Below are 110,065 nucleotides of genomic sequence, written 5' to 3'. Positions count from 1 at the left end.
GGTACCAAACTTGGTTATCAGCCTCTGCTCAACCACTCTGCATTATTACATGTCCCAAAGTCCGCCATGGAGGATGATCACCCAAAGATCCGAAGCCAAATATCCCTGACTGCTGAAGTGTTCCCGACTAGGGGGGAACATCTCCGTCTGGTGATTATTGCGTGGTGTCCATTCAACCGCTGTCATAGTGTCAGCTTGGTCTCGCCAATGAAGCATGCCTCGGGGCATCCTTGCCTGTAGTGTATAAGATAGACAACGTTGGGCGAGTCGCATGAGTACCTGCCACGTATATGGTGGCTGCTGTCCCCTCACACCATGGGGAAATCGATCATCAACTTATCAGAACACACCCTCCAATCGGAAGAGATTGAAGTTCTTAGCCGAAGGCTCAATTTCTGCCCCACCACCAAAATGGACCCCATTGGTCTTGTGGCAGACACGGAAGAATTCATCAGACGAATGACACTCCAGGAATTCTTCCAAGATGTCAGCAGCGATCCCAATGAGACAACAGATGAACCGGAACAGTCATCAGAGAGATGACTGTAGTGGAGTGACCAAAGTAGGAGTTGATTTGGACCCCACAGGAGGGCTGCTGCCCTGGGCTTGACACGTCTGCTCGAACTGTCAGGAAATGTGTAAATGCCAGATTCATCAGCTGCACCCACAAAGTAGAACAAAATGTCACCCGATCCCAATGCAATGCCATCCATGCTCTCAAAACCAAGCACAACATTGTCATCAAACCAGTGGATAAAGGAGGAGCCATGTTATTCAGAATAGAACAGACTACTGCAAGGAAGTGTACCAGTAACTGAACAACCAGAAACACTATAGGAGACTACTGACCAATCTGACCAAAGAACACACCGGGAACTAAACAGATCGATCAAGACTTTTGATCCAGTCTAACAGAGTTCCCTACACACTCTCATCCCACGTACTTCTCACATGGGGGACTTCTACTGCCTTCTGGAGATACACAAAGCCACATACCTGGTTGCCTCATCGTGTCAGGCAACGGAACTGTGTGCATGAACTTCTCTGACTATGTCGAGGCATCTTGAAAACCATTGCACAGGAGACCCTCAGCTTCTGTCTTGACACTACAGACTTCTTTTAGAAACTCATCACCCGTGGACTAGTTGAACCAGGAACATTCTTCGTCACAATGGATGTTTCAGCACTCTACACCAGCACACCCCACGATGACGGCATTACTGCGACAGGCTCACTACTCAATACCAACAACTGCCAATCTCCAAGCACATTCCAACAGGTCATCCGCTTCATCCTCAACCACAATGTTTTCACCTTTGACAACCAGTTCTTCATCCAGACACATGGAACAGTGTGGGAACCAAATTTGCACCCCAATACGGCAAAATGTTCATGCACAAGTTCAAACAAGACTTCTTTGCTGCACAGGACCTTCAACCAGCACTATATACCAGATATATTGATGACATTTTCTTCCTCTGGACCCACAGAGTCACTGAAACAACTGTACTGTGGTATCAAGGAGTTTCATCTCACCATCAGATTTACCATGGACCACTTCAGTATCTCTCATTCTTGGACACATGCATCTCCATCATGTACGTCACTCTACTGCAAACCCATGGATAACCTCACGATACTGCACTTCTCTCGCTTCCACCCTAAACATATTAAAACAGCCACCCCCTACGGACAAGCCCTTCACATACACAGGATCTGTTCAGATGAAAACGAACAAGACAGACACCTGAAGTTGCTGAAGGACACCCTCATAAGAACAGGGTATGATGCTCAACTCATCGATCGCCAGTTTGGACGTGTCACAGCGAAAATACGTAATGACCTCCTCAAGAGAAAGACAGGGAATGCGACTTTCGTTGTCCAGTACTTCCCGGGAGTGGAGAAATACGCCATGCAACACATGATCAATGAGGATGAGCAACTTGCCCAAGACATTCCCTCCGCCTCCACATCTCACCTTTAAACAACTGTCAAACTTTAAACAGACCATTGTTCGCACATCGACCACAACACCCTGCAACATTGCCATGGCAACCACTTCAAGACATGTTAGTGTGTTGACATGGATACTACCATTGCATAGGTATTTGTATCATCTATAGCCACAGGTGAGGTGCTGGAAGACCAGAGGGCGGCTAAGGATGGTGATAAGGAAACGCCAGGGAACTATAGACCAGTGAGCCTGACTTCAGTGGTGGGCAAGTTGTTGGAGGGAATCCTGAGTGACAGGATCTACATGTATTTGGAAAGGCAAGGACTGATTAGGGATAGTCAGCATGGCTTTGTGCATGGGAAATCATGTCTCACAAACTTGATTGACCTGGCCAACGTTGCCTATCTCATAAACTGCAGTCAAGGATGCCCAGAGGCATGGTATGTTGGCAAGACCAAGCAGACGTTACAATACCAATGAATGAACACCATTTAACAATCACCAGATGGGGATGTTCCCTCCCAGTTGGAGAGCCCTTCAATGGTCAGGGGCATTCGGCCTTGGACTTTTGGATTACGATTCTCCAAGGCGGACTTCGGGGTACGCAACAATGCAGAGTGACTGAGCAGAGGCTGATAGCCAAGTTTGGTACCCATGAGGATGGCCTCAACTGTGACTTTGGGTTCATGTCACAATACAGGTGACCACTTTGCACTATACACACAAGCACACAGATAGACACACTCACGCAGACTATGTCTCATATACGCAGCCTCTCTCAGACACACACACACATACACCCCCCCCTCCCCCGCACACCCTGTCATAGGCTTATATTCCATCACACTCATGTACACACTCTACCAAGCATGCACACACTCATATGCACACATTGACACTCTCTCTCTCACCCTCACATGCACGCATATGCACATATAAGTCTACGGGATGAATTGCATTTTCAGATTTGTAATTGCAGATACCTTCTATTTTTTTCAAAATGCACACAGTCTGCAGGCAATCAATGTCCCAAGCTGTCAATCCATGTAACCTTTTACAAATTCCTACATTTGAAATAGAACCAGTCTGGCTTAAGATTTGGATACAGACAGACTCTAACCTCATACCTTTAATGCATTGTCTGAGCTGAGATGTCACTTTTTTTTCATAAAACCTTAGGTTATCGCGAGAACATGATTGAAAGAGGTTCTGGGATTTACATATTAATGAACCAAAACCTGCAAACCATTCTAAAAAATGAAAGACGTAACAGCAATCTAGGTTTGTTCAATATATCGTTTCAGTTGCAGGACACTGAGATCTTCTGTTATAAATTCTGTGTCTTATGATCCTGCTCCACAGCTACCTGATGAAGGAGTAGCACTCTGAAAGCTAATGTTTTCAAATAAATCTGCTGGACTATAACCTGTTGTGTGATTTTTGACTCAGGGAAAGACCAAGATTCAACTGACCAACTACTGACTTACATCAACATGCTATTGCTAAAAACCAAAGGAGCAATGAGAAAATTATCTAATTTGACCCTTTGCAGTTTGGTCTCGACCAAAGATTTTGTTACTTTTTCCCTTCCATTTATTTCCCCTTCCCCCATGACACTTCTGCCGACCAGTCCATCTTATATGAACTATTTGAGAATGAAAGCAAAAGTTAATGTTTTCCCTTTGTTAACAAATATGTTTGTTTATAATAAATGTTTTTTTTTCTGTTTACTAATGCAATCTGGTGTGAGCATCTTGTCAAAGTCAAATGATTGAACAACTCCACTGATTCAACTGATAATTTAATTATTTGTGATTGCTTATGGAACAATGAATTTATCACCAAACCACCCTTCCTATGTCTTTGTTTCAAAAGTTTGGGGCTCGATGTAAGATTTTTGAGTGTAGACAACATGAGATTTAACATGAAATGAGTCTTTAGTAATTGATAGTATGAGAAACAAGGTATCTCTCCTATTAGATATTATGGCAGTGGAAGCAGCTAAATACATCCACAAATGGAAGTTGTATTCCTGATTAATTAAGTCTTCAAAAACAATGCAAAAGCAATAAAATTGGCAAACAAATTAAAAATGGAATTTTCTGTAAAAAGCCAAGAAGCCAGAGCTAATTTACATTGACATATCGTTTGGATTAGAAGAAATGCAAGAAGAACTAGGTATATCAAGCCACTCGAGTTAGCAAGAATTAGAAACATAAATAATTGAAAACAGAAACACGAGTAGGCCATTTGGCCCTGCTCCACCATTTATTATTGCTGATCATCTCAATACCCTCTTCCTACTTTCTCCCAGTAGCATTTAAACCTAAGAACTATGTCTAATTCCTTGAAAACTTACAATAGAAAATTCCACAGGCTTAATACACTGAATGAAGAAATTCTTCTTCATCTCAACCGTAAATGGCTTATCTTGTATCCTTAGACCATGACACTTCATTCTGAACTCCCAGTTACTGTGAACTTTCTTCCTGCAATTACCTACATGGTCCTGTTGAAATTAATAAACCAAATGGTTTTTAAGAAGCTGAAGGCAATCTTAATGAATAACACATTACTGACTGCCCCTGACTTTAGTAATCCTTTTAAAATGGCAATTGATGCTAATGGCTTTGGTTGGGTGCTGTCTTATCATGAGATGGTGAATAAGCAATAAACTATGACTCCGAGGTTTAGATCCTCCCACAACAGGAAATGTTATTTCCACATCCATCAGATCAAGTCCCCTCAGGATATTATGTTTCAATTAAGTCACCTCTGACCCTAAACTCCAGAGGTGTTTCCCTGGAGTGTTGGAGGCTGAGGAGTGACCTTATGGAGGTTTATAAAATCATGAGGGGCATGGATAGGAGAAATAGACACGCTCTTTCTCCTGGTGTGGGGGTGTCCAGAACTCAAGGGCATAGGTTAAGGGTGAGAGGGGAAAGATATAAAAGGTTCCTAAAGGGCAACCTTTTCACACGAGCTGCCAGAGGAAGTACTGGAGGCTGGTACAATTACAGCATTTAAAAGATATCTGGATGGGTAGAAAAATAGGAAGGAATTAGAGGGATATGGGCCAAGTGCTGGCAAATGGGACTTGATTAGGTGAGGATATCTGGTCAGCAGGGATGAGTTGGATCTAAGGGTCTGTTTCTGTGCTGTACATCTCAATGACTCTATAACAGCATTAAGGAGATTAGAATCACAGAATCCCTACAGTGCAGATGGAGACTATTCAGCCCATCAAGTCTGCGCCAACCCTCCAAACAGCATCACAGCAAGACCTATCCCTGTTACCCTGCAATTACCATGGATAACCCACCTAGGTTGCGCATCCCTGAACATTTTGAGCAATTTAGCATGGCCAATCCACCTAACCTGCACATCTTTGGACTGTGGAAGGAAATCGGAGTATCCAACGGAAACCTATGCGTAACAGGGAAAACATGCAAACTTCATGCTGACAGTTGCCCCAGGCTGGAATCAATTCTGGACTCCTGGCAATGTGAGGCAGTTGTGCTGATCACTGTGCCATTCTTAAATTTTCTGTTATTTCTCCACATAGGTGGAAGAGAGAGACAGACCTAGATGCTTACTCTGCTGAGCTCACAGCAAATGATCAAAACCAAAGGATCATCTCTGGCCAAAACTACCCTGAATAGAGACGCACATAGCCAAAGTGTCTAACATGTTCCCCTCTACTTGAATACAGTAACAGTGAAGACACAACTCACGATTAGGTCCAGAAACTAATTTTTAAATTGCAACATATTCTTCCACCATTTCCTTGATCTAAAGTGGCAACTATTCCATATTTTTAGTCCACAAGAGAAAAATTTGGTGAGTTAGACCAAAGGGTCTGTTTCTGTGCTATATGACTATGACTCTATGGTCTTCACAGTGACAGAAGGTTTAGTTGAGAACATTTTCAAATGTCGGAACAGATAGATCAGTATCATCAAAAAAATTCCAGAGGGCAGAATCATGTAATTGCTGTCAATGACAGACAAGAAACAGAGAAGGTAGGATAGGAGTTGATTTCCAAGTAAGATACGCTTAGAATGTAAGAACTAGGAACAGGAATAGGCCTTCTGGCCCTTCGAACTCACTCTGCCATTCAATATGATAATGGCTGAGCATTTCATGACCTGAACTCCACTTACCTATCCTCTCTCCATTACTCTTAATTTCTTTACTGTTCAATAAAGTATCTACCTTGACTTTAAAAACATTTACTGAAGATGTCTCAACTATTTCACTGGACAGGGAATTCCATAAATTCACAACCCTCTGAGAGAAGAAATTTCTTCTCAATTTGGTTCTAAATCTGCTCCCCTTAATTTTGAGGCTATGCCCACTTGTGCTAGTTTCAACTGAGTAGAAACATTCTCTCTACCTCTATTTTATCTATTCTCTTCATATTTTTAATGTTTCTATAAGATCCCCTCTCATTCTTCTAAATTCCAATGAATATAATCCCAGTCTATTCATTCTTTCCTCGGAAACCGACTCTCTCAATTCCAGAATCAACCTAGTGAATCTCATCTGCACCTCCCCTGGTGCCAGTACATCCTTTCTTGAGTATACAAACCAAAGCTGCACACAGTACTCCTGATGTGGCCTCACCAGCATGCTATATAGCTGTATTGTAACCTCCTTGATTTTAAACTCAATCTCTTTAGCAATAAAGGACAAAATTCCATTTGCCTTTTTAATTACCTGTTGCTCTTGCAAATCAAACGTCAGTGATTCATGCATAAGGACACTCAGGTCCCTCTGCTAAGCCGCATGCTGTAATTATTCGCCATTCAAAAACAGTCCTTTTTACTGTTATTCCTACAGAAATGGATGACTTCACATTTCTTAATCTGTTACTTAAAAGTAGTTCCAACCTGTCAAACTAATCTTCGGATGTGTTGTTGGTGCCATTTATGGCTGTTATCGTGAATATGATACATTTGACAGAAGAAAAAAATAGTTAATTCTGAGGTCAAAGGTAGAATCATTTCTTTTTTAATTCTCTCGACCAACATGGCAAACAATATTTGAAAAACAGCAACAAGTCGAAACATCTTATAAGGTAGAAACCCCGTTTCATTTTATTATTTAACTGAAAACATTCCTTCTAAAATGACGAAAAATTCGAACTTCCTCGGAGCATTATTTGAAAAACAGAAAAATAAGTACATTGAAATCTTAACTATGCACTGATAGTCCAGTGTTACCAATCATCCCAAAACATTTTTAAACTATCAAGAGTCAAATACAGGATATTTTGACAGCAGCTAAATTGAAGTTTCAGATATCCTTGGTTAACAAAATTGCAGGCAGTAAGTGTGGATTAACGAAATATTCTAGCCTTCAACATGATTCAGAGCTTTACTAGTCAAAGATTAGGCTAAGTCTTACATTTAAACCATTAAACACTTAAACAAATATAATATTTTGACATACTCATATAGCGCATATTCAAATAGCATGAAAAATAAGATGAAAAGCAGCAGAGCGGTAATATTTTTGAGTGATATAACAGTCCTCTCTGATATAAAAGAAAAAATATTTGTAAAGAAAAGGATTGATTTTGTTCCATTTCTTCCTGCTGGAGACTTAAATGTGTTTGTCTCGAAAATTCGTGAACTTAAGACAATCCTTAATATTAGCTTATGTTATTTTGCCTTGCTAATCAAATGAATCACTTTGATAATGAATAGAAAAAATTTCCAAGTAATGCATTTGAAGATTTGTTTCCTCTTCCTCTTTTAAGAAACTCTTCCAAATATTCAGTTATCTTCAGATTGCTTTGTAACTGGCTGTTGAAAAAAAGAGAAAAATCAGAATATTACATGAAACCTTTCAAGAAAAAATGACATTCAAATTTAGCTCTAATGTATGTGGTTTACTTTTACATTTAATATCATTCCTTTCCAAAAGGATTCCCAAACACCTTTGCCAGTCCAGGTGACTGTGTAGAATACTTAATTTTGTTAACTCCTCTGACCCTGCAAACATCAATGGAGTTGACCTCAAAAGGTCAGAGAAGCGTGTGCCAGCACTGTCACTAGAGTGCAGTGCATGCACCCACAATTGTGTGATTCTGCTGGTAAAACTAATTTGTAAAGTCACAAATGCCACGACTTAAATGAATTGATTTAAAATGTATGTCGGACATAAACAGTGTTTTTCTCACTCTCTTCATATTGCAGCTAATTTTCCTGGGCTGACATTATTTGGAGGTAATGAATACAGTACACCAAAGTTAACTAGCAAGTGATGGACTGTGATTTAGGAAGCTGGAGTACATGAATTTCCTGAATTCTGATGGAGAAAGCAGATTTCGGGCACTACTGTTGGCACTCAATCAGGCAATGGTGTAGTCATAATGACACTGGACTAGTAATCCAAACCCAAGCTAATGTATTGGGTTTGAATACCATCAGCCAGATAAGGAAATCTGAATTCAAAACTGGCCTAATGGAGACGATGTAACTAACTGACCATTGTCATTAAAAAAACCCATCTGATCAACTAATGTCCTTAAAGGAAGGAAATCTGCCATTGCCCTACCTGGCCTAGCCTGCAAGTGACTCTAAACTCTCAAATGTATTGACTTTTATTGTCCTCTGAGCAATTAGGTATGGGCAATAAATGCTGGCCTAGTCAGTTGTAAATATATTTGGTTACAAATATAGGTTTGATTAAGAACTAAGTACAACTAATTAAATAGGACACAGAGACTAGAATTCATATAGGAGTTAAACATGAAATATTCTTGCAACTAGGAGGAACAAAAGCCAGGAAGGTCTGCTTTGAAATTAGGAAATAAATGGTCATGGAGACAACATGGACATTATTAATCAAGTATAAACATACAAAAATATTAACAATAGTTTAATCACCAAAAAAGATATGAAAAGAGACATGGCAATACTGCACATATCCATGAAAATAAGACTTTAATTACTGGTGGGATACTGGAGTCACCCAACTGATGTGAGATGGTAAAGATCCTTATTATATGAATATCATAGAAACAATGATAAGAAAACACTCACAAATGGAACACCTTCATTGATAAATTGTTGACAAAGGATAAAATTAAAAGAATAAGTGAGAGATGAAAAAGATATCTGTACAAGATTATAAAAATCACAATAAATTGACTAGGTAAATGTTCACAACTTCACAAAGGAACCTTCACAAACAATGCTAAATGATACAGCAACAAAAAGAAAGTGGGAGGAACCTACACAGCTGTTTGTCAACTTGCAAGAAAGAAGAAATCCAAATAATACAAATAATTCCAAAAGTAATTGGAAGCTTCAGATCAAATGACATGTTCTCTCACTAGAGCAAGTTATCTTCCTTGTCCAGAGCTTTAAGGTAAATTATACTTTCAATGTTGAATGTTCTATTCCTAGCTATTCTTAAATATTCCTATATGTTCTTAGATATTCTGGAATATTTACACATATATCAAAATGAATTCCATGTGAATTAGTGTTTTATCTTTTGATGGTTTTTAGTACAGATCGTTCTGCTATACTGCACATTTCGTCAAAGCAAATTCACTGTAATGCAATTGACGAACTGGAGATACTGGACTTTTAAAACTTGTGTTGGCTGTAATGCAATTACATTGCCAACACTAAGTGCTGTTTCTAAATTGCAATTTTTCTATAATGTGGGCTTGCACAACAATGCAATCATCATGTTATAGAAGAACCACCTGTATGGTCATATATTTACCTATTTGAATTGCATTGTTTGGTAATATGATTGTAAATTTAGTAAATTGTCTCTAAGATTTTCTGTTACAACTTTAATTAATCATACTTTCTATATATTAAGTGGATAATTATATATTCTGGAAAAGAAATACTGGACTTTTAGAAATATCTGCAATGTTTGTAGCATAGCTTAGGTTCATTAAAATTATGCAGAGCATTTGGAGGAAGGTAACTGTCAGGCAGCTTCTTCCCCTGTTGGATATATGAAACATTCTTGTTCCAATCCTATTCATATCCCTTTCCACATCTTTCTCCAATAGATGGTGGGTGGCACAGTGGTTAGCACTGCTGCCGCATAGCGCCAGAGACCCAGGTTCAATTCCCGCCTCAGGCAACTGTCTGTGTGGAGTTTGCACATTCTCCCTGTGTCTGCATGGGTTTCCTCCCACAGTCCAAAAAAATGTGCCGGTTAGGGGAATTGGCCATGCTAAATTCCCCGTAGTGTTATGTGGAGGGGTAAATGTAGGGGAATGGGTCTGGGTGGGTTGCTCTTTGGAGGGTTGGTGTGGACTTGTTGAGCCGACGGGCATGTTTCCACACTGTAAGTAATCTAATCTAAACAAAACATCGATAACACCACTGGTGCTGCTTCCCCCTCTCATTTGCAATTGCAAAAAATGATCAATTTTCCTTCTAAATTCCAGCCTGTCCTCACCTTCACCTGGTCCATTTGATTCCTGCATTTCCTTCCTCAGCATCTGTTTTCATTTCTGGGGATAGGCCATCCATAAATATACACTAAAACTCACTGACTACCACAGTTACCTTGACTATACATCCTCACACCTTGCTTCCTGTAAAGACTCCGTCCCATTCTCCCAGTTTCTCCATCTTTATCTTTTCTGATGATGCCACCTTCTACCTCAGAAATGTCCATTATTTTCCTCAACTGACGATTCCCCACTCCCGTGGTCGACAAGCCCCGTAGCCATGTTCAACCTATCTTTTGTCTTCGCCCTTCACTTTCCTACAACAAAAATGATAGGGCTCCCCAGGTCCTCACTTACCGTCCTCACCAACCTCCACAACCAAAAGTTGTAAGCCGCAATTTTTGTCACCTCCAATGGGAATCCACAACCAGACACATACTTGTCATTATTCCACAGGAACCATTTCCTTCAGGTACAGTTCTTGATTTTCAAAATCTCCTCACACACCCATCGCACCTTCCCATACAATCACAGCGCAGGCAACGCAGGTTTTAAAAGTTCATGCTTTAGAAACTTTCCCCAGTTAGTCAATTGCATTATAACAATTATAGCAGAACAATCTGTACTAAAAACTATCAAATGATGAAACACCAAATAAAGTGTAATATAGCCTGTTTATCTCCTCTCTCCTCGCCATCCAAGGCCCAAGACAAACATTCCAGGTGAAGCAGTAATTTCCCTGTACTTTATTCAGTCCAGTCTACTATGTTAGATAAACAGATACTACAAATAATAGGAATGCTGGATATCAGAAACAAAAACAGAAATTGCTGGAAAAACCCAGCAGAGCTGGCAGCATCCCTGGAAGAAATCAGAGTTAACGTTTTGAGTCCAGTGACACTGAGGAAGGACCCAAAGCATTAACTTTGATTTCTCTCCACTGATACTGCCAAACCTGTTGAGATTTTCCAGGAATTTCGGCTTTGTTGTTTTTTTCTGTTCATGATGTGATCTGCTCTAGATTGAGGAGACAAAACACAGACTGGGTGACTGTTTTGTATAACACCAATGCTCTGTTCACAAAAATGACCCTGCATTTCCAGATGCCTGCTACTTCAACATACTACTATGTTCCACGCCAATATTTTTATTGTAGGCCTTCTGCAGTGTTCCAGCGAGCCTCAGCACAAATAGAAAGAACATCTCATTTCTACTTGGGGACCCTGTAGCTTCTGGTACTCAACACTGAGTCAATACATTTAGAGTCCGATTCCATCCTTTCATTTTTGTTTTTACCTACCCCACAGCTGGTCCTGTTATGACATGAGTCACCCATTCTCATATACTCCTAGACTAATTACTACATTATATGGGTTGCATTTAGCACAATCCCATTTTATCATTTTTAGCACTTATCATCACTAATTCGCTTTCTTTCTGTTCTGGCCTGCTATCCGTAATTTCCTTATTTGCCTACCCCTTTAGTATTGCATGAGTTCAGGAGTAAAGCTACTTTCAAATTAATGTAATTACTACTAATTTGAGAAAATAAATAGAAGTATTCAGGATTTACATACAGTATGAACCTTGTTCAATAATTGGACAGAGAGCTGTCGATAAATATTCAATTTCTCTTTAATTTTTATCAGCTTTGTTACAGCCTGATGTAGCTTCTGCTCCATTTCCTGAGTTCTTGTGATCACATTTTCAGATGAAGATTGGAGTCGTTCTCTTAAACTCTTCTCATAATTGAAAAAATAGTGATGCTACATAAAGGTAAGCACACAATGGTTAGCTAACCAACAAATAAACAGTTAAAAGTTTGTGAAGTTTAAAATTAAAGTTTAAAACCCAAGAATTCAAAATTTAAGATAAGATTGCAGAAGGGGGAAATGAAAAGCAAAATAGGAAGGGATTCTTGAGTCTCGTGTGACTATTAAAAATAAAACTATGTATACATGGAGAGATGTTGTTTCACAATTCAGATTTGAAGTATGATGAAGGTTCATAACATTCTAGTTTGAGCATTTGGGCTCTAAAATGGAGGAAAGATCAATCTTTACTTTCAGTTTTGAGACTTGTTTTATAAAAGATTAGAAGTTAATTTTGAGCAGGAGTTCAGTCTTTATCAGAAGTCATGTGATTTACACTAAATGACTAGCAAGCCAAGGGTTTGCTGACTTGAGTTGTGTTGTGAGAGTGAGAGAGAGAGAGAGAGAGAGAGAGGGGAAAAAAAGGGGCTAGAAGCAGGTTCAGGCAGGAGGAAGAGGTACAACAGCAGAGATGCTGTTACTAATAGTTAAAAATCACACAACACCAGTTTACAGTCCAACAGATTTATTTAGAAGCCCCAGATTTTGAAGCTCTGCTTCTTCATCAAGTGGTTGTGAAGCAAGACCATAAGAGACAGAATTTATAGAAAAAGATTACAGTCTCATGCAGCTGAAATGATATATTGAACAAACCTAATAGATAGTTAAGTCTTTCATCTTTTAGAATGGATTTGCTGGTTTCGGTTATTTAATATGTAAATCCCAGAACTTCTTTTAAGTCACACTCTCAAGCTAACTTATGGTTTTATAACAAAAGGTGACATAGTGTCCCAGCAGTCAGAAAAATTCTGAGTTTACTTAGGTGTTAGTGAAAAGAAAGCCCCAGAAGGAGGCTATCAATGAAGAAGACATCTTACGCACCATTGAAGATGAGTTTAGTAAACACAAATTAATAGTGTTGAAATCGCAGCTTTAGGTTTCTCGAGAGAAGGCATTAACAAAAGAAAATTGTATTGAACAAACGTACAGAAATTTGTCATTAGGAACCCTAATAAACCTTTGCTAGCTGAGTAATCATATGGAGATGGTGGTAACTCTTCACTGACGTACAAGTACCTGTAAGGGTATTGTGGGTAAAAAGGCTGAAATTTTCTTTCTGGTGTTTCTAAGGAGATTGTTTTAATGTTTCTTGTCTAGTACAATATAGTTCACATTTTTCACTTGTGCAATGAACTTATGTATCAAATAAGAGAACCATCACACACTCTCAGCATAACCACAAATGTGAGGGTAAGAGCAGGGCAATAAATCTCAAAATTCTCATTTGCTAGATTTTCAGTGAGATGTTGGATTTGGTTGGTGGATATATGGTGCAATTTGGAGATTGGAATTGAGAAAAAGACTCTATTAGGGCTTAATCTGGATCCTGAAGAAAAAAGAATTTTAATCAATTAAAAGAGTAAGCATTTTTTAATATTGTTCATTTGCCAAGATGGCAAATGGAAACTTTACAAATATTTTTCTGAAGGGAAGCTTGGCTTCCTGTTACATCCTCCCCCATCCAATTCAGATGTACTCTACTGGATTTCCCAACACACTCAGTATAATGAATGTCTTCAGAAAGTCCCCATTTGTTGTGAGACTTGTTAATGGAAAGCTAATTAGGTATTTTATCTTGAAACCCAAAAGGTTCCTTTCACAGGCATCGCCTTAGTTAATTGCTGGGCTCATTAGTCTGAGATTATAAAGTTAAAAATCATACAACACCAGGTTATAGTCCAACAGGTTTATTTGGAAGCACCAACTTTTGAAGCACTGCTCCTTCATCAAATAGCTGTGGAGTTTGGTTTTGTGTGATTTTTAACTTTATACACCCCAGTCCAACACTGGCTTCTCCACATCATGAGATTATAAAGACATGGGTAAATTTTAAGGGGTCTGAGAAATGTGAGCTACAGTGAGACTTGTGTCAGTATCAGACGACAGAGCTGATTAAACCTGTCTTGGCAGGAGGAGCCTCTCATGTTGCCTTGTCTGCTTTTGATAAGCAGTGTAGCAAGCTTCCTGCTAGACAGCGGATGAAAGTGACCTCTGGGGTACTGTGAGGTAAAAGGGGTATGCAGGCTCTTGGTGGCAGAGGGTGGTATTGCCTGGTGACCAGACAGAGCCTGGTGCTGATTGTCTCCATCATGAGCTGTATTCTCTACTATCCTTTGCTGCTCTTGAAAACTGCAACTAAAATGTCATTTGGACAACACCCAGAATGTGTCATGTCAATGTCACTTTGATAGGCAAAAGCATGGGATCCATATTTGCTGGATGTGAGGGCAAACACATGAAACTTGGGTTTGCAAACTCCTGCTTCATCTCATTTGTAAACATTTCTTCGCACAAGCAAAATGCATTGTAGTGAACATACTTCTGTGTCAACACTGGTGAAAGGTGGATTGCAACTTTGTCAATGATGCTCACTAAGCACTGTCATCTCAGTAATGAAGGAGTTAGCAGCAATGACTTAAAAGGAGGTGAGTGCTAGCCAAATGCAATGCATCACTTGTGGAATTTCCAAAGGTGCTGTGCGATGAAAGACATCATAGGTCATGAAAGTATAACAATGGACTCTAAGCAATGCAATGGAAAATGGAATGATTAAGGTGAGTCTAGGATGGGAAAGAGGTCAGAGTGCATGTTGCATGTTGGTTACTCAGCTGACATGGGACCTTGAACAAACTGACGCATGTGTTACATGCTAGACTGTGGTGGAGCAAATAATAGGACTACTTATGGCCAAATTTTGCACCTTAGATTCGGCAGGGGTAGGATTTCCAATACAGCCTAAACATGTGTGTCACACCATCCTGGAATGCTGTGTTCTCCATAATTGTAGCAGACAATGAGGGAGATGTGATCTGAGAAACGAGTTGACTTCTGAAGAGAAGGACAAGGACATTAGGGAGGAGGAAGTGCTCCTGTAGATTTTGGAGTTCAGGTCAGGACCCCAGAAGGCAGACGTAACCTTACTGACACACAATTCTAGTAGATTCTAACTGGGTATTGAAGGCCATGTTTGAACAGTCAAGGTTGAAATGCCAGCAATTTAGATCACACTGTCCAAATTGCAGCCTGCATTTGTTTCCTTTGTGTTATCTTTTGCTGCCTAACAATAAAACTCATGTTTGGATTTGTCCAAATTGCCTTCCCACATGGGATGTTCCTCTAAGGACAATGGCAACATACAGATGACCAGTGGGCATTGGGGAAAAAGTACTGGGGCCTCAAAGCTAGGCCTCAGATGGGATATATCTAAGGACAGGCAAACTATGGGTGTTGTTTAAATGGCAACTAAGTGAGAGAATGGGTTAGTATGTGTGAGAGAGCGTCAGCCATGTGTGCCATGGGGAGAATGCTTTTATTTTGACTGCAGTTCCATTAGGTTGCTGGTAAGGGATAGTGCTGGATTGCCAATGTACACATGCAGAGTAGCATCTCAAAGATGGCATGGCTGCACTGGATGCCTGTCCTTTGGTAGATATCCAGAATGGAGTTGTTCTGGTAAATGGCATGTGGCAAGATGGGGATAGAACAGGATGTGAGAGATCCATAGAGACAGGGTGGGTAGTTAATGAGGTGTATTTGATAAGATATGATGAGAGTTCTCACTGGGCCTCATGGTGAGAATTCCTCCAAAAGATTGGATGTAATTTGCACTCAGCAATAAAAATGTAAGATTCAACCCCAATACTTTTATATATACTACAGAAAATGGCTAGAGAAACTAACTTTTAACACTATACAATAGAAATTGATTATGGAAAGCTGGTCTCTTTCACTGTAATATTTTATACACTATAAATTGATAACAGTAGACTTACAATAGGGAAAGTAACAAGTTCTTCTGCTGCCATACAATTAAGCTTCTCCTTTGAAATATGGTAGTTTGGTGGTAAGAAGTGACTCAGGAGATTCCTTTACAATCAAAAAAAGTCCTCTGTTAGTTATTTCTTCTGATAAACTATTATTTATTTAAAAGACAATATTAGAGGTTATAGTCTCATGATAAATATCAGTCATTTGTGATTGTGAAGAGGAGAAATGTCTTCTGCTCAGTGGGTTGTGAATCTTGGGAATCACCTACCCCTCAAAGCAGTAGAATGACTGAGTATATTCAGAGACTGAAATAGATAGACATGAGGGTACAAACAGAATTAAGAATAGAAGCCCTTGTAGCAACTGCCAAGACAAAAATAAGGTTAGCAGCTAGTTAACTCGGTTTTATTCTGTTCAGTTCTGAAGAAGTCATATTAGACTTGAAACATTAACTTTATTTCTTTCTCTCCACAGACACTGACAGACCTGGTGAGATTCTCCAGTATTTTCTTAATGTGTTTCAGATTTCCAGCACCTGGAAAATGTTTTCTTTCATTCAAGAATATGAAGAAGTGTGATAAAGTAGAATTTATGGACAGGACAGGACTTGATCTTATTGAATACTGGAGAATGCTCAAAGGGGTACATAACAGAATCATAGAATCCCTACAGTGTGGAAACAGGCCATTTGGCCCAATGAGTCCACACTGACCCTCCAAAGAGTATCTTATCACTATCCATTCCTCCACCCTATTACTCTACATTTCTCCTGACTAATGTCTACGTATCCCTGAACACAATTTAGCATAGCCAATTCACCATAATATGCTCCTGCTCCTATTTGCTTTGTTTGAGTGACAAATATAACATTCAATAGTTTCATTAAATCAAGTACAATATGAAAATGCCATCAGTTATGTTGTGGGATCTTCAATGTTTAACTTAAGTTCTGAATTACTGTATAATTTTCTTGTTAGCACTTTGGAAGACAGAAAACAAGATTTTTGGAACACTTTATATATACCGGAAACTTGGTGATATATATGAAATAACGATGGTATAGATTGAAATTTAATTTGTGACATTATTTGAGCAATTTAAAAATTGGAACTCTTAGAGAAAAAAAAACCTACCGAAAACTGGATACAATTCCTTCTACTGTTTCATTACTGATACCAGGCTTTTTAATATATACATGGTCTGCTATGCTGCAAGGAGCAGAAAATGAGCCACCAGTACTGCCATCCTGCACACATTTGCTCTGGAAACTAAGGAATAATTATCAATGTGCCGTCAACAAAATGGTGAAATTTCAATCATTTGATGATCATTCACACATTAGTCTTTTTCCATTTACAGTATTATACTTTACAAGTAAAGACAAAAAAAATTCAACCAGCACTTTGTCATGATGACTGTATACAATACAAACCCATAACACAAAATCAGCCACTTTTCCTATTCATGTGATCCTCTTTTCATCACATCAAGTAAACAGAGAAGGCAGCGTGGTTTAAAATTGGATGCAAAGAAATTCAATTGAAAGAAAATATTTAGTACATAGCTTGTATGAATAACTTACATATGGCTTTTTAAAAAATGTGAACTCAAAGTGGAATGCATAAATATTTAAACTTTCCATTAAAAATGTTAAGATTGTAATACATTGAATGTATGTCTATCCCCAATCTGTTGCATTGTCTTAAAAGCTTGACAATTTGCTCACCTTTCACTACCAGAAGAAACTATTATATTTTCCTTTACTTCCCAATGGAAGCACATGGACTCAACACTAACTCCATCTTTCAGAGGTTCCTTCTTTACTAATGCTTGTGCCATGTAGTCACCTACAATTTAATGAGTATACATTGATTATCACATTTAAAAAAACCCTCAAAAACTTTAGAATGCTCACCTGTACTAACTATCTTTCAATTTCAAACACATCTGCAATCCTTCTGAAAGCTCTGTCTCACAATACTTCCCTCAAAATATGAGGTGCCAATCCCTCCCAAAACTCCCACATTTCTTGCAATCCACTTGAAAACCACACATGCCTACAAATTCTCAGAAAATCACCAAAGCATTTGTGAACCACACTGACAGAACCAACAGTCCTACAAAGTTCTATCGAAACTCTCAGGTCATCCTCATCCACAAGATGCAAGTGTCACTGGAGAGGCCAACATTTATTGTCCCTTCCTAATTGCCCAGAGAGAAGTTAAGACTCAGGTCTGGAAGCACATATAGCGAGACCAGGTAAAGACAATAAACATGCTTCCCTAATATGGACATGAATGAACCAGATGGGTTTTACAGTATTTAGCAGTGGTTACATGGCCACCATTAGGCTTTTTATTCTGGATTTCTTGAAATGCAAATTCCACTATCTGCAGTGGTATGATTTGAATCCATACCCCCAGAATATTAATCTGTGCTTCTGAATCATTACCACAAACTACTATCTTCCCATTAGGATGATCACAAATGATTTCAGTTGAAGTAATCGAAACTGGTCAATCAGAATTTGAAAACGATGCGATCTATACACTTTCTAATATCAAACATGTAATTGTTTGGAGTAAAAGGCACGGAACAGGTTTTAGTTCATCATGTTTCAGACATTCACTTGAAACATCTTTAAACAATACCACCACCGGTACTTGATTATTATGTTCAGAATTACCTATTCTAAAAGATTAATTTATTCCCTTTCTCCAAACCTGCCCCCCATGCTTATCATGGATGTGGGGGGTCACTGGCATGGTCAGCATTTGTTACATATCCCTAACTGCCATTGAATAAATGAGTTTGCTAGGCCCATTTCATAGGGCCATTATTGTGGGCCCAGAGTCACGCGTAGAACAGGCAAGCATGGTAGATTTCCCTCCTTAAGGAGATTTTTGAATCAGATTTTTATTTACACCGGCCAACAAAAGTTTCATGCTATTATAAGACTAGGTTTCAATTCCAGATTTAGTACTTCCAATTTTAGCAGCCGCCATGGAAGAATTTGAAACTATGTTCCCAGAGCAGTGGCCTAGGCTTCTGGATTATTATTTCAGCATCAATATTACTGCACTACAGGCTCTCTTTTATTTTACTCCTAACATTAAGCCAACAGCCAAGCATATTTAAGTTAACTTCGAAAGGCCTGAATAAGGCATTACAATTCATAGTAGTGTTGGTACAAAATAACAAGTTTCTTACTGCTCAACAGTACAGGATCTTCACTGTGGACTTTTTTAACTGGAACCTGCAAATAAGTACAATAAATTACAAACAATGTAAAATTCCAGTCAACGTTAACTGGTGAAATTTAAAGAAAGATTTACTGAATCTAATTAGGTTGTGGTCAACATTTCCATTATTTGGAGATGCCTGTGTTGGACTGGGGTGTACAAAGTTAAAAATCACACAACACCAGGTTATAGTCCAACAGGTTTAATTGGAAGCACACTAGCTTTTGTAGCGATGCTCCTTCATCAGGTGATTGTGGAGGGCTCAATTGTAACACAGAATTTATAGCAAAAATTTGCAGTGTGATGTAACTGAAATTATACATTGAAAAATTGAGTGTCTGTTAAGCCTTTCATTTGTTAGAATACAGTGATAGTTTCACTTCTTTCATGTGTAAATCACAAAACCTTTTTTTTAAAAGTTGCATTCTCGGATTAGCTGTTAACAATGGTGATAGCTAGTCAATATGTTGAAGGTGTTAGCCCCCTGTGTTCTCTGTCTATGACCTGATGTTTAGATTGATTCTAATCTAAAAAGTGAGATAACAGAGTTTTACATAAATTCATGCAGTTTTTGAGCTCAGAGTTCTACATGAATATATGCAGTTTTTGAGCAAAGTGCAATGTAACTCTGCAAATACAAATTCACCACACAAAACATATGTGTGCATGTGGGACGTGTGTGTGTGTGTGTGTGTGTAGTGCAATGGTGATCACCTGTAATGTGACATGAACCCAAGGTCCCAGTTGAGGCCCTCCCTATGGGTACTGAACTTAGCTATCAGCCTCTGCTCGGCCACTTTCCTCTGCTGCCTGTCCTAAAGTCCACCTTGGAGGATGGTCACCCGAAGGTCCGAGGCTGAATGTCCTGGACCACTGAAGTGTTCCCCAACTGGGAGGGAACCCTCCTGTCTGTTGATTGTTGTGTGGTGCCCATTCATCAGTTGTCGTAGCCTTTGCTCGGTTTCCCCAATGTACCATGCCTCCGGGCATCCTTGCCTGCAACATATAAGATAGACAACGTTGGCTGAGTCACATGAGTACCTACCATGTACAAGGTGGGAGGTGTTCCCACGCGTAATAGTGGTATCTATGTCCACAATATGACACGTCTTGCAGCGTCCACCATGACAGGGTTGTATGGAGTTGTCCTGAGAGCCGGGCAGTTTGCTACGAACAATGATTTGTTTGAGGTTTGGCGGTTGTTTAAAGGCAACTGGTGAAGGTGTGGGAAAGGTCTTGGGGTGAGATGCCAATCCTCATTGATAATGTGTTGCAGGTCACGAAGAACATGGCGTAATTTTTCAGCCCCTGGGAAGTACTGAACAACGAAGGGTACCCTGTCAGTTGCAGCATGTGTCTGTCTCCTGAGGAGGTCATTACGGTTCCTTGATGTGGCACGTCGGAACTGGTGGTCGATGAGTTGAGCATCGTACCCAGTTCTTGTGAGGGCATCCTTGAGTACTTCCAGGTGTCCATCACGTTCCTCCTCATCTGAGCAGACCCGGTGTATGCGTAGGGCTTGTCCATAGGGAATGGCTGTTTTAATATGTTTTGGGTGGAAGCTGGAGAAGTGTAGCATTGTGAGGTTGTCTGTGGGTTTGCGGTAGAGTGTGGTGCTGAGGTGTCAGTCCTTGATGGAGATGCACGTGTCCAAGAATGAGACAGACAGTCGAGAGTAGTCCATGGTGAGTTTGATGGTGGGATGAAACTTGTTGATGTCACTGTATACATTCATGTAGGACTCTGAGCTCAAAAACTGCATGAATTTATGTAAAACTCTGTTGTCTCACTTTTTAGATTAGAATCAATCTAAACATCAGGTCATAGACAGAGAACACAGGGGGCTAACAGCTTCAACATATTGTCTAGCTATCACCATTGTTAACAGCTAACCAGGGAATGCAACATTTAAAAAAAAGGTTTTGTGATTTACACATGAAAGAAGTGAAACTATCACTGTATTCTAACAGATGAAAGGCTTAACAGACAATCAATTTTTCAATGTATAATTTCAGTTACATCACACTGCAAATTTTTGCTATAAATTCTGTGTTTCGGTCGAGCCCTCCACAATCACCTGATGAAGGAACATCGCTCCAAAAGCTAGGGTGCTTCCAATTAAACCTGTTGGACTATAACCTGGTGTTATGTGATTTTTAACTTTGAACACTTTCCTTGTTTGGGTGTAGAGTAGAACTTCTGTTGTGATGCTACTTATGAGCCAGATGGTTAAAAAGAGGATATTATAGAAAATAGCACTACATTGGGTGGCCCTGATAACTGTTAGTTTTTGGGGCTTCTAGGAATTGCTTAGGAAGCTTGGAGATGGGAAAAGAGCATGACGCCATTTTGGAATGGCTTCCTGACAGACTGTAATTGGGCAAGTTTTCCAGTAGCAGTAGTGGGCACAGATTGGCTGTCTGACAAACCAAAGTGGGCACCAAATTTAGTAACTAGTTGGTCTGATGGTCCATTGAAGCTGTGTGGTGTTGAGTTTTACATTGAATGAGAGTTACTTGCACCACTGATCAGGTGGATGTCAAGGATCGCCTCGATCTGGATCAGTAGCCAGTGATCTCCATTGAGAGTTGCTGTCAGAATGGCCACAGTGAAGCACAGGCCAATTAAAAAATATAAATGTATAAGTTATATTACCAGGAGTGTCTTCACAATAGCTTCTTCTTCAGTAGAATTCACAGAACTGTAGGATTGTTTTTCCAAGCTTACAGGAACGGATCTAGATTTTCCATAGATTCTTAATGTTTTCCCATTTCTTGACGATTTGTAGCATTTGGTCTGGGACAAGGGAATGCTTTCTAAAGATTCTGACCTTCTGTTATGTTTGGTAGAAAAAGATGAAAGTCGTCTTTTTCGAGTGGAAAAAGGTAAAGGGAATGGATTAGATTTTGAGGGAGCAATGTCCTGTTAAAATAAACAAAGATTCACATTATATTCTTAGAAGCGTTTCTTCTCAGCAGCCTGTAAGCAAAGTTGCCGACTATATGCAGATAATGATGACATTTTATAAAAAAAAGTTTACTTAAAATACAGTGCACATAATCACATGCATAACAAATTTAGCAAAATATGCTGATATAGCAGTTAAGGTTTCTGAAAATTATTTTAACCACCACCCAAAAATCTAGTTATTTTATCTATACAGGTTTAAAGAAATCACCTGTAAAAATGAAGAAATTTTTAAAAACTATTTGCAGGAAATTGTTATAATTACATATATGACTATTGCATTAAGACTGTGCAGGTATTTAGAATTACCTTAGAAATAGACTTCCTGTGTAAGTCTGGTGGCAATTTGAATGTTAAGGGCTTGATTGGAGACGTTTTCTGTAAGTCAAATAGAATTTATTGTAAATCACTTTGAAATGCTTTAAGGCAATGATAAAACAGCTGGGCTTTCATTGGTAATATGTTCTGTTTCATGCAGGTTGCAAAATAACAACAACTAAAAAAAACTATGATTAACTTGGGAAATGTCCAGAAGCACTTTACAAAAGAGTAGAAAAAAGACAAACTGGATAAATAAACAAACAGTAAATAATGGTTTGAAAGTTAGCAAACATGACAGACCTTTTTGGAAAAAAATCTCCCACTCTTTAGCAGGATATGACCATACAGAGTTTTCCCACATTTTGGATAAATTGCCTGATCATGGAAATCTTGGGAATTCATAATTCCCACACTATCTCAGTTATGGAGGCACAGCAAAATTGTGAATATAGAACATTACAGCACAGTACAGGCCCTTTGGCCCTTGATGTTGCACCGACCTGTGAAACCAATCTAAAGCCCATCTAACCTACACAATTCCATTCTCATCCATATGTCCATCCAAAGATCATTTAAATGCCAATAATGTTGGTGAGTCTACTGCAGTTACAGGCAGTGCATTCCAAGCTTCGACTACTCTGAGCAAAGAAACTACTCCTGACATCTGTCCTGTATCTGTCACCTCTCAATTTAAAGCTATGTCCCCTCATGCTAGCCATCACCATCCCAGGACAAAAGCCTCTCATTGTCCACCCTACCTAACCCTCTGATGATCTATGTCTCAATTAAGTCACTTCTCAGCCTTTCTCTCTAATGAAAACAGCCTCAAGTCCCTCAGCCTTTCCCTGTAAGACCTTCCCTCCATACCAGAGAACATCCTAGTACCTCTAAACCCTTTCCAAAGCTTCCACATCCTTTCTATAATGTGGTGACCAGAACTGCACGCAATACTCCAAGTGCGGCCGCTGTAGCATGACCTCATGGATCCAAAACTCAATCCCTCTACCAATAAAAGCTAACACACTGTATGCCTTCTTAACTATGTGGCCTCGTGTTTTAATCCCCATCTATTATGTAATGCTAATGAGCCTGTTAAATTATCAATAATTACAGTACAATTTTATCCTCTTCATACAGAATGTGCAAAGGCAAGCTCAGGTCTGTCAGTTTTGTTTTTCATCCATTTTCTTCTGCCCATTGAACAACTTATTGGGTTGTAGAAGTGTAGCATAGTGGAAATATTATGCCAGGAGACAGACTTTCAAAAACACCTTGGCAGCTGGAGGAATTTAATTGACATTTCATTTATGTAAAAACCAAATTGATAGATTGTTGTGTGCTCTATTTTACAGAGACATAGCTCACTCCTGCTTCATTTAACTGTGCCTTACGACCTGAGGGCTTCTCAATCCACCAGATGGACTGCACAGTGTCCTCAGTCAGGGCAAAGGGCAGAGGGGTCTGCCTCCTGATCAACACCTTTTGGTTCTTGGACATGACAATCCTTGTGAGTTATAGTTCCCCAGACCTAGAATATCTAACGGTGAGATGCCATCCTTACAATCTACCACAGTGGTTTACTTCTGCTATCCTGACAGTAATTTACATCCCACCCCATGCAGAAGTGAGACGGAATACTCAGAGATCATTATAGCTGGTGACTTCAATCAGGCCAACTTCAAGAATGTGAACCGGTCCACATTCAAGGACTCAGGAAATAACCTAAATGATTATGCCACCACCATCACAGACTTTATCAGTAAGAGTGTAGACGGTGACACACCAAAGAAGTTAATCTGAGTGTTCCCCAACCAGAACCATGGATGAACAGGAAGATCCATTCCCTACTGAAGTCCGGGGTTGAGATGCTCAAGTCGAGTGACCCTGTCCTTTACAGGAAATCTAGGTGCAATTTTCACAAAGCCATCAGGGATGCCAAGAGACAATACCAGATTAAACTACAGTCCCAGACTAACCACACAAACACACATCAAACGTGGCAAGGCTTACATGATATAATAGGGCACAAAGCATAGTTGAGTAGAATCGCTGACAACAATGCATCCCTCTCTGATGACATCAATGAATTCTATGTTTATTTTGAACAGAAGGTCAGTGAAATGATGTTACGTGCCCTGACAGCCTTGGATACACCAGGATCTACAGTCACCACCACAGATGGCAGACTGGTCTTCCTGTGGATCAACCCCTGGAAAATGACTGGCCTGGAATGAAGTCCCTGGAAGCAGCAGGAGTATTTGCAGACATTTTAAATCTCTCCTTACTTCAATATTAGGTTCCTAACTGCATCAAGAAGACCACTATCATTCGCGTTCCACAGAAAAATCAGGTAATGTGTCTTAATGACTATTGCCTGGTAGCTCTGACATCCATTATGAAGTGCTCAAGCCTCCTGGATTGCCTTGATCAATTGTCTGCCATCACAATAGGACACGTCAGACGCTGTATCCCTAGCCCTATTCCTCCCTGAAACATCTGGATAACAAGGACACCTATGTCAGACTTCCATTTATTGACTTTAACTCTTCCTTCAATACCATAATTACAAATCAATCTCATTTCGAAAACTCAGAGACGTAGGACTCTGAACCTATTGTGCACCTTGACATCTTGACCCATAGATTGCAAGCAGTAAGAGTAGTCCTCCACAACAATTCTCAACATTGGTGCCCACAAGGTTACATACTCAGGAAAATTCCTGATGAAGGGCTTTTGCCCAAATCATCAATTGTCCTGCTCCTCAGATGCTGCCTGATATGCTGTGCTTTTCCAGCAATGCACTCTCGACCCCAAGGTTACATACTCAGCCCCTTAATATACTCCTTACATACTCATGACCGTGTGGCCAAATTCAGCTCAAACTCCATTTACAAGTTTGCTGATGACACCACTGTAGTGGGTCAGAACTGGAACAATGATGATACAGAGGACAGGAAAGAGATGGATAGCTTAGTGACATGGTGTAAAGTCAACAATCTCTCCCTCAATGTCGGCAAAATGAAGGAGCTGATCATCGACTTCAGGAAGTGGAGTAAAGGACACGGCTCTGTCCAAATCAAGTTGCTGAGGTGGGGGTGGTCAAGAACTTCAAGTTCCTCAAAGTAAATATCAACAATGAACTGTCCTGGTCCATCCAGGTTGATACTACAGTCAAAAAAGCACACCAATGCCTCTGCTTCCTCAGAAAGCTAAGGAAATACAGCATGTCCACAATGACACTTACCAATTTTTATAGATGCAACACGGAAAACATCCTATTCTGTTGCATCACAGCTTGGTATGGCAACTATTCTGCCCAGACCACAAGAAATTACAGAGAGTTGTGAACGCAGCCCAATCCATCAAAAAAAAACAGCCTTCCCTCCATTGACTCTGTCGACACCTCCCGCTGCCTCGGGAAAGCAGCCAAGGTAGTCAAAGACCCCTCTCAACCCGGTTATACTCTCTCCCACTGTCTTCTATCGGGCAGAAGATACAAAAGTTTGAAAACATGTATCAACAGATTCAAGAACAGATTCTTCCAGCTCATATTAATCTTTCTCTGCACTTTCTCTGTAGCTATAACATTACCCTGATGGACTTGTGTAAGGTATGATTTGTCTGGTTAGCATGCAAGACAATATTTTTCGTTGTATCTCAGTATATGTGACAATAATTATTTAAATCAATTCAGTCATAAAGGTCCATCTGTTCACTGATATCCTTCAGGGTAGCATGTTTGCCATCTCGACCTGCTCTGGCAGATATAACTCCAGATCACTGCAGACGTATAACAGCTTTCCTGAATAGTTCAGCAAATGACTCAATAGTACTGAATTGTGATAGAAAATTTGAATACAAATACAACTGGACAGACCATCTGACATCAACCTAGGCACTGAAACAATAAAGGCCAGTCAATCTTTCAAAATCCTCTAAGAATCGCAAAATGTAGGGACCAAAGTGAGCCATATGCCTCAGGCTTGAATATGCACTACAACATTGCCTCCACAGTCTTCTGCTCTAAAGAATTTCACTATAGATTCACCAGCCTCAGAAGAAATTTTTCATCATCCCAGACCTAACTAGGCGACCTCTGACCCTCAAATTATGCTCTCTGGTTATGGACTCTCCTACAAGCAGAAACAATTTCTCAGCACCTACCCTTTCAAGGCCCCAAGAATCTTACATGTTTCAATAAAATCACCTTTCATTCTTCTGAATGCCAAAAAGTACAAGCCCACATTCTCAATCACTCCTATAAGAAAATCTCTTCATATCTGGGATCAACCTAAACGAACCTTCTAATGCCAGTCAATTTTTCTTTGATAGTGAGGACCAAATCTGTTTACAGTATTCTAGGTGTGGTCAACCAATGCCTTGTGCACCTTTAGCAGAACTTCCCATTTTTATGTTCCACTCTCTTTGAAATAAAAGGCAAACACTCCACTTGCCTTACTTTTTACCAACCGTTCTCTGTTGTTAGTTTTTTTTACTATTTATGTAGTAGGACTCCCAAATGCCTCTGTGCTGTAGATTTCTGCAGTTTTTCTTAATTTAAATAATATTCAGCTCTTCAATTCCTTCTGCCTCATATTTTTCCATTTTATATCCCATCTGCCATGATTTGGTCCATTCACTTAATCTGTTTATATCCTCTGCAGGCTCAGTCATCCTCATCACTTGTCTTTCCAGCTATTTTTATGTCATATGCAAACTTGGTGACAGTTCATTTACTTCCATCATCCAAGTCATTAACATACTGTAATAATGTATATACTGTATACATCTTCATCAATATCTGGAGTCATGTAATATTTGATAATAGATAAACTCTTTCCATTTGGAAAGATTGACAGCAAGCTCTTCCCAGTCATTAATGCCAATGCTGCTACGCTCAAAGCAAGGTTTCTGCAGGTTGTTGAAGTATTCCCTTCGTCCTCCCTTGGAGCATTGCTGCTTTGAAAGTCGAGAAAAGAGCCTGGCAAGGGACACACTTCCTGGCCATCTGGACGTGGTGTTCAGTTCATTGTTGTTGATTGCACAATACTTTTGCCTGAATGTTTAATTAACTGGCATCAAGAAGAGCATGTGTATGTTTTTCCTGGTTGGTTGACAGCAGCACATGAGCTTCTGTAGCGGTGAGGCAACGATCCACTTGGAATTTTGGGTCTTATGATGTGTTGGTGAGAGTTAGATGTTCATCAGCAACTGAAAAGTCTATGATCATCCTCTGGCATTAATCCTCATCATAAACACTTGGTACAAACATCATTTAAATTTCTAACCCAAGAATAACATAATTGAGGAGCTACTAATGCTTTAGAGCTAGGAGGCCTCCAAATAGTTTCATATCTGCCATAAAATGTGTTAATTATATTGATACAACACCGAACATACTTTCTAGCAAGGGGACAATATTTCAATAGCCCTTGGATAAAAGCAAATTACTGCGGATGCTGGAATCTGAAACCAAAAGAGAAAATGCTGGAAAATCTTAGCAGGTCTGGCAGAATCTGTAAGGAGAGAAAAGAGCTGACGTTTTGAGTCTGACTGACCCTTTGTCAAAGCTAAAAAAAAGGGAGAAATAGGGAGGTATTTATACTAGGCTGAGAGAAGGTGAGTCATGGTTCCAGAAGCAAAGGTAGCAATAAAGAGGTGATAATGACAGTGCATAGAGAGATTATAGGGAGATTAGGAGCTCCCATCACAAATTTCTTGTGGAAACAAAATCCTGTCTTGAAAATAAAGTCACCCACCATTGCGCTATATGCTACTAATAATATTCAAGAAGGAAAGAATTAGAAGAGATTTAGCATTTGAATGTTATTCTTTCAGTCCAAGACATAGCAATTACTGATGGCATTTGGTTTTTAAATTCTATTATTTTCTGTTGTTTTCACTTAAAAAGAATTAGAAATTGTCAATAACCCAAGGCAAGGTAGAAAAATAAGTTTCCGTTTTTATCTCAAAATGATGAACACAAGAAAAACTGACATTTTTAGTTGGAATACTTGCCTGAAATTGTAAGGCAGCTACATTTTCCCAGTGCCGCTGAACTGCTTTTTCCAGTTGTTCTTTCCTTTCATCAGACATTACTGATCCCCTTAGTGGAGTTCCAAACGGAATATGGGGTAACTGTTCTGGTAGATCGCAGCTGAAAAAAAATCAAAAATTGACTAACACAATTAAAGCTTACTGTATTCTATTTGAACAAATTCAATATAAAAATGTAATACAAACACATTGGTGAAAATATTTCCATCTGGACATGATGTATTTGCTATAAGAAATTGCTGTGCCCACTATTTTAATGAAATATTAATGTCTGGCACCAGGAGTGTGAGCACATCCGGATCACTACAAAGTGGAGTGAAGAATAGACCTGCATTAGGAAGGACAGTGACAGTGGGAAATAAAAACTAGTGACACAGAGTTCCTTCACCTGTTTCTACCTGTCAAAGCCAAAGTGAGACGTCACGAGTAAGTAAGTAATTGGTTGGTGGATATTTCACTCTGTGTCTCTTTGGATCAGTAGATGTTCTTACAGCTGAAGAGTTTGGTTAAGAAATTATTTTAAAATAGCTAACATCTGAATTAATTCATTACGTAGAATAGAGATGCTGGACAGACAATGTATTGTAGTTGTCATATGTTGGAGCTGGTGTGATCTGCGATAAGTGTTGGTTAGTTGAGGAACTTGGCCTCAGAGTTGCTGAGCTGGAGTTCAGACCATAAACACTGACACCGGGGAAAGCCACCATTACACATGGGGACACAACCCACTATGTACGTGGCAGGTACTCATGTGACTCAGCCAATGTTGTCTATCTCATACACTGCAGGCAAGAATGCCCTGAGGCATGGTACATTGGCAAGACCAAGCAGATGCTACAATGGCGGATGAATGGACACCATGCAACAATCACCAGACAGAGACGTTCCCTCCCAGTCAGGGAACACTTCAGCGGTCAGGGACATTCAGCCTCAGATCTTCAGGTGACCATCCTCCAAAGCGGACTTTGGGTCAGGCAACAATGCAGAGTGGCTGAGCAGAGGCTGATAACTAAGTTCAGTACCCATGAGGATGGCCTCAACCGGGACTGTGGGTTCATGCCAGACTACAGATGACCCCACTGCATTGTACACTCTCTCAGACACATACACATTCACACTTACATCCCCAAACTCACGCAGACCCTCTCTCATAAACACACACATACACCCGCCACACTCACACCAACAGGCACCCTCTCACAGGCATATATCCCATCACACCCGCATACACACTTTACCAAGGTTGCACAAACGGAGACATACTCTCTCACGTGCACTCACATTCAAATGCACAATCTGTCTCTCTCTCTGTCCTGCATGCACACACACATATATGTCTATGAGGTGAATTTGTATTTGCAGAGTTATATTTGTAGATACATTCTATTTTGCTCATAAAATGCACAACCTGCAGGCAGTCAATCCATGCAATATTTTCTAAGTTCCACTTTGGAAATAGAACCGATCTCACTCAAGATTGGGATGCAGATAGACTCTAACCTCACACCTTTAATGCATTGCGTGATTTGAGATGTCACTTTTTAAATAAAACCTTAAGTTATCTTGAGAATGTGACATAAAAGAAGTTCTGGGATTTACATATTAAAGAACCAAAACCTGCAACCAATTTTAAAAGATGAAAGACTTAACAATAATCTATGTTTGTTAAATATATCATCTCCGTTGCATGTCACCGTAACCTTTTGCTATAAATTCTGTCTTATGGTCCTGCTTCACAACCACCTGATGAAGGAGCAGCGCTCCGGAAGCTAGTGCTTCCAAAAAAACCTGTTGGACTATAACCTGGTGTTGTGTGATTTTTTTTACATCAGCATACTTTCAGGATACAGTCTTTCCCTTTAACTACACTCAATTTGGTCTATGTTCAAGGACAGGAGGGTGTGACTGGGAGGGAGATAGGCATTGAAATACAGAATTTAGATTTGGAGAAGCCTCAGACAGTGCCTTTCTTCAAAATGTATGAGAGTCTCTCCCCCTTGGTGGATGAATGAACAGTCTGCAGAGAGGATAGTCAAACTGAACAAAGCACTGAGGTATACTGTGCCATTCAAGTAGGGGAGGTGAAAAGGAGAACATTAATAATAATAAGGAATAGCATGGTTAGGGGAATAGATGCAATTTTCTGAAGCAAAGAGTGAGTCCTAAAGATTAAGTTACCTGTCAGATGCCAAGGTTCAAGGCATCTCTTCTAAGCTGGAGAGAAATGTGAAGTCGGAGGGAAACAATCAAGCTGTTGTAGTCCACGTAGGTATCAATGGCATAGATCAGACTAGGAAAGAGGTTCTGTTGGGGGATTATGAACAGCATGGGGTATCACTAAAAGCAGAACAATAAAATGTAATTATCTGAAGATTACTATCTGAGCCACATGCAAATCAGGGAAGGCAAATGAATTAGAGAGGTAAATGCTTGCAAGATTGGTGTGAGAGAAATGGATTCTGATTTTTGGGGCACTGACACCTGTACTGGGGAAAGAGAGTGGTATTCCATTGGGTTAGGCTTCATTTGAACCATGTTGGGACTAGTGCCCTGGCAAATCATAATGAGCTGAATAGATAGGGCTTTAAACTAATTAATAGGAGAGGCGTTTAAACTGAATAATATAAAAGTAGACACGCAAATTAGTGAAGAGATGAATGATAACATGACATGAAGGGAAAGAAAATATTAGTAGACGAGTGCAGCAGAAGTTAGAACTAAAATAAGGAATCATGGTAATAAGTTGTCATGGCAGTAAGTCAAGGCTTAAAGCTCTACATCTGAATTTTTTTTAGATTAGATTACTTACAGTGTGGAAACAGGCCCTTCGGCCCAACAAGTCCACACCGACCCGCCGAAGCGCAACCCATCCATTCCCCCACGTATACCCCTTACCTAACACTATGGGCAATTTAGCATGGCCAATTCACCTGACCCGCACATCTTTGGACTGTGGGAGGAAACCGGATGTATGCAGTATTTGTAACAACATAGAGGAATTGACAGCGCCAGTAGAAATAAATGAATATGATTAGATAGCTATTAGTGACATGGTTTCACATTAACTCAATATTTAAAAGTATTTAATATTTTGGAAAAATAGGCAAAAAGGAAAATTAGGTTGGTGGTGTTGTTAATAGAATAAGGTGCAATGGTTAAGTAGCAATGTGGAATCAGTTTGGTTGGAAATAAAGGATAGCAAGGGAAATAACTCATTGGTAGGAAACATCTATAGCCCCCAAAGAGTTCCCTAGAGGTATACAAAGTATTAATCAGGAAGCAATGGTCGCATGGAAGAATAGCATTACAATTGTCAGGAGTGATTTTAATCTGGATATGGATTGGACAAATCAGATGGAGCATGAATTTGTAGGGTGCATCACAGAACTGTTTCTTAGAACAGTACACTGCAGATATGGAATGAGACAGGATTAATAACAGATCTCATGGGGCAGTATCCCTCAGGTGTACAGATCACAACAGGGTAGAATTTTAAATTCAGTTTGAGGGTAAACAACTTCGGTCTCAAACCAGGGACCTCAACTTAAATAAGGGAAGTTACAGAGGGATGAAGAGAATTGTCTGAAGTATGCTGGGAAACCAGACTGAGAAGGTGGTCAGTAGATGAGTAGCAGCAGACATCTTAGCAGATATTTCGTACGCTGGGCAATGATTTAGTCTGAGCAACATGAGACCGTGAGAAGAATGAAGCACCACGGTTAACAAAGGTGGTAAAGAAGAACATCCAATCAAAAACCAATGTATATAAAAAAGCAAGAACTAAAGTTGGAAAAATAGGGTGAGATATCCAGTGTGGATCTTCTTAATATAACAGCAAAATGTCTAACTTTCCAAACAAGTGTTGAGTGAAGAGACAATATTGTCACTAGTGAGAATCCTATCTGCATGCATTAAATCTCATTGCTACTTAAACTTGCCTGTAAATATGCTGTTTCCCCTTTCTTCCACCGGTTGGATACAAATTAGAGACTGAGAATTCCCAGCCTAAAAATCAGAAAGGCGATTTGAGCTAGTCACTTGCTCCTCTAGACCTTCACCTAGGACTCCTGACACCAACATCTCAGGATGCACTTCATGAGCAGTGACCAAACACTCCCAACATCTGACATACCAGCCTCATTACGGCACATTTTGATCCACTCATAGTATGGTTTGGCACTTCAATGCTGTTCCTCAGAGTACACAGGCATTGCTTATTGCAATCTACTGCAAGGACTTTACGCACAGAGATTGGAATCCATTTCACAGAGTGGACCAGGAAGCATTTCAGGGATTTTCATTTGCTTTCAGCGTGAACTCACTCACTTTGTGCCTACTTGAATGCTCACAGCATCTCTGTCTTGCCTTAAGGGTTATGTGTGGCAGAGTTGAAAAATGTGGTGCTGGAAAAACACAGCAGGCCAGGCAGCATCCGAGGAGCAGGAGAATCAATGATTCGGGCATAAGCCCTTGATTCTCCTGCTCCTCGGATGCTGCCTGGCCCGCTGTGTTTTTCCAGCACCACATTTTTCAACTCTGGTACTCCAGCATCTGCAGTCCTCACTTTCTCCTAGGTTATGTGTGGCAGACAGAATGGAGATAAGGTAAGATCCCAATAACATTTCTGCAGTCCTGCAACCTGTATGTCAGGTTGCTTGGTGCCCCTGACAAACCTGCCTGTTGCTTCTCTATTTATAAATTGTATCATAAATTGCTGAAACCATGGGGTCCTCTCTACCTGGGTTTAGCTAGTTCATGGACCATGCCAGGATCAGTGAACAGTGGCATATTTTTGTGAACAAGCTGTGGTGACATGGCAGTGATATGCTCACCAGCAGGTGCTCCCAACTCTAATCTAGCCAATGTTTCAACCAGGGAGTCATTATCAGAGCTGCTGGGAGGCATGCAGGAGACAGTTTTGCTGGTGCTTCTCAGAGGGATGCCTTGCATCACCATCCTCTTGGCCATGATATTATGCTAATGCCACTCATACTTGCAGAAGACAAAGGAGAGAATGCACTGCAAACAAAGGTAAATGTTGGACATGTTAAGTTTACATTCACAATAGGAACAATGGATGAGTAATGGACAGTGCTTCTTACTTGGTCACCAGGACATAAATGTTTCTGCATTTTCATTGGAGTGGTCATGGTTAGGAGCCAAATGTTGGACAACCCACCTCCCATCCTGGTTCTTGTGGCCCTATTATGGGCCATTTTCTTCTTGAATGAGACAAAAGGGGAAATATTGAATGAGATGGAAATGTCTGGCACAGATACTAGTGCAGTTTCAGGTTGGAGAAAAGGGGTAAGCTGCTCTGAGCGAGTGAGCAGGCAGTGCAAGGGCCAAGCAGGGTTAGAAGCATGGGGGATTGGGTAGTGACAGCATATAATAGTAAGAGTAATAGAGCCTTGGTGGAAGATGGGTGCACTGATAGAGATAGAGTTGAGGTAGCAAAGAGAAGATGGTGACACTTCCCCTAGTGGAGTGGAGGTGGTTATTGACCTTCTTCCTACACTGCTGGGCATTCCTATGATAGCTCACACTGTACTTATTGTCAATCTTGGACAAGGTTGGCAGGGTTTGGTGTTGTGGCATCTTCTGTTGGTCCTGGTGGAAGGAGATGACCCTACTTTGCACCTGTTCAAGAGGACTTCCAAGTTTATAGAGCGGGGCACCAACATTCCCTTATTTGTCATATTCGGGTCAAATCTCATAACTCTGGCCCTGCAGCATTGCACAAAGTGCACAACAGCTTATTAAAATTGGTGCCAGGACCAGGAATCCCAGGATGTCTGCCAGTGGCAAGTACATCTGCCTACAGCCAGTGCGAAAATCAGATAAGCAGAGTGTCGTCGGAGCACAGTGCATGGTTAATGAAGCATGTTTGGGACAACAATATCTGAAAACTCATTAGAATGCATGAAGAGAAATCCCCAGGGAAACTCAACAAGAATGACACTTAAGACAATTCCAGCTAAGATTCAGTACTTCATTTCTATTTTAATTATCATGATTAGAATCTTTTGTTAAAAATTGATAACATGACCACAGCTACTGGTTATCATTTAGCAGTATCACATGGGCCACATCCATAACTAGGATAAGACAGGATGCCTCCTTGCGGATCATTTCAGAGAACATCTCTGGGACAACCGCACCCACCAACCTCACCGTCCCATGGCTGAACATTTCAATTCCCCCTCCCACTCCGTCAAGGAAATGCAGGTCCTGGTCCTCCTCCACCGCCAAACCGTTACCACCCATTCCTGGAGGAGGAATGCCTCATATTCCACCTTGGGCTGTGCAACCACACGGGATAAATGTGGAATTCAACAGCTTCCTCATTTCCCCTTCCCCCACATTATTCCAGTCCCAAGCTTCCAACTCGGCATTGCCCTCCGGACCTATCCATCACTCCACCTTTATCACCTTCTGCCTCACCTTCGTCCACCTATCGCTTTCTCAGCTACCTTCTCCCAAACCCCGCCCCCTCCCATTTATCTTTCAGCCCTGGCCCACAAGCCTCATTCCTGATGAAGGGTTTATGCCCAAAATATCGATTCTCCTGCTCCTCGGATGCTACCTGACCTGCTGTCCTTTTCCAGCACTACACTCTCGACTCTGGTCTCCAGCATCTGCAGTCTTCACTTTCTCCTAGGATATTTAATTCCCCAAACTCAATGATGTCATTCCATACATCCACAGTGAAAAACTGGAGGTTAGTGAATTTCAGCCATATTTACACATTCTACACTCCAAGGTATCTGCAGAGACTAAAATAACTGCCTACTTTCTGAAAACATGCCAACGCATATTGAAAGAGAGCTAAAGATAACCTGGACCTCTCAAAATTAATTATAACTGATCAGTAAAGTTTGATGTTATAGCATGCCTGTCATCCAAGAAGTTATATTAATTCAAACAATAAGCACATTAATGATGACAACATCAACACGGTTTGACATTGAAAGCATTCATAAAATATGCCAAAAACACTTCAAGGACCTAAAAAGTCCTTTAATAATAACTAACAAAATATTTTTAATAAGACTCACCTATTTTGCTGTGGATTTTGGTTCATGGAGCAGACCCAGATGTCAGAAAATATTTTGTTATTTATATCCAAGTTAGATGGCAAATTTCTCCACTTTAGACAGATGTCTAATGTAAACAAATGTTAAGAAATTACTGTCTGCAAATAACAGTTTTTTTTTAAAACAATATAGCAAGTCCCTATTAACCATACAAAAAACATTAATCATCTGAAAATTGTGGGCAGTGCAACCCAAAATGTATAATTCATTTTGGTATGTGCAAACCCCTGGGACAGAATGTCTAAGCCCTGAAGGGGAGCAGAGAATACAAGAGGATGCTAAATAATGCTCTGTTGTCCAGGATGCTGCTTCTCATTTTCTCATCTATTTCTCTAGAGGAGAATTGGTGAACAGTGTAGATGCCTGGTGGTGGCTTGCAGGTGACCAACTGGAGGCCAATGTCACTGGCAGGATTTGAAACCCTCTTTGCTTGCTTGGCTTTAGCTGCAGCCATTGGCTGCTCAATGGAGGGACTCCACCTCCAAACTAGTGACCTCAGCCTTCGCTGAAAATTTTAAGAAATTGAGTGACGGCACCTCAAAATGGAGGCAGCTTCTCTCTAACTTACTTGTAAAACCAGTCTGCATATTCATCAGTACTGGAGGAGCTACAATGGAAAATCTCACTCCCCACACAATTGACTCCAATTTAGCCATGATGTCAAGGTCCTGAGGCCTGTGAGAGAAATGCTGCTCCTAAATGTACCCTCCCGTATGTACCCTACTTAATATTATGTACAAAAAAATATCCGTTTTCCTTTTTTTTAACTCCAACCCACCCTCATGTACAAATGCATAAACATATATAGAAAAATATAGAATTAAAAGAAAAACCCTAACTGGCTATTTAACTAAATAAATAACCAAAACAAACAGATAAATAGTAATAACTCAGCCCTGCCAAATAAAATGCTCATACATTCACAGTCTCTCCTCCCTGGATATTGGACTTGTTGCAGCTATATAAAAGCCCTTGTTAGTGCGGCAGATAAACCTGTGTCAAGGTATTCCAAAAAGAGCTGCCATGTCTTGCAAAAGTTCTCAGTTTTGTGGTGTTCCATATGTGTGAGAAAATCCAGGGGGATATGCTCCATAACAATCTTACGCCAACCCGACAGGCCTGGGGCGGCGGGGGTGGTGGTGGGGGTTCAGATATCCAACCTAGTAAGATATTCTTTCTTGCAAAGAACGTGAGAATAATGAAAAGTTTTTTCTTATGCAGGTCTGCAGGAAATACAGTGGGCAGGCCCAAAAGGAGAGAGATAGGGTCCTTCTCAACCCCTACACCCAAAATCCTCTCCATTGCGCCTGCCACAGCACTCCAATATGTTTGAAGCCTACCACAAGACCAGAGACAATGGGTAAGAGTGCCCGTGCAGACCTTGCTGAAGATACCCCTGGTTTAAATGTTGACAAACGGTCCGGAGCCAAGTGGACCCTGTGGAGAATCTCCAACTGTGAAGCATGGGTCCCATTGCAAATTGATATCTTCCTTGCATTCTCCCAAATATCCTCCCACGCTTCTGAGGAGACCTCAACACCAAGCTCTCTCTCCAACATTCTGCAGTGTCGATCACTCATCTGAGGGGGCACCCCCCAACTGATGATATAAAGTAGTGACAGAGAGTGTACTCTTAGCCCTTAGCACCCCGCTCTCTATATCGGACTTGCAAGGATCAGTCAAAACTGTGGTTTTTTTTGGTAAAATCCCTAACTTGAAAAAAACTAAAGGGGTTTCTATTAGATAACTCGTACTTCCGTACTAACTGATCGAAGGACATCATGACGTTTCCCTCAAATAAATCACCCATGCACGACACACCCCTAACTGCCAAACGTTTAAATCCTGAATCTATCATACTCGGTTGAAAACCCGGCATACCCACTAAAGGTGTAAGCAAAGGTGTTTTGTCAATATTGCCTATCCTCTGCCGAATTGCCCTCCATGCTTTAACAGTATTGATGACGATTGGGTTATAGCAATATTCCCTAACTGTCCTCATCTCATCCAAAAACAGCAAACTGGTAAGGGGGCACCTTGCCTGGGAAGCTTCAATATCTAGCCATATTGAAAGAGGATCTCCACAAACCCAATCACTTACACAGGACAAAATCAAGCTTAGTTGGTAGCTTTTAATGTCTGGAAGGTCCACTCCCCCCCAGTCTGTGAGGCAGTTGCAGTTTGACTAATTTAATGAGGGGTCGCTTACGATGCCAAATAAAGGAGCTGAACCAGCTGTTTAGCCTCCTGAATGTTTGCTTATTGAAAATAAGGGGGAGCATCCATACAGGGTATAGTAAACAAGGGAGAATATTCATCTTAATAAGCGCTATTCGACCTAACCACGAGACTGGAAGTGCCTCCCATCTTTGAAGATCTTGTTTAACTTTTCCAAATAATTGAATAAAATTGGCTTTGAACAGCCAATCCTGAACCGGAGTAAAGACACAAAGCCTCCTTGTGACCACCTAAATGGAAATCTATATTCTCCCTCAAGAGCTAGCTCCTTTGTAAGACCACCCATAGGCATAGCCTCTGAATTAGCAAAATTAATCATGTACCCCGAAAAAGTGCCAACGCGCGAATACATTGTATCAGGCGAGGCACTGAAACTGCTGGATTTGACAAAAAAATTAGGACCTCAACAAAATCTTATGTAATTTTGACCCCACTTCTGGAGCTGATATATTGGCATCCCCACGATGGCCTCTGCTTACAGTTCAATCACCAATGTAAAAAGCAATGGCGAAAGGGGACAGCCCTGCCTGCTGCCCCTAAAAATATTGAGGTTGCTTGATCGTACCCCGTAGGTGATGACCGCCACGAGAGGTACACTGTAGAGAACCTTTACCCATTTTATGAAGACTTCGCCCAAACCAAACCGCTCGAGAGTATAGGAAAGTTACAGCCACTCAATTCGGTCAAATGCCTTCTCTGCATTTAAAGAAATCGCCAATCCCTGTATTGATTGCTGTTGGCATGCTTGAATTACATTAAGCAACCTCCTAACATTATTGGAGGATCTGCGACCCTTTATAAAGCACATGTGATCCTCTTTAATAATAGAAGGTAACACAGTCTCCAGCCTTAATGTGAAAGGATTTTAAAGCCCAGATTTAAGAGTGAGATGGGCCTGTACAAAGCACAGTCTTCCAGGTCCTTCCCTTTTTCAAGGATAAGTGAAATATTGGCCTCTCTCAGAGATGGTGGGAGACAATTATGACTGTATGAATCATTAAATATATTGAGCATCGGGCCTGACAGTATACTTAATAAATTCCTTATAGAATTCACTGGGAAGTCCGTCAGGGCCGGGTGCCTTTCCACTCTGAAGCTGCCTCACATCTTCCTGCACTTCTTTCTCTGATAACAAGGCATTGAGAAAGGTCTGTTGTTCGGAAGTCACATTCAGGAGCTTCAGATCTCTAAAAAAGGATTCCATTTTGGCCTGCCCCTCCTCATAACCCTCAGATTGGTATAACTTAGAGTAAAATCTCTGGAATGCCACATTAATCTTTTTGGAGTCCTTGTGTGACATTGTATGCAGATTGGAGAAAAACATAAAATCCCTACCTCTAGGGTGCAGACACCTCCAGATGTCCACCAACCCTAATTCCCCACACAGACCCACTAACTTTAGTTTGTACGGAGGGTATTGAGTAATCTTTGGGAAACCTGTCTACTGTGGGATCCATGAGACAGTTAAAATACCTCCCTATAATGATGTGCCGGGACTCAAGACTTATCAGTTTAGAAAAAGCATCTACCAAAAATTTAAGGGGATGAGCTGGGTGGGACAATAAAATTTTAAAACATTGTATTCTTCCCCATTTACAAACCTCCCGTGTATGTCTTTAACACACTCCAACAATTTAAATGGGAGATTTTTCCGAACCAGTATAGCCACTCCCCACTACTGGTATTAAATGATGAAAAATAAACTCGGTCAAAGCTATTCTGCTGTAATGTCAGATGCTTCTTGCCATCCAAATGTATCTCCTGTAACAAAGCAATATCCATCTTCTCCTTTCTAAGACTCAAGAGTACCTCCTTCCTCTTAATTGGTGAGTGATTTCCCTTGATATTCCATTTAATCAAATCATTAGCCATAATCTTCTGCAATAACATTTAAATTCCAGAGAGGAGGAACCCGAACCACAAACTGCTGAGCCTTAGTGTCAGATGATCCACCAAATATAAAAACTACATAACCACTACATTTAACCACCCCACAAAACTACTGAGAATAAAATACAACAAAAACCAAAAAACAAACCAACATATGAAGCGCCAACATCGGTGAATAGGGAACTTACCCCCTGCCCAGAGGGAGCAACTACCTATCCCAAACTGCCCATAAGTAGGTAGCTAACTATCCCAACCACCTTCACTTCTCCCAGCTCGAGCCACACTACAATCACAAGCAGAAAAGAATAAACACCCCATAGAATATCAATATGAATTAAAAAAAAAATTTCTTTAAAAAAAAGGGGGAATAAATACCCTACCCATCCTTTGGTATATCCTAACTTAGAAATTGAAAATATACATCTCAACCACTGCCAGACATAGTTTAAACCAATTATTATCAATAGAGGAAAACAAAGATAAAGCTCTAACTGGACTTCCTCAGTTTCTTTTACAGAATGATAAACACATACCCAAACAACACTATTTATGCATACTACAATTGTTCAAATTAGGTTAGTTTGTCCACAAAGTCTCTTGCCTTCTCTGATATGTCAAAGAGATGTATGGATCTATCTAAGGTGATCCAAAGTACTGCCGGATACCTCAGGGAGTACTGAATTCCAAGCTCCCTCAGTCTTCTCTTGAAACCATTGTAAGATTTTCATTTCTGGATCACCGCTGCTGAGAAGTCCTGAAAAAACATGATCTTAGAGCCCTCATAGATTAGGGCCTTCTGATCCTTCCCCTGGACTCTGGAAGCCTCCATGACTCTCTCCTTATTCCGGTAATGATGGAAACGCACCAGGAGAGGACAAGGACGTTGACCCAGACCCGATCTCCGCGCTGCGACTTGGTGAGCCCTCTCTATCTTCAATCCTCTCATGCCAGCCTCTAAGTCAAGGAATTTTGGCAGCCAATCCTCAACAAATTACGCAGGCCGCTCACCTTCCTTACCCTCAAGCAGACCGATGGTCCGAATGTTTTTTCTCCTGCCCCTGTTCTCAAGATCATCCACTCGGTCACGCAAATTACGGACCTGCATCTCCAGGGCTTGGATCCTATCCTTGGATGAACCGGCATTAGCTTCAACCTCATCCGTCCTCTTCTCCAGGTCTCCCAGCTGCTGCTCATGCTTCTGCAGCATGAGAGAGATTGGAGTCAGCTTCTCTTCAATCTGTTTCCCCAGCATCATGTGAGATTCCGAGAGCTGGTTCACCAGGGCTTGGAAAGTAATTGACTCCAAGGCTGCTGCAGGCTGAACTGCAGACCCGGCCTTGGATGCTCCTCCTCCCTTTTTAGGCATCTCAGAGCGGCTGAAAATAAAGTTAATTTTTAGAAGTTTCTTGGAACTCCACAATCTTTCCGGAGTCCCAAGATATCACGGTGGCCTGGGTTGGATGGGTTAAAGGATCTTCCTGCTTGTGCTGTGACGCAGAGCTCTGCAGTGTGCTCTTCTCAGATCGCCGCCATCTTGGATTCCCCCAATTTCCTTTTACTTTACCCCTCCTTTCTAATGTTTTAATTCTCAGGGACAATTCTCAAACACCAAATCCTCACTGAGTGTCCCTTTTTAATGCTAATACTTTGAACCACAGGCTTTTTCAGTAAACATGATTACATTATTGAACCATACAGTCTAGCACAGAGGTAGGCCTTGATGTAGGTTTGTTCACTGAGCTGGAAGGTTCGTTTTCAGATGTTTCATCATCACACTAGGTAATATCATCAGCGAGCCTCAGGATGAAACACTTGTGCTTTGACCCACTTTCTATTTATGTGTTTAGGTTCCTTGGGTTGGTGATGTCATTTCCTGTGGTGGTGTAATTTCCTGTTTGTTTTTTCAGGGGTGGTAAATGGGATCCAAGTCAATGTGTTTGATAATAGATTCCGATTGGAATTCCATGCTTCTAGGAATTCTTGTGCATGTCTCTGTTTGGCTTGTCCAAGGATGGATGTGTTGTCCCAGTTGAAGTGGTGTCCTTCCTCATCTGCATGTAAGGATACTAGTGAGAGTGGGTCATGTCTTTTTGTGGTTAGTTGATGTTCATGTATCCTGGCGGCTAGTTTTCTGCCTGTTTATTCAGTGTAGTTTTTGTTACAGTTCTTGCAAGGTATTTTGTAAATGACATTAGTTTTGCTTGTTGCCTGTATAGGGTCTTTCAAGTTCATTAGCTCCTGTTTTAGTGTGTTGGTGGGTTTGTGGGCTACCATGATGCCAAGAGGTCTAAGTAGTCTCAGAAATGACTGCCAGACTACTCCGACCTCTTGGCATCATGAAAGCCCACAAACTCACCAACGCACTAAAACAGGAGCTAATGAACTTGAAAGACCCTATACAGGCAACAAGCAAAACTAATGTCATTTACAAAATACCTTGCAAGAACTATAACAAAAACTACATTGGACATACATGAACATCAACTAGCCACAAAACGACATGACCCATTCTCACTAGTAACCCTTCTTGCAGACGAGGAAGAACACCATTTTGACTGGGACAACACATCTATCCTAGGACATGCCAAACAGAGACACGCACGAGAATTCCTAGTAGCATGGTATTCCAATCGGAACTCTATCAACAAACACAGTGACTTAGATCCCATTTACCACCCCTGAGAAAAGGAACAGGACATGCCATAGCCACAGGAAATGACATCACCAACCCAAGGAAACATCGACACATAGAAACGTATAGTACAGAATAGGCCCTTTGGCCCACGATGTTGTGCCGAAGGTTAATCCTAATGTAAAATAAAATAACTTAACATACGCATCTCTCAACTCACTGCTATCCATGTGCATGTCCAGCAGTCACTTAAATGTCCCCAATGACTTCGCTTCCACCATCTTAGCTGGCAGCACATTCCATGCATTCACAGCTCTCGTGTAAAGGACCTTCCTCTGACGTCGCCTCTATACCTTTCTCCTAATATCTTAATTCTCATACCAGTCAATCGTGCCCTGAGGAAAAGTCTCTGGCTATTGACTCTATTCATTCTTCTCATTATCTTGTACACCTCGATCAGGTCTCCTCTCTTCCTCCTTCGCTCCAGAGAGAAAAGTCCAAGCTTATTCAACCTCTCTTCATAAGGAAAGCCCTCCAGTCCAGGCAGCATTCTGGTAAACCTTCTTTGCACCCTCTCCAAAGTTTCTGTATCTTTCCTATAGTAGGGTGACCAGAACTGGACACAATATTCCAAGTGTGGTCTCACCAGGGACTTGTAGAACTGTAGCAAAATGTTGTGGGTCTTAAACTTGATCCCCCTGTTAATGAAAGCCAAAACATCATATGCTTTCTTAACATCCCTATCCACTTTGATTGCAACTTTGAGGGATCTATGTAGTTGCATACCAAGATCCCTCTGTTCCTCCACACTTCCAAGAATCCTGTCTTTAATCCTATATTCAGCATTCAAGTTTGACCTTCCAAAATGCATCGCTTTGCATTTATCCAGGTTGAACTCCATCTGCCTTTTCTCAGCCCAGCTCTGCATCCTGTATTTGGAAACCAAAACACATAAATAGCAAGCCGGCCATGCCACCAGTGCTTCATCCAGAGGTTCACTGATGATGTTATCTAGTATGGTGACGAAATGTCTGAAAAGGAACTTTCCAGCTCATTGAGCAAACCTACATCCAGAACCTCAACCAGAGCTACAAACCTTCTCAAAACTTGCTAATAGAAGTTGGCCATTTGGCTCATTGATTCTATGCCAGCACTTCCAATCCAATTAGTTTTGCTTCCCTATTCTTTCCCCATACACATGCTATATTTTTCCTTGAAATATTTAGCCAATATGTTTTTGTAAGCAACTACTTAATCGGTATTCACTACTGTATTGGACATAATGTTCCAAGCCCTGAATGTCATCCAAAAAGTGTTAAATGTTGATATTCTCTGTAACATTTTTTTTGAATTACGCCATTAATAATTCTAGTGCCTCAACGGTGAAAACTAGTATTTTAAATCCATCTTTAAAAAATACTGAAGTTCAGAAATGTATCTTTCTGCTCAACTTCAGTGTTCTCTCCCAAACTTTCAAGACACTTCAGTTAAATCAGTTTCCAGCCAGACCTCAATTAAATTTAACCCTGACTTTATGTTTAACACATTACCATTTGTTTGTTTTATACAGTTTTGATTAATCTGTTCCTGATGTTTACCTATAAAATAAAATGCTACTTAGAAAATACATTTCTTTACTGTGCTAGTAATTCACAAATAAGTGGAACTTACCACACTGCATTATAACTGGAATCTCAATGGCACGTTTCCTCTTGTACTGAAGTGCATTGGAAGGTGACAAGTTCCAGTTTGTTGACAAATATCCAAACTCATTCCAAAATTTTACAACTCCCATTTGGGCTGAAAGCACATGAAATGTCAGAATGACACAGATGTTCAGTTAATACTGGGATTCCTTAAAAAACTGAATGTTCCTAGTATTTATTGTGCAGCATGGAGATTTAATGTAGCAGTGATTACGGCAGTACTAAACTTTCCAGAGTTCTAACATTTGAAAACAAAGAATTACATCGACCACGGTTGGCATAATTTCCACTGAACTAACATCAACAATTTATATGGCACGAAATACAACCCATAGTAGGAGTGTTATTTTCAAAAATAGGTAGTATTTGCTCTTAGAAAGAATGGTAAACTAACCTTCCTTCAAAGTTGGGCAAGGGGACAACAATTACTTACATCATGAGTGGCTATCCCATGACCAGAAAGGCTCAGACAACTGATTGACAGAGTGTAAGTTACCTACCGCAGATCTATGATAGAACAATAAGTGCTCAGGGGCCGAGGGAAGATCTCAAGCAGACCTTGTTGAAATTTTTCATTGGACATTTCTGGAGATTAGTCTTCATTGAGCTGTCCTCATCAGTAGATGGAAGACAAACCAGAAGAGAAGAGAAAGACTCAGGGAAAGGTTCCCTAACACATCATCTACAAAGTAGGATGCTCAACTTTAACGAGACCAAAACCTTCTGTGCTGACAGTCTGTCTTCTGGTACGAGTGAACCATCCTCAATTTTCAAGGTTGTATACTTTCTTTATCTAATTAAATAACGCATCATATCTAAACTGCTACTTCTTAAACTCAAATTATCAGAATATTACTCAACTTGTTGACTGCCTATATTAGGTAACTGTGATCACGACCCCCCCTGAAAATCAACAATGCCATATAAATGTAAAACCATGCTGTAAGTGGTAAATGCAGGTAAAAGGAACAAATTCTGTTAATCAAGAGTCCAAACCACAGGCATGGAATAATCACAGTTTTTTTTTAGTTTCTGACAATGATGTTACAGTGCTAGTGATCAGAGTGATCCTCAATTCAGTTGACAGACTGTTGGACCTGGGTTTTTACTCAAGTCAGAAGTACTTCCTTTTGGAAGCAAATTACTGTGGATGCTGGAATCTGTGCTGAAAACAAATGCTGGAGATCACAGCAGGTCAGGCAGCATCCATGCAGACAGAGCAAGCTAACGTTTTGAGTCTAGATGACTCTTCATCAGAGCTGATGTGAAGTGTGGAGGAGACAACATTTATGCAATAGTGGAGGGTGGAGTGCTGGGGGAGAAAGAAAGTGGAGGAACTCCAGTAGAACCATCTGTTGTTTCCAGTCTGGCAGTTCGACACACCATTGTTCTGTCCTTCTCACACTCTAATCACTTAGTCTGCTCTATCAACACCTTTCTCCCCGGCATTTCAATACTCCCAGCACCCTCTCTCCCCACCTAACTATTGCATAAATACTGTCCCCTCCACACTTCATATCAGCTCTGAAGAAGAGTCATCTGGACTCAAAACGTTAGCATGGATGTGCCCTGACTCACTGTGATCTCCAGCATTTCTACTGTTGGTGGTTTTCTTCCATTCACAGAGATGACGGAAAGGCAAGGGGGGAGGGCAGAGGGTGAAGGGGCAAGTCAGCTTCCTTGTATTGCAGGATATTGGAGATCTGTGTGCAACTGCTCTCTCTGTTGTGCAACAAAACTCAATTCCAGGGCAAGTTCTCTTTTTTTCCCTGTTCATAGAGACAGAAAGTCTCATGAAAGTGCAATCAACCTCTCCAAAAGTCATATGTCCTTCCATAATCAATGTATGAACACCACACAATTCTACTTTCAAGTCATAAAACAAAACTGGTTCATTTTCTGCAATACAGTTGTCCAAACTTCCATTTTCCCAGTTCACATTACATCATACAATGCATTTGTATTGCTTCCAGAAATCAATGTACAGTATGCCCCGGCTCTCTTTTATCTTCAGTATATGTTATTCCTTCACAGAACTACAGTTAGTTGATTAAACATTATTTCTCTGTGCTAAATCCATGTGACTCCTGATTACGTTAAGTTTATCTAACTGAGCAGCTGTAATCTACTTATAACTGATTCTATTACCTTCCTGCAAAGGACATTAAATAACTAGGCAATTGTTTTCTATTTTCTGTCTCCCTCCCTTCCTGAATAGAGGGCTTAGATTTATTACTTTCCAGTCAAATTGAACAATTCTGGAACCTAGGAAATATTGTGAAATCATTAGCAACTCTTTGAAGGTCCTTGGATAATCTGCACCTGGACCCAAAGATTTATCAGCCCTAAGCTCAATTTGCTTTCCTCACAAGAGTAATTTCCACAGTACCCCCTTGTCTTCCAACTCTTGATTTACATGACTGGAATTTTTTATCCTGAAGACAAGGGTTCAATATTTTGTCCTAGGTTGTGGTCACAGTTAGGGAGCCTGCAGACCACTCCCAATGTTATGTCTTTCCTGGTATTATTCATCATCTCCATCCAAACCCATTCTACATTCTGATCTCCTTAACCAAGATCATCTCTAACTACTGCATCTTTAACACCACAGACATCATCTAGATAAAGTAGCCCATGATTGTCATCATATTCTTAAATATCCCTTTCACCATCGACACACAGTGGCAGCAGCAGAATGCAACTTTTACAAGATGCACTATAGAAATTCAAACATCCTTGGACAACAGCTTCCAAACCCACAACATCACCATCAAAAAGGACAGGGCAACAGAAACATGAAAATACCACCTCTGGCAAATTCCCCTCCAAACCACTCACAGTCCTGGCTTGAAAATATATCACTGTTCCCCCAATGTTACTGTGTTAAAATCCTGGAACTCCCTCCCCAACAGCATTGTTGGTGTACCTATACCAAATGTAGTGGTTCACGAAAGCAGCTGGCCATCAACTTCTCAAGTACACTTCGTAATGGACAATAAATGCTATCACGGCCAGTGACATGCCTGGAACAAATAAAAGGAAAACTATTGCTGCACTGTTGTCAAGGCCCATAATATTTTGTGGTATCCAGTGAGAACTCTGGGTCTATACTGAATGGAGGTAAAAACAATGACTGCAGATGCTGGAAACCAGATTCTGGATTAGTGGTGCTGGAATAGCACAGCAGTTCAGGAGCAGCGAAATTGACGTTTTGGGCAAAAACCATTCATCAGGAATAAAGTCAGAGAGCCTGAAGCGTGGAGAGATAAGCTAGAGGAGGGTGGGGGTGGGGAGAAAGTAGCATAGAGTACAATAGGTGAGTGGGGGAGGGGATGAAGGCAATAGGTCAGGGAGGAGAGAGTGGAGTGGATAGGTGTATCTCCTCCCAGGAGGACCAGTTCCACCACAGAACACACCAGATGGCCTCCTTCTTTAGAGACTGCAATTTCCCTTCCCACGTGGTTAAAGATGCCCTCCAACGTATCTCGTCCACATCCCGCAACTCCGCCCTCAGACTCCACCCCTCCAACCGTAACCGTAGGGTGCTCACCTTCCACCCTACCAACCTTCGCATAAACCAAATCATCCGCCGACATTTCCGCCACCTCCAAAAAGATCCCACCATCAGGGATATATTTCCCTCCCTATCCCTTTCCGCCTTCCACAAAGACCGTTCCCTCCGTGACTACTTGGTCAGGTCCACGGTCCCCTACAACCCACCCTCCCATCCTGGCACCTTCCCCTGCCACCGCAGGAACTGTAAAACCTGGGCCCACACCTCCTCCCTCACCTCTATCCAAGGCCCTAAAGGAGCCTTCCACATCCATCAAAGTTTTACCTGCACATCCACTAATATCATTTATTGTATCCGTTGCTCCCGATGTGGTCTCCTCTACATTGGGGAGACTGGGCGCCTCCTAGCAGAGCGCTTTAGGGAACATCTCTGGGACATCTGCACCAATCAACCACACCGCCCCGTGGCCCAACATTTCAACTCCCCTTCCCACTCTGCCGAGGACATGGAGATCCTGGGCCTCCTTCACCGCCGCTCCCTCGCCACCAGACACCTGGAGGAAGAATGCCTCATCTTCCGCCTCTAACACTTCAACCCCAGGGCATCAATGTGGACTTCAATAATTTCCTCATTTCTCCTTCCCTCACCTCACCCTAGTTCCAAACTTCCAGCTCAGCACTGTCCCCATGACTTGTCCGGAGTTGTCCTACCTGCCGATCTCCTTTTCCACCTATTCACTCCATCCTCTCCTCCCTGACCTATCACCTTCATCCCCTCCCCCACTCACCTATTGTACTTTATGCTACTTTCTCCCCACCCCCACCCTCCTCTAGCTTATCTCTCCACGCTTCAGGCTCTCTGCCTTTATTCCTGATTAAGGGCTTTTGCCCAAAATGTCGATTTCGCTGCTCCTTAATGCTGCCTAAACTGCTGTGCTCTTCCAGCACCACTAGTCCAGAACCTATACTGAATGGAGTTGAGAAGGATGTGTTGGGGGATCTAATTGAAACAAACAGAATACTGAATGGCCTGAACAAAGTAAATGTCGGGAAGATGTTTTCATTGGTAGGAGAGTCTAGGACCCAAGGGCACAGCCTCAGAGTAAATCTTTTAGAACTGAGATAAAGAGAAACTTCTTCTGCCAGAGAGTAGTGAATCTATAAAATTCATTGGCACAGAAGGCTGTGGAGGCCAGTTCATTGAGTATATTTAAAGAGACATTGGATTGCAGGTTCATAGCTCTTTGAAAGTAGAGTCGCAGGTAGATAGGATAGTGAAGGCAGCATTTGGTATGTTTTCCTTTATTGGTCAGAGCATTGAGTATAGGAGTTGGGAGGTTGTGATGCGGCCGTACAGGATGTTGGTTAGGCCACTTTTAGAATATTGCATGCAATTTTGGCCTCCTTCCTATTGGAAGGATGTTGTGGTACACAAAAGGACTCAGAAAAGACTTGCTGGATGGCTATTTAATTTAAGTACCGAACTATTCAATAACAATTGAGTTGTCTGACTATAATAATTTGAAGCTTTTTCTAAATATCTAAACATATTATTCATTTGCTCCACTGCGTTTTACTTTTTTCTTTGACACTGATATGCTTTGCGAGCAGAAAAACCAACTTCACCCAATCACTGACTTGTAATTGAAGTAATTAATCCAATTGTATGGTTCAAATCCTTGTATATCATCTCATACAAAGCCCATGCACAGAACAGTGAGAATGAAGGCATGTATCTACTTCAGGCATATAATACACAGCTCACACTAGAAGCGTTTATTTTACAAATCACAATAAACTACATCTTTTTCTTACCAATGCCAAGATCCTTCCAATACTGATACAGAAATTGACCCATAATGCGAAGCAAACTGGAGTATTCTTTGGCATCTGCAAAGTCTTGCTTATTATGAGTGGGCTCCATCATCACACTGGGTACATCGACAACACCCACAACACCGCGACAAGCCCTAAGAATATAAATTCACAGTGAATAACAAACAGATTGCATCTTCTGCTGCAAATTTATCAACATGTGAATTAAGCATATTGTGAAATAGAAGACTATTAGGTTGCCTGACCAGCATAGTCATTTCATAATCCAAGAACTAATTTCATGATATTCAGATCGGTAAAGTTGCTGAAGATGGTACTACAGAAACAAAATCTATTTACCTCACCAACTACTTACAGCAACACCACATGGAATATCATGTTGAGAAGAGCACTCTCACAAGCCTCTGCTGCTTGTGTCAGAAGCAGTTGCAGTGGTGCTATCATAACATAGCTCAGTTCAAACCAGCTGTTGCAACTTTGGACTACAGAGTTCCACTGGACATATTTGGGTTATCATTTATCAAAGATCAAGTGTGCAATTGCAAGAAAGGTTTAGCATCGGTACTAATTAAAGGGCTAGACACCCAACATGTAACGAAGGTAATTTTTAATAACCTCTGCTATTACAAAATCTCTGAGGTACTCTAGAGACGTGTTCTCTAACTATTTCAGGTGCACCATCACTTTCTGAATTTAAGGATAACACAAGACCGTAAGAAAGTATCGAACAGCCATTTTATTGTTTGTGCTATATAAACATGAAACAAATTATTAATATAATTATTAGTTTTGTTTGCCACTCGCCAAGTCCCAGTGTTACATCTGTGACTGGACATTATCTGTCAGTGTTTAGAAGTTTGGGTTGTAGTTTGAGTCTTCTAGCTATGTACAGTCCATCAAATGGCTGAGATACTTAGATTTTGTTATCTTCATTTGGGAGAATGCTGTCTGGTATATGTGGGCTCAAAGTATGTTTTCACTTTAAAAGCACAAGATGACAAATCCACAAAAATCACAGGCCTTTGATCTCAATATAATTTTGCATTGTAATTATCTCCATATAAATTCCATTTCTTTGTAAATCAGATACCTAATAGAATTTAGTAGCTAATCTACATCTACTTGAAAAAAATGTATCTGATGGCAATTTGTTTAATTATGTCTAATTCTTGAAATCACCTGCTAGCTTTCTCAGGAAGAAATATGCAGAATTTTTCTTTAGTTTTGAGTCTGGATGATGTGCTAGAAAAGAAAATCAGTGTTGCAACATTTTTGTAAAATTGAGAGGACCACAAACTCTGTTTCAATTTGAATACATTCACAGCACTGATCTTTAATGTCAAGTATCAGTCCTTTCCCTGTGTTCCCATTTCAACCTGCTCAGTTTTGACATTATTTCTGTAAACTACCCAAACTTGATGTGGTTCTGTTCGCCGAGCTGGAAGTTCTTGTTGCAAACGTTTCATCCCCTGGCTAGACGACATCATCATTGCTCTGGAGCCTCCTGCGAAGTGCTTCTTTGATGTTTCTTCCGGTATTTATAGTGGTCTGTCCTTGCCGCTTCCGGGTGTCAGTTTCAGCTGTCCGCTGTAGTGGTTGGTATATTGGGTCCAGGTCGATGTGTTTGTTGATGGAGTTTGTGGATGAATGCCATGCCTCTAGGAATTCCCTGGCTGTTCTCTGTCTGGCTTGCCCTACGATAGTAGTGTTTTCCCAGTCGAATTCATGTTGCTTGTTGTCTGCGTGTGTGGCTACTAGGGATAGCTGGTCGTGTCGTTTCGTGGCTAGTTGATGTTCATGTATGCGGATTGTTAGCTGTCTTCCTGTTTGTCCTATATAGTGTTTTGTGCAGTCCTTGCACGATATTTTGTAAACTACATTAGTTTTGCTCATATTGGGTATCGGGTCCTTTGTTCTAGTGAGTTGTTGTCTGAGCGTGGCTGTTGGTTTGTGTGCCGTTATGAGTCCTAAGGGTCGCAGTAGTCTGGCTGTCAGTTCTGAAACGCTCCTGATGTATGGTAGTGTGGCTGGTCCTTTTGGTTGTGTCATGTCCTCGTTCCGTGGTCTGTCTCTTAGGCATCTGTTGATAAAGTTGCGTGGGTATCCGTTTTTGGCGAATACCTTGTATAGGTGTTCCTCTTCCTCTTTTTGCAGTTCTGGTGTACTGCAGTGTGTTGTGGCTCTTTTGAATAGTGTCCTGATGCAGCTTCGTTTGTGTGTGTTGGGGTGGTTACTTTCATAGTTTAGGACATGGTCTGTGTGTGTTGTTTTCCTGTGTACCCTTGTGGTGAATTCTCCGTTCGGTGTTCTCTGTACTATCACGTCTAGGAATGGGAGTTGGCTATCCTTTTCTTCTTCTCTCATGAATCGGATTCCTGTGAGTGTGGCGTTGATGATCTGGTGTGTTTTTTCTATTTCCGTGTTTTTGATGATTACAAACGTGTCATCGACATATCTGGGTGTCTCAGACTCCTCCCTCCCCTTCCTAGACCTTTCCATCTCTATCTCGGGCGACCGACTCAACACAGACATCTACTATAAACCGACTGACTCCCACAGCTACCTGGACTACACCTCCTCCCACCCTGCCCCCTGTAAAAACTCCATCCCATATTCCCAATTCCTTCGTCTCCGCCGCATCTGCTCCCAGGAGGACCAGTTCCAACACTGCACAGCCCAGATGGCCTCCTTCTTCAAGGACCGCAGATTCCCCCCAGACGTGATCGACGATGCCCTCCACCGCATCTCCTCCACTTCCCGCTCCTCCGCCCTTGAGCCCCGCTCCTCCAACCGCCACCAAGACAGAACCCCACTGGTTCTCACCTACCACCCCACCAACCTCCGCATACAACGTATCATCCGCCGTCATTTCCGCCACCTCCAAACGGACCCCACCACCAAGGATATATTTCCCTCCCCTCCCCTATCAGCGTTCCGCAAGGACCACTCCCTTCGTGACTCCCTCGTCAGATCCACACCCCCCACCAACCCAACCTCCACCCCCGGCACTTTCCCCTGCAACCGCAGGAAATGTAAAACTTGCGCCCACACCTCCACACTCACTTCCCTCCAAGGCCCCAAGGGATCCTTCCATATCCGCCACAAGTTCACCTGTACCTCCACACACATCATCTATTGCATCCGCTGCACCCGATGTGGCCTCCTCTATATTGGGGAGACAGGCCGCTTACTTGCAGAACGCTTCAGAGAACACCTCTGGGCCGCCCGGACCAACCAACCCAACCACCCCGTGGCTCAACACTTTAACTCTCCCTCCCACTCCACCGAGGACATGCAGGTCCTTGGACTCCTCCACCGGCAGAACATAACAACACGACGGCTGGAGGAGGAGCGCCTCATCTTCCGCCTGGGAACCCTCCAACCACAAGGCATGAATTCAGATTTCTCCAGTTTCCTCATTTCCCCTCCCCCCACCTTGTCTCAGTCGGTTCCCTCAACTCAGCACCGCCCTCCTAACCTGCAATCTCCTTACTGACCTCTCCGCCCCCACCCCACTCCGGCCTATCACCCTCACCTTGACCTCCTTCCACCTATCCCACCTCCATCGCCCCTCCCCCAAGTCCCTCCTCCCTACCTTTTATCTTAGCCTGCTTGGCTACTCTCTCTCATTCCTGATGAAGGGCTTATGCTCGAAACGTCGAATTCCCTATTTCTGAGATGCTGCCTGGCCTGCTGTGCTTTGACCAGCAACACATTGTCAGCTGTGATCTCCAGCATCTGCAGACCTCATTTTTTACTGGTGGATTATGCACTGGTATTAGAAAAAATGAAAAGGGGAAAATCAGGATAATTTCTAGAAAATTCAAAAAGTCTGCATTTGTGTTGAGCATGGCTGGTGTACCATAAGTTGTGATGAAAACCAGTCTCTGGAGTGTTCTGCAGCAGGTATCCTCACCCCCTGTTCTCTCTTTCAGATGCAAAATGTGCATTCGTCATTCTGATAGATTCATTGAACTGCAGTGAGAAACATTCATAGTCCTTCAGGTCTCAGTGTAGTTGGTGAACGAGATCTTTGGATAAAGATCCCATTTGTCATGCTACAGTGGAAGCACAAAATGATAAACTCAAGATTGCAGTTATTATTTCTTCTTTGTTGTTTAAACCTTTGAATAAAGTGTCATTCTTGTTGAATTATTTTGCCATCCCTCTTGGATTTCTTGTTTTGCCAGAAGTTGGCAAATGCAAAATGATGCCTCTTTGTAAGCCTTACATTTTGATGCTGATTTAGCAAAAAAAAAGATTGTTGAGCTTTCAACAAGGCTTCAGTTTGTCAAATATCTCATTCCAAAGCATGCTGTTCGAGGGAAAACTATCCTTGAATTTACTCTGCATTTCAAATTACCCTTTTTACTTATCATATACTTTGTTAGCGAAGAAGGCAAACTCCTGTACCTTTTAAAATTGTGAGTGGAAATTTCCCATTCTACGTGGAAATTATACATTTTTGAGATGGTTAAGTTCATCATTCATCACTATTGCTTCACCCTGTAGTTCATGCTGTCACTCTGCCATTGGTTATCCTGCAAATAGGCCTCTGGATCAGTACCTCTGGGACATTCAGAATGTTGCTAGCTGCTTTCAAGTGCGGAGGCATGGGTGGTCACTTCTACAGTCATGATTTACTTCTGAAGGCCCTGGTCAGTTTAGTTTGTTTGATTATTGTATGTGGAGCATGGCAGCATTCCCCTTAAATTTTTATTGTCCTGCACAGATCTATTAGATTAGCAGCTAAAGAAAACAAGACTGATGGTCTACAAAGAATGTCAAAGGAGTAGGAAAAGCTGAGCTGTACTTTCATAGAGTCCATATGGGTTGAACTGCCTACGTTTCTAGCACTGTGATATATCGGCTTTACCATCAGTTCCTAGGTTTTTTTTATTCTTTTGTACACAAAACATTCTTTACCTGTAATACAGTCTGCCTGAACCAAACTGAAACACCATACAAGCAGTTGGAAATGCCTGCACTTTTCTCTAGCCAAACAGCTTCTGGAAAGGAACTCATGCAGCAGCATGATGATTGACGTATATGCGATGATGGAGAAAGAGTAGGTTGTGAGATCAACCATCAGACTCAAATCAGTCATGCAACATGTTAGAGAGAGAGACCATGGCTCGAGACTATTTTGAAATGTTCGGGTGATTTCTTATATTTGGCAGACAGTGTTGCTACATCCTTAACATGGAAGTCAGGGGTTTCAATGACTTATTCATATAAATCAGATATGGGCACTGTCATTGCAGTGCCTCTGGTTCTGCAGCACATTAGGGAAAGCAGTAGGCCGTACATTACCTTCTGTCAATTTGGAGCTGGACTCCTCTGTACTCCTCAGAAGAGGCATGATGCTGTGGGGCATGGCAGCAGTACACTAAGTTCTCGGTGGGCATGCCCAATAGCACTCTCCTGTATGTTGCTCATCAAGATTCTAATGAGACTCATCTGTAGCAGGATCTGTTTCCTAATCTCCCTCCTGAAGCTGCATGAAAAATGAACATCCTTTCTCACTATCAAACCTGTCATACTCTGCTGATCTGAACTCTACGTTAGCCTACCAGTTATGAGCAGTGCCAATATTTGAATTGGCTGCTGTGACAGATTGAGTTTTATGGCCCTATCATTGGTAGTGTTGTTGTTCTTTCTCCTCCTCAGGTTCTGATTGGGCTGAAGACAGTTCATGTGTCTGAAGTCAAAAATTAGAAGGGAATGGGTGGATAGTGAGAATCAAGTAGCCCACGGTGACAGTATCAACAGCCAACAAGGACATGGATGAGCTGGGAATTTAGAAGCAGCACAAAGCAGGAGCGTACCACACTTCTCTATGTTCTCAGCAAAGCCTGATGACAATATGAGCTCTAACTGTCCAAGGTACAGACCCCACCTCCCAGTTACCAATACTCCTGACCTTACCAGAAGTCTACCAGAATAAGCATCTGTCTTCTGGGAGGTATTGAAAGCAATCTGGAAGATTTCAAAATTATAAATCAAGCATATGAATTAATATAATTAATTGATTGTCTCATGTATCAAAGTATGTGAAAAGCTTTGTTTACAAGCAGTATAGGTAGATCACAGTAAGCAAGGTTGTACAGAACTAGATTTAGACAGAGACATACAGGTAACATTGGACAGGGTGTAGAAGAGAGATCAACATTAGCAAGATTAGCATTATTTGAGGGGAGAGAGTCCATTCAATAGTCTAAAACTGGCCGGGAAGAAGCTGTCCCTGAACGTACTGGTGCATGTGTTCAGGCTTCTGTATCTTCTGCCTGATAGAAGAGGAGAGATCATTCTCTGAGTGTGAGGAGTCTCTATTAGAGATAATTTATCCAGAAATTCAGTATTCATTGACAAATTGTGATCTAAATGCATAACTTACAGTGAAATGAGGTAAAATGTAAACCTGTAGCGCTACAGCTGGATCAACTAGCAATTGATAGCAATTACAAGAAGGGAAAAAAACTACATCATCCATTGAGAGGCATTACCACATGGCAATACCATGCCTTGTGCAGCATGCCCATTAAAATTCAAATCTTAAACCAAGAAAACTCAGACTGCCAGGAATGGGCTGCAATGGTGGAAATAACTCCACAAAGGCCAGTATCCAGTCACTAAGTCACCCTTTATTTTGGTGTGCATAGTCCAAGACTCTGACCCAGCTCGCTCAGAGCCAGTGGCTAGAGCAAGCAGAACCAATTCGGGAACTCATTTTCTATGAAGTTCACTTAACTGACTTCATTCCAAATGAGCGTTTTTGCACCAGATCTGCAAACCTGGTTCTCTAGACTCTGCTTTGGATACTGGCAGCGTGTACCTGACCATAGCCCGCCTCTTACACCAGAAGTGTTTCGACTGAAATTCATCTTCTTTAGGTGGCAACAGCTGTGACAATTCTTGTGTCCATCTTGTCTTCAGTGGTTTCTTCGATGCTAGATGGAGGGGGAGGACCCGAGGGTTCTGACACCCTTGCCAATGTTTTGAAGGGACAGGTATGTTTTTCTCCTTCCCATCTGTGAGGTCCCAGCTTTTGTGTGGTCCATGTGCTTGTTCAGAATTGCCTTTCCTACCTGAACTTTGTACGTCATGGAACACAACCTTGTGTTAACCATGTCTCTTACCCCTGTCGAGTCATTTCTGCAGTTTCAATACCAAACTTCATTCCCTGAAATAAATTGCTTTTTGCTTTGAGGAAGTCAAGATGAGGAGAATTACTCATTGATTTTCTGCCTCAATGTCATTCTTTCTGCATGCTGGGCCCCAGTTTCCATGGCAGGATTGAATGAGTCAAGCTTTCCAAATAGCGGCATGATGCCAGAAATGTTTATCCAAACTCAAAGATGACTGTTGCAAGCAAACCTCTTCAGAGGCATGTTTTGCTCTCGTTGCCACTGGAAGAACTCCACAAAGGCCAGTACCCTGTCACCCTTTATTGACCCAGTCAGATCAGAACCTGTTCCCCAGTGAGCAAAACCCCTGACACTACCATTTACATCTGTCAGCCAGGGCTCCCTGATTGGACCAGGTTAACAGCCCCAATCAGGGGCTGCATGGTAGCTCAGTGGTTAGCACTGCTGCTTCACAGCACCAGAGTCCCAGGTTCGATTCCAGCCTCGGGGGACTGCCTGTGTGGAGTTTGCACATTCTCCCCGTGTCTGCGTGGGTTTCCTCTGGGTGCTCTGGTTTCCTTCCATAGTCCAAAAATGTGCAGGTCAGGTGAATTGGCCATGCTAAATTGCCCATAGTATTAGGTGCATTTGTCAGAGGGGAATGGGTCTGGGTGGGTTGCTCTTCGGAGTATTGGTGTGGACTTGTTGGGCTGAGGGGCCTGTTTCCACACTGTAGGGAATCTAATACAATAGAAAAAAAACTAATTTCCTACCAGGTTCACCTGGCTGACCTCATTCCAATCACGACAGTGGGGAGTTCAGGATCAGGCAGAAGCAACCAACAAAAGAGATGCTTGGCCCAGTCTACACTCAGTGAAATGACGTTGCAGAGCCATATTTCTGAATGACCTAACTCTACCTCAATGAACATGTGCAGCTTGGCAGTTAGAACAATCAGCACCAAGTATTTACTTTTTTCTTTATATGTCCATTTTCAACTAGAACAAATAATTATGAACAGCAGTTTTTCTTTCACTTAATTTGTTTGAAAATATTTGTTCAAATGAAAGTGCCCTTGTACTACTTCAAGAGAAATTAATTTTCTTGCAGAAGACTGCACCTTAACATGTGATTCAGCTGTACTCCAATTCTCTTATACATTTTGATTAGACGGCTGTTGTTATAAATAAACATTCCATCCAAGTTTCTCTTCTCAACGTTCACTCCAAAAATAAAAGTCAGTTTATCTGGGACTTTCAGTGCTCTAGGAATAAGAAGGCAAATCAGAAATTACGTGTTTCATGTAACATTCATGGCACAGTATTATACTATGGAACAAATGACACTTCCAATGAGATTTCTGCATTCTCATATAAGGTATCAGAAGTAAAAATTGGCACTTTCAAGATAGGAGATAAAATTCAAAAGTACTTCCAGAGATGCATATTTATAGCAGTAACTTAATCATTTAGTTTTGCAAATTTAAAATACCAACAAAATCTACAAATATGGTGGCATAATACACTTGTGTTCTAACATGCTGAGGTAAACGAACAATAGTGCATAGATGTTGTTTAAAGTTTTCAGTCTTGATAGAGATTGTCACAAATGTTAGAAATTTTCGCAGCATGCAGAGTTAATAAGTGACCAATATTAAATTCAAAGTAGGTTTGCAATTAAATGAATGGATACCTTAGCTTTTCTTGGTGCAGTTTCCTTTTTATGTCTAAATCTCTCTCTGACTTTGATAATTTGTGGTGAGCATTGGCAAGCTTAAATTTTGGAAAGAGAATACCTTAAATCAGTCAGAAAGCAAGGAGCAAAAGAAAACCATAAAAGTAAGCCCCTGAAGTTACAAAGGGAACATTTCTGAATTAGGAGCACAAGAATGAGGGGGGTGGGGGTGGAAGAGGGAAAAATGGGATGTTGGAGGGAAAAAAGTTAGCTAAAAAGAGAGAGGTTGGTGAGGAGGTGGGGCAGAGTCTGGGAGAATGGGGAAAACACAGGATCTAGGGAAGGGGAGTGTCCAGTCCAGTTACACTCTTCAGTTGAAGAGAAATGGTGTGTGTGTGTGTTACACCATTTTCTGCTGCCTTTGTATGTTTTCACATTGCAGCCTGTACGATCTTCCTGTGCATGAACAGCTTGCAGCTTCTTCCTACCCAGTTGCAACAATGACTACACTTCAAAATTTCAAGAGCTGGCATCCCCACACATACTGTTGTAATGCCCATGATATCACTGACAGTGAAGTCCCAGGCAGCTGCCAACATTGAGAATGATATGGATCGGACAAAGACAGAAGAGAATACAGAACAGTCTTCTCAGTCCTTTCTTCTAGCCCACTGATCCCTTCCAATCTCAAATTCTAGCTTCTAGGCTGCCCAGCTCCTGCTGCTGCTCCATTGTTATTTCCTCCTGCTTAAACAGTAGAGAGAGCAGCAGAGTTCCAGAGGGAAAAGCAATTAAACCTGCAAATGAGATATTCATCTACTTCAAAATGGTATTCCAGTATGACTAGTACATTCATCTCCGAGTATAAAAGTTCTTCCTTTTTTATAGCAAGATGCAAAAGAAAGCTGCAATATCTGACTCTTGCTTCACTAGACAAAAGTATCCATAAATCATTTACCTTTGCTTTCATGTTATCGTCACAGGACTTTTCTAATTCCTTCACTTTAAATCTTGCTTCATGTGTATGTTCCTCTGCTGCAAATATCAATTCAAAACCAATTCATATCAGTTCTGCAGAACTCTAAAATGTTCAAACAATTTCTAATAATGTTTACTTTGTGTTTTTGCAGTTGTGTAAATTCTGGTTCCAGAGTGTAATTCCAATTCTATGGACAAAAGTTAATTGCCTGATTGATATGGACTAAGGCCAGAAATGTGGGAGAATTGTGACAGAAGTGGGGCAAGACCTTTGTTGACATGAGCAATTTAGTACATTTTCAAAGAGAGATGATGTTCCTGCCATAGAGCAGCAAGATGCCTATGATCGTGGATTGTTGCTCACCAAAGACCTCAATAACATTGAGTTTCATCTCATTAACATGTAGCTTCCTATTCTACCATCTGAAGAAACTAGATGATGACATGTCCTGGTGATTTCAGCTTGCCATCTTGCACATCCGGCAACAAGGTTTCAGGACACAATTCATGGCACAGCCACATGCATCCCACATCCACAGACACTGACATCCAACAACTGCCAATCTCTCAGAACACTCATGACACCTCTCTGATCCACTTGCAGGACCTTTCGGCTCTTGAGCTGCATTTTGGATCACCCAGCAACAATCTCTGATGTGTTATTGCAAGAGTGTTTTGCATGCATGAACAGGGCCCCAGCTTATGGATTGGATCAAGAACTATCTCAGTGTTGCTTGCTTAATGTTCATTCACTGAGCGACTACATGGATATTCACAGCATACTCAAATTGCCTTGCTGTGCTGCGTCTATTGTTGCAATGGTGTTTCAGCCAGAGCCTGAAGACTCACAGAACTGTTGTATTGACTAGGTGTTGAGCATGCATACAAACCAGGCTGCTTGTCATGCTCATCATTGGTGATGAACCTTCAGAATTGAAATTTCATTGCATATGTCAATCACATACCCAGCCAGACACCGCATGAGTTTTCAACCAAACTGTCATTTGCAAAGCGTATGAAGGGGTAATTCTCCATCAAGTCAAAAGGAGGAACGAGGTGAACGAATGATCCATGGCAATAGGGGGTGGGAGCATTTAAAGCTGAGGTGGGAAGAGCAAATGTATTTGTTGGGATGGGGACAAGAACAGTGACAGGGGCAAGTTGAGGTATAAAGGGGGTAAAAACAGTATAGAATGGGTGGGCATGGAAGGCTACAGAGAAGGAAGTGTTGGCAGTGACCGTAACTATGCCCTCGACAGTAGGCACTATTAAGATGTAATATTGGGCACAGGATGAATTATGTGTGGTGGGTTTCCACATAGGGGTCTGCTCACTGGAGAAATGGGCTGTGACAAGAAAAACAAAAATAGACTTTAACATCACCTAGTGACCAGGCCAAGCCTGATGCAGAAGGTATCCACCCGGAACTTTCACCCTGTCATCATTTGCTGTTTGCTACAAGCAACTCACAACTTGAAAATGCCTGAGCCAATGATCAGAACAGGAAGAGTCACTGATTGGCAAAAGCACAGGTTCCACTTCTGTGAGAAGGCAGCAAAGGCATTAATCATATACTTGCAAAATCTGTGACATTTCAATTGCAATTGTATCAGTGAATATATGAAATGCATTCAATCTGAAAAAAATGTTTGAAGTTGAAATGCTGGTTACAGGCAATGTCCACATTGTCACTGGCCATTGTAAATTGAACATTGAGATTTCAGTGAAGCAGATTCTATTTATTAATAGAGGCGATACTGACCATAACCAATTCAAAACTTGCACGACATAAGCAAACGTGGGACATGAACTGAGTACAATGAGAGACATATGTGCAAGCAATGATAACTTCCGTGGTTGGTATGGGGCTGGTTTAGGAAGACTTTACAGCACATTCAACAATTTCTCTTCTGTGTTGCTTAGCCAGCCAGTGTCACACCTCTACAAGTAGAAGACTATGTTAAAACAGCCATTAGAACTCCATACATGGTCCTCATAGTTGGGTTGCTGCATGTTTCATTGGATTGATAAGAGTGTGCAGGCATCATCTGCAGAATGGCATCACAGGTCTTATACTGGACTAAGAATATGTCCTATTCCTTATGTTTCAAACACAGGTGACTGCCATTAGAAACCATGGATGCAGCCAGAAATATAATGTTGGTTGCAGTGGCTGCCTTGCCCACAAAAGCAAAGGCACATTCAGGAGCAGCAGTTTCAGCAGCAACCCCAGGAATACAACAAGCTTCCATGGAGGCTGAGAAGCAGCTCAGGCAGTGGTAGTAGTTGTAAGGCTCTTCAGAATGCATTGGGAACACAGGTGGCCAGAGACCTTTGGTCCTGAGTCCACTTTCTTTGGATGAGGAGTGAGGTGCAATGTTGATGCAAATCCTGTATGTAGTAGGTCAATGTAAAGTAAGTGTGCTGGATGATGGAGTTGGATTTGAAAACTGAAAGCATGAGAGAATATCCTCTTCCAGTTGCTGTAAAGGTAACACCTGCTTTGGCCTTCAATGCAATAAGCTTCTTCCAGGGAGCAACAAGTGACCTGTGTAGAATCTCTCACGTGTGCTCCTACAATTGAATCAGGACAGTGACTGACACCATCTGAGCAAGATCACACTGGTTCATTTTGTTTTCTCATAATGAGGTTAGTGCTGCAGGCCAGGTAGTAAGACTTAGGAATATAGCTGACTTTTCCCAGGTTTAGGGTGTTATCAACTGTTAAACATGGCACCAAGATCATATCACACCATCACAGAATTCATCAATAGCAATTCGATCAACATGCAGGCAATCGGTGATCACCAGTTCCTGAAGATGTGTACTTGTGACCCTGTCAGCTGCCCCAACTCTTATTTCCTGGAGCACCCTCGTGTATGTGATGCATTTCACAGTCAAATTGTCTTACAAGGCTAGTTACTGGAGGACAAGGGCCACTCACTGCCACCATTTTGGGTGACATCATTGTACAACCCCCTAACTGATGCACAGTATGCCACATCGTTTTAGTGTGCTGTTCAGTGCATAACCAGAACAGGCAAAAAGGTAAAGTGGAGGACGATGAGGAACTGGTTGAACAGAAATGTTCTTACAAGGAAGAAGATAAGGACATTAAACTAAAGGAAGCTCTCCTGTGCATGACAGGGCTCAGTTATGTCAGCCTACAAGCCACAAAGGTCCTGACTGACACCTGATTTCAGTCGATGACAACTGGCAATAATAGACAACAGTTATGTTTACTTATTATTGGTCAACATGACAGCTTTTTATTTACATTATGGGGCAAACTGTGGCCTCTATTAGTTTTATTTGTGCTTGTTTTTGTTGAATGAAAGTAACAGCTTTTCTTCTGGAATACTGGAATACTTGCCTGTTTGTGACAGTCGCCCGATGAATCAAGATAAGATGCTGGTCTGCAGTGAGCAATGGGCACAGAATCATGGGATTTAGAAAAGTTGGTCAAGGATATGGCCAAGACTAGGTAAGCTAGGAGACCTGCTGGATGGACAACTGACAGAAAGTGAAACTAAAAGCAAGAGCCAGCTACGTGCCATTAACAGCCTGGGCTTGGGACTGCTGTGCCATTACATTGGCTGATGAAGGACAACTCAGCAATGCCAGTGCTTGGTCAGATACTTGGTAGGGGTCTATAAGTGGCAGTAGCATCTTGGATGCTAGTCAATTCCAGGTTATCCAGGGTTCTGGCTATGATTCTTATGGTTACAGCAAGATGATAGAAACCAGGCTAACATCATACAAAAGAAGTATCATAACAGTGTGAAAGGTCATAGACTCACAGAGAAAACCCTCAATGAAACTTGATGGAATTGACACGGCCTAAATATTGTGAGATTCAGCCCAAGTAATTTAACATTGTTTTTATTTGACATAGTATGTACCGGAAGAGAAAAATAATTGAAGCTAATGTAAGAAGGCAACAAATGCAGAAAACATCGAGAGTTCTAGTGACAAAGTATTATTTGTTAGATGTCACTCTAATTTTCTTACATGAATCTTAACTTCTAATAAATTGTTTAAATATGATATCCAATTCTGCATCAACAAAACAAGAAAAATATTAAAAAGAACAACTTAATTACTAACTTTGGTAGGAATTAGCAGAACTAAAAATAATGCCAACAAAACTCAGGCACAACCCCTTAATAACTCAAGGGGTCTTTTCATCACATGTCTAATAGTGATGCATTAAATACAAAGTTCCAATTTTAATTTCTGATCTCTCTGGCAAGGTAAAGAGAAGGGAAAATTAGCTACAGTCTATTTTTGATTAATGCAAGCAATTTGGCTGCAGATGTACATCTAGCGAGATGCAAGATTCTGAGGGAATTTGATTCAGTTCTCATCCTGAACCTGAAGAACTGAATTTCCTGCAAATATATTCTTTAGATTCAGGTTTGGGGGTGGGATGCTTGGATAAATTAATCACAAGTTTTCATTGGGTGAACCAGATGCAAGGATCCATTATCACTTTCAACACAGAAGGAAAACAAAAGTAATGCAATGTTATCCTATTAAAATAATAATTAGGAGTGACAGATCATAAATCAATAGAATTTCTGTTTACAAGTTATGGTGATTGATGCTTGAAATCAAATAAACTTTGGTGAACAACAACATTTAATTGGTAGTCACTTCCTCTATTTGATTATTTTAATCTCTGATTAAAATCAACAAATTTAGTTGGTGATATTTACTGACAGAATTATTCTTGAATCAATTAACTCATACCTATTTTCACAGCATGTTCTGCATCCTTTACCTCTCTCAAAGCACGCACTTTGAAACCTTTGGCGAGATAAATGTACTTCCTATAGATATATCAATAAGTGAAAATTAAACATCAAGTCACTATTTCAAATGTTTGTTACGCTTAACTTGAATACGGTCAGTTCTAGTCTACAAATCCCACCCAAATGTCAGCAACTCATTTCTGATTTCACATGGATTACAACCAAAATTTAGTTAAGTCTCATGAGTTCCTTATTTTTCATCAAATCTTTGCAATGAAGTGAAATAATTGAAAAAAAAAGAAAACAATAGATATTTAATCATTATAATTAAATAGTCATCTGTGAGAATTACTTTATCTTGGTGGTTGAAAAAATTCTGTAAATGATCAGCAAATTGAAGAAACTTTCATCCTTAAGCACAGAACAAAAAAGTTTGAAATCAGATTCTTCCTGTAGCTAAGCTTTAGAACTCTAAAACTGATGCAGAACTTCAAAAGGGCTCTAAAATTGGGATATTAGCCAACTATTTTCTTACCTAGGTCTATACAAGGAATACACGAGGCAGTTAGCGTGAACCTTATGCCCCTGAATAAAGATCTTCATGCGAGGGTCAATATATAATATTGCAGCATAGGCTCTAAAGGAATATTGTTCTGGTTGGCTGAAATATGACAAATATAATTTTTGATTACTGAATTACAGTACTATGTAATGTAACCACAATACCGCAGAATACTATTCAGTAGAAATATAGGGCTTATTAAAATATTGCACATTTCAAGGGATTACTGATTAAATTTCTCCTGAAAACAGAGTTTTGATTTAGTTCTGTGTTACAAATTTATACAAATATGCAGAACCTTAAGTTGCCTGCCCTTTCATCTTTGCAGAACTTGAATTTTGGAATAAATTTTTAATATATTTTTATTCATGCATGTGACATTGGCTTCGCTGGCCGAGCCAGTATTTATTGCTGGGCACAGACCATTATCTCTCCATCTATATATTCTGTGGCTGTGTGCTTCCCTCCACTTCACCTGATGTAGGACCACCGGTCCGAAAGCTTGCGATTTCAAATAAACCTGTTGGACTATAACCTGGTGTCATGTAAGTTCTGACTTTGAATATATTTTCAAGTCAGGATGCCATGTGATTTGGCAGGAAACCTGCAGGTGGAGGTATTTCCAAGCACCTGCTGCTCTTGCTCTTCTGGACAATATATGTTTAACCCATTCTACATTATAATCATTCAAACTCTCCACCAATAATAATCTATTCATCAATATTACCAAATTATAACCACTTTCTGGTACTGTCGTATTAAGTACCAGAAAATACAACCTTGTTCTGATTATTTTAAACAATAAATGATGTTCAGTGCAAAAATAATTTATAATCGTGAAATCTTAAGTAACCACCACAAATGATACTACGCTCTCAGTGCAAAAAAAAGGCTACATGCTCTGAATTTTGAGAGCTTTCCCTTTCCTGACTGCCACCTCAGTGTCAATCCACATGCTCAACAATTCAGATGCCAGTAACCTGCTTAAGTTGATAATTGTCTGTTGTCATAATTGATCATGGTTGAAAACACATAGGTTTTAACATCATTATTATGACTTATTTTGATGCACCCATCCATTTTCAAAATTTATTGTTGTCAATTTCAATAAAAACCTTGTTGGCAGTAACATATCTCCCTGACTGATTCTCCCCACAATCACCCAACCCAGTAAATGTGATTATAATATTTATAATTAGTAATCATGCTTCAGCTGTCAGGCACACCCAGTAATCTTCACTCTTATATGAAGACAATCTCAACTGAATTATTTGCCTTGCTGTCTGTTTTAATTAATCTATTGTACTGTGAGAAGCAGAATTATAGGAAACTATTATTCTGTTTTTACAAACTGACTGATCTGTCTTGTATATGACATTTCAAAGCTAACACATCAGTTGAGTTTGTGTTTTTCATTTCATTACTTACATTCCACTGGCTATCATTCCTGTTAGCAGTATATCAGAAGCATCTGTTTCAATATCTAGTTCAGGTACTCCATCATCATTCAGTTTCATGTTATAGATGACGACTAAAGTTCCTGTTAAGAATATGTATTAATTAAAATAATTAATTTTAATGCGAGGTCAGGAGATGGCATAGTAATAGTAGGTACATGGCAGATATAATAAAATATGAAGTTGTAATCTTTAGGCAAAGTGTAGAATGTAAAAAGCTTAAATAATAAATTTCTCAACAAAATAAAGAAACAGATGATGTTAGGTGTCAGTACACATGATTTTTAAATATTTCTTTACAATTGTAGTCTATTAAAAGATCAAATTGAATTCTTATACAGTCACTTGATCGTACAGATGTTGAGTACTGCAGAAAAACAAATATGCATTATATCTTGCATTCATCAAACCAAAATCTCAAGAATACCAAATCTCAAAAGGGAATAATGAATTATACTCCAAGAGGGCACGGGATGGCTGATAAGTAGATTGATTGACAGAGGCTTTGCAATGGAGAGAATATACCAGGGTACCGTTAACTGCAATAATTGCAATTCTAATTGGTCAGGGTATTTTTGGAGGTATTAGACCAGGGAATCGCTGTTCCATAAGTTTTTTTTTCAGTTGAGAAAGGTGTGAAGTCTGTACATGTTGTGTTTGCAAAAGGCAGAGCCCTACATATGAATATGTGTGACTTCTAGCACGAATCTGTCAGCCAAAGTCTGGCTGAAAATCCAAAATTGGTTGATTGTGCAATTCTTTGCACAATTGTTGAGGGAATGTTATTCAATAATGGAATAACATTTAATACCAAGTGTCACAAAGGTCTACAGTACAGAAAAAGGGCAGTTCTGTCCATGAAGTCAAAGTGGGTTAACCTAAGGAAATGCAATGTTACAGGGATAGGGCAGGCAGGTGAGTCTTGGTGTGATACTCTTCGGAGGGTAGGCATGGACTCAATGGGTCAAATGGCCTGTTTACACACTGTAGGGATTCTATGAAGTCTGTGCTAGTCAAAAATAACCTAACTATTCTAATTTCATTTTCCTGCACTTAGCTCATAGCTTTGTATACTTTGGTCAGCGGTCAGTTAGCTCTGTTGGTTGGGTGGCTGGTTTTCAGTGAAGAGCTACGCCAACTCTGTGCTCAATTTCCACAGCAGCATAGGTTACCATAAGGAACTCTCCTTTTCAACTTCTTTCTTTACCCAAGGCACGGAGATCCTCAAGTTAAATCAATGCCAGTTGTCTCTCTCTCTCTCTCTCTCCCCCTGTGGTCTGGAGGACTATCGTGATTTTACCTTTGTGCTTTGGCATCACAAATGTAAATACTTAAATGGTAGGAGGGTTATAGGCAGTGAATACTAGGTTCCCACCACCCTACGGGTGAAAAACCTTTCACTCACATTCTCTCAAAACCTTATGTACCTTACCTCAAATCTATGTCCCTTGGTCAGTGATCTCTCCATCAAAAGGAAACACCTATTTCTGTCTACCATATAAATGACTCCCATCATTTTTATACATCTCAATCATGCCTCGATTCAATTTCTTCTGCTCCAAGGAAAACAACACTAGTCTTTTTAATCTTTCTCCATAATTAAAACTCTCCAGATCAGGCAACGTACTGGCAAATCTCCTCTGCACACTCACTATTTCAGGTCCGTGACCCTTCTTCAGAAGAACTTTGATTTCTCTTCACTGGTGCTGCCAGATCTGCTGAGTTTTTCCAGCTACTTCTGCTTTCATTTCTGATTTACAGCATCCACAATTCTTTCAGTTTTTATCAAGTATCCTACACATGCCTTCTCAACCAACTTATCCATCTGTCCCTGATCTTAAGGAACTGGTGGACACATTTGCCAACTTCCCTCTGATTCACAGTGTACCCTCGGATTGTACTTTTCATCACATACTCCCCTGCCTTGTTTTTCCTGCCCAAGTACATCATCTCACACCTATCTGGATTGAATTCCATTTGCCACTGATCAGCCCATCTATATCCTCCTGTTATCTAAGGCTGCGCTCCTCACTATTTACCACCTCACCAATTTTCAAATCAACAGCATGGTCCAAGTTTGTAAGCATGGGCTGGTTGATTACAAATAGCTCGTTCTGCTGTGAACAACCAAAGAAGTGGATGTTGTGAAACTTGAAACGGTTCAGAAAAGACTTACAAGGATGTTGCCAGGGTTGGGTGGATTTGAGATCATGGGAGAGGCTGAATAGCCTGGGGCTGTTTTCCCTGGAGTGTCAGTGGCTGAGGGATGACGTTATAGAGGTTTATAAAATCGTAAGGGACATGGATACGGTAAATAGACAAGGTCATCTCCCTGGTGTAGGGAGTCCAGAACTAGAGGGCAGAGGTTTAGGGTGAGAGGGAAAATATTTTAAAGGCACCTATAGGGCAACTTTTTCCCACATTGGGTGGTGCGTGTATGGAATGAGCTGCCAGAAGAAGTGGTGGAGGCTGGTACAATTTCAACATTTAAAAGGCATCTGAATGGGCATATGAATAGGAAGGGTTTCAAGGGATATGTTCCAAGTGCTGGCAAATGGGTCTGGTCAGCATGGACGAGTTGGACCAAAGGGTCTGTTTCCATGTTGCACATCTCTATGACTCTAAGACTTCTATTTGGCGATTCACCAATTGTTGGGATGCATGGTCTTCATATCTGGCATATATAAAAATCACAAAAAAAAAGTGCTGTTGAAGCTTTTTTCACTTGCACTCACCAGGTGATAATTAAGAATAAATAAACCTCAAAAGGTAATGAGACATTTAATACAAATGAAATTCTACTGAATTTGCAAATCAATTAAGCTGCAGTTGGTGTGTTGGGTGTAGTTAAGGAGAACCAATAACAGGAAAAATATTGGAGTCATGTAAAAATTTCAATGGAAATGTAATGGGATGAAAACAGATATTTAACTGGAAAAAGGTGGAAATTTTGTTCAACTTAACTGAAGGATGAAACTGTGTTCTATGTTTCTCGCTACTGTTTGCTTCCCTTGGATCTGTATGAAGCAGAGCCAGATGATGCACAATCACTAGACTCCATACAAGACATGTCAAAGTCACTGCAGGAACAAATTACTGCAGATACTGGAATCTATACTGAAAACAAGAAATGCTGGCGATCACAGCGGGTCAGGCAGCATCCACGGAGAGAAAGCAAGCTAATGTTTTGAATCTAGATAACTCTCCATCACAGCTCTCTCTCTATGGATGCTGCCTGATCTATTGCAACTTCCAGCATTTCTTGTTTTCATGTCTAAGTCACTGTTTTGCAAGGTTATGCACCAATAGGCAGACTGACAGAGGAAAACATGAATTCTGCAAAAGACTGCATAACTCACTAGATGAGGCAACCAACTTTGATAATCAAGTAGTGATGAGTGACCTCAGTGTTGAGTTCAATGTCATCTGATAGATTGAATTGTACAAGTATGCCTACATCACAACATGCAAGTTCAACAGAAAAAGCAAAGTCAGATGGTCTTTTGTAACATCAATTTGATTTCAACATTGGGAATATCATTCAAAACTATTTAAAATTTATTGAAGTTTGGTTGCAGACAGTAAATTTCAAAGGTGTTTACAGTTTTATGTACAATATATAACATACAAATATTGAAAAGTTTTGATGACTTCCATGACTTAGTAAAATAATTTAGTGGCTATTTATCATAGTGCACATGCTCTTACCACTTGGTCCTGTAATTTTATTAAACTGCTGCATCACATGAAACTCGTTTTTAAATGGAGAATATTTATGAATGAGTGCAATTTCAAGGGAGAATTTTTCTTTGTCTGTCATCATGGGTTCCTTAGTTGCAACATACCAGGATGGCATCGGCACAATCACCTAGAAAACCAAAAACAAAATCCATTTGGAGTATTGTGTACAATTTTGGTTGCCCTGCTATAGGAAGAATGTTATTAAACTGGAAAGAGTGCAGAAAAGATTGACGAGGATGTTACCGAGATTGGAATGTCTGAGTTATAAGGAGAGACTGCACCATTTTTTAAATCCCTGAAGCATATCAGGGATGACCTTACTGAGGTTTATAAAATCATGAGGGATATAGATAAGGTGAATAGCCAAGGTCGTTTCCCCAAAGTAGGGGAGTCTAAAACTACAGGGCAGAGGTTTAAGGTGAGAGGGGAGAAACTTGAAAGGGACCTGTGGGACTTTCCAAAGTGGGTGATCTAGGAAAGATTTGGAGGCACAGGCAGCAGCAAAAAGTGGCCGAACTAAGTTCGGTATCCATAGGGAGGGCCTCAACCAGGACCTTGGGTTCATGTCACACTACAGGTGACCACCATTGCACTATACACACACACACACACTCCTACAAGACACATACTCCCCCATGCACCCTCTCACAGACTTAGACCCCTTTACACTCACACACACATATACACTCTCTCTCACAGACACTCACAACCCCCCCCCCCCCCCCCCCCACCCCCCCCCCACACACACACACACAAACCCAAATACACAATTACACATATAATTTTTGGGGGTGAATTTGTACTTGCAGAGTTACAATGCTTAAAAACTGCATGAATCCATGTAAGACTCTGTTAACTCATTTTTTAGATTAGAATCAGTCTAAACAACAGCAAACAGGGGGCTGACACCAATTTTTAAAGTTAACCTGAGAATTTAACTTTTAAAAAAGTTTTGTGATTTACACATGAAAGAAGTGAAACTAACATGGTCATTCTAACAGGTGAAAGACTTGACAATCAAGCTATTGTTATGTATAATTTCAGTTACATCACACTGTAAACTTTTGCTATAAATTCTGTGCCCTCCACAACCACCTGATGAAGGAGCAGCACTCCGAAAGTCAGTGCTTCCTATTAAACCTGTTGGACTATAACCTGGTGTTGTATGATTTTTAACTTCAGCGATCTATATAGTTCAGCACTGCATTGCAAGTGGGATGAAGGTCTAACCCACCCTAACTGGACCACCACGATATCTTGGGACTCTGGAAAGGTTGTGGCATCCTAGGAAACTGTCAGCGAGCAACTTGCCTCAGTTTTCACCATCCAGGGATGCTGAAGAAGGGAGGACATACATTTGAGGCTGAGCCCGCGGCCCAGCCTGCAGGATCCTCTGACTAAATTTCCTACCAGGTCCTGGTAAAAGAGCTTGCACAATCTCACAATATGTAAGGGAAGCGGATAGAGGAGAAGCTGGCTCCGATCTCTATCATGCTGCAGAAGCATGAACAGCAGCTGGAAGACCTGAAGAAAAGGACAGAGGAGGTAAAATGCAGGGTCACAGTGGTGGAAGCTCATACCGATCTCTCCAAAAGGTAGGATCCAGGCTCTGGAGATGTAGGTCTATAATTTGCTTGACCAGATTGATGACCTAGAGAACAGGGGCAGGAGAAAAATATTTGGACTGACAGTCTGCCAGAGGGTAAAGAAGGTGAGCAACCAGTGGAACGTATTGAGGACTGGCTGCTCAAATTCCTTAACTTAGAGGCTGGAATGAGAAGCTTGATAATTGAGAGGATTCACTAGGTCATGGCGCGGATGTCAGGTCTGGACTAACGTCCTCGTCCTGTCTTGGTGGTTTCATCACAATAGAGATAAGGAGAGAATTGTGGAAGCTTCCAGAATCCAGGGGAGGGATCCGAAAGTCCTGGTTTATGAGGTCTCTAGGATCATGTTTTTTTTAGATTAGATTAGACTTACAGTGTGGAAACAGGCCCTTCGGCCCAACAAGTCCACACCGACCCGCCGAAGCGCAACCCACCCATACATTTACCCCTTACCTAACACTACGGGCAATTTAGCTTGGCCAATTCACCTAACCCGCACATCTTTGTGACTGTGGGAGGAAACCGGAGCACCCGGAGGAAACCCACGCAGACACGGGGAGAACGTGCAAACTCCACACAGTCAGTCGCCTGAGTCGGGAATTGAACCCGGGTCTACAGGCGCTGTGAGGCAGCAGTGCTAACCACTGTGCCACCGTGCCGCCCACCACTGTGCCACCGTGCCGCTCTTCCAGGACTTCTCAGCGGTGGTGATCCAGAAAGAAAATCCTATGACGGCATCAAGAAAAGACTGAAGGAGCTCAGGATCCAGTACTCTGAGGAATGTGGCAGTCCTTTGGATCACCTTAGATGGATCTGTACATCTCTTTGACATGTCAGAGAAGGCAAGAGACTTTGTGGAGAAATTAACTTAATCTGAACAATTTAGTATGCACAAATAGTAGCGTTGTTTGGGTAGGTCTCTACTTTTCTTTACAAAAAAGAGTAAGTCTAGTCGGGTCATTTTTTTCCTTTTTTTTAAATTGATAACCATCTGGTCTAAACAATGCTCAGGAGCGGTTGGGATGTGAACTCTCATTTTCTAAGTTAAGTTATAACAAAGGATGGGTGGTGTATTTACCTTTTTTTCCCAAAATTTCTTTGTTCACATTGTTATTTCATGGTGTATTTTCTTTCTCTTCTGCTTGTGTTTGTGGTGCAGCTCTAGGTAGGAGGAGAGAAAATTGTTGGGATGGCTGAATGCTTACTTATGGGCAATTTATACCCAGTTCAGGTATTTAAATGCCCTGGCTGCAGTATTGGCAGTGGATTGGGAAGTTGGGTTTTGGGAGGTCTAGATTCCCTCTTTGGCCAGGGAGCAATTTCCTCTATTCAGTGCCAGTGGTGCTTTATATGGTGGCTTGTTATTTGGTTTTTGTTGTATATAGTCTTTGATAGCTTTGTATGTTTTTTAACTGTTGTGGTTTTAGTTTATGTAGTTTTTATGTTCGATGGATCTAGTGACATTAAAGCTCGATGATTTGTAATTCAAGTCTCTCCTCTCTGAACTCTAAATGTTACTGCAGAAGGTTATGGCTAATGACTTGATTAAATGGTGTACCAGGAACATCAAGGGGAGTCACTCACCAATTAAGAGGAAAAAAGTACTCTCAAGTCTTAGAGAGGAAAAGGTGAATATTGCTTTACAGGATGATAGAGAGCATTTGAAATAGCAGAATGGCCTTGATTAGGTTTACTTTTCATCTTTTAATATCAGAAGTAGGGGAGTGGCTATATTGGTTAGGAGGAATCTCCGACTTAAGTTACTGGAGTGTGTTAAAGACACACATGGGAGGTTTGTAATCCTCAAAGCCCTGATAAACAGAGAAGAATATGGTATTTTGAACATTTACTGTCCTCTGGCCCATCCCCTCAAATTTTTGGTAGATGCGTTCTCTAAATCAATCAGTCTCGAGTCCCAGCATATCATTATTGGGGGAGATTTTAACTGTCTCATGGATCAAACAGTAGACAGGTTGTCCAAAGGCCCCCCGATACCCTCTGTACAAACTGAACAATTAGTGCATCTGTGTGTGGAGTTAGGATGGTGGATGTCTGGAGGCATCTCCACCTTACAGACAGGAATTTTACATTTGTTTCCAATCCACACAGACGTCACACCAGGATTGATTTTTTTTCTGACTCCCGTGGCAACCCTGGACTTGGTGGCAATTTGTTGATTGGTAATATTACCATCTCTGATCACACTCCGGTGTACCTGTTGGTTAAGACTAAGGATGCTCTAGAGGGTCCTATTCCTAAGGATAATAATATTGTGGAGTACTTTTCTAAGGAATTTAGGGCGTTTATAGACATTAACTCAGGCTCGGTTAGTAGCCCATCCGTCCTCTGGGACACTGTCAAAGCCTATGCCAGGGTCTTAGTTATTTCCTACTCTGTCAGTAGGAAGTGGCAGAAGGGCAAATAGCAACATCTCCTCAAAGCACGGTTGAAGGCTTACTTTGACAGGCTCTCATTGGTCACGCTACAAAGGACTACAGTGCTGCAGTCTGCATTAAATTCCGTGCTCATGCAGACAGCAAAGAAGGAGCTGGGTTTTGCAAAACAAAGGTTATATGAGCATGGTAACAAACCAGGCAGGTATTTAGCATATCTCACATGGAAAAGGTGTGCCCCTCAAGTCATTATGTCGATTAGGGAAGGGTCTGGGAACCTAACATGTAATTCCAAAAAGACTAATGCCGCATTCCAGAGATTTTACTCTGAATTATACCAATCTGAGAGTTGTGAGGAGGGGCAGGCCAAGATGGAGTCCTTTTTTAAGGATCTGGAGCTCCTGTGTGTGACCCCTGAACAAGAGTCTTTTCTCAATGCCCCCTTATCAGAGCAAGAGGTGCAGAAGGCTGTGAAATAGCTTCAGAGTGAAAAAGCACCTGGTCCTAATGGAATTCCAAGCGAATTCTATGAGGAATTTATAAGCATTCTGTCAGGCCCAATGTTCAACATGTTCAATGACTTGTACAGTCATGATCATCTCCTGCCATCTCTCAGACAGGCCAATATTTCGCTTATTCTTGAAAAAGTGAAGATCCCTTCTTACAGGCCCATTTCAATCTTAAATGTTGATTTTAAAATCCTCTCTGAAACTTTTGCGTTAAGGCTGGAAATTGTGTTACCTTCTATTGTTAAAGAGGACCAGACAGGCTTCATAAAGGGCTGCAGATCTTCCAATAATGTAAGGAGGCTGCTTAATGTAATTCAAGCGTGTCAACAACAGTCAATACAGGGATTGGTGATTTCTCTAGATGCAGAGAAGGCATTTGAGCAAGTTGAGTGGCCGTGCCTTTTTTATACTCTGAACGGTTTGGTTTGGGCAAAGTCTTTATAAGATTAGTAAAGGTTCTCTACAGTGAACTTCTCACTGCAGTCATCAGCAATGGGGTACAATCAAATAATTTTAACATTTTAGGGGCAGCCGGCATGGCTGTCTCCTTTCGCCATTGCTTTTTACGTTGGTGATTGAAACGTTAGCAGTTGCAATTCATAGGGATCCCCATATATCGGCTCCAGAAGTGGGTCAAAATTACATAAGATTTCATAGTATGTGGATGATGTCCTCATTTTCTTGTCAAATACAACAGTTTCAGTGCCTCGCCTGACACAATGCATCAGCACGTTTGGCATGTTTTCAGGGTACAAGGTTAATTTTGCAAAATCAGAGCTATGCCTATGGGTGGTATTATGAAGGTGCAAGGTCTTGAGGGCAAATCTCAATTCCCATTTATGTGGTCACAGTGGGGTTAGGTATTTGGGCATATTCATCATTCCAGTTCTTGATCGATTAGCTAATTTTCAACAAAAGCAAACAAGACCTTCAAAGGTGAGAGGTGCTTCCAGTCTCATGGTTAGGTCAGATAGCTCTCATTAAGATGAATATTCTCCCCTTTTGTTGTAGCCTATGTAGATGGTCCCCCTGATTTTCAATAAGCAAACATTCAGAAGACTGAACGGCTGTTTTAGCTCTTTTACTTGGCATCGTAAGCAGCCCCTTATTAAATTAGCTAAACTGCAATTGCCTCACAAACTGGGGGGGAGTGGGTCTCCCAGGATGTACACATATTTGGAAAGGCAAGGACTGATTAGGAATAGTCAGCATTGCTTTGTGCATGGGAAATCAAGTCTCACAAAATTGATTGAGTTTTTTGAAGAAGTAGCAAAGAAGATTGATGAGAGCACAGCAGAGATATGATTTATATGGACTTCAGTAAGGTGTTTGACAAGGTTCCCCATGGGAGACTGGTTAGCAATGTGAGGTCTCACAGAATACAGGGAAAACTAGCCATGTGGATACATAACTGGCTCAAAGGTAGAAGACAGAGGGTGGTGGTGCAGGAATGTTTTTCAGACTGGAGGTGTGATCAATGGAGTGCCACAAGGGTTGATGCTGGGTCCACGACTTTTTGTCATTTATATAAATGATTTGGATGTGAACATAAGAGGTACAGTTAGTAAGTTTGCAGATGACACTAAAATTGGAGGTGCAGTGGACAGCGAAGAAGGTTACCTCAGATTACAATAGGATCTTGATCAGATGGGCCAATGGGCTGAGGAGTGGCAGATGGAGTTGAACTTAGATAAATGTGAGGTGCTGCATTTTGAGAATGCAAAAGGACTTATATACTTAATGGTAAGGTTCTAGGGAGTTTTGCTGAACAAAATGACCTTGGAATGCAGGTTCATAGTTCCTTGAAAGTGGAGTTGCAGGTAAATAAGATAGAGAAGGCGACATTTGGTATGCTTTCTTTTATTGGTCAGAGTATTGAGTTCAGGAGTTGGGAGTTCATGTTACAGCTGTACACGACATTAGTTAGGCCACTTTTGGAATATTATGTGCAATTCTGGTCTCCTTCCTATCGGAAGGATGTAGTGAAACATGAAAGGGTTCAGAAAAGATTTCCAAGGATGTCGCTAGGGTTGGAGGATTGAGCTATTGGGAGAGGTTGAATAGGCTGAGGCTATTTTCCCTGGCACATTGGAGACTGAGGGGTGACCTTATAGGGGCATGGATAGGGTAAATAGGTAAGGTCTTTTCCCTGGAATGGGAGGGTCCAGAACCAGTCAGCATAGGTTTAGGGCGAGAGGGGAAAGATATAAAAGAGACCTATGGGGCAATGTCTTTACACAGAGGGTGGTGTGTATGTCGAATGGGCTGCGAGAGGAAGTGGTGGAGGCTATTAGGATTGCAACATTTAAAGGCATCTAGATGGGTATATGAATGGGAAGGATTGGAAAGATATGGACCGGGTGCTGGCAGGTGACTCTATGACTGTATCAACTAAACTACTTCTATCTTACATGAGTGATTGGGTTTGTGGGGACCCTTTTTCAACATTGTTAGATATCGAAGCCTCTCAGGCAAAGTGCCCACTTACTAGTTTGCTGTTTTTGGACAAAATGAGGACAGTTTACAAATATAACCCAATAGTTATCAATACTGTTTATGCATGGAAGGCAATTTGGCAGAGGGAAGGCAATACTGGCAAAACATCTTTTCTTACACCTATCATGGGTATGACGGGTTTGATGATGGGGATGATGGATTCTGGATTTAAACATTGGGCAGCAAGGGGTGTGTCTTGCATGGATGATTTATTTGAGGGAAACACATTGATGACTTTTTATTAGTTCGTGCGGAAATACGAGCGATCTGGCATGGACCGCTTTCTTTTCAAGTTAGGGATTTTATTAAAAAAAAGACTACACTTTTGACTGATCTCTACAAATGAGACTTAGAGAGGAAGGTGCGCAGCGCTAAGAGTATATTTTCTGTCAGCACTTTATACTAACATCGGCCCCTCAGATGAGTTTGATCAACTTTGCAGGGTATGGGAGAGAGAGCTAGGCATTGAGGTCTCCTCAGAGGTATGGGAAGATACTTGGGAAACCACAAGAAAGATATCAATTTGCAACAGGACCCATGCTTTATAGTTGAAGATCCTCCACAGGGTTCACTTGGTTCCAGATCATTTGTCAAAATTTAAACCAGGAGTATCTTCAACATGCCCCAAGTGTACAGTTAGTATGGGCACTCGGGCCCATTGTCTGTGGTAAGCTTCAAACATACTGGAGCACTGTGGCAGGTGCAATGAGGGATTTTGGGTTGTAAGGGTGGAGAAGAACCCAATCCCTCTGGCCTGTCCAGTGTAATCCTCACTTTCTGCGCAAGAAAGAATATCTTGTTAGGTTGGCTGTCAAAATCTCCTGGGCCTGTCAGGTTGGCATAAGATTGTTATGGAGCATATCCCCTCGGATTTTCTTACAAGCATGGTATACAACAAGACTAAGAATTTCCATAAGACATGGCGGCCCTTTTTGGACTATCTGGACACAGATTTGTCTGCCACACAATTAAAGGCTTTTATATAGCCGTAACGACTGTGCTTTAAGAGTCCAATATCCAGACAAGGGGAACTGCGAACATGTAATTATATGAAAAATAATGCTCTCGATATTCGAGAGTTAGTGTTTTGTTTTGCTGAGCTGTATTATTATTATTTATTATTTTTTGTTAGCTAATATTTATTTATTTAGTTAAGTAGTTAGTTGGGTTTTTAAAATATATTTTTATATATATTTATATATTTGTACACAAGGGCGGTTTGAGTTATTAAATTTTTTTGGTGTTCTTTCTTTGTATTATTTTGTATTTGTTGTAATACTAAAAAATCTATTTTCAATAAAAATGTATTTTAGAAATAGGGACCAGAGGGGCAACATTTTGTTTTAAAATACAGAATTGTGCGTATATGGAACAAGCTGCCAGAGAAGTGGTAGAGGCAGGTACAACGGAGACATTTAGACAGGTACATGGATACATTAGATGGTTATGGGACAAATAAAGAAAAATGGAACTAGTTCAGTTTCGGAAACTTGGTTGCCATGGACAAGTTTGGTCAAAGGGTTTGTTTCCATACTGTCTGACTCCATTCATTAAGGGCATTGTTAAAGGCACAAAACACTTCCATATTCTCAAACGCAAACATGCTAGTCACTTCATATTTCATATTTCTGCTCAACATTTTTCTGCACAAAAAAAGACACTGAAAAGTGCCATGAGGTATACTCTTGATATTTTTGTGCAGCTTCAGCACCTTATTTTAAATAGCAAACAGATTTTTTACTTCTTTACAACAAAATTATACTAACATTTCTGTGCCAAAGGAAAGTTAGATGATTAAGGCACAAGTTAGTCACCAGATTGCACTGAACACCATAATGGATGATAATCTAGAAAGAGTCCAGATCTGTCAAATGCTGAATATCAATGTTGCAGGCAAATATACCAAATACATTATGATTTGAAAAACAACTGAGAAGACAGTGGCTTGGTAATATTGTGTTAGGAACTCCAGAGCTGAAATTACTTGAGATTTATAATGTGCTCATATCTCATGCTCAGCGGAAGGATGCAAGAACATCATAAACAGGTTCTTCAGCCACACCCACAAGTATCCAGATATATTAGTCTTGGTCTTGCAAAGTATCAAGTATCTGCTCATAGTTTACATTATCAGAGATACAAAGGGGATGAGAAGGGCTTTTGCCTGAAACGTCTCGTTGGATGCTGCCTGAACTGCTGTGCTCTTCCAGCACCACTGATCCAGAATCTGGTTTCCAGCATCTGCAGTCATTGTTTTTACCAAAGGGATGAAGGCAAGGATTCTGCTCTCATAGATTTGGTGGACAACTGAAGGCTAGTATGGTCAGTGAGATTGGAACATTGAACTGTAAGGGCAAAAGGAGGTCATACCTCCAAATGGGATTTCACCTAGCAATTTTAATGATCCGTAAGTTAGATTTGTGGTCTTATTCATGCAGTGGTTGCATCCCTACCTCTTGGTCAGAAAATCCGGGTTTGAGTCCATGCTAAGACTTGTCAATAGAAGGTGCAGTTGTAATATAGTCAAACAGGTTTATTGTCCTGAGAATACGAGTGTTTTCATTAATTTTGGACATTAAGATTGTTAACAGTTTTAACCAGAGTAATTGTTTTGAATACTGTTCATTATTGACTTAAAATGACAGAAACAGCTTTTGTACTGCCGTTTCAGTAATACTCAAGTTCATTGGTAATACTCAAGTTCTGTACTAATCTGTTAACTGGACATATGAAGGACATATGAAGGAGGGTATCCAACATAGTCTACACTCTCATTTTCTCAGATCCAGGATGAATCAGGGGACCGACCAAGCACTTACAGGATTGGACTGACAAAACAAAATGCTGAAAATAAAATTCTCTCTCACTTACCTCGTCAATACCTTCTTTCTCATAAAATGTTCGAGACATAAGGATGCATGTCATGGTATTGTCTTTTTTGGTAAAGAGAATGAAATCCATTCCTATCCTCATTGAACCACTGAAAGAAGTCAAGTCATAATTAACTACAGTGGAGTGGCTGATTGTGATTCACACAGCTGTAGTATTATCACAATTTAACAGAATAGCTACAACTTCAGTGACTTTTTGTCAGGTTTCTGGTTTACAAATTTACAATCCACAAAAATTGAATTGAGTGTTATGCTGGCAGTAACAAAAAGTAGATGCTATTTCAGATAAGGAACAAATTAGTGGAAAATGCAATTCAATACAGAAAATTAATGAATAAGGATAAAATTTGGTGTATTTCTCAATGTAGCTCAAGAACACAAGGACAAAATGTACAAGTTTATTAACTCCTAAAATTTGTTAGACCAAGGTCTTCAAACTCAATGAGTAGAACAGTTTGTTTAAAATTTAGACAAAAAGTCTTAAAAGCCACACTGCCACTACTGACAGAACATAATGAAAAAAATACTTTCCTCATTTCATGGCCTATTAACCTGTCACAAAACCAAGAGGTGAGCTACCTGATAATTTCATTCAACCAGTGACAGCTTTCCTATATTCCTCTATCTTGTTCAACAGCTCCTCCAAAGCTTTCCTTTGGGCTCTATTGTTCAATAACACTTAGCTTTGACACCATACTGTTAGTGAAATATGCCAAAATTGGTTTTTTCATTGTTTGTGACTTTTCTTTGCTAACAAGACGCACATCGAAGTTAGGATAAATGAGAACCAACTATCTTTAAATTCTTGTTTTTAATCACTCTTTATAATCATTTCCCAAGCAATCTCAAAACAAGAGCCAAAGTATGATCTTACAATCTTTGAATTGCCTGCTTGGACACAATGCATGTATTAGCCAACACAGACGCAGTACCAGGCCCAAAGTGAGTGTAATCTTTTTTTGATTAATATATCCAGCTGAATGTGCTCACTAGTATAGCATAAAGGATATCTAGGGCACTTGTGTAACAACTGATAAATCATTACTCAAATAGTACACCTAGCCAAATGCAAAGTACTTACCCATTGTACCAATCAGGTTCTAAATATGGCAAACAATCAGAACACGCAACATTAAGCAATCTTCTTGAATAAGACAACCAAGGCCAAAGTGAATATGATGCTTTATTTCTTAATGTCCCTGCCTACATATTATCCACGTGTCTGAATTGCAGGTGTTAGTGCAGCATGTCACTTCCCAGTGAAACAGTAGTCAAGGATTAATTGTTAGATTGGTGATGATTTTCTTTGTATGTTTCTTCATCGGGAGCACAGTGTCAAGAGTTCTCTGAAACCTCATGGCAGTCAGCATTTAAAACAATGCTCTGGCTCAAGAACGATTTGCCATTTGCACATCAAATCCCAAGAAGATGCAGGTTGTCAACACGTGCTGAACAAATTGAAAATTGGAAGATTGGAAGTGTTTATTTCTTGATTCCTGAAAACAATCTTACGTGACAATTCAGATATTATGTTAGGTCCTATCTGGAATACTACATACAAATTTGTTCCTCACGCTACAGGAAAAATTTCATTGCGCGAGGGAAAAGTGCAATACACTGTATTTGGTAAAGATTTTTCAAATACTGAGAAAAAAACATGATAAACATAGGTTAACTTTTCTGTGGGGTTAGGGTCATAAATTCCAACACTAAGTTTCACTGTTATGGCATTAACACTTTCATTTCTTTGCCAAAGATCTCCATCAACTATATTGGACATCCTCAGTCTTTCTGTTCCCAACATGGATTTTGGATTAAGTACGTTGCCATTGCCCATTTTGTTCTCCTTTCTGTACAGTCAGATAAATGTCAGGTTCAAAAACATTTTATTTAGGATGCTACCCCTTCAACAATTTATTGAGAATGTTCCTACAAGTTTCTGCCTTTTTTGTTGTCCAAAAGATAAATTAGCATAAACTTATTGATATTTAAGTAATTGAACAATCTATCTGAACACCACCACTGTACCTTTTAATCTGTGCGCTGTTCTTTACATACTGCTTTCATGAAGGGAAGTCGGGTGAAGATAGCAAAAGTTCCTTTTCTAATACATGGTAATCTTCCCTATAAATGAGGGACATGTCACGTTGCCACTTTTCAATCCTCTGAAATTGTGGTCAGAAATCCTATTCAAGGGTAAGGATGCTGCTGAAGAATGCTTTGCGAGTCTCACATGTGTTTGTCATGGAGTGCTGCCCAATGTGTGGGAGATAGCAGGAGGGCCCACAGAAAACAGGACAGCTCCATGCTTTACCGTATGTTGGAGGCAGTGGGGGAAGTGAATGAACATAGCATGGTGTACACATGAACTCAGTGCCAACCATGCTTTAACAACCTTCCATGGAATGTCAAGCTGAGTGTAGAGCTGCATTCAAATGCCAGGCCTCCAGGTCTGCATACACATGGGTTGCTAGCTAATGGGTACATAGTCTTTGCTCGGCAATCCATGCAGGTATGCCTAGAAGCCATGAACTCTGGACAAAGTTCAGCCCTGAAAGATCTGTTTCAACTCTGCAGAACCAAATGACCGACTGGACTGTAGCACATTCAGCTTGTGTTTCATAAAGGACCAATCGTGGAGACAAAGTCCACGCAGCCACAGTCAGTTTTAGTTCGCTCTGCAAAAAAAAAGGGTAAGAGCAAACTTACAACACCTGCCACCAGAAGAGTAAAAGCACAACAGACAGTGAACTCAATAGGCACTCAAACAGATATGGGAGGCAGAAGCAGCTGTCAGCAGTTCTTTGTGGAGACTAGAGGGCTCGGCCAGACAAAAATGGGGTCAGTTTGCTCAGTTGGCTGGTGTGCTGTTTGTAATGCAGAACGACAGTAACATCATGGGTTCTGTTTCCACATCTGGCAGAGATTACCATGAAAGGATTCTCCTTCTCAACTTCTCCCCATACCTGAGTGTGGGGACCCTCAGGCTAAACCACCTCTAGTCGTCTCTCTCCCTCTCTTTCTCTCTCTGAATGAGATAGCAGGCTAAGGGTCCAATAGTGAGAATATGTACAGAGTATAATCAGGCAGGGAAAGAGTTAAGTTCTAAGTTTTGCGAAAGAGGTTCAGTTGAACATGACTCAGATCAGGTAAGTACTTACAGTTGACAATGGAGTGCTGGAGGCAAGGGTAATGGGTTAAAAAGGTGGAAAAGCAGTCATTTAACAATATTGGAAGTATTCAGTATGCAAGTTCAGCTAACAAGGGTATAAGTATCCATTGTATGAATTGAAAATGTGTTGCTGGAAAAGCGCAGCAGGTCAGGCAGCATCCAAGGAACAGGAGATTCGACGTTTCGGGCATAAGCCCTTCTTCAGGAATCCCGAAGAAGGGCTTATGCCCGAAATGTCGAATCTCCTTTCCTTGGATGCTGCCTGACCTGCTGCGCTTTTCTAGCAACACATTTTCAGCTCTGATCTCCAACATCTGCAGACCTCACTTTCCCCTCCATTGTATGAATCCCATTGTACATTCATTGGTCTCTGCTTTTGATATTCATTGATTGTAACAATCATCCAATTAATATATATGTTGCCTTATCTTGATGCTCCCCCCTGTAATATGATTATATAGTTTATTGAGAAACTGCTCTTCCAGAATAGACCAGGAATCTATGTCATGATTCGGGATCGTTCTCTCCCTCCAAGGCCCGGAATAAAGATGAAGGAGGTAAAACTATATGTATCTCTGAGCGTTTCATTTTGATTGAGGGGCAGGTGGGCAGGCGGCGGGGCGGGGGGAGGGGGGTTAATGGGACAACGGTACAACTATGGCAACTTTATCTTTACAGATAAATCAGCAACAAGTGAAGTGTGCTCAAATATTAAAGTACCTGAGGCTGAGGAAAATTGTGAAGCATATTACACAGATTGAATTTTGGAACGGATTCAACTGCTAGTATTTTTTTTCTGAAAGTAGAAACCATAACATTAGATTATTTGAAGTCTTTGACTAAAGTTAGACAGAGTTAGAACACAAACAGAGTAGAAACAAAAGTCGGATCTCACATGGATGAGCTGCTTCGTGATTGCACAGCATTGAGTTAAAAGGACAGAATCCTGAACTTCTTGTCAGCAGTAAAATTAGCTGTTGGAAATTGAAAAACTTCAGTTAGATGAAAGAAAAGAGAAATAGAAAGGGGAAAAAAGTGAATAGAACAATGGAAAGTATAGGGAGAAAACAGAACTGTAAATAAAAAAGCTTGAATTGGAAAGTGAGGGGAAAAATGAACAAAGGTAAATGGAAAGAGAATAGAAAGAGAAAGGAAAATGCAATATAAAAGTTTGAAGTCCCAAAGATAGGAAGAGTTCAAACAAAATAAGCAGCAGAAGATAAATTGGGAGCTGTCACACATAAATCACAAAAAGCTACCATAGAATTTCAGTGGATAACAGGGAAGAGAAATGGAAATGGAATGTTGGCTTTTATTTCAAAGGATTGGATCATAAAAGCAGGGAAGTCTGGCTCAAACTATACAAGACACCACACAGGCCACAACTAGAATACTGACAAGAGTTTTGAGCTCCTTACTGTTGAAGAAAATATATATTGGCATTGGAGGCAATCCGGAGAAGATTTACTAAAATGATCCTTGACATGGAGAGATTGGAGGAGAGCTTGTGTAAGTTGAGCCTGTACTCACTGGAGGTAAGAAAAATGAAAAGTGACCTATTTAAAACAAAAAATATTTTTTGGGTGTTTGGTAAGGCAGATGTTGAAGGGTACTTTCTATCTGAAAGAGAATCTAGGTCCAAAGTGCATAATCTCAGTAAGGGATCATCCAGTTATGACAGATGAGGAGGAATTTTTAATCTCAAAACATATGAATCTGTGGAATACTTACTGGAGAGGGCTATACAAGCGGTGTCATTAAAAAACTCAGAAAGAGAATCAAGAGTTATGAGCATAAGGGAAGAGAATGATGGACTGTTATCAGATCAGCCCTGAACTCATCAAATGGTGGAGCAGACTTGATGGCCTAATGTTCTTCTGCTACATCACATGGTCTTATTAGTTCAAAAAGGAATGAATTCTGTGGATTCACAAATAGGCATCCCACTGGCAAACAGCAATAAGGGAATATTTTCATTATTTGTGTTCCCACCTATTTTGTGTCATTCACAACTTGCCAGCCATACATTCATTTTAGAAACAATAAACATTTCAAACAGCAGAGCAAAACAGAAAAGAGTTGCAAACAATGTTTTCTTAATCCTAAAAGTCAATCTCAAAGATTTAAACTAATTTATTCCGCAAGACTAAAGACAAACTTATCTCTGAAACTCACGATTTCAATCCATTTCCATACTGTCCAACAAGTTGGGACTTTGAAGTTCTCTTTATAGACTTTCCTAAATGAATAATGTCTGCTACTTCACCTGTGAAATGCAGAAATTTTGTTATAGTCCTGTTTTCATATGTTTACTATAATTTACAATAAACAGACAACATTTTTGTGCTGGCTTTCTGGAACTTGATCACCAAAGGCAATGGCAGAGAATTTATAACTATGAACCTGTTTTTCTTTTTAAGGGTAATACAACATAGACAGTATGACGTGCCCATGAAAGTACAAGTGGTCATAAACAATTAAAGAGCATGAGTTGAAGGCAATTTGTGGAACAGGTCTGTAATTGGTTTAGAGATCGGGATAGAAGTAAACTGAATGTTCCCTAATTGGTAAAGGAGTTTTTCAGCATCTTTCATTTACTTAATAGAGGAAAATAGAATTTATGTCCAACTTATCTACATTAAATTTTGTAGATAGGAGAAGGGAGCTATATAAGGACACAAAATGGCTAAGTGAACCTGCAAATCTATAACAGACAAAATCCAAGGTTCTCCTGCACTAGGGAAGTGTAACATCATCCACTGTATATCTGACCATGATAAATTGGATCATCTCCTTGGTCAGATATTAGAAGCAGGAAGAGTGATGGGATTCAGATACTCATTTATACTCACCATTAACAGTTAATAGGAACAAAATGTACATCTTACAGCTTAGTGGAATTTTTCTCAAGGGGTTGGTATGACCAGTTATAAGGGGAGGGGGAGTTCTGGACCTAATATATAGAAATAAATCCAGTGTCAATGGGGAAACATTTTGCACACAGTGACCATAACACAGTTAGATTTAGGATAGTTATAGAGAAATTTCACAAAGCTATGATTTGGTCTAAGTGCATTGGGAGCAGCTACTTGCAGGTAGAGGTTTCGGAGCATTGGAGGCTCTGAAGAAGGAAATAGCAAGAGGCCAGGGCAAATATGTTCCTATAAAGGTACAGGTGGAGACTGGAGAAGCCTGGATGTCTAGGAACATAAAGGGCAAGACTAAGAAGAAAAAAAACTTACTGCACACAAAAGCTCAATATGATTTATGACTATTTGGAAAAGCATTGTCAGATTGAAGGCAGTCAGCGTGGCTTTGTGAGGTCAAGCCTCACGAATCTTATTGAGTTCTTTGAAGAGCTGTCAAGACAGGTTGATGACGGTCGAGCAGTGGATGTGGTGCATATGGATTTCAGCAAGGCATTTGATAGGGTTCCCCATGGTAGGCTCATTCATAAAATCAGGAAATATGGGATACAGGAAGATTTGGCTATCTGGATTCAGAATTGGCTGGCTGACAGAAGGCAGAAAGTGGTTGTAGATGGAAAGTATTCTGCCTAGAAGGCAGTGTTGAGTGGGGTCCTGCAGGGCTCTGTTCTTGGGCATCTGCTCTTTGTAGTTTTTATAAATGATTTGGATAAGGAGGTTAAGGGGTGGGTTAATAAATTTGCAGATGACACAAAGGTTGGAGGTGACGTTGATAGTATTGAGGGCTACTGCAGGCTGCATGCAGCGCGACATAGACAGGAAGCAGAACTGGGCTGGGAAATGGCAGATGGAGTTCAACCTGGATAAATGCGAAGTGATGCATTTTGGAAGGTCGAACTCGAATGCTGAATATAGGATTAAAGACAGAATTCTTGGCAGTGTGGAGGAACAGAGAGATCTGGGTGTGCAAGTACATAGATCCCTCAAAGTTGCCATCCAAGTGGATAGGGTTGTTAAGAAAGTATATGGTGTTTTGGCTTTCATTAACAGGGGGATCGAGTTTAAGAGCAGCAAGGTTTTGCTGCAGCTCTACAAGTCCCCGGTGAGACCACACTTGGAATATTGTGTCCAGTTCTGATCGCCCAATGATAGGAAAGATACAGAGGCTTTGGGGAGGGTGCAAGGAAGGTTTACCAGGATGCTGCCTGGACTGGAGGGCTTGCCTTATGAAGAAAGGTTGAATAAGCTCAGACTGTTCTCTCTGGAGAGAAGGAGGAAGAGAGGAGACCTGATCGAGGTGTATAAAATAATGAGAGGAATAGGTAGAGTCAATAGCAAGAGACTTTTCACCAGGGCAGGATTGACTGGTACGAGAAGTCATAGTTTGAAGATATTAGGAGGAAGGTATAAAGGAAGCATCAGAAGTAGGTTCTTTATGCAGAGAGTTGTGAATGCATGGAATGCGTTGCCAGCTGAGGTGGTGGAAGTGAAGTCATTGGGGACATTTAAGCAACTGCTGGACATACACATGGATAGCAGTGAGTTGAGGGGTGCGTAGGTTAAGTTACTATATTTTACATTAGGATTAAGTCTCGGCACAACATCGTGGGCCTAAGGGCCTGTTCTGTGTTGTACTTTTCTATGTTCTATGATATAGTCATTAAAAAAGGAGTATAAAAATGCTGGGAGAACTTATAGGAAATTAGGAAAGCAAAGAGTGCAGGAGAAATCAGTGCAAGATCAATAAAGGATAATCCAAAGGGTTCATTAAAAAATAGTCATAAAAGAGCAAGAGAATAACTGGTGAAAGAGTAGAACCCATAATGGTAATCAGTGCATGGACCCAGAAGATGTGGGTGTGGTCCTCAAAATGGAAAAGGATGACACAGCTATAGACACCAGTGGTTTTAGCAGCCTTAAGAGTGGATAATTCCATGGGTCTTGTTGAAATGTAGTTTAGGCTGTTGGAGGAGGACATAATAGGATCATAGCAAGCATTTTCAAATCCTCAGACAGTAATCAAGGTGCCAGAGGACTGGAGGATTGCTAATATTGTCCCATTATTAAAAAAAAGGAAAGTATAGATAATGAAGTCACAGGCCAGTCTAACCCCAGAAGCATGGAAATTATTATAAAGAATTCTCAGCAACAGAATTTAGAGAAAGTCAGGTTAATCAAATATGGTAAGCATGGACCTGTGAACGGAAGATTGTGTTTGACAAATTTGATTGAATTTTGAGGTAACCAGGAACATTGACAAAGGTAACGTAGTCTACATGGACTTTGACAGACGCATGAAGAAACCAAAATTCACAGGATTCAAGACAAACTGGTATTGGATACAAAATTGGCTGAGAGGTATGAAGCAGAGGATGATGGTAGACGAATGTTTCCAATGGGGTTACTTGCAGGGCTCAGTGCTGGGAACCTTGCTGTTTTTGGTGTACATCGATTATTTAGAATTAAATGCAGGGAAATTGATGAAAAGTTTGCGGATGACCCCACTAATGAAGGAGATATCATTGGATGCTCAGATGGGCAGAACCGTGATAAATTAAATGGAATTCAAGCCAGAAAAGTAATGCACTTTGGGAAGGATAATGAGGGAAAGGTTTATGCTATAAATGGCAGGACCCTGGAATGTACTGAAGATCAGAGGGGTCTTGGTGTACATTTTCACATATCCCTGAAGTACAAAGGCAAGTAGATAAAGTTCAGCTGGTATATAGGATATTCGCCTTTATTAGCAGAAGCACAGAATACAAGAGCAAGGAGGTTACACTGAGAATATATGAAACACTGATTAGGCCACAACTAGAATTGTGCGCGCTGTTCTGGTTATCATATTGTTGAATAAGATTGCACCAGAGAGAGTGCAAAAGAGATTTAACAGTATGCTGCCTGGACTAGAAGCCAAAGCTATAAGTGAAGATGAGATAGGCAGGCGCTGTTTTCCTTGGAGCAGCAAAGGTTGATACGAGATATGAGAGAAGTGAATAAGATTATGAAGGACATAAATATGGTGGCGAGGAAGTCTGCTTTTCCAAATGTACAGGGGTCAACTACAAGACAGTATAGATTGAAGGCAAGAGACATAAGGCTAAGAGGAGAGTTTTAAAAATGTCGTTATTCAGTGGACAGTGGGAGTCCAGAACCTAGTGCCTGAAAAGATGGTTAAGTCAGAAACTCAGGTAACATTTAAGCAATATTCAGATATTCATTTGCATGCCATAGCCTCCAGGGTTACAGGCTAAAAGCTGTAAAGTGGGATTAGTGTAGTCAGATCTGCCAAGAAAATAATGGGAAAAACCGCCTTCTGTGCTGTAAGCATCTATGAGTTCATGAGGAAGGAAGTACTGCGCAAAAAAACAAACAACTCACTGACTTGACTCAACAATTCTCACTACGTGCACATTTTGTATATTAACCCAGAGGAGTTAGGCCAGAACTTTTTGTTAAATAAAAGCAAAATACTGCAGGTGCTCAAGATCAGAAAAAACAAATGTGCTGGAACAACTCAAGTCTGGCAACATCTGTGGAGACAAACAGATTTCAGAGCCTAATTCCATAGTATAGAGCCCTTTTGGACTCAAAATATGAACTCTAGTACTCTCTCCACAGTTAATGTCAGACATTCAGTTCACTAATCCAGAACAAACATATTAAAAATACTTGAATGTTTCTTTCAAAGGAATATGTACAGGAATAACTAATTTTATTATGATTACATTCAGTTAGAATTTCAAACTGAACTGTTGCTTTGATACATGCATCTTTATTTAATTAGTTGATTTTCTTTCAAAATTACATTTTGTAGCATTTCAGTTACCAGTACCGTCTCATTTCTGTCTTTGCTCTTATTCAGAAAATTTATTGCAGCTTCTCCAGTTTAATTTCTCTATTTTTTTTCTCAAACCATGCTTTCTGGGACCCTCAAGTTCTAAGATCCATTTTCAACTCAGGTAACAACACTATAACGACTTATATTTAAATTGTGGGGAGTACTAAGTATACATGAAGACAAATCAAGGCCTAGATCTGTCTGAAATTTACAGACTCTTTGTGTTGCATATGGTCTATAAAAATGTAAATAATTAATATAATCAGGTACACTCTTGATAGACAGTGAAGGTTATCTTAGATTATAAAGGGATCTTGATCAATGGGGCCAATGGGCCAAGGAGTGGTAGATGAAGTTTAATTTCGATAAATGCGAGGTGTTGTATTTTGGTAAAATGAGCAAGGGCACTTAATGGTGGGGCCCTGGTTAGTGTTATCAAACTGAGAGACCTAGCAGCTCAGGTACAAAGTTCCTTGAAAGTGGCGTCGCAGCAGGACAATGTAGCAAAAAAAAGCATTTGGTATGTTTGCCTTCATTGTGCAGACCATTGAGTCAGAGTTGGATGTCATGTTGCAGTTATACAGGACGTTTGAGAGGCCACTTTTGGAGTACCGTGTACAGTTCTGGCCACCCTGCTACAGGAAGGATATTATTAAATTGGAAAGGAAACAGAAAAGATTTACAAAGAGGTTACCGGGACTGGAGAGTTTGAGTTATAAGGAGAAGCTAGATAGGCTAGGTCTTTTTTCTCGGGAGATTAGGTGATTGAGGGGTGACTTAATAGAGGTTATGAGGGCCAGAGATAAGGTGTATAACCAAGGTCTTTTCCCCAGGGTAGGCGAGTTCAAAACTGGAGGACATAATTTTAAGGTGAGAGGAGAAAGATTTAAAAAGGGACAAGGCGGGCAACATTTTCACACAGAGGGTGGTTCGCATGTGGCATGAACTGCCAGAGGAAGTGGTAGATGCAGTTACAGATACAACATTGAAAATACATTTGGACAGGAAAGGTTTACAGGGATATGGGCCAAATAAAGGCAAATGGGGACAAGTTTTGTTTTGGAAACTTGATCAGCATGGACGAGTTGGAGCAATGGGTCTGTTTCCATGCTGGATGACTTTGAGGCCCTTTGGTTGCCATAACTTTGACAGAAAACTAAACTGATGTGGTGATCCAGAATTTCACTTCCAAGGCAACAGCAAACAATCAGGAAAGCCCTATGGCAAATTTCTAGAGTTACAGGAAACAGAATTTTTAATGTACTTACTTGGATTCATACCAATACCATTATCCAGAAAACACATCATAAACCCTCCTCTTATTTCATCACTGGTTTCTGAAACAGAAATATCTAAAGCTGTCAATTAATATCGATTCTGCTTAAAATTTGGCTTCCATGGTTTACTAGGATGAAAATAAATTGAAAATAAAATTTAATAGAAAATAAACTTACAGTCTCACCATTTGAATATAGAAATAACAGCAAAAATGATTTGTTGAGAGCATGATGTCTCAAAAAGATTATGGTCTCTCCTGAATAAACTCTGTCCAGAAGATAGGGACTCCCATGAGTCAGTGAGGATGTTTAGTCTCTTTCGTGATGCTTTCAGGACATCCTGAAATTGTTTCTATTATTCTTCTGGGAGTCCCCTGCCATAATCAAGGTCAGAGTAGACAGTTGCTTTAGGCGGCTGGTGTCAGGCATACAACCAGGCAATATGTCCTGTCCAGTGGAACTGGTTAAGTGGTTAGCAACTTGATCTAGGCATGCTAACTTGAGACAAGATACTGCTATTTAACTTTCCGGCTTCCACAGAAATTGAAGTGCCTTCTGAAGGCATCACTAATGGTACTTACGCCATTATTTCATGTTGATCATCATTCAAGATCACTGATTACCTCATCAACAGTCATACTTTTATCATATAGCATGTACCATACTGCCCATTAGCAAATGCAAAGACATCTACTAACTGCAAAAAACAATAGAAATCCTCAAAAATTAATAAAATGCCATTATGGACTTAAGAATCTAATTTATAAAAGGTTTGTGTAAGACAATCATTTTCCCTTTAGATAAAAGCAAATTCTAAATTGTAAGTTTCCTTCTTAATGCAATCTCAAGAATTTGATAATACTACTGTTTTATAGTTATTCCCACCTACAAGCACACCATAAATCATAACCTAGCAAAAATAATAAAGATCCATCCCTCCATATTTTGAATTTGTGAGCCCTTAAAAAAAGGCTGACTAGGGTCACAATTATTAGGTTTCAGATTGTTGAAGTCTCTGCACAAACTTATGCTGGCAAGTTTCATTTGTCCCCCCAAACCGATGGGTCAGTTAATAAACCTTTTCTTCCCCTTTTGCAACCGAAAGCAAGAAATAATTATGGAGGCATATCACAACATCTCCAATCTCTCCACTGTAACAGTTGCTTAATATCAAAAAGGTAAATAAAACTATTCAATCAAACATGATGTGACTGCGATGAGGATTAAAAATATGCCTATATTCCATTTTTAATGACAAATTTTATTCTTTTTATTTGTTCCTGGGATATGGGAGTCACTGGACAGGTCAGCCTTTACTGTCCATTCCTAATTGCCTTTGAACTGAATGAACTGCTTGGCTAGAAGGCAATTAAGAGTGAACTGCATTGCTGTGGGTTTGGAAGCACATAGACCAAATCAGGTATGGATGGCATATTTCCTTCCCTAAGGATATTAGTGAATCAAAGTCAAAAAGTGCAGTGCAGGAAAAGCACAGTCGGCCAGGCAGCATCTGATGATCAGGAATCGACATTTCGAGCATGAGCTCTTCATCAGGAATGAGGCTTATGCTCAAAACATTGACTCTCCTGCTCCTTAGATGCTGCCTGACCTGCTGTGCTTTTCCAGCACCACACTTTTTGACTGTGATCTCCAGCATCTGCAGTCCTCACTTTGTCTTATAGTAGTGAAACAATTGAGTTTTTGTAACAATGACAAAAGTTCACCTAATTGTGACTGTAGAAATTACAGATTTTTAAGTGCATTTTAATTCCACTGTGCCCATGACATACCTTGGGTTCTTGATCTCTAGTCAAGATACATTATTACTGTGCCAGTATCACCCCTCCTCCACTGATATTGTAGCATGGCTCCTTTTTAACGCAGAAATAATAGTGCAGCTTGTTTTGCTTATTTCTACTTACTCTCTGTCATACGTTCTTGGTGAATTTGGAACAGGTGGAGATGCATATTTTCATGATCAGAGACACAAATGCTCAAGTTTTGGTAAGGAAAATGAAATCCCTGAATTTGTTTAAAATGATTACCATGGTGGTTCTTTGTCGGTTATGTTATCAATAACATTTAATTATTAGTCAAAGGCAGCTCATTCAAGATAGTTTTGTTAACAAAACACTAACATGCAGCTGACTGTTGATACAATTGAGAGAATAAAACTACGTTAGGATACCATTTACAATAAAAAAAATATAAATTCATGTAATAAATGAACTGGACCTCATTCAACAGCTTTGGATTAGAGGTTGGCTTGTATGGTAGAGAGAGATGTACAAACTGAGACTTAAAACAAGTCTGAAATGGTACAGAGACAAATTTGAATGCTCTCCAAAATCTGCTTCTGATTGATTGGCCGAGAGATTGTACCATGTGTCCAATGTCTCTCGTAGGAGCTAGTCCCAGCTTGTCATGATATTAAGACATGAAAAATACCAAACTTCATGAAAACTATAAATTTTAATTTTTAAAATGATTTGCTAGACTAAAATGATTGCATTAGCTCACATGATTCACAAGTTGGCTACAATTCTAGAATCTTTCAGTGAATTAAATTAAACCACTTGTGGAATTTCATGCATATAATTGCATGGGAACTGTAAACACAGACAGTGAGGACATATACTTCTTATGTCAAACCTAGAACTGAGAACAAAGAATGCTGAAACATGTTATAATTGCAAAAGGAGCTAATAGGGCCATCTAAGATGAACAATGGATCCTTGACCAGAGAAATTAATTGTCAAGTTGTAACAGACTCCTTAAATGGCCAAAACTCCTCTGGTCTTTAAACAGATTTTAATTGTACATTTCTGAACGAGTTTTGTTTTTAACATAACATAGTACAGAAATGACAGATGAAATAAACAAATATTTTGCTTCACTCTCTTCACTTCAGAAGAAGATGCAAAAAAAAGTGCCACAGGGTTAGAGATATACAAAACCTTCAATCCAACTTATCCATGCTGACCAGATACCCTAAATTAATCTAATCCCATTTGCCAGCATTCGGCCTATATCCGTCTAAACCCTTCCTATTCACATAACCATCCAGATGTCTTTTAAATGTTGTAATTGTACCATCCTCCATCACTACCCCTGGCAGCTCATTCCATACACACACCACCTTCTGTGCAAAAAAGTTCCCCTTATGTCTCTTTTAAACCTTTCCCCTTTCATCTTAAACCTATGTCCTACTGTTTTGACTCCTCTACCCTGGGAAAAAGACTTTGGTTATTCATTCTATAAACTGCTAAGATCACCTCTCAACTTCCAATGCTCCAGGGAATAGCTGAAGATCACAAGATAGGTTAAGAATAGCAAAGTCAGTGAAATTACAATCATAAGGAAAGTGGTACAAAGTAAAGCGATAAAATTGCAGACAGACAGGTTTCTGGGCTCAGCTAAATTTCATCTCAAGATTTTAAAAGAGGTAAATAAAAGGAGGTAGTTGATGAATTGGTGACTATTTTCCAAACTTTCCTAGATTCAGGAAAGGTTCCATTTAGCAAATGTAGTCTCTTTATTCTAGAAAGGAGGGAGGACAAGTACAGGAAACTATGTCATTTAGCTTGATGTCTGTCATAGGTACATAGAAAATATAAGCGGAAGTAGCCCATTTAGCCTTTCAAGCCTGCTCCACCATTCAACACGATCATGGCTGATCATTTAACTCAGTACCCTGTTCCTGGTTTCTCCCCATAACCTTTCTTTAAGTCATTCAATGCTTTGGCATCAAATGCTTTTTGAGGCAGAGAATTCCATAGGCTCATCACTTCCTGAGGAGACACTTTTTTTCACTCATCAAGAAAGACTCAGAAGGTGGTGGACATTGAACATGTTTAAAAGTATGTAGATATATTCTTAAGTCAGAGAAATCAGCATTATCAGGGTAGATAGCAATGGAATCAGAAACACAATAATGTCAGCAATGATTTCAAGTTGCAGATCAGGCTTGAGAGTTGAATGGTCTTCTTCTGCTGTTATTTTGCTAATGTGTAACATCAGAACAGAAGCATTAAGCTAGTCTGAGACAGTCTGCTTGGTACTTAGCTTAAAGATTATTTTATTAAAAGCAGACAAGATTTGCATAGATCAAATTTGTCTTGCTGCACTATTATCTACTAGGGAAAGAAATCAGCCATTCTGACCTGGTCTGACCTACATGTGATTTGAGACCTACAATGTGGTTGACTCTTAACTGCCCAATGAATAATTAGAATTACAGTAAACACTGGCTGCACATAAATGACTTTAAACAAAGCTCATTTTGACTTCATAAATAGGATTTTTTGGAAGTAAACACACCTTACTCAAAATTAAGCCACTACTTACTGCAAGAGGCCACATCTTTCATTTTTTTAGAGCTATAAACTAAAACAATAGTTTGGCTGCTATAACTGAATATCAAGAAAGTCTTTTGCAGCTTGGAAATCAAGTGTTGCATGTTGTTGATCTGGATAGTACAATATTGCTTTTTGGAAGAAGTAAGAATGAGAATAAGACTGAAAGGCATCAACAATCTTTTGAGTTAAGGAAATTCTGCTTGACAACAGAATGGAGATTTATCATACTCTGCAGCTCAAAGTCCAAAAGTTGCAGACAGTGGAAAATTTCAGAAGTCTGCAGAGGGAAAGCATTCGTATATGTATGCACTTGTGTGTGGGATAAAGATATAAAAAAACTCAAAATTTGAAATAATATTTATCTAAAAAAACTCAGGTTTACTCATCAACCATCAAATCAAAGGACTGCGGACCTTATCGACAACAGTGCATAGTTGCAAAAAAAATCAGAAGTGTTCAGAAAACTGATGTTCCCCTTTATGATCTTGACTTTTGACCTTTGGAATTTTGTTTACCTTATCTATATTGTTCCCATCCTTAGTACATGTTAAAAATTGCTTACCTTTTGTCTGTCTCAAACATGAATGAGCATGTATGCATTTAGTGTTTTGAAGGGGCTTCTTCAAATTTCATAAATTAGAAGTCCAGTATTTTTACTGCTCAAAGTGGAATAAAAAGTACATTTCCTGTTATTGAAAAAAAATTTGTGAGAATGCCTTTGTCCTGAATGGCAAGTCACTTGGACATTTTGGTCATCTCATTGGGATATTATGCATTCGTTCATGCTAGTTAGTGAAACAGTGAGGTATGATGCATCACCTGATTCTACAGAGACAGGCAGCACACAAAGTTCAGGCTGCCTCCATTTACCTGATTGCTGGATGCAGCTGAACAGTGTGTTGGGACAGTAATGTTCAGCATAAGGGCTTAATAGTATTCAAGGCTAGATACTTTTGAATAAACCTGGTAGAAATGTTATTACACACTTCTGGAGCAGGTGGGACTTGAACTTGGGCCTTAAAGGTCAGAGGTCAAGATACTAAGCACTGTACCAAAACAGCTCTTCAGTATTCAAGGCTTTCTTGTACACCAGGGATCCTAAAAAAAAAGACACACTAACAAAGGAAATTGCTGTTAATAGCAAGCATTGCAATTGGAAACAAAGGAAATGACGGACCCAGACAGGCAGGTTTCCAGGATCACAAATGTGGTGCTGAAAAATTAATAGGAAGAGAAATGCTATGTTTCCAGGAAGGACAAGGCCAGGAAGCCATTAATATATACCATCCAAAAGGCATGAGAGTAGGACAGGAAGGATCAATGCAAGGGGTATGGCAAAGACGATAGGGCAGTGTTGAAGGAAGAAGTTTAATGGGTTCACAAATGGTGATCAAAGTTGTTTGTGAATATATTATCAAATGACTTCTCTCATCCAGCATACCACCAACTTCTCAACAATCAATGCACCACACTCCAGTTATTAGCCAGTATTTAAGGCCTTACATCTAGGTAAACCACTCACTCCTTCAAACGATGGTAGCCTCACATCCATTTCTCCTACCTGATGCTCAGATATGAGAAGCATCATCCAAACACATACAAAATACTTACTAACATTTTCCCATTTGTTTCAGGAAACAAGGGAAAAAGACAGAAGCAAAGACTGACACACCTACTGTGAAGAATATGCTTTGGATTATGGGTCTCATTGCAACAGAGATATGAGAATCTAACATCGCTCAGGCAGTTCAAGATGATCGTACCTTTTCACCTTATGTCATTTCAACTCCCAGAAAATACTCATGCTATCACCTGGCTTGAAATCCAAGCTGCACGTGATGTTGACCCCAAATCGTTTGCTTCAGACCCACCCTCTGGCTCATCCCAACATTCCTATCCTAATTGAGTTTTCACATTCCAAAGGCACATTGCCTGCCCAGTCAACGCAACATCATAGCAATCACATAGAAACACCATCACTGGATCTGAAACTTGCAACCACCAAAGCAGGTACTGGCACTTTGTGAACTTTGGACAGTAGATAATTGTTAGGATCAGCAAGTGGTGAGGCACCAGGCTGTAGCAAGGACTGTGTTGAAGGATTATTCATTTTCCAAATGACTAGATGAATGGACTGGCCTAATTCTCAGGCTATTACCAGCACTGAACTTGTTGAATGTCAGAATGGCTTGAGGGACCAAACAGCCTAATTCAGTTTCTAATCTGCATGTAAGTTTGTTTTAATGGATGCACCAATTCACCAAAAGATTGCCAAAGACTAGCAACAATACTTTCAAACTATGCCAGAGCAGAAATAAACCAGAAACATCTCATGTGGACATTGGATGCTTGCCTCTATATAGTCTAGTTGAGGTGGCAAAATGGTAGACGGCTGAGAGATCTTAACCTCTCAGGCAGCTTAGCACTTCAGCAGCTGAGAGTCATTAACACATGTATTCAAGTTCTATGACATGCATCAACTCAGCCCATGCAGCTGACGTTGAGCTGACTCTTGATGTTCCTAGCAGTGAAGTGATACTAACTGCACAAGCATGCTTTGTAGCATGGCACACTGCATGGACCACAGCAAGAATGATCAAATACACGACCTGCACAATTAACAGATTTCAGCACTTTATGTAGTGCAAGCATCAGTGTCACAAACAAAGTCATGCAGCATAGAAACAGATCATAGAAACAGGTCCAACCAGTCCACGCCTAGCATGATCACAAACCGAACTATTTCCAGCTACTTGCTCCTGGCCCATATCCCTTTAAATCTTTCCTACTCATGTATCTATCCAAATGTATTTTAAACCTTGTACCCACATCCACCACTTCCTCGCAAAGTTCATTCCACATGCGAACCACCCTCTCTATGTAAAACATTTGCCTCATGGCTTTTTCAATCTCTCTCTTCTCACCTTAAAAATGTACCCCCTAAATTTGAAATTCTCCATCCTAGGGAAAAGAAAACCACTATTAACTCTATCTATACCTCCCATTATTTTATAAACTTCCATCAGGTCGCCTCTCAACCTCCTATGCTCCAGCTTATCTGTACAACTCAGATCTTCTATACTGGCAACATCCTGCTATTTCTCTTCAGAACCTTCCTCAGCTTGATAAAATCCTACCTATAACTGGGTGACCAGGATTGGTCACAATATTCCAGAAGAGCCCTCACCATTTCCTGTATAACCTCATTTCCCAATTCCTATACTCAAAGGACTGAACAATGAAGGCAAGATTGCCAAACTCCTTTTTAACCACGCTGGGTTCAACAGAATGATTCAAGAAAAAGACCACAATGTAACAAGAGCCTGTATAAAACTGTGTCATGGTGGCTCAGTGGTTAGCACTGCTAGCCCACAGCACCAGGGACCTGGGTTCAACTCCCCCTTGGGCAACTGTCTGTGTGAAGTTTGCATATTCTCCCTGTGTCTGCGTGAGTTTCCTCCCACAGTCCAAAGAGTTGCAGGTTAGATGGATTGGCTATGGGAAATGCAGCGTTGGGCCTGGGTGGGATGCTTTTTGGGTGGATTTGATGGGCTGTACAGCCTACATCCACACTGTAACCATTCTTGTAGGAGAAATTGATGTTAATCAAATACAAGTCCAGAAAGAGATGAATCATTTAAGTCTATTTAAATAAAAACAGAAAATGAATTAATAAAATGTCATATCAAAACTAGCCAGTCCAAGAGAAAGACATGAATTTTGGCAATGAATCGTTAGGATACATTCCACTACCCAATTCACATTTGGTACAAGAGCTCACCTGTATAAATGTTCAAGACTGTTGCTTCAGCATCTCTGCAAGTATATAATAATATTAATATATGTTTCCACATTTTCTTTCAAAAACAGTCTTATGATTTGCAAGTTCAGTTTAATTAATAAAGCATTATAGAAATGATTAAAATAATATTACAACCTAGAAAAGAAGCAATTATAAGAAATTACAACTTTTAGATCACAAAGTTCTCAGTTAGTAGACATAGGATAAGGCCACTGGGAAAGACACACAAAAGTTACAACTTGGAAAAGCATATTAAATTAGGGCAGAGTCAGCACACTTTCATCAAGGGGAAATCATGTTGACAAATCTGTTAGAATTCTTTGAGGTGGTAACCAGCAATTTAGACAAAATCTATTTTGATTTCCAAATGGCCTATGATAAGGTGCCACATAGGAAACTATGAAATAAGAGGCCATGTTAACAATGTCCACTCACTTAATGACACAGGCACCACAGGGATCAGTTCTGGGTCCTCTTGTTTGTCATTTATATAAATGACTTGGATGAAAATATAGAAGGCATAGGTAGAGAATTGACTGGAAGGAAGAATGCGCTGGCATCGGAGGAGGTCCAAAAGAGATTGAGAAGAATGATCCCGGGGTGAAGGGTTTGTCATGTAAGGAGCAGTTGAGGACTCTAAGTCAGTAAGCAATGGAGTTTAGAATAGTGTGGCAGGATCTAAATGAAACTCACAGAATACTGAAAAGCCTGGACAGGGAGAAGACATTTCCATTAGGAAGACAGACTAGGAATGGAGGGCACAGCCTCAGAGTAAAGGAACAATCTTTTAGAACTGACATGAGGAAGAATTTTTTTCAGCTAAAGCATGTTAAATCTGTGGAACTCATTGACACAGAAGGCTGTGGGGGTCAAGTCATTGAGTGTATTTGAGAGAGAGATAAATTGGTTCTTGATTAGTGAGGGGATCAAGGATTATAGGGAGAAAGCAGGAGAGTGGAGTTGACAAAAATATCAGCCATGATCAAATGGCAGAGAAAACCCAGTGGGCTTAATGGCCTTATTCGACAGCTTAATCTTATGGTCTTATAACAGGGCTCTTTACATCTTGTTATCATCCCAGCTGATGTTATTACTGGGCAAATCACAAGTCAGATTGAAATTTAGTTTGGCTGATCATAGCTTTTAATTTTAATAAGTTGGTTTATCATGTACTCATGGCAGATGTACTCATTGCTGCAGATTTTGCTTTAAGAATAAACAGTGGCTCAGTGATTAGCAATGCTGCCTCACAATGCCAGGGATCCGGGTTCGATTCTGGCCTTGGGTGACTGTCTGTGTGGAGTTTGCACAACAGCCCCATAGCTGTGTGGGTTTCTGCTGGGTGCTCCTGTTTCCTCCCACAATCTAAAGACATGCAGGCTACATGGATTAGCCTTGGTAAATTTAGGGTAAGGGCCTGAGTTTGGGTTGGATACTCTCCAGAGGGTTGGTGCAGACTCAATGGATTGAAAGGCCTCTTTCCACACCATAGAGATTCTATGAATAGAACAGAAGTTTATAACAAAAAACTAAATAGAATAAACTGCTTTACTTATAACACAAATTTAAAGATTAATAAAAGTTTAATGCCATTAATTCCAAACTGTTTTACAAGTTTCAAAAAAAAATCCTTAGTACAAAACCCAACAGCAAACCTTGTACAGTACTCACACTAAATTCCTTTTGCTAACATTAACAATAGGTTTAAGGTGACTGTGACTAACTCATAGACTGGAACATCTGAGAGTATGTGCATTGATCATTGAAGGTAGGAGAACAAGTGGAACAAAAACAGTTAATAATACTATAAAACCTTGGGCTTTATTAATAGGAGTAGATTGCAAGAGCAAGGAGGCTATGTGACACTTGTGTAGGATACTTGTTAGACTTTATCTAGTGTATTGAGTGCAGTCCTAAGCACCACACTATAGGATGTGAACGCATTGGAGAGAGTGCCGAAGCAGTTATGAGAATGTTTTCAGGGATGAAAATATTCAGTTATGAGGAAAGATTGAAGAGATGGACTCTTTTTTCCTTGGACGTTAAGAGAAAACATGGCAAGGTTTTCAAAATAATGAGAGAGTTGATCAGAAGCAACTCAAAAAGGATCAAGAATGAGACAGCATAGATTTAAAGAAGAACTGTGATGTAAGAGAAAGCTTTTCTCTTCGAGTTGCTCAGTTTTAGAATCACTGAACACTCTGCTTGGAGGTATAGTGGAGGCAAGTTCAACCAAGGCATTCAGGAAGACATTGAATGGAAACAACGTACAAGGATGTGGGGAACAGGCAAGAGAATGGCATTAAAGCATAATGCCTGTTTCGAGAGTAAGTGATGGGTTAAATGGTCTAATTCTGTGCTATAAAACTTCTGTGACTCAATCTCTCCAAACCTTCTTTTTTGTTCTTTTCCTCATTGTCCCACCTTCATTTGTTCAAAACCCATTACATTTCTGACATTTCCCATTTCTGACAAAATATCACAGACCTAACACTTTCTCTTTATGCTGCCAGACTTGCTGAGTATTCCTGACATTGTTCTTATTTCATAATTTGTTCTTTTTTATTGATTCAAATAAAAATGAACCATGGCTTTACTCAGTTAATAAAACATGTCAGCTAGATATTTTAAATTTAAAGCACAGTGCAGGTCAGGTGAATTGGCCATGCTAAATTGCCTGTAGTGTTAGGTAAGGGGTAAATGTAGGGGTATGGGTGGGTTGCGCTTCGGTGGGTCGGTGTGGACTTGTTGGGCCGAAGGGCCTGTTTCCACACTGTAAGTAATCTAATCTAATCTAATCTAATCTAATTCAATTGCTATCTTTCTTGGTTCATGTCACAAAAGTCGGTGGAGTTGTGGATAGTGAGGAAGGAAGTGGTAGGTTACAGCGGGATATAGATAAGTTGCAGAGCTGGGCGGAAATGTGGCAAATGGAATTCAATGTAGCTAAGTGCGAAGTCGTTCACTTTGGTAGGAATAACAAGATGATGGATTACTGGGCTAATGGTAGGCTACTTGGTAGTGTGGATGAGCAGAGGGATCTTGGTGTCCATGTACACAGATCTCTGAAAGTTGCCACCCAGGTAAATAGTGCTGTGAGGAAGGCATATGGTGTACTGGGCTTTATTGGCAGAGGAATTGAGTTCCGGAGTCCTGAGGTCATGTTGCAGTTGTATAAGACTCTGGTGCGGCCTCATCTGGAGTATTGTGTGCAGTTTTGGTCGCCATACTATAGGAAGGATGTGGAAGCTTTAGAACGAGTGCAGAGGAGGTTTACCAGGATGTTGCCTGGAATGGTAGGAAAATCTTATGAGGAAAGGCTGAGGCACTTGGGGCTGTTCTCATTGGAGAAGAGAAGGTTTAGGGGAGATCTGATAGAAGTGTATAAGATGATTAGGGGTTTAGATAGGGTAGATACTAAGAACCTTTTACCGCTAATGGAGTCAGGTGTTACTAGGGGACATAGCTTTAAATTAAGGGGTGGTAGGTATAGGACAGATGTTAGGGGTAGATTCTTCACACAGCGGGTTGTGAGTTCATGGAATGCCCTGCCCGTATCAGTAGTGAACTCTCCTTCTTTATGGTCATTTAAGCGGGCATTGGATAGGCATTTGGAAGTTATTGGGCTAGTATAGGTTAGGTAGGATTCGGTCGGCGCAACATCGAGGGCCGAAGGGCCTGTACTGCGCTGTATCCTTCTATGTTCTATGTTCTATGTCAAGAAGATTTACCTTGCATTATCCACCAATTCTGCCAATGCTCCAAAGATGAATTCATGCGTAGTTCTAGAAATGTGGAAAACATTCACCTGGGCTTTTCTTTTTATTGTCAAAATTATAAATAAATATAAAAAGTTTACTAAATCATATTTACGAGTTTGCATGAAGATAGTCACAGGTAAGCTGTGCTCTGGATAATTCATGGTACTTGTCTGTCATTTTTATCTTTACTTTCTCTTTTTACCATAACTTTCCAAGTTCTGCCAAGAGCTGAAGTAGCGTTTTAAGATCCTCTAGTTTTATTCTGAAAAATATCAGGAACTCAAGATGATTTTTTTTCTTAAAAGGTTCAAAGTAAGCTTGCACAATTTTCTAATTTAAAATCAAAAGAACAGATGTGAAAAGTGGGTCATCTAATTTAGTATCACATCAAGATGTTTCACAACAGGGCACAAGAGGAGCACCACTGAATTGGTTATCTGGAGACCCATACTCTCAGTCTGGGACAAAAACAGAAGTTTCTGGAAAAGCTCAATAAGTCTGGCAGCATCTCTGAAGAGAAAACAGTTATTTTTTTAGTGTCCATTGACTCTTCCTCAGAACTGATGGTAGCTAGGAAAATGTCAGCTTATTTGCAGAAGATAGGGTTGGGGGGGTGTAGAAGGGGGAGATAGACAGTCTGTCTAAATGTTTAGATTAGATTAGATTTACAGTGTGGAAACAGGCCCTTCGGCCCAACAAGTCCACACCGACCCGCCGAAGCGAAACCCACCCATACCCCTACATTTACCCCTTACCTAACACTACGGGCAATTTAGCATGGCCAATTCACCTGACCCGCACATCTTTGGACTGTGGGAGGAAACCGGAATACCCGGAGGAAACCCACGCTGACACGGGGAGAACGTGCAAACTCCACACAGACAGTCGCCTGAGTCAGGAATTGAACCCGGGTCTCTGGCGCTGTGAGGCAGCAGTGCTAACCACTGTGCCACCGTGCCGCCCACTTCTCTCTCTTTGGGCTGTATTCCCATCTATCATTTACTCCTTACTTCCCCCCCCCGCCATCTTCTGCAATATAAGCCAACAATTTTCTAGCTACCATCAGTTCTGAGGAAGGGTCGCCTTACTGAAACACCAATTCTGATTTCTCTTCACAGGGGCTGCAAGACCTGCAAAGCTTCTCTAGCAACTTATTTTTCTTTCTGATTTACAGCATCAGCGGTTCTTTTGGTTTTTATTTTCTAAGGGTCTGGGAAGTGCTTAGCACTGGATTACTCCCAGTGCTGTGAGCTAGTGAGGGCAGGAATAGGAGGATAGAGCAGATGAATGCATGGCTGAGGAGCTGGTGTATGGGAGAAGGATTCACATTTTTGGACCATTGGAATCTCTTTTGGGGTAGAAATGACCTATACAAGGAGGACGGATTGCACCTAAATTGGAAGGGGACTAATATACTGGCAGGGAAATTTGCTAGAACTGCTTGGGAGGATTTAAACTAGTAAGGTGGGGGGGGGGAGGGGGCTGGGACCCAGGGAGATAGTGAGGAAAGAGATCGATCTGAGACGGGTACAGCTGAGAACAGAAGTGAGTCAAACAGTCAGGGCAGGCAGGGACAAGGTAGGACTAATAAATTAAACTGCATTTATTTCAATGCAAGGGGCCAATCAAGGAAGGCAGATGAACTCAGGGCATGGTTAGGAACATGGGACTGGGATATCCTAGCAATTACAGAAACATGGCTCAGGGATGGGCAGGACTGGCAGCTTAATGTTCCAGGATACAAGTGCTACAGGAAAGATAGAAAGGGAGGCAAGAGAGGAGGGGGAGTGGCATTTTTGATAAGGGCTAGCATTACAGCTGTGCTGAGGGAGGATATTCCTGGAAATACATCCAGGGAAGTTATTAGGGTTAAACTGAGAAAATAAGAAAGGGATGATCACCTTATTGGGATTGCATTATAGACCCCCCAATAGTCAGAGGGAAATTGAGAAACAAACTTATAAGGAGATTTCAGCTATCTGTAAGAATAATAGGGTAGTTATGGTAGGGGATTTTAACTTTCCAAACATCGACTGGGACTGCCATAGTGTGAAAGGTTTAGATGGAAAGGAATTTCTTAAGTGTGTACAAGACAATTTTCTGATTCAGTATGTGGATGTACCTACTAGAGAAGGTGCAAAACTTGACCTACTCTTGGGAAATATGGCAGGGCAGGTGACTGAGGTGTCAGTGGGGGAGCACTTTGGGGCCAGAGACTATTATTCTATTTGTTGTAAAATAATGATGGAAAAGGATGGACCATATCTAAAAGTTGAAGTTCTAAATTGGAGAAAGGCCAATTTTGACGGTATTAGGCAAGAACTTTCGAAAGCTGATTGGAGGCAGATGTTCACAGGTAAAGGGATGGCTGGAAAATGGGAAGCCTTCAGAAATGAGATAACAAGAATCCAGAGAAAATATATTCCTGTCAGGGTGAAAGGGTTAGGCTGGTAGGTATAGGGAATGCTGGATGACTAAAGAAATTGAGGGTTTGGTTAAGAAAAAGAAGGAAGCATATGTCAGGTATAGACAGGATAGATTGAGTGAATCCTTAAAAGAGTATCAAGAAAGTATGAGTATACTTAAGAGGGAAATCAGGAGGGCAAAACGGGAACATGAGCTAGCGTTGGCAAATAGAATCAAGGAGAATCCAAAGGGTTTTTACAAATATATTAAGGACAAAAGGGTAACTAGGGAGAGAATAGGGCCCCTCAAAGATCAGCAAGGCGGCTGTTGTGTTGAGCCACAGAAAATGGGGGAGATACTAAACAAATATTTTGCATCAGTATTTACTGTGGAAAAGGATATGGAAGATATAGATTGTGGGGAAATAAAGGGTGACACCTTGCAAAATGTCCAGATTATAGAGGAGGAAGTGCTGGATGTCTTGAAATGGTTAAAAGTGGATAAATCCCCAGGACCTGATCAGGTGTACCCAAGAACTCTGTAGGAATCTAGAGAAGTGATTGCTGGGCCTCTTGCTGAGATATCTGTATCATCGATAGTCACAGGGAAGGTGCCGGAAGACTGGAGGTTGGCAAACGTGGTGCCACTGTTTAAGAAGGGTGGTAAAGACAAGCCAGGGAACTATAGACCAGTGAGCCTGACCTCGGTGATGGACAAGTTGTTGGAGGGAATCCTGAGGGACAAGGATGTAAATGTATTTGGAAAGGCAAGGACTGATTCGGGATAGTCAACATGGCTTTGTACATGGGAAATCATGTCTCACAAACTTGATTGAGTTTTTTGAAGAAGTAACAAAGAAGATTGATGAGGGCAGAGCAGTAGATGTCATCTATATGGACTTCAGTAAGGCGTTTGACAAGATTCTCCATGGGAGACTGATTAGCAAGGTTAAATCTCACGGAACACAAGGAGAACTAGCCATTTGGATACAGAACTGGCTCAAAGGTAGAAGACAGAGGGCGGTGGTGGAGGGTTGTTTTTCAGACTGGAGGCCTGTGACCAGTGGAGTGCCACAAGGATCGGTGCTGGGCCCTCTACTTTTTGTCATTTACATAAATGATTTGGATGCAAGCATAAGAGGTACAGTTAGTAAGTTTGCAGATGACACCAAAATTGGAGGTGTAGTGGACAGCGAAGAGGGATACCTCAGATTACAACAGGATCCTGACCAGATGGGCCAATGGGCTGAGAAGGGGCAGATGCAGTTTAATTCTGATAAACGCGAGGTGCTGCATTTTGGGAAAGCAAATCTTAGCAGGACTTATACACTTAATGGTAAGGTCCTAGGGAGTGTTGCTGAACAAAGAGACCTTGGAGTGCAGGTTCATAGCTCCTTGAAAGTGGAGTCACAGGTAGATAGGGATAGTGAAGGCGACGTTTGGTATGCTTTCCTTTATTGGTCAGAGTATTGAGTACAGGAGTTGGGAGGTCATGTTGCATCTGTACAGGACATAGGTTAGGCCACTGTTGGAAGATTGCATGCAATTCTGGTCACCTTCCTATCGGAAAGATGTTGTGAAACTTGAAAGGGTTCAGAAAAGATTTACAAGGTTGTTGCCAGGGTTGGAGAATCTGAGCGACAGGGAGAGGCTGAACAGGCTGGGGCTGTTTTTCCCTGGAGCGTCGGCAGCTGAGGGGAGACCTTATAGCTGTTTACAAAATTATGAGGGGCATGGATAGGTTAAATAGACAAAGTCTTTTCCCTGGGGTCAGGGTGTCCAGAACTAGAGGGCATAGGTTTAGGGTGAGAGGGGGAAAATATAAAAGAGACCTAAGGGGCATTTTTTTCATGCAGAGGGTAGTACGTGTATGGAATGAGCTTCCAGAGGATGTGGTGGAGGCTGGTACAATTGCAACATTTAAGAGGCATTTGGATGTTGTATGAATAGGAAGAGTTTGGAGGAATATGGGCCGGGTGCTGGCAGTAGGACTAGATATCTGGGTTGGGATATCTGGTCGGCATGGATGGGTTGGACCGAAGGGTCTGTTTCCATGCTGTACATCTCTATGACTCTATGTGGATTCAAATCTCATGATGGTGCCTTGTGGAACTTAAATGAAAATAGTAAATTTGGAATTGAAAATTAGTATCAGTCGTGGTGACCATGAAACCAGTAAATGTAACATCTGGTTCACAAAGTTCCATTAGGTGAAGGAAATGACCTGTCCTAACATGGTCTGGTTTAAATGTGACAACCGACACAAAACTGTAATTATAATATTAAAAAACTATAGATGCTGTGTAAATCAAAACAGAAATTGCTAGAAAAGCTCAGCAGGTTTGGCAGCATCTGTGAAGAGAAATCAGACTTAACGTTTTGGCTCCAAAATATTAACTTTGACTTCTCTTCACAGATACTGCCAGACCTCATGAGCATTTCCACTGAAATGTAAATGACTCTTAAGTGCCTTCTGAATAGCCAGTAAGGCACTCAATTTAAGGGAAATCAGGCATAAGCATTAAATGCTGGCCTTTCCACATCCCATGAAAAGAATTTTTAAAAGTGTCTAATCCGTGGAATTCAATGCACTCTATTCAATATTAAGAAGTTTTTGAATGCATTGGATGCAGTGAAGACAGATTCCAACCAACCACCCCAGCAGCTGTTTTCTTATTGTCAATAATCAACTTTTCAACATTACCATTATGCAGCATATAGGAATTTAAAAACTTGTAAAAAGTCAGTGTGGATTTCAACAAATACCCTTAGCTCAAAACTTCATTTTAGGATTGATTCAGACATTGATAAGAATTAAATGGTAAAGGGGACTTTTTATACACTACAAGGTCAATGAAATCTGGGACTAAGAAGTCCCACAAAATCATAGAAAAACCATCCCCTCCATCTGAAACTTCCTAGTTCCATTTTAACTTGTTCTGAGCTACTATGGATTGTATATTGATTCCTTTCTAAACTTAACATTTCATGATCAGTTTTAAATCGACAATGCTAACTAACGAAAATACTTGCAAATGCAACAATCAGATAATGTCTATCTAGGTTAGGGTTACGATTACTGTTCAGTTCGCATCACAAGGTTGACCCAAACCACAAAAAAGGTTACACAAAATGCGTGCAGCCCACACCCGCGGGGGAAATGCAAAATGAAACTTGCGGACTCCAAAGAATGGTTGCAAATTAGTCCAAAGGCAAGTTGAATGGTGTCACGAAGTCGAAAATAAAATCGAAAACAGTCGCAAAAGCACACTTCTCCAAAGTCATTCACGAAGAGGCGTTGGGGAGAAAAAGAAACTGATGACTTCCCAATTAAACTAAATGTGAATATAGTGGTTACAGAATACCAAGAGGTCGCCACTGCCGGGCAGGTAGATGATGGCTCGGTCACACCTGGAGCCTTCTGGCTGTGGCACCTGGCGACACGTGCTCCGCTTCTGGCACGTGGCTCTGGGACCCCCGCAGAGCGCACGAGAGCATCGGCCTGCTGCAATGTTCCGAAAGACAGCATTTAATCTTAGCTCGACATCCCCTGCCCCCGCCTCAGCTCCGTACAGATATTGAATTCGAAACAGTCACAAAGAGAATAGAATTCAAATATATTGTTCGTATCGTTGAGGATTTCCCCCCTTTTTTTCCAATCTTCATTGAGGGCTAGCCCTGCATGCACACTGTCAGGTCAACAGTTCTTAAAATTCGTTTTCTCTTGGAGTTTATTAATTTTAAACCTGTGCTTTTGTAATTTCCTGAACATGGGAAAACATGCATCATGTTTCATATCTCCTTATACTTAAAGGTGAGTGGTAATCATGGTCCCTGGTGAAAGCAAACAGCATTGCAAGCTTCCCTCATAATTTTGGAGACACTTCAGTTTCAAAATCTCCAAATATTTTTACAGCCAGTTTGCCTAAAAGATTATACACAATGGACTAAATGTTACCAAAGACGTCGTGCTGCCAAGAATAAAAGCAAATCCTGAACCTTCAAGTGGTGGTTGTGCACCTGAGAAGTAATTTTACCATTGGCACCCAATTAAGAAGCCAAACTATTGGCCAATCTAGCACAGCAGCCTGCCTTTCCAAGCTGCTAGCCAAATCAGAAGGCTGACGGTCTGGCATCCTCCTTAGCATCAATCATGTAATTTACCACTGTGCTACATGACCCTAAAAGTGGCTGTGATCTACTTCTGAGCCAGAAGGTCCGGGTTTAAGTCCCACATGCTTCCAAGGCAAAGGGGAAGCAGAGTATCTGTCCATTTTGAGATTCCATTGAAAGATGGGTAAGAAATATGTTCAATGTGCTGGCCACAGGTAGGCCCCAGCAATCAGAGAGGTGAATGTTCCAGTGACACTGTTGGAGCCAAAATATTGGACACTGCCCTTAGGGGTGCCTCCAAAAGGTAGAAAAAGAAAGGTCACCAGGCAGGAAATCTTCTAGGATGTAAAAATAACCTGACTTGGGATGTGGTTAAGAGGTATTTCTTCATTCAAATACAATCCCAGTGCTATGGGAAAATGGCTGTTAATTTGGCCAATTAATTCAAATGACTGCCTGCTAACCTGTAGTCCATAGACAGTTGAGCCACTGCCATTTACTATCTCAGGATAGTGAGAAGATATCTGTTTCTGTCCCAATGCCTTATGCCACCATTTGACAAGTTCACTTGCCTGTCAGCCTATTGCCACAGGACTGGTAAAATGTGGCATGAATAAATCAAATACTACAGCTGAAACACAAGGTCGGCCTGCCTCTTCTTAAGGAAAAAGCCCAATTGACACAATTTCCC

At 40.7% G+C, this 110,065-nt stretch overlaps 1 protein-coding gene across 1 annotated transcript; it reads right to left on the bottom strand.

The window, feature by feature from the left end:
• Window positions 1-13,570: 13,570 nt before the first annotated feature.
• LOC132820600 (ATPase MORC2-like) lies at window positions 13,571-92,867 on the bottom strand. Its single transcript, XM_060832804.1, has 20 exons — window positions 92,858-92,867; window positions 90,927-90,995; window positions 85,066-85,156; window positions 79,699-79,807; window positions 69,790-69,949; window positions 66,053-66,164; window positions 64,598-64,723; window positions 64,061-64,140; window positions 59,289-59,365; window positions 58,349-58,428; window positions 57,783-57,920; window positions 49,509-49,663; window positions 44,146-44,274; window positions 35,676-35,781; window positions 28,579-28,717; window positions 21,928-22,194; window positions 19,241-19,286; window positions 17,757-17,877; window positions 17,164-17,298; window positions 13,571-13,589 (listed from the first exon to the last, which is right to left on the bottom strand). Exons 1-20 carry the CDS (start codon window positions 92,865-92,867, stop codon window positions 13,571-13,573), a joined length of 2,169 nt encoding a protein of 722 aa, XP_060688787.1.
• Window positions 92,868-110,065: the final 17,198 nt, after the last annotated feature.

This window comes from Hemiscyllium ocellatum, chromosome 12 (assembly GCF_020745735.1).
Source record: "Hemiscyllium ocellatum isolate sHemOce1 chromosome 12, sHemOce1.pat.X.cur, whole genome shotgun sequence".
In the NCBI taxonomy this organism is placed as follows: domain Eukaryota; kingdom Metazoa; phylum Chordata; class Chondrichthyes; order Orectolobiformes; family Hemiscylliidae; genus Hemiscyllium; species Hemiscyllium ocellatum.
This window is presented reverse-complemented; position numbering and strand designations above follow the sequence as displayed.

Bases quoted from the DNA above. Each gene is read 5' to 3' on its own strand.
- LOC132820600 (XM_060832804.1), bottom strand. The intron at 64,724-66,052 runs GTAAGTAATGAA...GTCATATTTCAG, and splicing joins GGAATGATAGCCAGTGGAAT to CCAACCAGAACAATATTCCT. The intron at 64,141-64,597 runs GTAAGAAAATAG...ATATATCTATAG, and splicing joins TATTCCTTGTATAGACCTAG to GAAGTACATTTATCTCGCCA.